This window comes from Mustela erminea, chromosome 6, assembly GCF_009829155.1.
Source record: "Mustela erminea isolate mMusErm1 chromosome 6, mMusErm1.Pri, whole genome shotgun sequence".
In the NCBI taxonomy this organism is placed as follows: domain Eukaryota; kingdom Metazoa; phylum Chordata; class Mammalia; order Carnivora; family Mustelidae; genus Mustela; species Mustela erminea.
Window position 1 is genome coordinate 51,393,308 of NC_045619.1, and position 144,179 is coordinate 51,537,486.

General features: G+C 39.8%; 1 protein-coding gene and 1 long non-coding RNA gene across 2 annotated transcripts; both read left to right on the forward strand.

The window, feature by feature from the left end:
- Positions 1–3,853: 3,853 nt before the first annotated feature.
- On the forward strand, positions 3,854–71,690 carry WIF1 (WNT inhibitory factor 1). Its single transcript, XM_032347150.1, has 10 exons — positions 3,854–4,355; positions 4,858–4,997; positions 46,694–46,802; positions 54,961–55,101; positions 55,999–56,094; positions 57,090–57,185; positions 61,053–61,148; positions 67,118–67,213; positions 67,726–67,821; positions 70,826–71,690. The coding sequence occupies exons 1-10, from the start codon at positions 4,208–4,210 to the stop codon at positions 70,945–70,947; spliced, it is 1,140 nt and encodes a 379-aa protein (XP_032203041.1). The 5' UTR covers positions 3,854–4,207; the 3' UTR covers positions 70,948–71,690.
- A 15,218-nt stretch (positions 71,691–86,908) lies between these two features.
- Positions 86,909–100,699, forward strand: LOC116593210. The gene is made up of 3 exons (XR_004286830.1): positions 86,909–86,919; positions 89,125–89,127; positions 100,604–100,699. It is a non-coding gene; the product is annotated as an uncharacterized LOC116593210 (long non-coding RNA).
- The last annotated feature ends 43,480 nt before the right edge of the window (positions 100,700–144,179 follow it).

Below are 144,179 nucleotides of genomic sequence, written 5' to 3' on the forward strand. Positions count from 1 at the left end.
TATCTGTGGTTCCCTTTCCATATCAGGGTGCTACAGGTGTGCCTGCTCCCCTCCTCCAAACACAGCTCAAGATGCAGCTGATACGCCCCAGTCTTAGTGCCAACACCTGGAGCTCTGGTTGAGGCAACAGGGCAGAGTGGGCAGCAGAAAGTCCGCTTGCCTGGCAAGTGGGTGGCTGGGTACTGACAAGATCCTTCTCTATAGCAGGCTTTGCCCCTGTTCCCACACAACAGCGCTTCTAGGATGAGTGCTGATTTCAGACCCCTCAGGCACCTTCCCCCTCCATCCCATGGCCTCTCCTCTAGTCCAAAAGTAGTAAACTCAGAATCCTATAGAAGCCCAGCAAGTCAAGTAAATGGGTGAAGCAGGCTCAACAGAAGAGTGTTAGAACTGTCAGAAGCGGAGGCCTGTTTGAATGGCAGCCACGACTCAACACCACCACTCACACACGTCCCCTTGTAAGGGAGGAATATTGCCAGATCTCTAAATTTTCCTTGAAGAAGTCATGAGAAGCCTGGAAAAGTCTGGAGAAGCTAGAAATCCAAATTTTATGAGAAATCTTCTGATTTTCAATGTCAGCTAGCCAAATCTTTTGGGATGTACTTAGGTCTTCACCTTTTCTTTTCAAAATAAACTTTTATTTTTTAGAATAGTTTTAGATTTACAGAAAAATGGCAAAGATAGTTTAGAGAGCTCTTGTCTACCCTCATACCCACATTCCCCTAATACTAGTACAGTAAATTGTTACAATTAAGGAGCCAATATTGATACATTAGTATTAATTTATTCAGATTTCTTTAATTTTATCTGATATCCTTTTTCTGTTCCAGGATCCCATCTGGGATTCCACATTACATTTAGTTTTCATGTGTCCTTAGTCTCCTTTTGACTGGAGCAATTTCACAGATTTTCCTTGTTTTTGATGACCTTGACAGTTTCAAGGATTATCGTTCAGGTATTTTTCAAAATATCCTTGGTTTTTCTGATATTTTTCAGCTTGGTTTTTCTGATATTTTTCTCACTATTAAACAGAAGTTATGGGTTTTCAGGAGAAGGCCACAGAGATAAAGTGCCATTCTCAAAACATACCAAGGGTACACATATTATCAGTATGACCTATCCTAGTTGATGTTGACCTTGACCACCTAGATGAGATAATGGGAGGTCTCTCAACTGTAAATTCTACCCACTGAGCCAGCCAATAAATGGTAGAATTTTCATACTGAATGAGGTTGATTTGTAATACCACCTGGCACATTATTTCCAAATTTTTATCATTTGCAAATAAATATTCTTACCTTTAATACAGAAACTGGAAACATGACCGCATTCTAAATGAAAAAGCCACTCTGCTCCTTAACAACAGAGAAACAAGCCTGAATTAGGTCTTCGGTAGCCCTTCCCTCCCAAAAAAGATACGCCCTCTTACTCTTGGAAATAGCTGACTGGCATATACCGTATGTTCTTTCCTTCCCTTTAAAATCCAAAGAGTTCAAGATTTTTAAAAATAGTATGGTTTTCTAACTATAATTGATCTAACTTTTTGTAAGTGTCCACTGCTAAGGAGAAGTGAATAGAGGGGACCTTACCCAGAGGAAGTTGAATGAGGAGAGAATTTAGCCCCTCTTTTTCTCTATCCCAAAGTGCATTTTAGGAGTTATTTCTTACTTAGTATTTGATTATAACAGCCTGTAGAGGGCGTCCTTGCACCAAGAGCCATAGGGGTTTGAGCATGGCTAAGAGAAAAAAGTTTCAATTAAGACCACACTTTAGGGAATCAAAGTAAATGTCTATTGTGTTTTGAAATTATCTTTAATTGGGAGACAATTGGCATTGAAATGTTGAAGGGCTCTAAAGGTTGCCTAATGTATGTGAATACACTATATAAAGAATAGTTACTGAAATGAATTCAAAATTAATAAAATGTTTGAAAAGAGGTAAATATATTTATTTTAAAGAAAGAATCTCTGTGAGGCTTGGGACCTAATTATGATTTACTTATCAGTACGAAGTGTAGTGACTAAAAGAATGGACTCTTAAATCAGGGTGCTTAGGTTTGAACCCTGATTCTGCCCCCGTGCCAGCTGGGTAACACAAGCAACCTGCTGGGCTTTTGGGAACCGTGCTTCCCAACAGTAAAATGGAAATAATAACAGTACCTATTTAAAAGAGTTGAGAATTAAGAAAGCACTTTAATTTTTATTTATTTTTTTTATTTATTTGACACAGAGAGATCACAAGTGGGGGGGGGGCGGGGAGCAGGCTCCCCCTGAGCAGAGAGACCTATGCGAGCTCAATCCCAGGACCCTAAGATCATGACCTGAGCCGAAGGCAGAGGCTTAACCCACTGAGCTACCCAGGCGCCCCAAGAAAGCACTTTAAAGTACTTATAAAGTTTGATGCTGGGGACGCCTGGGTGGCTCAGTTGGTTAAGCAGCGGCCTTCGGCTCAGGTCATGATCCCAGGGTCCTGGGATCGAGTCCCACATCGGGCTCCTTGCTCGGCAGGGAGCCTGCTTCTCCCTCTGCCTCTGCCTGCCTCTCTGTCTGCCTGTGCTCGCTCGCGCTCTCTCCCTCTGTCTCTGAAAAATAAGTAAAATCTTTAAAAAAAAAAAAAAAGTTTGATGCTGTAAGTTCAAATCAGTCATAATTAGACATCTTGTCTAATTACTTGTAAAGATCAACAGTTGTAAAGTTGAAAATACTTCATAATTGGAAATATTCTGTTCTTTTTAGTAACTGCTCATGACCTAACAGGTATTCAACTTAATGCATGCACAAATTCGGCTTTTCTTCTGTTTTTTTTCTGTTTGTTTTCCCCTCTTGAGGTGTCCACCACTCTACAAAAGACTAAGTGAAACACCACACCCTGGACACTTGATCCTTGGACATTTGTTGCAGCATCTGGGTGCTAAAGAACAAAGAGAAGTAAACAACCTTTTTCTGAGTCTGAAATCTTTCTAAGTATTGCTTTTGTTTTTGTTTTTTTTACCTTTTGCTTCCATTTTCTTTGCATAGCCAAGGGATTAAGCAGGGGGCAAGTTAAGTCCCTTTTGCTGAGGTCGGGTGGCCCTGTTAGACTACAGCCCACACTGCCAGCCAACTACTCTTCCCATAGACAAGGCCAGAACCTTGGTCCTGCCCCCAAGCGCCTGTGATTTCAGTACCACCGCGTGTGCCTCCAAGTTTCTGGAAACCTCAGCAAATATTAAAGGGTCCTACCCTCCCTCCCCCGACAGCGTCAGGTACGCCTGTCATCCAGCGTCCAGGGGAACCCTTCCTGGCGCCGCCGGGCGAGCAGGGAGAAGAGCCTCCTCGAGCTGTGAAAGCACCCTCTTCGCTGTCTGTGCGGAATGGAAGCCCTGCGCGCCGAGCCAAGCCCAGCGCCTGACATCAAGGGTACCCCAGGACCGCAGGTCGGGTTTTACACGGATGGGAATACGCCAAGTATCAGCGCTGAGCTGCTCAGAGAGAAACGAGAGGCGCGGAAAGGGAGACGTGAAGGAATACGCGCCTTGCCTCGGCACCGGCATGGGGATGTTAGTCGTTGTCGTCGTCGTCATCAGCATTATCATCACTGTCCTCAGCGCTCACTCACGCCAGGCGTGTCAGTTCTCCGGGCTCCCCCCAGGCCACGCCTCGCTAAGTAGGCGGCAGAGGCGAGGGACGTCCCAAGGGCCCCTCCCCACGCCGGGCTTGGCAACCGCCTACACCACGCGCCCCCTCCGCGCGCGCTCGCACCCGCGCCCCGCGGCGTGGACGCGGCCTCCGAGGGTCTCGCGCCGCCGGCGCGCGCGCGCCCCCCCTCCACCCAGCGCCCCCCAGCGGCGGCCAACTGAGCCGCGTCACTCCTCGCTCGCACCTCGCTCGCGCCCTCCCTTCCCGCTCTTCCCTCTCGGGCTGTATTTAACCCCGGGGCTGTTGGCGTCGGCGTGCGTGCTGGCATCTCCTGCTTTGCCAGTCCTGCGTCTCCGCGGTCCCCGCTCCCTCCCGCGCCCCCTTCGCCTCCCCGCCGGCGCCTGCTCTCCCCTCCCTCCTCCCCTGCAGGCTCTCGCGGGCTCTCTCGCACCGGAGCCAGGGGGCTGCACGCCCGGCCGTCTAAGCGGGCGCAGCTTGGGCTGAGGGAGGACTTCGCGGCCGCAGGCTGGGTAGGTGAGGCAGAAGGAGGTCGAGCGGCGAGAGCCACCGGGAGGGAGGTCCGGAGGAGCATGGCCCCGAGAAGCGCCTTCCCCGCAGCCGCGCTCCGGCTGTGGAGCATCCTCCCGTGCCTGCTGGTGCTGCGGGCGGAGGTCGGGCAGCCGCGGGAGGAGAGCCTGTACCTGTGGATCGATGCTCGCCAGGCGAGAGTACTCATAGGTAAGGCTCCCGCGCCCGCTGCCTTCCCTACCTGCGTCTCCGCTCTCTCCAGCGCTTCTGTTAAAGGGGAGATGCATGCATTTAAGTGTGTTTTTAAAACTTAATTTCCAAGAAAGGTTGCTCCCTTCCACCTTTTAATCAGCTCTTTTCCACCTGAAAGCGTATGAACTTCTGTCTCCAGAGACCTCAGCTGATGTAGTTGTTCTGATCATGCTGTTGCTAGTTTCTACAACCCTGTGTTTTGGGGCGGACCCCTCGTTTAGTAGCACCCGGTGACTGTATGTCCACTCCGTTTCCTGAAACCAGGTGTCTGTTGGCACAGTTCTTATCACATAGCGAGGAAAATTAGTGGGTACCTAGACAGGTGCTTTGTGTATAGACGTGGCCCATACCAACTCTTTAGTGTTCTTTTTGCGTGCGTTTTCTGGTTTGGATTCTTTTAAGTCTGCCCAGTTTTATGGTTTTGTTTTGTTTTGCTTTGTTTTGTTTTGTTTTAAACCAGGATTTGAAGAAGATATCTTGATTGTTTCCGAAGGGAAAATGGCCCCTTTTACACATGATTTCAGAAAAGCACAACAGAGAATGCCAGCTATTCCTGTCAATATCCATTCCATGAATTTTACTTGGCAAGCTGCGGGTCAGGTAAGTACTGATAACCAGGAAGGGTGCAGAAAATTACCTTTTAATATCTCCACTGCCTGATGGAAGGTAGAAATAATACTCTGTAGTGTGTAGACTGATACATTTTTACAACCATTAAGAGTGATTTCTCATGTGATCTACAAAGCAAATAAAGAATTAACTCCCGCTTATTTAAACATGTCACATAAAGATTCCCAAAGAAAAAAAGTAAGCCGTGTTCCTAAGCTTGCTATTTTGATATGACTCCATGTCTTCAGTCTGCTAGACACAAATACCAATGTCACTTCTTTCTATGATTACTGACATTAAAATTTAACATAACATCTATGCTAGAATAAAATATGTAAAACATATGGAAAAAACAAAAAACACATAGTATCTAAAAGACTCTTTGCTGTAGTATATGCCAATCACTTTTGACATTATTTGTACTTTACGACAAATTTTAAACTCTGTGAATATTTTTGACATTGTGATTTGAAAAAAAAAATCTGAATGTTATTCACTGGAACAATGTAAATGCTACATATTTCTGGTTGAAGTTCACAGCCTCAAAAGTGTCTGTAAGAACATTTGTAAAATATTGCAGGCTATTGATTTTTTAAATACCATTTAAAATACTTTCGTATGCAAAAAGAAAACTGCAATATATTTTTATGAAGAAATATTTCTTTTATTTCTTAATACATTACCATCCTTTGTATGTTACCTTTTGTACAGTCCCAGTAATGCATAAATGACCTCTAATTTTGGAAAGAAAAGAAGGATAAATATGATGTGAATTTAATTTCTTTTGTGCAGTTGGAGAATTACTCTAGGGGACAAATAGTAAGTAATAACTTCTTTTGCTCATGAGTTGGTAAAATGTGTCCACTATGGAAATCATTGTAATTATAATTAAAATCACATTTTGGGGGCTTTTTTTATTCTAAATTTACTTAAATGGCTATTTTCATGAAGAATGTGATCCAGAAAACACTTTATAAAAAGTAATTATTTTGAATTGAGAAGCCACTTTGGGTCCCTCTAAATATCTGTTATATTTTGGGTGTGACCATGACCATTTAAATGTGTTTTTCCCCTCAGGTCTGTTCTCTCTCTTTTTTTTTTTCCCCCAAAATAAACCAAATCTAGACCCATCAACATTTCTGTGTTGTAAAAAAAGAAATAGATGTTTTGGATCCACTGAGGTTCATAACAGAAAAGTCATTTATTCCAATACCCCCATTTGGTAGATAAGTTCACTGAGGCTTCTATTGCTCTAAAGATTATTCCTTTTCTTCCTATAATTGTCTCTTCATACTTTATGGACAATTGATTTTGGAATAGTGCGAAATCGGTAATAAAACATGAATGACCTTTTGCCATCTCCTTTCTTTTCACCTGAATCTATCTGTGTTTAATCACTTGGCAGATGAAATCAATATTAATTCTGTAGTTTTGAAAAGTATATTTTCTTTACTTACACTTTTATGAATTTATGAGAACCATTAGACGATAGCTTAACTTACACCCTTTCCTGACTGAAAAGTTTTGGTAACTGTAGGAGAAACAGAAAATGTCAACAGTTCTTATTTATTTATTTCTCATATGCATTTGTCATTTGGAGAATGGAATTTGAAGCAAAGCCTTAAATACTATGTCATCCCCCCGTCGCTTTATAGCATAGTACGTGTTTGCCAGCCCTGAAATATTGTTGAGTATGAAATTGATCTCAGGAATGTCCCTTGTAACGGATTAGAGAAGATATTGGAACTGGCTTGGAGATGAAGCTTCTAGCATCTTTTTCTCTCTTGTTTAGGTGTTGATTGCCTCTGTGGATTATCCCAATACACAGGGCAATGTTAACACCTCAGTTATCTTGCTTTTTACGTTCAGTCTGCTCTGGTTAGGTTACCACAGGTAACTAACATGAACTCTGGGGTCTGTTTTAATTAGTTGGGAGGATAAGTGAGGCGGGCAGGATCTACACAATATTGCCAAATAGCGGGACATTTAAAAGTATTATTTAAATTTTATTTATTTTACCCAATAAAGTTATGTGACTCCAGCAGCATAATGTTTGAAATGCATGGAAATTTTGAAGATGAGAAAAATAATCACTTCAATGCCAATTAAGTATTTTGAAAGGCATCTCTGGCTAAAGCCAAACCACATCAAAACAACTACATGGAAAATGAAAAGTTCATTCCATTATCTAGTTATTTCATCCAAATAATATCAAACATTTAGGATTTCAACACAAGCAAAAACACACAACTGATTAACAAAATCTTAAACTTAATATAAAAGTGTTTTGGCAGCACGTGGAGAAAGTTAAACTGACATTAAGTTTGAAGACCTAGAGGCGGTAGGTATTATCTCCTTCCAAGAAATTATTAGTCCATTAATTCAAAGTATTCTTGGGGCCATTTGAAAGAACTATTATGTTCTACTTCAAACAAATGCAAATAAAAATTACAGTGTAATTCATTTCTCCACATCAAGTTGGTCAGGGTTTTAAGAGTGTTTTGAGTGTTTTGAATCTATAAGTTATTGAGAATGGGGACTGCTTATTATATGTGGCTGATGCCCCTGTTAGGCTTTTTGCAAGGCTCTTTGATTCTGATAGCAAAAAGCTTGCTAGACATATTTTGACTGGAAAATTTCTCTTCCAGAGATTCATCCCAAGGAAATCATTATGGATATTAATAAAAATTTATGTGTAAGACTCTTCCTCATATTGTGCTATTTATAAAAGTAAAAATAGGTAGAATTTAGAAGTCCAGTGACAGTGGCAGGAGAATACAATGAAGCATTAAGAAGAGTATTCTAGACATCAAAAAAAAAAAAAGAATATTCTAGACATCTACTCAATACCATAGAAACATATTCATGACAGATTAGGTCAACAGCCTATCACAGTATCTTCTGCTTGATTCCATTACAAAATACAAAGGCAAACATAGGAATAAACAGCTGATGTATTAGAGGTTTTTAAATGATAGGGAACTAGGAAGGGTTATGAACACATTAATGTTCCTTACATATTGGTAAATATTGCACTTGATACCCTGTATCTTCAGCCTGTAACCTCTGATTCTCCAAGGTGTCAATATTAGTTACATCTGTGTATATTACATTTTTATTTTTTCCACAATGAGTAGTGTGTATTGATTTATAATTTCAAAAACTATTTTACATTAAATATGTGCAAAAAGCTATACTTTAGAGTTTAAACTTGCATGACGTTCCACATTAAAAATACTTTACTTGTATTTATTATCTGATATCATTTTTATACCATACATGACTCAACCAAATGGTAAAACAAACAGTTTTCATGACTGGATCATAACTATGGAGCCCAAATAATTCACTAATGCTTATCTGATTCTCACCAGTTTCTTTCAAGATCCCTAAAAATCTGCCTAGCAAGGCTTTCCTATCTGAAACTAGATGACCTGACCTCTTTCACTGAAATCCTTATTTTCCATGGAAAACCCTGTCTCTACTTTATCTCCCATTTAAAATACTCATTTTCTGACATGCCCTTTCTCAAGGCCTTTAGATCAGAGAAGAATTTCTATTAAAGAGGTTTAGGCTTAAAAGATTTTTAATAATTAAGGGAAAATACTCTTTATTGCTATATATAACTTTTAATAGTTGATATTTTTCAATGAGGCATTCCTTATTCTAATTTTTCTCTAAACTTGGGACAGATAAGGGCCATGAGTGACCATTTTGGTTTTCTAAATGATGCACTAATTAAACATTTTATTTGGAAAATAATCCTTTCTAAAACTAATGACTTTCAAATAAAACTTTAATGAGAAGTTTTGTTAGACAAATCTGAATTCTAATATTAGGACACCGCTGCTGATTTCCATATGAACCAATTTGGTTCAAGGCCAAAATTTTTTGTTCCTATAGATCATATGTATATATGTTTATTTATAAAGATCATTTAGACTTGATTTTAGTAACTGTAATATATTCTATCACCTGCATATAGATGCTAAGATACTATGAATCTAGTACCCAGTTAATTGCATCTTTCTATGTTGGCTTTTTTTTTTTTTTTTTTTTTAAGCCATGGTGATGGATTTCTGCTGAGCCATTTGTCCTAGTTTTCCAACCTCCTTGTGACCAAATGCCTGGATTTCTGAGATGGTTGGCAAGGGTTGGGGTGAAGTTGGGGGTGTATGGAATAGAAATTCTCTGGGTGAAGATAGCCAGCCATTATTAACTTCCAGCCTACCACATGGGTTACCAAGCAAGCTCTAACCACCTGTAACAACAGGTCCAGATCTTAAAGTAAGCTTGTTATCATGTATGATGGTCACAAGTCTTATAACCACTAGAAGTCAGTGATAGAGCCTCATTTTTCTCAATTGCAGGGTGTTTAAAAACAAAACTGTAAAGTGTTATTGTGGATACAGGAAGGGAAGAGGAGAATTTTGTCTGCTGTCCTGGGAAGTAGGGGGTCACATGTATATCTTAGAAGAATTGATTATTGAGTTAAGCTGTAGAAATGTGTTATGTATTACCATAGAAAACAAAATACTGCAAATGCTGAAGATAAAGCACAGTGAGTACAATATTTATCAATATATAAGGAGTAGAAATGTGTTCATAACCCTTCGTAGCTCCCTATCAATTAAAAAACTTTTCAAATTATTTCAAACTGCCAGAAGCAAGAACAATAATAACATAAGATCAAGTATAAGGAAAGCTCAAGAACTTTACCTGGATAGTGGTGTCTTTGTGAATGATTCCAGCCGGCAGCATCCAAATTTAGCTTTAAACAGAGGAAGGTACTGTTGGCAAAAGAAAAGTAAAAAAAAAAAATCATTTTCCTGAGAATTGACTCATATTTTTGCGATTTTTTTTTTAAAAAGTGGAATCCTTCTCCTGACATCTTTCCGTAATGTGAACTAGATAATCTAATTCTGTCATTTAAATGCCCCTGCAGCTCTAGATAGCTTGTTTTTGCAACATAGTGTTTGATACAGTGTCACACTGGTCCCATTAAACTAGCCATAGTTTGTGGTCTCAAATTTCCCATTGGACTGGTTGAGGAAGGGAGACTTGTATGAACATGTTTCTTTCCTTTTCTCCCCTTGACAAAAATGAAAGAAAGGCAACAGAGAAGTGAATTTTAACTCAAACACTTCCTCTCCCTCTTCAAAGGACTGCCAAATACCTTAACTATCTTCTTCTAATTCCATAAGTTATGGTAACACTGATTATTAGTATAAAGTCCCTTAATGTGTACTGTCCCCTTTTTTTTTCCCTAATGGAGTTATGATCGTTTTGATAGTTACAATCCAAGTGGTTGGATACTTTCCTGCTCCTGGGGTTTGCCATCATACCTTTGCGGTGGTGTTTTTTGTCACCCAGTGGAGGAAATGCCTCAGTTTTTGACCCCTGGCCCATGGTTTCAAAGTGGGAATGTGAATATGTTTACATACTGTGAGCATGATTTTTTTCAGAAGGTACTCATATCAAAAACACAGCTTTAAACTTTTAATGTTTAGATTCTGCTAGGCTGTGGTATTTTGCATTGTGGTGTTGTGGACATGCCACTAGGGATCAAAGAGTAATTCTGCAGAAAGCCCATTTCATTTAGCAAAGCAGGCATGTGCCAGCCATCTGTTGTATGTGCTGATAGAAAACAGCAGTAAGTTTCTCAAACTTTTGCCAGAAAAAAAAAAAAAAAGCCTTTATTGCTTAGAGGAGATGAGTTACAAGGTACCTTATAAGCCACATCTGGTTCTATAGCGATTTACATGGCACAAATGTAAACTCTGCTAGGTCTTCCTTACACGGTGGTATAAAGGCATGTAAACAAGACCTTCATCACTATCCTCTACGTTTATTCTAGACTTTAGAACCGTTGCAGAAACAAAAATCTTTTAAATTGTCGTGGTGAAGTGGAAAGGAATGATATTCAGTAAAGCATTTTGCTTTGGATTAAACTCATTTCCCTTCAATGTCCCTGATGTGTTGTGAGAGGAAAAGTTTGGGGATTAAGAATTTAGTGAAAATGTTCTTCATCCTGTAGCTGGATCTCTGGAGGAGACATTGGCAAGTCAGGACTTCTTTTGCTGCAATAGGTTAACCAACTTGTCCCATTTGCCAGCCTGGGAGTAACTTGGTTCCGTTGCTGTGAACCCTTCCTGGATGGGGAGTCGTTCTCCCCTGCAGTGTTTCTCTGCCTCAAGCACTTGGTCAATCAACAAACATAGACACTGACATGCAAAGAAGAATAAGCATGATCCCGGCCCTCAGGAAGCTGATAGTCTAGGAAGCAAATACCTATCATGCTCATCCAAATGAGGTTAGAAAGTATAGGATTGGTTGAGAACACAAAGAAGGCCACTCTTTTCCCTGCCTGGAGGAAAGAAGGGCAGGAGCTCTTCACTGAGCTTACGGAGCAGGCGATGTCTGAATTAATTCCTGAAGGATGAGGAAGCTTTCATCAGACCAGCAGGAAAGGCAAAACACCTTCCAAGTGGTGAGTTCAGGATGTTCAAGTGCATGGAGGTCTTAAAGGAGAAGGCATGTTCTAGGTGATCATGAGGGGTCTCGGGTCCCCCCTGAGAGGTAATGGAAATTCAGTGAAGGGGACATCAAGGTCAAATAATGGAGAATGATTATGGGGAAGGAGAAGAAGGTAGAAACAATTCAGGGAGATTTCTTTCTTCTCTGCTGTGAAAACAATAGACAACATTTTGCGGGTTTGTCCCAGGGATATACTAAGTAAATCTTTGGTTTATGTGTTGGGTGGACAGTGGCTTTTCTACAATCATCAGTTAGCTCTTTTTTCTTATTAAACTTTTGGAAAATTTTGTGATGATTAGTCTCAGCTCCAGGTTAAATTATTTTTGGCAAATAAAGCACAGAACTATAAAAAATGGCATTTTGCAAGTGCATAGAACTTTTTAGAAAATCAATTTAATTTTCTAATAGAACTAGAACTTTGAATTTAATGTAAAAAGAAGCTTAAAAAGGACAATAATATGTTGATTTGTGAAAGAATTGATTTAGCATCTGTATTCTGCTCCCATACCTTTCTAAGTATCAAGAAAAGTATAATAACGGTATAGAAATTATATCTGGCAGGCGATGCTTCCATTTAAATGATGAGAAGTGGACACTGGGCATAGATTTATTTAAAATAAGCTTGCTTCTTCAACTATTTGACTTTCTTTTAAAACTTATAGTTAAAACTCTAAAGTCTGTTGCCCTAGGCCCACAAGAATGACAATCAGCCTGGTATGGTGTTAATGCTTCATCCGTTTATTTCGTCAACTTCCTTAGCCTATATGCAGCAGGGTGACCAATAAGGGGCCAAGCAATGGGGAGAGCCAATGAGAGTCCTGTTACTATGCTGATTAAATTTGAAACAGCCAATAACTATGTCCTCCTTTAGGCGGGCTTCACCAGAACGTTCGTTGTTTACTTGCAGCATATTTTGCTGACAGTGAGCCAAGCGCCATCTTGTAATGGTGGGGACTTTCCCGGCCGGAGGCGGTCCCCGACAAAAGTCAGGGGCTCCCAGGTGGCTCAGTCTGTTAGGCATCCAACTCTTGATATCATCTCAGGTCATGATCTCAGGATCGCGGAATTGAGCCCTGTGTGTGGCTCCATGCTAAGTGGGAAGCCTGCTTGAGAGCCTCTCTCTGCCCTTGCTCTCCCCTCCAGCAAATGTGTGCATGTGCACACGCACACACACATACATGCACACACACACATAGACACACACACACACACGCATGCACACACTTTCTCTCAAATAAACAAATAAAATAAATCTTTTTAAAAGTCATAGGACAATTTCTGCTCTTTTTTCTCAGACAAACGTGGATTTTGTCTTCTTTTTGAATTTTATAAATGAGTGTGATTAAAGAATCTTGAAAATTGTCAGCATCCTTTGCAATGCATTTACCTTTTCAGTCTCATAGAGCAGCTACATCTGTGTGAGCCTGAAATGGGACAGATTCAGGATTAACTTCTTAGCTGATAATATGAGGAAGGGCATGAACACAGTTCTTGCTCTGAGGCTCTCAGACAGAACACAACTCACATCCTGGGGAAGCAAAATATGATTAAGGACCAATTCTTTGCCCTTGAGAAAACTAGAAGCTAACCAGAGAGGCAGACATAGACAAACAGATCATCCTAATAATTGCTGGGAAGTGGTACTATAGCAACACTAGGACATTCCCAGGATATAGTGAGAGCACAGAGGAGAAGTAACTCCAGAGCTGAGTCTGACTATTGAGTTAGCCAAGAAAAAATATGGAAGAGTGGATGGGTTTTTAGGGAAAGGAAACAGGTTAAGGCAAGTATAGAGACCAGAAAGTCATTATCTGGGAGCCAATACTTTGGTGTGACTGGTGTGTATGTGCAAGTAGGAAGTAAAGAGGTGGGCAGGGACTAAGTCCTAGAGGACTTTGTTCAGCATGGTAATGCATCTGGGATTTACTCTACAGACAATGTGGAGTCAGTTCATGAAAAAGTATTAAGCAGAGGACAGTAGCATCAGATTACGTATTTAGATCGTCGTGTCATGGGATAGAAAATAACTTTGAGGGTGCTTGACTGCAAGGAGAGAAATCAAAGATAATAGGATACAAGATCAGGGATGAAGGAAAAGGAAAATAGATTGGGGCAATATTTAGGAGATAAAAATCCAAAAATCTTGGTGCTAGGAATAAAGAGCATCACGTTTCCTCCACTATCTGCTTCATTAACTTGGTGGTAGCCCTGTTAGCCTTTACCCCCTACCCCCAAACTCATCCTTCCTGCCCCAGGGCCTTTGCACATGAAGTTGTCTTGGCCTAGAATTCAGTGCTGCTAGATATCTGTGTGGCTTGCTCACTCATTTCCCCCATGTGCAATCAAATTTCACCTCCTCTAACATACTTTCCCCTGCCTCTCCTCTGTAAAACAACCACCACCACCCTCATTACTCTTGAGTCTACTTCTCTACTGTATATTTTTATGGTCCTTAGAATAATGATTGAACCTAATTATATTTGATTATAATTGTTCAACCCTCCCATTCAATGTAAGCTCATGAGAACAAAGACTTCGTTTTATTCACCATGTAAGTACTCCAGGTCCTACAACAGTTCCTGACACGTGATAAGCAGTTGATAACTATTAGTTGAATAAATTAATATATAAGGTAGATCCCATTATTATTCCCATTCAATAGATAAAACAACTGAGGCAGAGAGGAGCAAGAGAAACATAGGTAGTAAGTGGCAGAGCTGGAATTCAAACCTGGACAGCTGGGATTCAGAGCCCTTGCTCTGATAAGTGCTAAACAGAGGTATGAACAGAATGGGAACACAGAAGGAGGCAACAGCTAACTTTGGCTGAGGAAGGAGGCGAAGACTTTGCCAGAGAAGATACAACAATTGAACTGGGACTTGAAGCTGTGTAATCAGCTGAGACAGAGGAGTCAGGTGTAGGGAGGAGGGCTATTCCAGACAGAGGCAAAGGAGCTGTGAAAGAGCATTCTAGGAGAGCTAATGGTGCCTTAGAAAGCCGCTGAATGTATGCAACCGAAAATATTGGGGGCTGGGGCTGGGGACACCATGTGTGTGTTTGTGAGGAGAAGAAGCTGGATGTTTGGGAAGAGCCAGAGGGAGAAATAGTAGAACCGATGGAAAGGTCAGTTAACCCAGTTCTTTTATCTATAAGAGAAGCAGTTTGGATTACCTCTAAGTGCCATCCAAATTCTAAAATATAATGATTCTATCTCTTAAGTAAAATATCTTCAATCATTTAACATTAATGGTAATACCTTCATTCAAATTGTGGTAACTGTCTCTGTTTTTTTTTTTTTTTTTTTAGAACAGATTTAGAAAGATTCTTCCTCCAAATTTGTCTTATTTATTGTCAAATTTAAAGAGGTTCATCTCAGAATACTCTTTTATTTATTCAACATTGATGATAATTGTCAATACTTGTGTAACACATACTCTTGGCCCATCACTTTGCCAATAGTCTCTCATCAGATGTTCAGAGAAGGCATGAGTGAAGCACTAGTATGATCCCCAGTTTATAAAATGAGGAAACTAGGGCACAAGGAAGTCAAATTTTTTGCCCAAGACCATGCAGTATATATGGCTTTATACTTCAGAGACCTCTCTGTGACAAACTTCTAGAATGTCTTCTCACTCAGAAAACAAAAATTCAAAGAACATTTATCAAAGCTTACTACGTGTTAGGTTCTGAGAATACAAATTCTAATTGATCTAACCGCTTTCTAGGAATCTGCCAGCTGATGGTGAAGACTGGCATAGAAGGCAATAATTGAGTTCTCAGGGCCTACATGTATGGTTGGATGGCATTTTTTGTTGTTGCATAAGGTAACTCGACCAAAGTGGCAAGTTCAACCTGCCCGAGCTCAAATCCAGCTCACTTCACTTGTCAAGTCTAATAGTGTGCCACAGAGCTACCTCTGTCAAGAGGGGACATTTCTACCTAATTTGCACAGAACCTTCATGTGGGCTAGGTGACCCTCATGAAATGCCCTAAGAGAAGTACTGTGGAAGCATAAAGCCAGAGGGTTTTGCCATTGATCAGGTAAATTTACAATTACTTACATTCCAAAGAAGATATCACAGAAGAGGTAACATCTAACCTGGGTCATGAAAAGTGTTCAGTAGGCAGAGAGTGACCTCGGCAGGTGGGGCTGGACGAGGCGTTCTATGTATACTGAATGACCCAGAGGAAAGTACACAAGATTACAAATCAGTGTGTATTTGAAGAAGGATTATCAGTCCCCAAAGCTTGGGAAGATTATGATTTCTGTATGCCATAGTTGACTTGTCTTACAGAAAATAGGGAGCATAATAACGTAGATGGTAATATCATGTCTGCATGAAAGCAGACTTTGGTGGAAAGATAATTTTGGTAGCAGAGGAATGGCAGATGCTGGGGTTCCTGGCTGAGGACTAGGACCCAATTAGGAAGTTATTTAAGACATTCCCAGGTGACAAGAGCGTGAAAGAAAGTGGGCAGTGAGGAGAGGAAGGTAAGGAGCAGAGTCCAGAGCTATCTGTCAGTATGACTGCAACGAGGGTGTTTTGGAAATGTGGGACTAGAGGATGACTCCTGGGATAGATGGACAGATGCTTGGATAGTTATGTCTTAACTGAGAAAGTAATTACAGGAGCAAGAGCAGAACTGTTTGAGGTACAAAAGCAGTGCAGCCCACTTGGAAATTCTTGAACACCAATTTTCTGCTGAACATCCAGATGGCAGAGTCTGGTATGAATTTGAAAACTTGAGTCTAGAGCGAAGATATGAGATGTAGAATACAAAGACTGATTTTGGAGATCTGGGGGACTTCTTCTGGACCTCCCTTCCTTCCTTCCTTATTTTGACCTGAACTCAGTAAATAGCTGAGGACTTAGCTAATGCCAAAGCTCATGCTGAGTGCTAATACATACATATATATATATATGTAAATAGTATATGAAGATTACCCTCAAGGAGATCAAGCTTGGCCTCAGCCTAGTGTCACAACAGAGATGAACAAAACAACAACAGTGCAATATTAAATGTGTTATAATTATAGAATGAAAGTGATGGGAGAGGTATGAATTAACCCACATAGGGTTCCTGGTGTTCTTCAGGGTATAGCCTGAAACCTATAAAACTAATATATGCACACTTGCTATATATGCTTACCTTCATGGTTTTCATGTACTTGAGATAGTTTGACCTCATGTATTCTGCCTCCTTCTTGCCACTATTATTACTATTGTTTTGGAAATGAACAGGACAAATGTCACTATACCACTAGGTGACAGAGAACATCATCCCTCCAGAATTAAGCATCTAGAACTACTCTTGAGGAAATGGTCCATGTGGGCTGAAGATAGTCCTGAATAAACCCATGCCATAGGGTTTGTTTGTATGTCTTGTTTACAAGGGCTGTTCAGTATTAGTCATGGGTGTATTCCCCAGGGGGGTGATTCACATCTGAAGTCAAGTCCACACAGATTATCTCCTACTTAAGGCAATACCCAGATGGATCCCCAAAAAACTTGTAAAATTACTCTGATATCTACCTTTTGAGGACTTAGTGAAGCTGTTTGATTCCTGTCACTTGTAACTTCAACCAATATTCCTGTTTCCAGTTGGAACTTGATGAAGACTTTGAAATTGTACTTATATTGCTGTCACTTACAGCAGTAGCCAGCAGGTGGCAATGTAAAAGTTACTTCTATGTGGAATTTTACCCCTCAACAGTTCTTAAGCCTGTGGGGGTTCTGTCTGTCTAACAGAGACCAATTTGTGGGATACTATGATCTGACACAACTCATTTCAATGGACCGTTTATATATTGAGTTAGTTAGGAAAGAAAACCTGTTTCAAATTCCATGTCACTGAAAGCATGAAGACTCAGCATAGATTTGAGAACTCATCCTAAATAACTTCAAATGTGAATGATTTCATTTTACATATATTTTCTATTTCCTCCTTTTAAACAATTGCTCGATTTCAGGCTGGAGTCAAGCTTTGAATATCTCTCCATATTCATACAGTGTTTTCTTTGCCTTCGCTGGCTATATCTTTAGGTGTCAGCAGAATAACAGTGTTAGAAGAGATCCCAGAGCTCCTCTACCCCATCAAGCCCAACTTTTTCTGAAGCATCCCTGAATCATGGTCTCTCAACTCCTAGTTGAACATGCTTGGTGACGTGAAACTTAATAGGGCAGATGTTCCTGAATACTTTTAATTGTTTTTGTCAATGAAAGTTTTCTTCATAATGGTTTACAACCTACCTTCCCACTGTAACTTGAATATCCTGAAACTCTAAGTCTATGAGCTTCCATTTGGGGAGTCCTGCCTTGCATTTATACCCTGAAGTTTGTTGACTTGTCCTCTCCATTGGGAATGTAGGGACTCTGGTTCATTTGCCCCTGCTTCTTCCCTAGTGAAGACCATCTATTTCAATGAGTTCTTAGAAGGAATCTGCACATTCCATCCTAGAGGGAGATGTCTTGACCCCTGCTGCTACAGTGTGGCTCAGGTGAGACCCACCTGCCAGTTCTAGATTCAGCCTTTCCATGTTCCCTGAGCTATAAAGACTCAAGGGGCCACAGAGGACTGTAATCTCCATAGGCCTCACATTCTCAGAGTAACTTGATGTCCTGTGCCAAAATAGGGAAACTACCCCCTTCCTCAATTTGACATTAAACATTGCCACCTGGCACTGAAAAGAGCATGAATTAAGGCCCTTGACCTCCACTAGACACCAACATTAATTTCCTGCAGCCCATGTGCCCACACACCCCAATTTCTCAGCTCCTCCCCATGAGCCACTTTGCATTTCTTCAACCTTGATTCCTAAATATGTAGCAAAAGTATGAAAGTATCACAGACGGCATTTCCTGGTACTCTACTCTTTATATTCTGATGAGAAGAGAGTTCATTGCTAGAATAAGAGATTACTTCTAGAATTGTGAAATCATCTTTTAGTGTATAAAACTGTGCGATAAACTAGAGAAGAAGAAAAGGGAAGAGGGGAAGAGACAAAGGAAAATAACTAACACTTAATATGGTATTCTATGTGCCAGCCATTGTGCTAATGATCACTTTTCCTCACTATCTAGTTTAACTCAACAACCTACGAGATAAGCGCTACAAATATTCCCACTTTACAGAAATGGCAACTGGGTAACAAAAAGGTAATGTAACTTGCCTACAGTCACACAACTAGTGGGTAGTGGGGCCAGGATTTAAACTCAGGTAATCTGACTCCAGAATCCATGAGGAAACTGCAACCTGAGCTCTTTAAATCAAATATTTTTTCCTGAATCAGATCTTTATTCTTTAGAGAGTCTATGGCACACACACCATGTGCTGTGGAACATGAGTTAGATAAGATGCTGGCCGATAAGAGCTGACACTCTTAAAGGAGGCTGAAATAGCATGGCTTTTGTAAATATTAAGTGCACTCACTTGACATTGTCATGTGTAGTAGGTTAAAATGGTTAAATATCATGTGATTTAACCTAATAACAAAAACTGTCATTGATGAGCTATTTACCATGAGCCAGCCCCTATTCTAAGTAATTTATATGGATTACCTAATTTCATTCTTGGACCAAGTCTGTGACTTGAAGATACTATTTTTATCTCCATCGAAACACATGAGAAGGGGCGCCTGGGTGGCTCAGTCAGTTAAGTGTCTGCCTTTGGCTCAGGTCATGGTCCCAACGGTCCTGGGATCGAGCCCTGTATCGGTATCAGCGGGAAGCCTGCTTCTCCCTCTCCCATTCCCCCTGCTTGTGTTCCCTCTCTCACTGTCTCTTTCTCTCTCTCTGGCAAATAAATAAATAAATAAAATCTTTAAAAAATAAAACATATGAGAAGGCTGAGGTGCTGAGAAATTAGGTAACTTTTCCAGGATGATACCTTAGTCATCTGTAGAGCCTGGGTGTGAACCGTGGCTGTTGGATGCCAAAGTAGGGATATGGAAATATATATTGTTTCACTTCTGTGTCACACAAGAGAAGGCTGATCTGTTGATCCAAATCAATTTTTTAAAAATATTTTATTTTTATTTATTTATTTGACACAGAGAGAGAGAGAGAGAGAGATCACAGGTAGGCAGAGAGGCAGGTAGAGAGAGAGAGGAGGAAGCAGGCTCCCTGCTGAGCAGAGAGCCGGATGTGGGGCTCGATCCCAGTCCCCTGAGATCATGGCCCGAGCCGAAGGCAGAGGCTTTAACCCACTGAGCTACCCAGGCACCCCCCAAATCAATTTTTAATGAAGCAGCTTCATTTAGAGTGTTCTACCTTGCCAGGCAGATACCAGATTAACCAAGTCAAGATCTCGCTTAGAAGCTAAATGGAACGAATACAAAGTCCATTTGACTCCAGACTGGCTGATTGTCTCTGGTTCCCAATGTTTGGTCATTAAATGTATCTGATTTCTTGGGTATCAGCAGGCTTGAATTTGGAGAGTTATCATTGCCTGTCCTATGTTGTCTAGGGTTTAAGGGAACATTTACTCAGTGAGGGAGACTATGCAAATTGGTACAGCTCTCTTGAATTAAGGTAAGAGATTTCTATCATTCTGCTAATAACAGTGACACCTTTCTGTATTGCACTTAAAGTTTGAAACATGCTTTCATTTGTCTCATTGAGTTTATCAGTCCTTATAACTGAGAAGTCATGCATTGCTGACTGGGTAGATAATTAAATATGAGGAATAACTGTGATAATTTGCAATGAATGGCCTTTAGCCCAAAGTAAAATAACTCAAACCTGATCTTTAATAGCTGTGCATTCTTCTATAATGCATGAAAAGATTTGCATTTGTGATTTTATAGAAATACTTTTACCTTTTGATAAAAATAAATAAAGGCCCATTTGATAAATACTATTTTAATTATATGGAACCATTCTCAGTGGAGAATATAAGTGGATTACCATTCCATGCCATGGTAAATGTAGAAATAATAACCCTTTGTCTGTTTTCATACTTGGTATTTCAGATATTTGTTGCCATCAATTCCTTGAGAAACTCTGCATAGCCAAGACTTTACTAGACTGGTATTTACATGATTGTAGAAAGTTTCCCCCTTAATATAAAACCCTTCAAGGTAAGGGAGGTGATTGAAACTGCTCTTTTGAGAGGGGCATGGGGCCAGCACTAGGGTGAGTGAGACAAGCAACACACTCCGGGTGCCTGTGTGAACCTAGGAGTGAGCGCCTCCATAAATTTACACTCTGTGTACCTTGATCACCACTCCCTAGTCCAGGCCCTGACTGCACCAGAGAACAGGATATAAGATGGTTAATGTTACGTGTCCACTTGACTGGGCCACCAGATGTCCAGACATTTAGTCAGACATTATTCTGGATACATCTGTGAGGGTGTTGTTTGGATGAGATTAACATTTGAATTGGTAAAGTGAAGGTATGTGGTACATCCCAGTGTGGATGGGCCTCCTCTGATCAGGTGAAGGCCTGAAGGGAACAAAAAGGCTGACCTTCCCATGAGCAAGAGTGAACTCCTTCTGCCTGACTGCCTGCAAGCTAAACACTGGCTCTCCTGGGGTCTTGAGCCTGCCTGCTTTCAGACTGGAACTTATCCCACTACCTCTTCTCGGTCTTTAGCTTGCCAGCTGCAGATCTCAGGCTTCCCAACATAATCACATGAACCAATTCCTTATTATGTATCTATCTACCTCCTTTATCTCTCTCTCTATCTGTCCATTTATTATTAGTCTGTCTCTCTACATCTATCTTATTGATTCTTTCTGGAGAGCTTTAATACACTGTTTTCTCTGTCTTAGCTGCCTAACAGTAGAAGTGACTATCAAAGAGAAGTGAACAGCAACATGGGCCAAATCTTGATCAACTTAAATGCTTGGGGCCTTGGTTTCTTCAAGTGCTAAAAGGAAATCATTAATTTTCTTCTTACACTGGCAGCAAAGCGCAGTGGCATAATATGTACAAAGTACTTGACACATAGTCGACACTAAAAAAGTGGGGTCTTTTCTTCCTTTTGTATTAATGAGCTGTTAGTGCTAAGAGGGAGCCATGAAGCCAAAGAAAGGTAATCAGCCAGATCCCAGGCTAGGGGGTGTGCTGGCCAGGTGCCCAAATTCCACCGTTAAGTGATGGCGTCCCAGCCTCTGAACTCAGAGCATCACACTGAGCTGGCCTCAGGAGACCCGGCTCCTTGCTCAGCTGCCACACCATCATGTGGGACCTCAGAAAAGTGGTTCATTTTCTTTCTCATCTGTAAAATAAAGGGTTCTTTTCAGTTCTAAAATGTCTGTGATTTATTAGTCATTATCATTCCAGCCTTGTTCTTGGTTCTGTGTTTGAATTCAAATCACAGAAGGAAAATAACTTGGACAGTACCATTCATTGTAACAAAAAATAAAACAAACTTTGAGCAGAATTAACTTTTCAGAATACTTTTGGCCTGAATAATGCCAGTCAAATCTACCAAAATCTATTTTAGGCAACTTTTATCAGGTTTCCTATTAGCTTGATTTCAATTTGACTAATAAACTGATTTTAGAAGTTTAGCTCTGAGGCTGGTAGACCAGACAGCTGTATTAATATAACTGATACATATTACTCATATTTACCTTTTAAGATCTTTTTACTAATGATTATTACTTTTTACTAATGATTATTACTAATGATTAATACTAGGTAGTATTTACCTTTTAAGACCTTCTTCAAATAGTAGTTCCTTTCTAGATATTCATAATGTTTATTCTTTGCTTGGCTCTTTACAAAGAACTGACGAACCGAGTCGGAGATTTTGTCTTGCTCTTACAAATTGAGGGTAACTGCGAACTGTCTTTGTAGTAATTATAACTTGCAAAACCCATTACTCAGTTACATAAACTGGACTTCATTAGAGTTTGCAGTACTTAATTTCCTGGGTATAACAATTTCTTTTTATGAATCCTCATAGAGTTTTATTTTCAGTTCATTACTTTTTTCCATCATAAACTAGTACACCCTCTAAAAGTCTTTGGAAAATACAGAAACAGAGAAGGAAGATTGGGAGAGGGGAACTCAGGTACAGTTAACTCACATAAGAAAACGCTAACATTTTGGTGTTTTTCCATCTAGTGTTTTTCCATTCAAGCAATGATTTTTGTGCCCTTTTTTGTTTGTTGTTTGCTTAAGGATAGTGGAGCAGTTTCCCATGTTATTCCATATTCTGTAGACATGATTTTTTTTTTTTTTACCGGCTACACAATATTCTGTGGATTATTTAAACATTCTCCTACTTAGATTGTCTCTAGATAATTTTTCACTGTTGTAAAAAACATGGTGAAGAGCAACCTGAGGCATAAAACTTTTTCCATATTAGGATTACTTCCTTAGGACTGAGTTCCACAAGTGGAATTTCTGAGTCAAAGCACCTGATCATTGTACCACACGTGGCATATCCATGAGTGCTGAATGGCTTGTAATGGTTAGTACATACTTTCAACAGAATTATGCAAGGATATCCTTTTTAGTATTCTTCTGTGGCTTATTTCTAAACCTCTAAATGAAGTTTTCCAAATGGTACTGGTGGCTGTTGATTTGTGCCTGCATTTTTCAAGTTGTGACGAGTTTATCTCAGTAGGAATTTCATACTGTAGGGGGCAGTGAGGGATCAGCAAGTGGCTCTCCTTTTCCAGAGAGAGAGAGAGATGTTAAGGTTAGTCAAGGTAAAAAACGACAAAGGGTGATTTTTAATTGTGAACACAGAACTCTTCAGGTATATATTAATTTCAAATTATAAGTACAAATACAAAACTAGTGGGTGATTCCCAAAGATTAAAATAAGTCACTCCTTTTTAACATAGCAAGGAAACCCATTTCCTATCAGTTTTAAACGAATATGAATAAATATATGAGTTTTTCTGAGTGTTTCATGTACATATATAGATATATATTTATTCAGAAGTGTTTTGAAATAAAAGTGATTGGAACATTTATTTCTGCACATATACTCTTGAAACAAAATTCTTACATATGAAGGAATTTATTCTCCCAACACTCTGCGATATAATTTTCTCAATTTTCAAAGGGACAGAATAGGGAAGGATCAGCAAGTAGATCACCTTTAAAACCTAAAGAGCTATCGTCATCAGCGGCTAGAACATAGCACTTTCTAAGAGAATGAATGGCATGTTTACCACATTTATCAAAATAAGGGAACTCTGAGCAAATAAATATGCTTAAGGTGTTCCATAAAAGAGAAAACAAATTAAGTTGCTGGTCTGAGCTCCCAGAGCTATATATCCAAGTGGAAAAAGGATCAAGAGTTGATATAGAGGATTCTTTAAAGAAAAGTACTCAGACATCCAAAGAGCTGGTTTCATCTGAACCAGAAGTCTGACATGAGTAAATATTCTGCATTTTAGACTTTGAAGTGTCTGTTAACTTGTTCTAAATTTACTCTCTATGGAATAAAGTGGTTCAGGGAAGGAAAAAAGTCCTGGTAGGTAGACACAAATTATTGTTTATAAACTGCTGGCTTCTGTGCTGCAGAGATCTTCTGTAGCCACTTCAAAGACTGGAGCCCTCGTGTACTTCTTTGAGAAAAATCTCCTGCCGCGAGCCCATGGCACACAAAAGGGAAATGGACAGGTCTGATGGAGGGAAAGCATTCCTACTCTAAGCCGCCTCAGGTATTGGTCATCAAAATAGTACCTCTGCATTTTGAAAACATCAGAAATTGATAAAGGCAAAAGTGTGCCTTCAAGGATCTCTGAGCAGCAAATTTCCGGGTTTGCACGTTTCTGGGAAGATGAGTCATCAGATGCTAGGTCATGAGATCACAGAACTAATATCCCGAGACTTCAACATTAAGAGCTAACTTTTTAAAAGATTTATTTATTTATTTTAGAAAGAGAAGGAGAGATGGGTGAGAGGCTGAGAGAGAGAATCTGAAACAGACACGCCTCCCCCCATTTAGTGCAGAGCCCGACATGGAGTTCAATTCTCCACGACTTGGAGATCACGACCCTGAAATCACCACCTAAGCCCAAACCAAAGGTCAGATCCTTAACCCACTGCACCATCCAGGTGCCCCAAGAGCTAACTCTTTATTGAGCCCAGTTCTCTATAAGTTATGTATGCAGAATGAACTCTGTTCATCGCCTGTGCTCAGGAGGCACTCTGGAAGGATTTGTGCTAAACCCTGGAAAAGACTTGCCAAGTGTTGCCTCCACTCAGAATCACAGACTCTTAGAGGGGAAGGGAATCTTAAAGGTTTCTTCAACCTCCATAGTTTTCAGATTAGAAAACCGAGGACCAGAGGTGGTAACGGACTTTCCGAGGACCAGAGTTAGCAACAGAGCTGGCAAAGGAATGTGTATCTTCTGACAGCCAGAGCAGAGCTTTCCACTTTGTTTCAGTCTTCAACTTAATCCCGTGAGAAGGTAACATCACCACATCACAATGCAACAGTCCCACAAAATGTGTAAGGAAAGAATTGCTCATAACTTTTCTCCTGGAATAAAGAATAAGGAAGTCTGTTGATCTGTTTTTAGGTTGGACAGTCCAGTAAACACACACACACACAAGCACATGCACATTGATGTGAAATTTTGAGGCAGAGCTGGATGAGCTGGTCACTGCTCTGAATAGCAGGATGAGGCAATAGGGATAGGACACTGAGCGGTTCTGCCCATGACACATTCCACCAAGCACCAGGGCCCGGGATGTGTAGGTATTTAACAATAGTAGTGCCCCAGAACTCAGACTAATATCACTGTTGGGTTCTTTTTCTCTTTAATTGTAACAGTGTAACAGAGACAGTGGTAGGGAAGTATCATGAAAGGACGGGCCTTGGAAATATAATTTAACCTCCCTGGCCTCCAGTTTCCCCAAATGATCTCCTAGACTTTCTCCAACTCTAAAGTGTCAATTTCCCCATTAGAGGGACTTTGTGAAAAGACTGACCTGTTCACAAACCTCTCTGAGGTCCCTTATTACAGAAATTCCAACAGTATCAAAAGAAATATATACACAATTTTTTTATGAGATTTGCAACACGTTTATTGTCAGATAATGTATATCTTTTAAAAGAGCATTGTTTTTACATGACTCTGTAAAATTTGACCTGACCCTATGCTAACCTGTTTCTAAAAACCTGGGCTTGTAGGTTGGCTTTTGTGTTCCATGCACTGCCTATGGAGGAAGAACAACATGATATTGGCCCAAAGGGTGTTGACCCTTTTGTTCTGTTGTCCTTCTCTTAATTCATTGGCTCTTTCTTGGAGATGAGTTCTTTCCCCTTTTCCAATACTATCATTACAACCTCTCTTCCTCTTCTTTCTTCTTCCATTTAAGAAACATGATTTTTCTCCATGGTACTAGAACTTCTGTTATCTCAATTTCCTCGAGGATCACCCAAAGAAATATGGCAAACTGAAGAAAATTGGAGGAAATTGGGGAAAAGCACTAAAGATGGAAAGAAAAAAACGTCAAGATGATACTTGAAAAAAGTCTGATGGAAAGAGTAGTATGAAAATATTTATTTTCTGGGAGGAAGATAATTTAGAAATAAGTGTAAGGAAGGATTTGATTTTCTGGAACAAAGAAATTTTGGAACAATCAAGAGGAGTAGTACAGAGTAGCGTGAACAAATGATAAAGTTCAGCAGGGGAAAAAGTAGAAAAGAAGTAGACAATGTCCCAGCCCAGAGCAGGAGGATTGAGGAGTGAAAGCTGCCAGGGAAACTGCTAGTGAATACAAGAGTCTCTTAAGGTCAACAGATTAGCAGAGCAGGAAGAGATCTCAGGCCTTCACAGGAAATATATGGGTCAGATCTCTAACTACCTTCTGTAAGAACTCTACCATCTTTAGCTATCCAGGGCTTCATCATTTTGATGGCCCACACTTTTTCTCCATCCATAATCTCCCTTGCTACAATGAAATCTAGTAGTTTCTTTCTGTTATACTTTTTAGGACTTGAGAACAAGAACCAAAAATTCATTTTCATCAAAGTAGGAGTGGTTTTCCAGAATGATATGCAAATAACAACAACAAACAGGAAGAACTATAGACAACAATGAACTTGGAAAAGTAATCAATCTGAATACTTTTTAAATTTTTTTCTTTTTATTGTGTTATGTTAGTCACCATTCAGTATATCATTAGTTTTTTTCTTTTTCTTTTTTTTCCCATTTTTTAATTTTTTTATTTTTTTATTTTTTATAAACTGTATAATATATTTTTATCCCCCGGGGTACAGGTATGTGAATCGCCAGGTTTACATACTTCACAGCACTCACCATAGCACATACCCTCCCCAATGTCCATAACCCCACCCCCCTTCTCTCAACCCCCCCACCCCCCAGCAACCCTCAATTTGTTTTATGAGATTAAGAGTCACTTATGGTTTGTCTCCCTCCCAATCCCATCTTGTTTCATTTATTCTTCTCCTACCCCCTTAACTCCCCATGTTGCATCTCCACTTCCTCATATCAGGGAGATCATACATCATTAGTTTTTGATGTAGTGTTCCATGATTCATTGTTTTCATATCACACCCAGTGCTCCATGCAATCTGTACCCTCCTTAATATCCCTCACCAGGCTCACCCAACACCCCCCCACACCCCCTCCCTTCTAAAACCCTCAGTTTGTTTCCTGGAGTCCACAGTTTCTCACGGTTTTTCTCCCACTCTGATTTCTCCACCTTCATTTTTCCCTTCTCCTAATGTCCTCCATACTATTCCTTATGTTCCATAAATAAGTGACACCATATGATAATTGATTTTCTCTGTTTGACTTATGCATAATCTCCTCCAGTACCATCCTTGTTGAAGCAAAAGTTGGGTATTCATCCTTTCTGATGGCTGAGTAATATTCCATTGTGTATATGGACCATATCTTCTTTATCCATTCATCTGTTGAAGGGCATCTTGTCTTTTTCCACAGTTTGGCTATTGTGGACATTGTTACTGTGAACATTGAGGTGCATATGGCCCTTCTTTTAACAAAGATACATCTGTATCTTCGGGGTGAATACCCAGTAGTGAAATTGCTGGCTCATAAGTTAGCTCTATTTTTAATTTCTTTTTAAAGATTTTATTTATTTATTTGACAGAGATCACAGGTAAGCAGAGAAGAAGGCAGAGAGAGTGAGAGGGAAGCAGGCTCCCTGCCGAGCAGAGAGCTCGATGTGGGACTCGATCCCAGGACCCTGAGATCATGACCTGAACCAAAGGCAGCGGCTTAACCACTGAGCCACCCAGGCGCCCCTCTATTTTTAATTTTTTGAGGAACCTCCAAACTGTTTTACAAAGTGGCTGCATCAATTTGCATTCCCACCAACAGTGTAAGTGGGTTCCCCTTTCTCCACAACTTCTCCAACATTTGCTGTTTCTTACCTTGTCGATTTTTGCCATTCTAACTGATGTAAGGTGGTATCTCAATGTGCTTTTGATTTGAATTTCCCTAATGGCTAATGAGGATGAACACTTTTTCATGTGTCTGTTAGCCATTTGTATGTCTTTGGAGAAGTGTCTGCTCATGTCTTCTGCCCATTTTTTGACTTATGCTTTTTGGGTGTTGAGTTTGAGAAGTTCTTTATAGATCTTGGAATACTTAATTTTCACAACACTTTTTCATAAGACTTTTTAAATGGTTTCAATAAACTTTTTAAAAATTTTATTTAAATTCAATTAATTAACATATAATGCATTATTATTTCAGAGGTAGAGGTCAGTGATTCTTCAGTTGTATATAACACCCAGTGCTAATTACCTCCATGCCCTCCTTAATGCCCATCAGCCAGTGACCCCATCCCCCAACCAGCCTCCCCTCCAGCAACCCTCCGTTGGTCTCCTATAGTTAAGAGTCTCTTATGGTTCAATAAACTTCTGATGTTTTTCTAAATCCTTCTGATTCATTCATATCATTTAAAATAGATACCAGTATTTTTTTAATTCCCGATTCTTTTTTTTTTTTAAATTGAAGGATAATTAACATACAATGTTATTTTCATTTTGAGTGTATGACAAAGTGATAAGACAATTCTCTACATTACTCAGCGCTCACCACAGTAAGTAGAGTCACCATCTGTCACCACACAACATTATTATAATCTCACTGGCCATATTCCCTCTACTGTGCTTTTCGTTTTCATGACTTACTTATTTTATAACTGGAGGTTTGTGCTTCTTAATCCCCTTCACCTGTTTCACCTGTGGAACCACCCCCATCCTGTCCAGCAGCCACCAGTTTGTTCTGTAAATAGATACTAGCAGTACGGCTAATGCCTAACATGAAGGAAGAATTTTACACACAGTAAGTTTCATAATCAAGTTGACCTTTTCCATATGGCAGAAAATTGCTAACTCATCTTCAGTTTGTGGTAAACTATGATTTCCAGATCTGGTTTCCCTAGTCTCAATTGTTCCATTATGCCTCAGTGGTTGACCTTTTGTCCCTGCAAATTTAATTCTGGTTTTAGTGTTGTCATATTTTAATTAAGAATATTTAGATTCTTCTGTCTTCCAGAGTACTAAGGCCCACTTAATTTAAGTAACTCTACAACTTTTGTGAGCACCTTCACATTTTGTTTATAAAAGTCATGAAGGTGAATATTGGATAGATTGGTTTCCAAGACCAATTTGAATGAAACACCACCCAATATGTACACCCAATATGTACCAGGCTGATGTAGGTTATGTTTTGGGTGTAACATAAACTCTTAAACTCTTAAATCGATTGTTTAGCTATCTCATAGAAGAGTAAAGGCTGGATTTCCCGATTGTGGGAAGCAATCAATAGTGATTTTGACATAGAGGTAGACTCTCTGTTGCTTCCTGTCCTCTCTTTTAAGGAAGAACATAAATTTAATTGTTGATTTCTTATGACTATGTTGGTATCTAGGTTACTCTTCTAGTTGCAAGAACCATGAAAACAATACTGATGCTGAAAGGTCAATCATTTCCAGAGCCATCCTTTCCTATTTCTTGGGGGGGGGGGGGACCAGAAAAAATGAATACAGGAAACTTATTTCTCAATATATTTTAGTTTCCACAAATTCACACAAAATATGATTTAGGTCATATTTGGCCTTGCTGATTTGTGTACATCTGGTTTTCCTATTGATCTATTTCTTTTCCTCTTTGTGTAGCCTGTTGTCTTTTGTCACAACTGGACAGAAAGTGGACAAAAACCAGCTTAGTGGTATTTTCTTAAAAAAAACGTCAAACCAAAGATGTTAAAAGCTTGATCCTTCTCCCCTTTGGTGTACTGGTCTTCTTTGGTCATCCATGTGTGTATACGTGTGTGTGTGTGTGTGTGTGCGCGCGCATGCACACATGCAAGACTTTGAAAATACTTGTATAAATAAAGTTGGGCAATTGAAAATGGATTGGCAGAGGCACCTGGGTGGCTCAGTGGGTTAAGTCTCTGCGTTTAGCTTGGGTCATGATCTCAGGGTCCTGGGATCGAGTCCTGCATAGGACTCTCTGCTCAGCAGGGAGCCTGCTTCCCCCTTTCTCTCTGCCTACTTGCAATCTCTCTCTGTGTCAAGTAAATAAAATCTTAAAAAAAAAAAGAAAAAAGAAAATGGATTGGCAAATAGTTACAGTCTCTGCATTTAGGAATTACAAATAATCAAATAGAGGAGAAATGGAGCCAAATATCATTTTTAATGAATGTGTTGTGAGTCAGTAATTCAAATTTTAATTGGAAAGCTGGTAACATATTTACAGGTAGAGAAGTATATATAGTGACAGTAGAGTCACAAAGATTACTTTAATGGTGCTATGTTGGACTGAGGAATCTGAAAGTGTATAAATCTGCTAGAAATTAGCTTTGGCAACACGCAGTGTAACATTAGTTTCAGGTAAGCAACATAGTGATTCAACAAGTGTGTATGTTACACTGTGTTCCCCAGAAGTGTAGCTACTATCTGTCACCATAGAACACCAATAAAATGCTATCGATTATGTTTCTTTATGCTGTACCCTTTATTCCTGTGACTTACCCATTCCATTACTGGAAGCCTGTATTTCCCAATTACCTTGGGCCGTTTTGCACACACCCCACACCCGCAACTCTGCTTCGGCAATTTTCAAATATGTTCCAAAAGAAAAACGAGTTCATGGTAACAGGTAACAAAACCGAATAAAGTAACACTCAGGGGGCTAATAGTAGTTGGGAAGGAGAGGGCTAAGATGCAAAAATAACCCTTTTGATGCCTCTTCCCCCACCTGTAATTATTGGTTTGGGCTTTATATACTCCTCTCTCTTTAAAGATCTGATGTTTGGTCTAAAAGGATAGGATTCATCTTTCCTTGGATGTCTTTCAGTCTGTCACTAAATGTTCCTTCAACTCAGACCTCTTCTTTGCCCCTTCAATCTATCAGAAAACTCTGTTGGGGTTTTTTTTTGTTTGTTTTTTTTGTTTTTTTATTTTGTTTTTAACTACTGTGACCATGGGTTGGGTTAGGTACTTTTCTTCCCAAATCCCTTCTTGCATGTTTAGTGCCCTTCCTCCCAAAGTGAAGCCAGTTAAGCTAAACACGTACATTTTAAATTTAGTAATGTGTAATATAGCTTAATGAGAGAGAGAAGTAAATATCAGTCTTAAATAATGTAGATAACAGCCTAATGGTTTCCTAGCCAGGTCCTAGTTATTTGAGAACATTACGTGAGAACATGACTTTGCTAAGTGAACACATTTTCTACTTATGTTTTTAACCATCATTTGCTGGAGGTCTTTTTCCCCCTGAAATATTTTTTAAAGCACACAAACTGTGCAATTAAGTAAAAAGTTACTGGCTTTGATTAAATTGCTTTGCACAAATGAGTGTCTATTGGATTTGGGAGAAATACTTATTTATCCTTTTAAGCTTTCCAAAAATCCTGCCTGTTACGTACCCACAACCGAGCTTGGGGGCCTGAAGAGTTCAAGGCTGACAGTAGCTGTGAAAAGTTTCATAGCCTTTTAAGAAAGTTCAACAGCTATGTTTGGGGAAGAAATATATGTATTATGCAAGACTGCTAGCTAATGCAGAGTTTGTAACATATGGAATTCATAAAGGTCCAATTACAGGACCATCACTGTTTGCCATGGTTTTAACTTATGTAAGTTATTGATTATACTTTCATGAGATCATAATCAAAAGGTTATTCTTTGGTAATGGTGTGTTAGAAGAACTTTATCCTGAACTTCAAAGCCATCTTCTGAGCCCTAAGAACAAAGGCTGAGAAGTTTGAACCGGGGCCAGAATCAGTCTGTATGAGTTAACGATGTTCCAGACCATCCAGGAGCCAAATCAACCCATCTATGTGCATGAACTTTCTTTCATCACATCAGATCAACAGTCATCACTGAAAGATGACAGTTGATTCAGCTTTAATGTGTCTTTTTTTTTTTCTTTAGTGAATCAGCTTGACTAACTATGGTGTCTGTCTCATACCCGTTTATTTTAACTGCAAAGTACTGTCATTCACTGTGCTCTTGGGAGAGAATCATGATCATCAACTAGGTTTACATCCAGGAAGGGGAATTGAAAGTACTGAAGAATTTATACAGGAAATAATTCTTAAATATGAGAAAGCTAATATGTAACATAATAATTAAAAAGAAATAAAGGATAGTTCATTTTTGTGCTAATATTCTGGCATGTTTTAAATGGGCAAGATAGAAAGACCATGAGGTTACAAATGGAAATATGCTGCCAGCTCTTTGCCTCCTAAGATCCTTATGTAAGGACCCAAAGGCTTATTATACCAAATAAACAAGACGCTGCCCTGTGTCATGACATAGGGCCAACTTTCCTATTTCTCACATCAGCCCCTGCAAACCTGTGGTGTAGGTTACTTTCTCCCTGGGCCTTTGGATGACTCCTCAGACAGATCCTGGACTTTCTCTCATTAGCCAAAGATAATAAAATGTCCTCGGATTACTTTTGTGCTAAGATTATTCTCATTTCAGTAATTAAAATATCCGCTCTTCTGTAGTAGTTAAAATTTCAATCCTCACTCACAGTTAAAATTCCTCCCCTCCCTTAGCAGCATCCTGGAAGGTTCGGTGGTTGACTCTTTTCAGAGACCCCTCCAGCTCCTCTAAGTCTGGAAGGCTGGGCTGCAGGTGGGGGCCAGGGAAACCAGAGACAAGAGGTAAGAGGGCATTGGTGTCATCTACAGTGTTTCCTCTGGCACCAGAGGATGTTTAGAGCTGATCTTGTCATTATGAGCACTTTCCTGCATTCCTCCACTGGACGCACCTGACCCTTTTACCTGTGACGGGGTGATGTTGAACGCTGGTCACCACAGTGCCCTGCCCGCTCTGGGCCTGCCACCACTGGTCTCCTAGCTCTTTACCAAATGTGCCAGGTACCTTCCCACCTGAGAGACTTGGGACCACTGTTCTTTCTGCTGGTGTGCTCTTCCTTCACACATTTGTTCAATTATCTACAAGTTTTCTAACACTCATATTTACTTACTTGTATTGACATAAAAACTTTTCTGATAAAGACAACAATGGAGAGTAGGTGTTTTTTGAAAAAAGTACGGGTTTAAGTCAGTAGGCTTTATTACCTGTATTGTCTAGTACAGTGTTAGGCCAGGTGGGGATAGCGGAAGAAGTCGTAGTCTCTGGTTTTGAGAAACTCTGATAATAATACTATTTGTCTAAACTTATGAAAGGAAATAAAATTTAAAATATAAAAACTAAATAACATGATAATAAAATTTTAAAAATGATTAAAAAATAAGTTCAGTGTTTAATCTCACACCACCAATTTCTTGTATTAACATGTGAATAGAAAGAAATCATGTGATCAGAAAAATTGTGATTAAATTAACTGTGCTAAAAAAAAAAAAAAAGGCAAGGGGACTCAGTCAGTTAAGTGTCTAACTCCTGGTTTCAGGTCAGGTCAAGAGCTCAAGGTCCTGAGATTGAGCCCCACTTTGGGCTCCACACTGCGGCGTAAAGACTGCTTGAGATTCTCTCTCTTTTCCCCTCTCTCTGCTCCTTTCCCAGCCCATGTCCCCAACCCCGGCACACATACACACCTATTCTCTAAACAACAACAACAAAAATTATACTGTGCTTATGTTTCCAAAAGCATGTTTGATTCTCTTAGATCTTGCCTTTTATGCTACAGATCAATTTCAGCCAACAGCTCTGATCATGGCAAGGTTTTGAAGTCAATTAACTCTAATTAATTCATAACAAAAACTTTTCCAAAATTAAAACATAAACAAGGATAAAGAAAGGATACCATTAGGTTAGCTGACCTTTCCTTATTCATTCCTTCTTTGACCCATCCAATAAATAGTTACTGAGCACTTTTTTTTTTTTTAAGATTTTATTTGACAGAGACATAGCTAGAGAGGGAACACAAGCAGGGGAAGTTGGAGAGGGAGAAGCAGGCTTCCTGCTGAGCAGGGAGCCCAATGTGGAGCTTAATCCCAAGACCCTGAGATCACGACCTGAGCTGATGGCAGAGGCTTAACTCACTGAGCCACCCAGGTGCCCCTTGAGCACTTTCAATGTGCTGGCACTACTTTAGGTACTGGAGCCCAGCAAAGAATGCAGAGTGATGGCCCTTGTGGAGCTTACGTTCCCTGTGGTGCAGAAGAGAGACACAGAAGTTTTTAAATATTTAAATGAACGTATGTCAAGGGGTGATAAGTGCTAGTGGAAAAATAAAGCAGAAAATAAAAATATACATGGTGAGGGGTGCTGTTTCAGAGAAGACAGCCAGGAGATGCCACTGTACTAGAGAGGAATAAAATTAATAAGGGGATAAGCTATGTGGTTATCTTGGGGAAAAGCACCCCAGCAGAAGGCATAGTTCATGCCAGGTCCCTCCAATGGGAGTGTACCTAGCACGTTAGGGAAGCAGCAAGGAAGTGGGTGTAGTAGGACCAGAGTGAGTAGGGAGCTGCCGTTAATGAGACTCCAGCCCAAGGGGGAAGCATTACCCTATCACTTGTGATGTGTTATTCTCCATGAATCAAACCTCATTCATTCAACACAGATGCCCATATGAGGCTTTTTTTTTCTTTTTTATAAAGATTTTCTTATGGAAAATTTCAAACATGTACAAATATTGACAGAACAGAAAAATAAACATGCATTTATCCATCACCTAGATCTAAGAATCATTAATTCATGGCCAGCCATGTCTTATCTACACTCCCTACCCATGGCTCCCTCCCATACTATTTTGAAATACTCTCAGGTAACATGTCATTTCATCTACAGATATTTTAGTATTTATCTATGAAAGATTTTAAAAACCTTTTTAAAAAAAGAACCTCAAGGGCGCCTGGGTGGCTCAGTGGGTTAAGCCCCTGCCTTCAGCTCAGGTCATGATCTCAGGGTCCTGGGATCGGGCTCTCTGCTCAGCGGGGAGCCTGCTTCCCTCTCTCTCTCTCTCTGCCTGCCTCTCTGCCTGCTTGTGATCTCTGCCTGTCAAATAAATAAATAAAATCTTAAAAAAAAAAGAACCTCAAAACCATTAAAAATAGTTTTCTAACATAATCAAATGTCTAGTTACTGTTTAAATTTCCAACTATGGCTCATAAAGGTCAACCATTTTTAAAGTTTGTTTATTTGAGTGAGAATTCAAGGTAGGTGCACACATGATGGCGAGTTGATAAACCTTAGTTCTCTTTTAACCTCTAGGTTTCCCTCCCATCTCTCTCTTTTTTTTCCCTTCCTTCAGATTTTTGTTGAGGAGACTGGGTGTTTGGCCCATAGTTTCCCATATCCTGGATTTCACTGATTATATGTTTGCGGTATAGTCTTACTCGTCCTTCTATCCTCTAAATTCCCTCTAAAATAATAGTTCAAAAAGACGTTTCTAATTTGTTTTAAAGCTAAACAAATAAGACAATTTCAGTAAGATGTGATTTACCCCCTTTTTTTTAGGGTATGACTAATTTGACTCAGAACTTGTATTTATTTTTTATAAACAGCTTTTGTGCCATAAAAACTGTCAGTCACTGGGGATTCAAATAAGAATAGGCAAAGTTCCTTCCATAGAGGAGAGTTTAATGGGGAAGACAAATAAATAGACTGTTACTGGAAGTACAATAATACAGATATGGGGGAAAGTACAGGAAAGAAGGATCTGGGTTGGGAAAGTTTTATGAAAGAGATGACACTTCACCTGTGCCTAGACAGGTAAGTCAAAGTCTCCTTAGTGGACAAGAGCAGGGAGTAGAGTTCAATCCAGGCACAGAGTCAGGAGCAGGGTTCATGAGAAAGCATGGTAGTTCAATGGACTCAAAGCTTGGTAGACCTGGAGCGAAGATGTGAGGGGAGACATGAAAGGAGCCCCGTGGGCAGAACCAGCTGTAAAGCTGCATCTAAACTCTTCCCCGTGATTAGAAACAGTTAAGACTTTTAAGTGGGAGCAGTGGTATAGTCCAGGTGGCATTTAGGAAGAAAACTAAATGATATTTAGCCTTGAAGTTATAAATCTGGACAGCAGGAGTTACTAGGGAGACAGGTTAGGGGACAATTACAGGATTATGTGTGAGAAATATCTGAATTTTGGTAATAACAGTGGGAAGGAAAAGAAAGGGAATAGATTTGAGAAATCAGTGAGAGTTTGTGGAGGTGGCTGGTGAGAGAGAAGTTGGGGGTCTAGAAGGACTGCCGAGTTTATATCTTGAGTAATCAGGATCATAGTGCTATGTAAAGAAATCTAAGTGAATAGGCTTATCAGGAAGGTAATGAGTTTGGTCCAAACATATTAAGTCCAAGGAGAGATGTCTGATAGACAGCTGCCAATATGAATCTAAAGCTCAGAAGAAACGTGAAAACTGGAGATAAAAATTTGGAGGTCTTTGAAATGTTGGTATAAATTGAAGTCACAGAAATGGATAAAATCCCTCAAGAAGACAGAGAAGCAAGAAGAGGAGAGCAGCAGTTGTTTCCTGGAAACATCAGTATTTAAGGCAGTGGCTCTTACCATTATGTTTTGAGTCCTGGGTTCTTTTAAGAACGTGATGAAATCTAGGGTCTGCTCTCCCCAGAAAAATAGTCACATATATATGGACACAAAAGTTATGGATTCTTTAAGGGTGCATGGGCCCACATTCAGAACTCTTTTTAAGGTGCCATCATAGAAAGAGAAGCATGAGAAGTTCATTAGGGAAAGACTGATGGGAGAAGGAGAAGAGGAACTCACAAAGACTGTTGCTATAGACAGAGCAAAAAAAATTTTTTTATTATAATAAAAAATTTTGGAGAATATGGATGGATGGAAAGTGCTCATTGGATTTTACAATTTGGAGGCTATTTGTGACTTTTTATGAAGATTTTATAGTGATAAGTACAGGGGTGCCTGCATGGCCCAGTCAGTCAAAAGTCTGCCTTCGGTTCACGTCATGATCCCAGGGTTCTGGGACCAAGCCCCATGTCGGGCTCGCTACTCAACAGGAGTCTTCTTCTCCCTCTCCCTCTGCCCTTTCCTCCATCATGCGTTCGCTCTCTCTCTCTTTTTCAAATAAATAAATAAAATCTTTTTTAAAATGATGAGGGCAAAAGCTTTACTAGTGAGCAGAAGACTGATGAGCAAGAACACTGAACCCATGAGTATAGACCTTCTGGAAGCACTGTAATGACAGGTAAGAAGAAAGGTAGCCAGGTAGAGACAGGGTTTGGTTTTTAACCTTTTAATCATATTAATATACATGAGGGAGATGACATTACTATTAGAGCCAATCTCAGAGGATATGGGAAGGAAGCAGATTGAATGTGAATGTGGGCTATTTGTAGGTGGATGGAGGGAAAGTTCAAAGAAATTCATACCTAGCAATCTCTGTTTTGTTTGTGAATAGGGTATTGTCATCAGTCGAGTGAAGATATCAGGGCTAGAGCAGAGGACTTTGGGGAAACTATGGAATTGTTGTGTGTAGGAGAAGGGAGAGAGTAGGGATGTTTAAAGGAATTGCTCAAGGAGGGGTGCCTGGGTGGCTCAGTGGGTTGAGCCGCTGCCTTCGGCTCAGGTCATGATCTCAGGGTCCTGGGATTGAGTCCCGCAGCGGTCTCTCTGCTCAGCAGGGAGCCTGCTTCCCTTCCTCTCTCTCTGCCTGCCTCTCTGCCTATTTGTGATCTCTCTCGGTCAAAAAAATAAATAAAATATTTAAAAAAAAAAAAAGAATTGCTCAAGGAGGTGTCTGGGTGGATCAGTCAGGTAAGCACCCAACTCTTGATTTCAGCTCTTGTCGTGATCTCAGGGTTGTGAGACTGTGCTTGAGATTCTCTCTCTCTCTCTTTGTTCCTCCCCCAACACTTCTCCCTCTCAAACAAACAAACAAATAAATAAGTAAAATCAAATAAAAAAAAGAATTGCTCAGGGGTACTAGAGGGCAATTCAAGTTGGGCAGTAGATTTAGCCAGTCCTCAGATTTTGGATTTTCATCTTCAGTGTCCTCCAGGGAAATTGCTTCAGTTCTGCCTCAGTTTCTTGTTGTCTTAAAGAGGATGAATAATGCGTGTATGAATAACAGTTTTAAAATAGCAAATACCTAGAGGAATTTACAAGAGTAAAAGGGCTGATGACACTGTATGTTCTAGGTAATCACTTTTTCTGAAGTAAAAACAAATTTATACTGATGACTGCTACTTGAATCTTCTGCTAGTAACACTAGTTCCCTAAATTTTTAGACTTCGAAAATCTGTAACTATGAAATCACAGACTTTTCTGTTTGACACTTAGATAGGAAAAAAACAACTGGTCATTGGATGATATCTTGTAACATAGTATTTTGATACATGAAATTGTGATTATATGAATAAAGAAGGCAAATTAAGACATATTTCATATTTACCAAATAGCTTAATGTATTTTTTTTCAAAACACAAAGTCAAGAAGGACAGTGATTTTTTTCCCTGTTGGTTTCTTTTTTTTTATCAAGAAGTAAGTTAATACTGTCCATGTGGATTCAATAAAAATATATTAAAGAATGTTAGAAAACTATCTGAAGCTAAGCCTAGGAAAAACATGACCTAATGTTAAATATTTTGAAAGCCATCATTGAGAATCTACTGATAATTCTAAGTTAGTTAAAAATTTTCAAACTTTTTTTTAAATCAATGGAAAGGAGACTATGCATTATAAAGAACTCTGAAAGAAATGGGACATTAGTCTTGCCTCTTTGGAGCTACTTATATGTGCTACACAGATTTATTTGGACATTTTATAAAGGTCATTCTGTCCTAAAAAATGTGATGTGCTGAAATACACCACCATGTGAACTGCATGAAAGGGAGATGAAGGGAATGAGATACTGATGAGGAATAAATGCACAGGAAATAAATACAGGAGGTGTGAGGGTAATTGCTCAGTTGTGAAATGATTATCCAAGACAGAGCTCTTAGCCCATTCTCTTCTCCCCCGCCCGGTGTACAGGAATACCCAATGACTGCTGCTGAAGCTTTAAGAAAAGTTAGCCCGGTGATGGGTATTGAGGAGGGCACATATTGCATGGAGCACCAGGTGTTATATGCAAACAATAAATCTCGGAACACTACATCAAAAACAAATGATGTAGTATTGTATGGTGAATAACACAATTTAAAAAGAAAAAAGAGCAATATTCAAATATAAATCTTGAGATAAGAAGAAAGAAAAACAGAGAAAGTATTCCTTTTCCTTTTTCGAGAGCTGAAATCTGCTCTCATCGCCTCTAGAACACCTGCATTCATACCACTGCCTTCTTAGCCCTTCTGCGTTCTCCAATTAATACCATCCTACTCTCTAAGAGAAAGGTGTGGCTGTGCTCCCGAGGTTTCTTTTCCCACGCCTCCCGTTTGGACTTTTCCTGGTGCACAGAGTGCTAGCTATGCCCGTTAGAACAAAGTTTTCTTTCCTCAAAACGTTTCCTTACAACTCCTCCGTATTGCCCAATACTGTCTTTCTTCGTGCCCAGTTTTGGGGTTGCCATTGACCCATAACTTTGCAAATGCTTGAATTAGGGCAGGATTACTGTACGGAGGCCCTTGCCCCAGAAGCCTCAAGGAATAAGCAGGAATGAAGTTTTCAAAAGCCTCTCTCCTGCCTATCTTGCCCTTCCCATGGAAAATTTTGGCAGTCTGGTGAAAGCAGTATGCTGAAGGGGGGCTCTATTTTTAAAGCCTACTTTATCTCCATTCTGATACCCTTTTCCTCCCATCTTTAAAAGAAATAAAAAAGAAAAACCTCTTTTCCATTCCCCAATGCTTGGCTTTTCTACTTCCTTGTTACTCGCCCTCAAAAAAATAAAAAACCCTGGCTTTTGGTTTTATCTAACACAAAACAGCAATATAGTGCTCTATTACATTGCTTTTCTATCTTTAGGAATCTTAAAAGAGAATGACTAGCCAGTGATTTGTCAGATAGCCAGGTCTGTTTCTGGTTTGCATGAGCAATGGTGATTCCAAACCGTAGGAGGAAAAAGATGGAAAATGTCTTAGATATTTCAGATGCATGTGAAGCCAAACTGTGTGATCTCCTGCCAGTTTTAGTTTACAAAACTTTCATGGTCCCGGATGTGTTTACTTGGACTTGAAGTTTTAATATTACCACTATATTCCAATAACTTTACTCCCTCAACCCAGCCCGCTAACTGTGGTCAATGGCAGTGTGGATAAAACCAATTACTGGAACAGAAGGATGAGGCCGATCGAGATTCTCTCTTTAAGAAGTGTTCTCTCTTTAAGTAGTGTTCATTTCATCATCCATTAAGCCAAGGCCAGTTTCACAATTAAATAACTACTCTTCATGAAAAGGAGCTTTTTAATTTTGTTTCTGAAACAAGTTCTCCTTAGAGCCAGTTTCAAAAGAAGTCATGAAAGAAGTCTTTGTTGATATTTCACCTTTCCCAGTGACACTGTAATTTCATATTGTAATTTGCAGAAGACAAGATTTATATAAATTTACATATAGTTATACAAAATTTTATAAACTTGAAATTATAGAAATTATATATATAATTATAAATTATATATATGTTACTTAGAGAAGGAATCACGTCCCTTCTGGAACTATGAACCAGAAGAGCATTAGACAACATCATGTTTCAGAACTGGACCTTATCTACATTATCTGCTTATATTTATTCTTGGAGCCTCATTGCCAAGGTTTTGTCCCTAAATAAGCATAAAACAGTAACAAACAAACTACACAAAGATCAACTGGATATCAAATGTCAGTGTTTGTTTCCTTGCTCTTTTTCCAAAAATATTCTCTATTCTCTATACATGCTATGGTGACTGGCCACCCAGCAAAGTAAAAGAGAACCTTTTGACCCATAAAAGTAATTAAGCAATTGCCAAAACAGATAAGCTAATGCCCAGTCAGTAAAACCAGAGGCTAGTGCCATTTCACCATAACAATGTGAATGGAATATTCTGGAATGCACTGGTCTTACGCCTCTGGATGCTTCTCAATCGGTCATTCATTCATTCAGTGAATATTTATTAAATACCTGGCTGTACCCAATGCTGAGTGAATCTCCAGTAGCGTAGTTGTGGGGGTATGGGGATAAATATAATCCCATCTTTAACCATAGAAGTTCCAATCTGTACATGACAATACATGATCTACACATGGGAAAAGTTTAATAATAATATGGGACAGTATTTGTCTAAGGGCCACACTGGTTTGAGTCCTGTTGCCAGCCAGTGTAGGTGAAAACACTGGAATATAGGTACGGTTATGGGGTGTTCAGAGCAGGCCAGGTGAGCTCCGGAAGAGGATCCCTGTTGGGTAGCAGTCTGAAATAAAGGGAATTTGGAACCAGACTGTGGAGGACACTTATCAGGCTAAGGGCCTTTTCCTAGAGAAAGGGGCTGAAAGAAAAGCATTGTGAAATGGCAAAACTGATGTTTCCACTAGATATATTGGCTCACCTCATGGCAGAGATTTTAAAGAGGAAGGCTAGAAAGATATTTCAGAAAATGTTACAATAATACCAGTATGAGGAAATAAGGGCTGGCTTAGGGTGGAAGCAGTGGGAATGAAAGGCAGAGAAGAATCAAAAGATTATACAAGGAGAGGGGAGAAAATTCTTGGTGTCTGTCCAGCTATCAGGAGACGAAGTAGAGGCAGGAAACAACAATGACTCAGAGGTTCAGTACTTTTGTTATTGGAAAAATGAAAATACTGTTGACAGATACAAAGACATCAAGTGCAGCATCTGGTTTGGAAAGGTAATGAAGGAAGCTCTGTGCACATGAGCTTAGCCATGAAGCAGTGGGAATGGTTCTTGTTGAATGAGCATTATTGACCCAAAAGGAAACAGTTTCATCTGTGTAAGTGCCTGAGTTTTATGATAGAATACAGAGGGAAGAGCTGAGGCCTGAGTCTTAGCAATTTTTAACAATCAGGAACTGAGAGGAGGAGGGTTAACAAGGAAGTGCAGGAAAATCAAAACATGGGGGAACAATCAGCACAGTGTCCCAGCATCCAAGGATAATGAGTTGTGAGTTTGAAGGATGAAATTTTGCAGGGAGGTGACAAGATGAATGCCCTTCATCTTGTGATGTGAGATGTGAGAAGAATGTGAAATCTGGCAATTTTTGGTCTAGACATTCAGGCGTCAGATTATTTTAAGCATTGGGTGTGCTGATTCATTTTGTTTGGGACTTTAGCATTGAACTCTATTCCTTTCTTGCTTCCGTGAATTTCCTTCTGCTCTTCACATACAGTGTAGGAGCTATTTCAGATACCACTAATAATGCTTGTACTGAATGCCCGGCTAATCTGAACACAACATGCATGCTATAATACCAGGTTCTTGTGAGAATGATGATGAAGAGTGACTGGAGTTTAGTAAACACTCAACAAAAATTCTTTGTAAATTTTCCAGCTTTATGGCATCTGTATGCTTTGTATCTGTGAATCGCCTGAAATTTTCTTCAGAACACATCAAATACCTTTATTGTTCCAGTTCTCTTCATGAACACTTAGGTCAGCATCATGATACATGAATTTAAAGAGGTTTGAGAGCTGTGGTTTTATGAAGAACCTTTATTTCTTAACTCAGAGGCTCTTGTAATTATCATGCTAATATATTAGATTAAGTATGCACCACAAACCCAGAACTTCAAAGATAGAAAAGAAATACTGGATTCTTTCTGTTCCTCCCCATGGTTATGCAGTTCTCTGCTTCCTTTCTCTGCGTCTACCCAAGAAAGAGTGCCAGAGTGAAGGCCTTCTGGGTTGTCCCCTTTTGCTGTTTAAATGATGTCTTCATTTTTTCTGGAAAGAACAACCTTAACATTCAGCCAAGTTGCTTGGAAGCAAGTTAAATGGCCTCCAGCACTCATTCCTCTCTTGATAATATTTGGGTGTCTTTTATTCTTCTCCATGAAAAGAAAATTTACTGCATGGCGAGCCAGGCCAGCAAGGTTTTTCAACAACTTAATTTAGAAGTGAATTATTCTCCTGAATAGACCCATTCTTTGTTTGAATACAAGGCAGTCTTTTCATGTGCTTCTCAAATAAGCACCCTACTTACCTCTACCTGAGTTTCCACTAGTGTCATTTAATAAAACTAAATGTACTTTTCCTAATAGAGGTTTCAGACTCTCCAATATGCCACCTCCCTCTTACAGTTCATGCTCTGAGTTCCTTTTATCTAAGTAATAAATCTACAACCTGTGAAGTTTGTTCCCAAACTTTAAAGCAAGCTTGTTGTTCTCTTTGGCATAGAATTTAGGTTTTATTTGCCCCTACATAAGTATTTCCAGTGGAGAGGTTTGAGACTAAGACTGTTTATGATATTACAAATAAACTAAAAACAGAAAGTCCTGTCTAGAACTTAAACTATGACATTATAAATCTATCATTTATTTCATCAGCCATTTTTCTTTGACTTTGAGGGACTTATTTAAGCCACAGAAGTTAATACTTAGGTTAAATGAAGAACATAGGTCATCTCTACTACATGGTGATCTAACTGATGTGTAGAAATATTTATATGGCATGGGTGGTTTTGGTAGATCTGTTGATAATGACAAAATGAAACAATGAAAGAGGTCAGTGTCAAGATCAGAGATAAAGTGTTGGCCAATTTCTTTTTTTTTTTTATTAACATATACTGTATTATTTGTTTCAGGGGTACAGGTCTCTGGTTGATCAGTGTTACACAATTCACAGTGCTCACCACAGTACATATCCTCCCCAATGTCCATCAGGGTTGGTCAGTTTCTAAGTAGTTTTCAAATTGGAATTTTTAAGAAGGCAATGAAAACAGTAGATGGACAAACCCCCTTAAAATATATATACCAAGTATAAAGGAAAGAATGAAATAATTTCAGAAATTACAACATCATTATCATCTTCAAAAAGAAGAACAAAAAGGTTTTCTCTGGAAACTGCCTATTGCTGATAAAATCAAGCAAGAAACTGTTTTGATCAGTTCCTGTCCTAGAATACAGTCTTAGAATTGCGGTAGAAAAGCTGATATTTACTGATTCTCAGAGAAATCAAATGCACACCCTAAAACCTCTACTGTGAAATTTGTTATTGATAAGAATACTGGCTGTCTGGACAAATCCATTAAGCCTAGCTGCATCATGCTATGCAGTCATTGCCAATGCTAATTACAAACTCTAACTTCAAATATAATGGATTCTGACCTTGCCAGCCTACTTCATATGGCCATAGTCAAAAGCAACAACAGGAGACCCAGAGGCTCTGTGGCGTTGTTTCTGGACCCTGAGTGAAATTCTTTCAGTTCCACATTCTTGGAACATCATCAAAAGTTCTTGAGAGACACATTCAGAAGCTACTTTATTAGTACATGTTATTTTCTTAAAGCACACTTTCAAGGAGGGGCACATGAATGGCTCAGTTGGTTGAGTGACTGACTGTTGATTTTGGTTCAGGTCATGATCGCAGGGTCTTGGATCAAGCCCCATGTCAGGTTTGCGCTCAGCACAGAGTTTTCTCGAATTCTCTCTCTCCTTCTGCCCCTCCCTGCCACTCACAATGTCTCTCTAAATAAATAAAATCTTCAAAAAAAAAAAAAAAGCACACTTTCAAGAAGACAAAGAGATTTAAATCAAATTGTTATGTGAGCAGAGTCTCACCAAATAGAGGTCCAAGAAGAATATTTCATCTATGTCCAGATCAGAGAATTATACAAATAGAGCCAGTGATTTTCATCAGCCACACAGAACTGAAGCAAAGTATATAATTAATGTCTGTTTTTAAATAAATGTATTTATTTCACTATAAAAGAAAGGAAAAATCAGTTAGCATCAACCCAACACAATCACTGCTTTAATATGGGTGGCAACACACAAAAATTTTTAACTTATATTTAATGGTATTTTTTTATTAATGCCCTTTTTAAGTATATCATCCATATAAATTTCACTTATAATGTGACAAAGTTTGAAGATATAATTATGGAACAGCAAATGACAACTTATGGTATTTGAAGCAATCTAGCCACTGAAATGTATTTTTGGCATGCTTATGCTCTATTCACTCAGCTCTTTTCCATCATTATATGTACTGTTAATACAAGTGTTCAAAATAAGTCTTGGGACAGGGTATGCATTACACAGGTGTTTGTTGTGTTATTGTTTGCTAGTTATTACTGTACTTAGTAATACAAATTACCCAAAGTTATTAATTGTAAGGGCATACAACACTAAAGCCTTTCATAATGCCAACTAAAATATGTTTTAGAATAAAATGTTAAGTGATAAGCGTGATCTAGTGAGGCACAGAGGTAAGTGCAGCTGGTGGAGGTCATTTAAAACACCCAGATTCACAGAACACTAAGGAGCCCACTTTTAATAGTTGTTGACTTTATTGCAGGGTCAGAAATAATGTTAAAGGAATCCATTCCAAATTGAAATACTGTTCCTGATGACACTCCTTTCTTTCATCAAACTTCTTGTAATTCTCTGCCTTCCCTCAAACAGGGTAGGAAATGACAGTCTTAAAACTCTTTATCCTCAGGGCCTTTCTAATGATGAATTTAGTAAAATTAATTGATGACATTTTGTTGCTCATCTACATGATGATCATCTAGAACACTGCCACAGCCCAAAGAGCCAGTGTCCCCACAGCGGCTGAGATCACCCCTTTGCATTATCATCCTCCTATGGAGTCCTTAATCCCTAACACATTGACACTATGATGTAAGGCCAAAAAATGGTGTGAATGTCTACCAGGTATCTCTTAATATCCTCCATACTGGGAAATAAATTTGATACTGACTATAGGAAAGGTCATATTCCTTTTTAAAATGTCACTTTAGCCCATGTTTATGTAATTCATAATTCAAATTCTGCATATCTCTACAGATAACTGCAGAGCCACTCAGCTCACCTCTCATTTTGGCATCTGCACTATTTATTGATTGCTCTTTATTCCCAAGCAAGAACATGTTTCCATCACAAATCCTTTGAATAACCAGTTGAGAATCACTTAAGTATCAGAGCTCTCCAGGGAGATTATACTTCACCATTTTCAGTAATTTGTGGCTATTCAAGTAACAGGTACCATTTTCTCTACTAGACTTAGTGGGAAAATGAAAAATGTTTACAATGTAAAATTTTACAGGATGTTATATTGCAATGGTGGTTTTTACACTTTTAGGCTTTTCTCTCCATAATTAAATTGAGACCTTAAATGTAAACGTGCCAAAGGGAAGGATACTGAAAAATAAATATTCACAACAAAGTCATTAGTTTTGGACTTTCAAATCTTCTTTTGCCAATAGCTTACTGCTTTCATTATCCCTTATATATTACAGCTTTCCAAATTCTGATCAAAAGACTCACCTCAAATTTGAATTAAAGAATGAATTAAAGAATTAAAGAATGACCCAAGAAGCTGAGATGGATTTTCTAAGGACTAGCTGCCGATTGTTTTGACACCACTTGTTTCCTTAAGAGCTTTTTTCCTAAATCCTTTTAAGAGACAGCAACTAATTAATATTGTTTAAGCTAAAAAGCCACCTTATGGATATACTGGATAGATGTCATTAATGTTTTTAAAGCATCCTTCTCTCCAGAGTCTAATTCTAGAGTCCTAAAATCCAGAAGAGTGAGTTATGCCTACACAGACTTTCAGAGGTCATGTATTCCAGATTTCCTGTAGTGAAAAATGTCACTCTCCTATCAGAGGAGTGACCAGTTAAGAAATGCCTTCTCACACTCCATGGTCCCCATGGTACTGATTGTCAATGCCTTTTGTTGTAGGCAGAATACTTCTATGAATTCCTGTCCTTACGCTCCCTGGATAAAGGCATCATGGCAGACCCAACCATCAATGTCCCTCTGCTGGGAACAGTGCCCCACAAGGCATCAGGTGGGTGGTCTTTGCCTTGCGAGGGGGTGGAGTCTACACTTGTAATGGTGATGGAAATAATTTCAAGACCTGGAAGTCACCCGTCAGAGGAATCATGGAATGTTTTCCTGAAAAGATCCGATGATTTTAGGGCAGCTCGATTATTATGTCCCTACCTCCTTTGGACAGAAAGTAAGAATGGGAGTAACAAAATGGCTGTTTCCTAATTTGCTGAAGACTTGACATAGTCCTGGTTCATAAGCAATTCCAGATTAAAAAAAGAAAGTCATTACATGAGATATATCCAGCCAATAATTATTATGAATTAATGTAGTGCACATAAATGTGGCAAAGATGCAAAGCAAGTGATTGGGGGGGAATGGGATTCATTGAGAAAAACTTTACCCAAATGAGTATTGTATTAAATAAGAATTTGAAGGAGCAAAGAGACAATGGAAAAGTGGGAGAAATGTGTTAACATATCAGAGCTAATCTACCTTCTCTGCTGAGAAAACACAGTATAGGGTATTTGTTTAGAGATGTTCAGCATGTAGTGCTCGCTTCAGCAGCACATATACCAAAAAATTGGAGATGTTCAGCATGTAAAACAGCAGCTCAGGCCTTCTCCAATTTGAGTTCTGGGAGGGAGTCAAGGCCAGAATTACCACCCCATTGTACAAATTAGAAAACTAAGCCTTCTGAGGCTTCACTGACTTCCCAAAGTCATATATGAGTAATAAGCAGTGAAGCTGAGACCAGGTTTCATGACTTTCAGAGAAGTACAGAGATCACTTATGTTAACATGGTCAAATACATGTGTGTTTCTTTCTCATCTAGAAATATAAATTTTTCCATAGTTGTGATAATAGAATATATATTTGATTTTGCACTATAGTTGGGTTTTTTTTTTTTGTTTTGGGCTTTTAACACTTCAACAAAAGCATTTTCCAGTGTCATTTTAGATTTTTCCAAAAGTTGTTTTTGATGTCCTTATTATCCATTTTATGAACATACTCATAATTAGTTTACTCGTTCCCTCATTGTGTGTTACTTGGACTGTTTTCAGGGTTTTCATACTAGGAATATCACAATAAACATCGTTTTTAAAGTAATAGATGGTCAGTGAGTAGAAGGCTCATTATTCATCATGACTGCCAGCACAGAGCCCAACACAGAACAGGACTTCATAAAATACTTACTGGATTAATGTTTGTATCAAAGTCTTAGAGCTCATCTCATTATTTTATTAAAGTAGATTCTTAGAAATAAAATTATTGTGTCAAAGGACATGAACTATGAGCATTTCCAAAGGCTTTTAGAAAAAATGCCAAAATGCCAAATTACTTTCCACAAAGGTTGTGCCCATTTGTACCCTGGCTAGCAGTGTGGGAGAGGGCCTAGCTCACCGTAACATCATCAACGTGGGTTATTAATCATGGGAACTCTTTTGCTGACTTAGAAAGTGGAAAGAGGTTTCTTAGTGTTCTTTTTTTTTTTTTAAAGAATTTATTTATTTATTTGACAGAGAGAGATCACAAGTAGGCAGAGAGGCAGGCAGAGAGAGAGAGGAGGAAGCAGGCTCCCTGCTGAGCAGAGAGCCCGATGCGGGGCTCGATCCCAGGATCCTGGGATCATGACCTGAGCCGAAGGCAGTGGCTTAACCCACTGAGCCACCCAGGCACCCCTCTTAGTGTTCTTTTAATTTGATTTTTTTTGTTCCAACCGAGGTAGAAGACATTTTCCTGTATCTATATAATGTAAAATATCAGTTAGCCATGCTTATTTTTATATTGAAAATATAAAATAATTTATTGACTTGTAATAAATTATATATTTTATATTATTACATATTATTATTTTTATATTACTGTTTATACTTTCTGGTATATTTTTCAGTTTATTATTTTTTTGAAGGCAGGGATATGCAGAGTCTAAGTCCTTATGTGATCAAAACTATCTTTCCGTTTGTCATTTTTTCCTGACTACTTTTTAAAAAAAATTTATTTATTTGACAGAGAGAGATCACAAGTAGGCAGAGAGAGAGGAGGAAGCAGGCTCCCCGCTGAGCAGAGAGCCCGACTGGGGAGGGGGCCCTCCATCCCACACTGGGATCATGACCTGAGCCAAAGGCCCAGGCTTAACCCACTGAGTTACCCAGGCACTCCATTCCTGACTACTTTTATGCTTAGAAATTAATTCTTCTTCAGAGAGCAATTATGTGATAATTATGTAATAACTAGAACATGCTTCTAGCATTTTATCAAATTTATTTTGACAACAGTAGGAGGTTGGGCTCTCATCTGAATTATTTTCCTGAGTATTCAGCTTTTCCTGTATAAGAGGTTGAATTGATTCAAGATATACCTTTTATTTCACATTAAGTTCTTCCATACATAGACTTTTATAGTTTACTATTTGTTCTAATACTGTAATATTTTTAGTTTTATAAAATTTTTAAATAACTGATACCATAACCCTGTCCTTTCTAAAAAAAAATTAGTCTTATTCTTCCAGAGGAATGTTAGAATAACTTTGATGTCTAATGAAAATGTCAATAAGCACTCCTATAAATCTATGCAATAATTAAGAAATCAGATAGTCTTGTAAAGTCCATTTTCAGGTTTTGGTTATCTACTACTGCCTGTGGATCTTTATTTTTACATCCCAGAACAGAAAGAGCTGGGGACTAAATAAGCAGAGTTTTTTCAGTTTCTTGGCATAGGTCCCCATGTGGGTGCAGACAGCAAGAGTGTGAATTTGGGTTTCCCTTGGGTCATCCCTGGGCTGCAGGGATGACGCAAGAGTCAGCCCTTCCAGAGTATTTGCTTCCAATCCTGATGGGTTTGGGGTTCTAGAAAGGTCCTATGAAGGAATGAGGCCTTGGATTCTGGAGATAAACTCACCTGAGATTTATAGCCCCAAGGCTATGGATGCCCCTTGCAGATCCATGAGCATCACTGATCTACACAGAGGGCATTGCTACTGCAATCACATACTGCTACATTACGGAGACAAGAACATTCTTGGAGTGTGGCCATTACTCAGTCTCATGCCATGTCACACAGTGTTTTTTTGTAGTCGAAGATAATTTTCTCGATCATATTTTTTGCTCTTTCTTTTTAGATGCATCAGGAGTAAAACAAATACATAATAGATCTCTCAATTTCCATTTTATATTCTTGAGTTTTTCCTTTGCTGTTTTCTGGTTATTTAAGGAAAGCAAGTTCATTGTAGCCCATTAAATAATTAAATCAATTATACAGTTACACCTGCTGAACTTCCAATAAATCTTGCATCTTTGAGTTTCCAATTTAATGCTTGTAACCTAAATCTTCCCAGCCTTATTCACCTTAGTTAAAAAAAAAAAAAGCTTACTGAAATTCTATTTCTTCAGATACTGAAACAATCCAATTTTGAATATATGATGTGCCAATATTTTAACACACCATACCGAGATAAAATTTCAATTTCTAATCATCTAGAATCTTAATAAATCACAAAATTTAGGGGGAAATGACTGATGTTTTGGACAAGGTAGGAATAAAAAGAGTAAGCTTTCTGGGCTGAGGTGACTTGCTCATGTGCGTGTGCAGCGCGCGCGTGCGCATACACACACACACACACACACACACACACACACACACTGCATATATGGCCCCCCCACCCCCCTACCCCAGAACATAGGGTTTTGAAGGCAGATGTGGGATTTGTTTGCAGAAATGTAGGTGCAAGAAGTTTATGGGAATTTTAGCTCATTGCAGGGCAGTTATTCATTAGTCTTATTAGCTCAGTCCCCACAGTAGGAGCAGTAAGGGTACCTTGAATTATTAAAAAGTAACCAAATCAGTGTGTCTTTGGCCCTAAACATACAGGTAGTATTCATTATTCTACTGGTCTGTTTTATACCCTCACGCTGCTAAGTCGTTCTTTCATCCCCCCAGACTCCTCGATGCCTAAACATTGCACGAACAAGAACATTCTTGATCTTTAACAGTTACAAAGGGCCTGCCTTCTGGCATCTGAAGAAAATAAAAACAGGAAATACAAACTGCAGGCTGCTTCAGTAAAACTGGAGAACAAAAAACAGTTTCCATTAAGCCAAGGCTTTACCTCTTTGAACACAGCTTCTGTCATACCATGAACCCAAGACAGCCGGCTTCTTTCTCAACCAAAGATTTCAGGAATTCCACGTCTAGACATTTTTCAGTAGGTGCTAATGCTGCAGGGAACCCACACCTCAGCAGGGAGGGTGCTCAGTATTGGCTGAGAGAACGAATGGCAGTGAGCACAGCTTGCGGGAACCGATGAGTATATGACGGTCGTCCAGCGATTTGTAGTCACGTGGTGCCGCGCATGCGCTCTCGCTCTCGTCCTGTCCTTCCTCAGGGCAGTGGCTCTCGTGCCTGGAGACCCTCCTCTCTGTGTGGAAGAGGAATACATTGGCTGTTTACGAGTCAGTTTGTTGCAGTCAGCTTCACATCCGTGTGCGCTTGAATGCCACGTGAGTTACGTTCAATCTGCTTCCGTTTTTCTGAGTTGTTTTAATTTACCTCAGCTTCAGTTATACAATTGAGACTGTCCTGGAATTCACGACATCTGGACTAATTTCATCTGGCTCTCGGTGAAAGCGGCCCTCTCCTCAGTTGCTTATTGTTGCAAAAACACAACGTAACTATCACGTGTCTGTTATTCCCTGAAAGTGGGGCGACTGTGCTTTTTCTTCGAGATCTTTTTCTTTGTGTGTGTGTTTTTCGGCATGCACACTGTTCATGTCTTACTCTCTGTATCCCCCACCCCTCCGGTCTATGGGGAATTTGTCTACTTAATGGGGATGTGTGCTGGTGTGTGGGTGTGTCTCCCACAAGGTTTGTCTTTGTGTCTGTCAATGCCTAGTCTGTGACGGACGATAGGTTAGGTGCTGAAATGACAAAAAAGAACAAGGTATGGTCTTTGCTGTTGAAAATCTCATCCTTAGCGAAGGATACAGAATCATAATTAAATCATTATAAGAAATCATGTATAGAGTATTGGTGAAATACATAAGTGAAATGATTTAGGCAGGGGGTGTTAGGGTAGACTACAGAGAAAGTGACAGAAATGTTTCATTTTGATCTTGAAAGATGAGTAGGAGGACACTGGACAGAAACGAAGAGAAAGAATATTCCAAGCAGCAGGGTGGGTGTGCAGTCAGGACAGTGCGGCCATATACCACGTGCTGAGGAACAGAAAGAAATCTAGTTTGGGTAGAGCACAAGTTGCACAAAAGTCAATTACAACTAAAAGTCAGGTGTGGGTTTTTTTTTTGTTGTGTTTTTATTTGAGGGGGGAGTGGCACAGGGAGAGGGAAAGACAATCTCAAGCAAACTCCCTGCTAAGCAAAGAACCCAGTGTTGGGCCTGATCTCACAACCCCAAGACCATGACCCAAGCTGAAATCAAGAGTCAGCACTCAACTGATTGAGCCACCCAGGCACCTCAGGTGTTTTGTTGTTTTTTTTTTTTTTAAGCATATTTTTTGGAAACATTTTAAAAACTGTAATTATAATTTGTATTACTTGAATAGTCTTATAAATAAAATTTATAAGCAGAAAGGAGGACAGGTAGAATTTACATACACACACAAAAAAAATAATAAAATTTCTATTTCAAGTTTTAAAGCGGAAAAATAAGCAAATGTAATTAGTGTTATTTACATATCTTTTATTAATTTCTACTTTTATTTTAAAAGTTAATTCATTGAAACTCATAAACTATGTGCCTCCTAACTTTTAAACTTTATTTCCTAGTTCCTTTCAAATCATTCTGTATTGAGATTCAGACCATAATTATGCTGACATACCTCTTGTTTCTAAAGAAATAGGTATTTGTTGGTAAAACTTTTCCACCTGGGCTGAGGGAAATTGTGATGTTTTCATTTTTAATTGAAGTTGAATTTGCTAAGTTGTGATTATAAATATGTAAGGAAAATGAGCACAGTTTTAAACCTAGATTGTTAGATCTTTAAAAGATGAAGAAGGAAAATATTTCATATGAATATTAATATGAATTGAACATAATTTTAGATTAGTACAGTAACTCTTAGAGATAGCTTACCTATGGTTTACTAAGAAAATAATGATGCTACATCTTTAGTTATCTGCCAAGATTGTCTAAAGTTTTTCATTCAAAAATATAAAAGACTTTTCTTTTGCATTTGACAGAATTAGGCATAAATATGCTATATGAGTGAATGCTTTGATAAATTATTTTTGTTTTTGTTTTAGAGAGGGAGAGAGAGAGAGAGGGAAAGGTAAAAGAGTGGGGCAGAGGGAGAGGGACGGAGAGAATCTTAAGCAGGCTTTATACCGAGTGCAGAGCCAGACATGGGGCTTGATCCCACAATCCTGAGACCATGACTTAAGCAGAAACCAAGAGCTGGATGCTCAACCGACTATGACACCCATGCGCCCCACGAAGTGCCTTTTTTAAAGAATTAAGTGGGCTGTGAAGTCCAGGCTAAGTAAGGTCCAGAAAAATAGATGCACCTGGAAAACAATAGTACGAAAATTTTATAACTGAACCAAGTGAAAATGCATTGGAAGAGAAATTTGTCAACTCTTACTTCTTTTTGAAATGGAAATCCCTACAATGGATTTTTGTGTTTTGTAAATTGGCATTTTTGTGTCTAAGATTTCATTAAAGCAAGGCTTTCAGCAGGGACAATTTTACTTTGAAACTTCAGGCACAATTTTGGTTTTCTCTCTCTTTTTATTTCTGTTAAAATGTATTTCCTTTTTACTGTTTAATTGATTAGTTGCAATGCTTGGATCTCAAGATTCAGGAGAACTGGAAAGACCTATTATTTTGAGAATGGCACAGTAATAAACACTGACAATGTCAAAGCTTTGAGAGGGGTTTTTGGTTGTTAAGCGCATTGAAAAGATTGTATGACCAGCTTGCGTGCAACACCTTATGGAAGAGCAAACCAATTTCTAAATCATTCCTTCTTATGAGCTTAGGGGAAAGGTTTATGGAAACTCTAAAGGGAAAGGATTTTTCTTGGCTTGGTATGACTTCCCCAAGCTTGGTAAGAATAACCTGCTATATACAAACAAAATGAAGCAAAATTTCAAATATCTACTTATTAGCAAAATTTCTTCCTATTTATAAGAAAGAACTAGAGCCTATTGGATCAGTTAGATCAGTATTCCCCAGTGGATATGTTATGATAATCTGGTGGATTTTAGAAATTTACGTAATCGAGGACTCAGTTGGCTAGGCATCTTGACTCTTGATCTCAGCTCAGGTCTTGAGCTCAGGTCCACATGAACATGGAGCCTACTTTAAAAAACAGAAGAAGAATAAATTTACATAATCTCTCTCTTAGCCAATGACTTGATCCATTTTCCACCCACTGACTTGTGGGCATTCCAGAGTTGGTGGCCTCCTTGCTCTCCCAGTACACCATCATCATTAGTTGTCACTCTTTGCTAAGTCAACATCGACATACCCCGAGTGATCATTACACTCACACACACATAAAAATAGCTTGTTTTTAGGAACCTAAACGGTTAGATATAAGCTTATTTTATTATACCAAACTCCCTTCTAGATCCCTAAGATATGAACACTCCTTAATAGTAACAAATAGCTGAGAAAATATTAGCTTCACAAACTCATTCCAACAAATAGAGTTGTAGAATATTTCCAAAGAAAATATTGTGTCACTTTCAGGCACACAAAGTAAAAATAAACTAGTGTCTATGGGTCTTTATTTAATAGATTCTGGAATACTGTTTTTTAGCTGTTTTTGGATTATATGGAGGCTGGTGAAGGTACCCACAAGGTTTCTTTCCCTAATTAATCAATCTGTGTTGCCTATTTGCACCTTTAATTTTTAAAGAAAATCTTTTTTTTTTTTCAAGATAGTACAAGCCCAGACTAGGAAAAATATATCCCAGATTCCATATTAGCAGAGCACAAACTAATGAGTCATTCATTCTTTCTCCACCCAGCATGATATGTAAGTTCTGTGGAAAACACCCATATGGTCAAAATACAGTCTCTACTCTGGTGGAGATATAAGACTATCAAAAAATGCAATGTGACCATTTTTGCTTTGCTTTGTCTCTCTTACCAAGATTTCTATGCAACTGGAATCAACTAGATAAACTCTTTCTCTATACTTGCTTTTTCCTTAGTTGTTCAAGTTGGTTTCCCATGTCTTGGAAAACAAGATGGAGTGGCAGCATTTGAAGTGAATGTGATTGTAATGAATTCTGAAGGCAACACCATCCTGCAGACGCCTCAAAATGCTATCTTCTTTAAAACATGTCAACAAGGTAATCAGTAATCCCCATCAAGAGAAGGCTCAGAAGGCTTTTGGGTGTGATATGGGTAAAAAGATAGATAATAGACAGATAATTTTTTGGTATAATTATAACCACACCAATGTGTAGAGGGGCTGGTTACTGCAGAGTCCAGTATGGTATTAAGAGCTTTTCTCTGCTATGACATCACTCACAATTTTAACTACCAATACCCCTTCAAAAGCCATCTCTTCTACCTCTCTCCTTCCCCTCCTCCAACACAATCTTTGGGAGTCCCCAACTTCATAGCAAGGTTGCCAGGCATTACCAGCAACTACCACCTGTTAAGGCAATACCACTCACACCCCCACCACAAGCTTGGTGCTGCCGACCTCCCAGAGAACAGGGTACCACCGTCACAACAACAATGTCTGCCAGGCAAAGGCATCTCACCCTGATGCCCATTTAAGCATGAAGGCCTAGATTTCTTCCCCACATCTTGATGCAAGGTTTTCCAGCACAGAATTTAAGCTCTAGAGGCCTTCAGTGCTCTAAAGATGAACCAAAAGGCCATTCCACCCTCTGAAAGTAAACGTTGTGGGCCATATCATTTATTTCAGTGTGAATTTAAGAAAGTCCAGTAGATTGATAGGTGGGGGTGAAGGCAGAATAAAGCTTGCTTTGCCTTCTTCCTTGAGCCCCCCTACTGCTGGAAGTAGATTTGAGAGATGCAAAATCTGGCTTTGTTGAGGATTTAGTGAAGCACAAGAGGTACAGAGAGAGAATATAGGTAGAACTTACCAGTATTCAGTAAATTAGGATAATCAGGGCACTGCAGGTAAAGGTCACCGCTAACCTCTTCATGCTTGCTGTAATTCACCCAACACAATTTCAGAGGTGTCCATATAACCATGTTTCTCTTTGGTGAAGCTGAATGCCCAGGAGGGTGCCGAAATGGAGGTTTTTGCAATGAAAGACGCATCTGCCAGTGTCCTGATGGATTCTATGGCCCTCACTGTGAGAAAGGTAAAGAACGGAGAGAGCCAGCTACCCTCCCTTGCTTCCTAATGAAACTGATGTCACACAAGAGCCCCACATCAGCTTTCTTAACACAGTCTTTGAAATTATTTTGCTGGTCCTACCATAAAGTTGGTAAAATCTTAAAGAGCCGCAGAAGAGCAGTTGGAGAGTACTTCTAAGAGTGGTTTTCTGTTAAATCCAATATATGGTGACGGGACAGAGAATGTTAGCACAATGCCTGCATTCTTCATGGCCACGACCCATCCCCATCCCTAATTCACTATTATACACACTATGCCTTGGCATAATCTTATGAAAGTTTTGAAGTTTTTCTCCTCCACTTAAATTGGATTTTAAAAGCTAATTGTTATGATTGATTTGACAGTAGCTACTCCAATTCAAAGTAACTTGATTCACAACTAAGTCTACACCTGAGTTATGTAGTTACTATGAGGCCAAAAAAAAAAAAGGTAAAAATTATTTATATTGTAAGTATATCTATCTCAGTGAAATTACTATTATATGAAAGAGTTAAGAGGAAAATGTGGACTAAACACAGAATGCTTAAATACCAACAGTTTATTTGATGAGAGTAAAACTAAGACATAAGAATTTTTCCCATTTGCCTATATTTTGGAATTAGAAGATGTAGGAAATAGGGCACAGAAAAATATTTAAAATGTTAAGAAACCCACGTCTTAATCAAAGTAATGATTCTAGGCAAATTTTCATCATCCACTGAAATGGAACAATTCCAAAATTCTCATCTATGAAATTAGTTTAAAAACACCTCATTAAAAAAAACAACCTCATTTACAATTCATAAATAATAAAAGCATAAAAGCACACCTGTATCTCTAAAGACCTTAGAGTCAACCACAAAGATCAAAAAATGTAGAGCTATTCTATTATCGATGTTTCCGAAATGGTCCTTCCCCAAAACCCTACTTGGCCTTAATCAGAGCACTCTCTCTCTCTCTTTCTCTCTCTCTTTCTCTCAGCCCTTTGCACACCACGGTGTATGAATGGCGGGCTTTGTGTCACTCCTGGGTTCTGCATCTGCCCACCTGGTTTCTATGGAGTCAATTGTGATAAAGGTAACAATTTCTTTCTAAGAACAAGGTTCTTTTTACCTTATAAATGTTTAGTTAAAAGAAGTATATTTGATATACCATCACTCTCCATAATAGCTCTATTAATAGGGTGTAAAACTTCGTTGGTTGCTATAATAACTTTAACCCCAAATTTTGGTGTAGTTCAACACACTAGAAGTTTGCTTGTACTCACAGAATGCTCCAGTGCAGGAATCCCTACAGTGAGTGGGGCTGCCCTCCATGCTATGATTCGAGGATCCTGGCACCTTCCACCTAGAGATCTGGAACTTTCAGGAACCAGTCAGTGAGCAGAGAAGAAGATTGGAGTAGACACTGATTTAAAAAAAAAAAAAAAAAAATCCCAAGAAGTGATTTCCAAAACTTCCACACCTATTCTGTTCCATGGAGAGGAATGTGCCTCATGGTCCTACCTAGGTGACTGTCCCAGGTGCAGACTGGGCAGCTGTCTCCCACTGACAACTTGACAGGAGGGGAGCATGGAGTTTTGTGCACCACGTGGGGTTTGGGTATGTCTTCATTCTGCTTTATGGGTGAGCTTCTAAGACTGAAATGAAACAACCTGCTCCACCTTACCCGACCGACTGCCAATTCAATGATCTGCTCGCAGAGGACAGCCAGGAGAGATGGTCTTCCGCCTTCCTGTGACGCAACACTGTCACCAGGCTTACTCTCAGAAAGTGGGTTCAAACTTGGCTCTAAAATATTGAACGGTCCATAGGCTTTACAAGATACCAATTTGTTTTGCCTGATTCACATCTTTCATGGGGGTAAAAACTTAAATAATATCATGCAAAGTGTATTTATTTATTGACATTATCCTTGTGTCAAAAACTCTCATTGTGTGAGTAGAGCCTTGTTTTTTTAAAATAAATACATGCTATGAAATGAAAAGCTATGTTAGTTTTGAGAAGTGTCTCTTCAGTGATCATGCAGTCAACACCAATTAAGATTGAAATGAACCACTTTTTTAAAAAGAAGGAAGAGCTACTGGAAGAATCCCTCAGCATGAGTCAGAGAATAATTCACAGGGGTCTGCTCTTCCATGATACATAAAGTACTTCACAACTTTTTCTGATTTTACACTCAACAGCCTTTTGAGATATGTAAAGTTGTATCTGCTTCATTCTCAGAGAAGCGAAATGAAGTTTACAGAACTCCAGTAGCTTGGCCCAAACTCACACCCTCTGGGGTACTGTGTTGTTATTCAGGCTACCTGTTGGGGCTCCCATTCCTCCTCAAGTGACTCTGCATCTGGGCTGATGACTTTATCTCCCCGTGGGTCACACTTTTCCCGTCTCTAAACTTTTTTTTTTTTTTAAGATTTTTATTTATTTGAGAGAGAGAGACAGAGCACGAATGGAGGGAGAGGGAGAAGCAGACTCCCTGCTGAGCAGGGAGCTCAATGCAGGGCTCCATCCTGGGACCCTGGGATCATGACCTGAGCCACCTAGGTGCCCCTCTGATCTCTAGATTAGGAATTAAGCCACTGCCCCTGGCTCCCCAGCCCCAAGCTGGGGAGATAATCTTTGTGACCATCTCTACCATTTATTTTTAAGTGATATAAAACTAGAGTATTGGATTTAACTTAAGTTTGGATTCATAAAGGTTAAGCACTAAGGACAAGATAAGAAGAGCCAGTGAGTAAAAAAGTTTCTTTTTATTTGTCAAAATTTATTTGTCAAAATTTAGCACTCAACATCTCCGCTCTTCCAAAATTGGGCAATTCGTAACGTAGAATTAAGCTCAGATTATCACAAAACTTGTTAGGAAACAGCAAATCCCTCAGAGGTTTGGCTGAAGAACTCAGGTATGAAGAGGTTCAAAGAGATTGTTTGTGAGGGCTGCTTACTGAGATGTGACCGTCATTGGTGTCGTCTGAACAATGGAGTGCCAACTGCAATGTTTTTCTAATGCTATGGAGTCACAAACACTGTGTGGTCACTGTTGAAGGAAAATATGTGGATTTCAGTATGTTTTACACTTTGTAATATTTTACATTTCAGATGAAAACTTTTCCCTACTTCTTAGACTCCAGTAACTTTTTATTATTATTCTTTTGGAAAGTCTGTTGAAATTCCACTTGGTCTCATTGGAGATCTGGGAATATTAAAAAATAATGGCTTTTATTACCTCAACCAAAAGATGCATTTATCATCCAGGAGGGAGTATAGAGCTTCTGAAAAATGGCTTAATTACTGGCACAGAACTAGAGCTGAGCATAAGATATTTGAAGCAACATTAAAGATTAACTTTTGGTGGCTCTTGGGACTTCTGTTGCCAGCTTTAGGAAATGAAAAGTTAAGCCCTAGCTCGGCATGCCCTCAGCCCCAGTGAAAGTTACCTGGTGCCTCTGTGTATTTTCCTAGTCCAGAATCATTGCACAACAGAAATGTAGAGAAGCTTGTAAAGAATTGTACCAATACTAAGAGCATGGCCACATTCTTTAAATAGCTTTGTCATCATTCTGAGACTTACAGTTCAGCTCCCAGGTTCATCCCATTCTATTCTTTAGAAGGGGTAGTGCCCAGAAGGCTCTGGCCAAGCAGACCCTGATCCTGATGTTTTCTTGTCTCTTCTTCATTCCCCAGGAGACACAGAGACAGGTGGGGAGACAGAATCACACTTGCCAGAACAACTGTCCTGCCGTAACAATACTAGGAGCAGTTAGCAAGGAGGAAGCCCAAAGAGCTGGTTCTCCTAAATCCTTAATTCTATACCCAAATGCTGCTGTTCCCTTCTGCATTGGGAGGCTGTGTTTGCCAAAGCAAGTACAGCATTGCCTTAAGAGGGCAGATCCTTGTGGTTTAAACAAAAAGCTCTATCATTTAAGAAGCACGATACTTGCAGAACATGCAGGTTGGACTGCTTTTCCACAAAGAAAGCATACATATAAATTTTGGATCTCCTCTCTGATTTTCCTACTGGAAGCTTACTTCAGCATTTGTTCATCTGTAGCCAACTTTGGCCCATTTTATATAGAACAAGAACAAATAGGCCCTATAACTGGAATTGCTGAGAATCCAAGCTCTCATTTTCATCTCTTTTCTAGGAGCCAACCCGTCTATTTTTAGATACTTACTCTACCCTTGTCCCCATTTTTGTCCTCCCTTTATTTTAGGTGTAAGCAGTGAAATTCCAGAAGTTGACACAAAGACAGGGTTTAGGATGAATTACAAACAGTATGATTATTGCCTGGAAAATCTAGTTAATTGGACCACCACAATAATCTGTCCAAGTAGCTGCTGCACACTCCCGTTCCTGTGGGATCTGAGGAGGATTGACAGTCTGTCCTTTCCCAAACACCGGGACTCCTTCCTCCAAATGTCATAAAAGTCTATTTTTTTAAATCCCTATTACATAAGATGAATCTCTGTTCTCGTTCTGGGGAAAAAAAAAAAAAAAGTTGCTTTCTCCTTTGCCAGCTCCTAGTATTTATGGCCTTTCTCCCTTTTATCTATTCTAAAATAAGTCTTCTCCTTTTTACTCTTCTTTTAACGTCAAAAATATTTTAGGGTGTTTATAGTGTTCCTTTCTTAAGGGCATAGTTACAAGAAAATAAAAACATAACTTTTTTTATACATCTTGCCTTTTTTTTTCCTCTAAAATAGAAGCCTCCAGGGAGAGAATAGTATATAATATATGTGCTATTCTATTATGTTGTTGAAATCTGTCAATGATCAAGCAGTTGGTTACAATTTTTGCATTTGCCAAGTGGCTTACTTGATTAAGTAAATGGGCAGGAGGCAGATGTCTCAGAAATATCACCTCACTTTAAGTGAAGTTGGATTTTTTTTTTTTAAGGTTTAACCTACTCTCTAATGCAATTACCCATGTTATCCATTCTAATAGCAAACTGCTCAACCACCTGCTTTAACGGAGGGACCTGTTTCTACCCTGGAAAGTGTATTTGCCCTCCAGGACTAGAGGGAGAACAGTGTGAAATAAGTGAGTATTGACTTTCTGCATTCTCTTTGTTTCTGGGGGGTGGAGGGGAGCCTCAGTACTCCACCTAACCCCATCATTTTTTCAGTGAGGAAACTGAAGCCCAGAGACAATGAATAGCTTACCCAAGGTCTCAGGTCAGTGGTTTCTTTTCACTAGATATACCATCTTCATTTTTCCTAAAGGTGGGGCAGTGGGCGCCAGATGACTCTGAGCTCACACTCTGACTCAGTCATATCTGGGTTTGTATTATTTGGCATGTTGTGTTGTTTCTTATTAGTGAGTTTGTCCCCTTCTCATTGTGCAGAGCCCCTCGCTTCAGCCTAGAAATGTAGACCAGAGTTTTGGGACAGGTGGATTTTTTACCTACCTGCAGGCATAGAATTTCTTCCCTAAATTAGAGCCAGTAACCCATCTAAGAGGAAAGGATAGATTCAAGGAAAGGGGAGAAAGGGTGCACAACAATTAAAAAAAAATAGAACAAACTAGCAGCACACAGTACAAAAATGAACCACACAGATGTTAAGTAAAGGGAAAAGTGCATACTGCACGATTCTATTTTTATGAAGTTGAAGAACAGGCAAAATTAATGGATGATAGTAGAAAACAGGTTGGTTGTTGAGGGCACAGAGGAACTTTATGGGGTACGAAAAATGCTCTATATCTTGATTGATGAAGTGTCACATGAATGTTTATTTAGGTAAAAAAATAATTGAGCTGTGAACTTCAAATCAATGCAGTTAGGTCTTCATTGTGCCTTCATGATATTTTGGTCATGCTTCCATACAAAGAAAGAAAAACTTAAGGGTGGAATGTGGTAGATAGTCATTGTTTTCAGAATCAGGATATCAAACTGCTTATCCTGGCTCTGCCTCCTACCAGCCATGTAACCCTCAGCAGATCGCTGAATCTTCCTATTAAACTCAGCAATGAGTCAACCGCATCCTAGATTGCTTTATGATCCAGAAAACGGATAACACCAGTGCTTCATTCAGGAAGGAGAAAAAGAACATGAGCATATCTGCTAAGGGTGCCCTGTTGCTGCCTTTTTGAAAGTTCTGGAATATAGCATTTTCATTTCCAGCCATATTTTATCTGTAAAATACTGCTGTGTTTAGTACCACCATACTTTCTGAAGTGGGTTGCAGTGGGCTCAAAATTAAGTAATATTGACAACAATTTTATCTTTCAACCTCTAATTTATTTATACTTTAATAAGTAATAGATGAAGTAACCATTTTTGATAGAGTTCAAGTGAAATACCTCTGAAGTTTCCATAGCACATGTAATTAATTGTCAGGATATTGTTTCTGTTCTTATTAATTACCCTGATAAAGATATCTCTGAACTAATTCCCCTCAATTTTCTCCCCACACTTACTCTCAGACTTCACTTACTTAGCTAAATCATATTTATGAATCTTTGTTCTTGGATTCATTTCTCTACATGTAAGTATGTCCTTGGGTTTACAACTTTCCATTGGCAGAGACAATGATTTCTATTCCTTTTTTCCCTTACTACACCAAAAATGAGCCTTTGAAGGCTCCTGATTATCCCTATCACAAGTTATTCTCAAATCCCTCTAGGAAATGTCTTGTTTCTATTACAAGAACCACAGTACTAAGAAAATACGGAAATGGATCTTGAGTTGAAAAGTGCCTCTAGTATAGTAGAGACAAAAAATTGAATTATGAATTCTTATTTTAAAATTGAGATGTAATTCACATACCAAAATTTCACCATTTTAAAATATACAATTCAGTATATATTCATGAAGAACAGTACCATTTCTGTCTCATTCCAGAACATGGCATTAGACATGTGAAAGGATGTCAGAAGACACCCTGTACCCATGAGCAGGCACTCCCTATTCCCCTTTCCCCAAAGTACTAGAAACTACTAGTCTACATTCTATCTCTTCAGATTTGCCTATTCTGAACATTTCATATAAATAGAATCATATAACATTTTCCCTTTGTGTCTGACTTCTTTCACTTAGCATGATGTTTTTGAGATTTATCCATGTTGTGGCATGTATGATTACTTCCTTTTAATTGCTGAATAATATTCCATTGTGTAGATATACAAACAATCTTTTGTTTATCCATTCATCAGTTTACAGACATTTGGTTGTTTCCACATTGGGGTGATTGTGAATAAAGCTGCTGTGAACATTCATGTACAAGTTTTTGTGTGGATATATGTTTTCAGTTCTCTCGGGTATATTCCTAGGGGTGGAATTGCTAGGCCACATGTGAACTCCATGTTCAATTTTATGAGGAACTGCCAAACTGTTTTCCAAAGCCACTGTACTATTTTACATTCCTACCAGCAATGTATGAAGGTTCCAGTTTCTCCACATCCTTGCCAATACTTGTTATTGTCTATTTTTTTCATGAGGTATATATTCTGATGTTACTTATATTTTCATTTCCCCTGGCATCTATTAGGACTGATACCTTCTCAAACTTCAGTTTGACTTAATTTAAGAACTCTTGCCAGTTAACAAATAACATCAAGGTTAGAAATACCTGGAAGTAGGGAGTATACATTTATCCCATTACTTAAGGTTCATAGCTAGCTATCCCAAGGATCTTCAGTGAACTTTCAGTTAAAAAGTTTACATGGGTTATTTATGCTGTATTATAAATGAAGTTTTAAAATAACAAAATGAGTTCTTATTTTTACAAAAGTCCTCTCTAACGTAGTGAAAAGAAGGGGAACATGCATCCCAATGTTCATAGCAGCAGTGTCCACAAGAGCCAAACTATGGGAGGAGTTGAGATGCCCTTCAACAGATGACTGGATAAACATGTGGTTCATCTATACCATGGAATATTACTGGAGGGGATTATGCTAAGTGAAATAAGTCAAGCAGAGAAAGACAATTAACATATGGTTTCAGTCATATGGGGGACATAAGAATAGTATGGAGGACCACAGGGGAAGGGAGGGAAAAATGAAGGGGAAGAAATCAGAGAAGGAGACAAACCGTGAGAGACCCTGGAATTCAGGAAACAAACTGAGGGTTACAGAAGGGAGGAGGGTGGGGTGATGGGGTAGCCTGCTGAAGAGTATTAAGGAAGGCACCTATTGTGATGTGCAGTGGGTGTTATACACAACTAATAAATTGTTGAACACTACATGAAAAACTAATGATGTACTATATGTTGGCTCACTGAATATAATTTAAAAAAATAAAAAATAAAATGAAATCTATGGGACTAAAAAAAATAGTCCTCCGTATAAAATACTTTTTATAAAAAAATTTAGAATACCGAATAAAACAATTAAAAATCACCTATAATCCTAAGACCCAGAGATGATAGTTGTTGGCACTGTTATAAATCATTTTTTTTGTTATAAATCATTTTTGTTGGTTTTCTATGTGAAGCAGAGTCACACATTTAAGTTATCCTACAATCCAATGGGCAGAGGAAGTTTAATGTCCTTATTTTGTCAATCCCTAACTCATTGTTCTCCCCGGACCCCCCCACTCACTGGTTATAGTAAAATGCTAACATATAAACTTAGTAAAATTTGTTTGTCTTCAGGCAATGTTTAGTCTGTTCTGGGTAAAAATGTGTAATCTTTCAAGTTGGCTTACTTTTCCACTGTCCAATGGATAAAATTTATTGTGAAATATTTTCAGGAAAAGAGAGTCAACATTAAAGACACTTAGAGGATTCTGATTTTTAAAGTCACACCTTCATGAGGCTTTGGCTCCATAAGATTTGATTTGGAATGGCCTTGGGACAGTCGCCTGTAGTCACATTTCTGCTGTGTGATAACCAAGAGAGAATGTCCTTATTCCTGGCAGTGGTGAACCCAAACACTCTCACTTCCCTCTGATAAAGAAAACAAAAAGGCCCATGGAAGCAATGAAAAGGTTCTCTCTACCAGTCATTCTCTGTGATATCCCTGGCTACCAAGTTGACCTCTCATTGAATGTGGGGAAATTGGTGTCACCAAGTATTTCACAATAAGTACTATCTTTTCTGGCATAGGGTTATTGTCCCGCATCTTGTTGACTTGAAAAACCCAAGTGCATGGCAGAATACTGTGAGAGGATCCAATTTGGTATATATGGTGAGGTCAGATATTTCATTGATACAAATGGAAATTGAGTTAGGCATTCCTTTGCTTTAGGTAAGACTTGGGATCTTGACCAAATAGTAAATGTTATTCTAGCATTGTCTTAGCAAAAAGGACACTTTTGAATATTTAATAATCAGTGAAAAGGTAGTATTCTATTATTAAGGTCATTTGATGCCTGTTTCTAGAACATCCCTGCATCAGAAAAACTTAAAGGTATAATGGCATTCCAGGTTTTTGAGAGACTCTAACATCTCAATATTATGTCTCTATTGTCTGCACAATGGCTAAATGTTGCTTTGCTGAATTTATACATTGGAGAAGGTCCTTTTGAATAAGTGAAAAGAGAAGTAAAGTGTTTCAGCAAAATAATTTGCATATGGAATTTATGTTTATCAAACATAGCGCTTGCTCGTAAAACATAGGGTAGCTCACTTCATTTGAAGGCTCTTTTGACCATAAAAAGAAGAGCTTAGAGAATAAAAGTATGTTTTATGATAAAGATTTCATTTCTTCCCCTTATGTATTGAGACCTTTGTAATGAGTATCCTGCTGGAATGTAAAAAAAAAAGAAAAAGAACAACAATAAAAAAAAAAAAATCCAAATCCCTTCACTCCCAAAACCTAATGGGTATTTGCTCTCTCTGGAATGCCATCATGCTAGTCACGGGATGTAGTCAGCTCTGGGTGACCCACCCTTTTTCTTCTACTTCTTCAAATCACCCAGCCTTGAATGGCAAATTCTAGATTGCAGAGGGAGAATAAATAGCTTCTGGAATAAAAGACTATCATTTTTTCATTTTTACATCTAAGGCTCTACTGCAGCTCTAAAATCCTGTAGCCCAAAGAGCTGTGAAAACATTAGCAATTCTCATTTGGCACCGACATAAAAGAAAGAATGATGTATTTTGAGGCCCTAAGACATTCTAGAAAAAAAAGCATTGGTGTGGTATGGGGCCTCTTTGGTGCCCTACTTCATATCTCCTCTCAGCCCGCTTTTCACTCCAGTCACTGCTGTGCAAACCTGTTTTGGGTGGCATAACCTCATGGTACCCCATCTTAGTTGCTCCACACTTCTTCTGCTTTCTACCCAGAGACTCTTATGAGTCTTACAAAATCAGTCAGCACTCACATAGGGGCATACTGGAGGTGTGAGGAAGTCATTCCATAGGGTGACCCTCAACCAGTGGAAGACAGGTGCCAATGAACAAATGTTCCCCTCTCTCTTCTTAAGAGTGACTTGAAGGTGCAGTGTCCACGGCCTCTCAGAAGAATCGCACAGGATAGAGCCTGGTTGCCTATAGTGATGACCAACCCACACACACACTTTTGTGTTGGCTTTCCTTCCTTCCATTCTTTCCTCTCCCTGTCCCCCCATTCTGGTTTCCTAGGATCACTTTAACAAAGAAACTCTCTGCATGCAAGCCCTGCTCTCTGGAGAATCCTCGGCTAGGAAAGATACCGCTGGGCACAGGTGTAGGTCTGCTTTTAGAAAGAGTGGCATTCAAAGTCAGAACTCAGAGAGAAGATCACTTGGCGGTTTATTCACATCTTAACCTGTACTGTATCTTAAATTACAAGTGTTTGCGAAACAGAATTTTATTCTGCTTACCAAAAAAGTTATATACACATAGCATGTGGGCAACACATTTATCGTAACAGATATCCATTAGAAATCACAAGTGAAAATACTAACCCGTTTGTTCTAAGAATGAAACTCCAATGGTATCAAAGCCAGAGCAGGTCTGAAATAAATGGGAATCGGTGCCATCTAAAAGTATTTATCCTCTCAAAGCCCTGCAATTCCCTTGAAAAACGTGAATATCTCTGAATGAAGCACTGAGTTCCTGGCTTATCTGCATCCTTCTCTGTTTCAGGCAAATGCCCGCAGCCCTGTCGAAATGGAGGTAAATGCATTGGTAAAAGCAAATGTAAGTGCTCCAAAGGTTACCAAGGAGACCTCTGTTCCAAGCGTAAGTACCCAGAATCAGTAAGTACCACAGAATCAGCTCGAGCTCGGGGATCTCCTCCTACACAACTTCTGGGCCTCTTGCATGTTGCCTAAGCATCACCATGAACCTGTCTCAAGGACATCTATGTTCCCTTTCTCTAGAACAAAGACACTGTATGAAATCCATGCATGTGAAAACACGGACACATTCACACATGAGCAACTCAGCTTTTTAACTATTGGGGGTTTTCTTAAGGAAAATGAGCTTCCATTCCAACAGTTTCCGAGTCCTACTGAGCATCTTTTGTGACTCAGAAGCATCAAGCTTAGTTTACCATCTCTCTCAGGCCTTTTTTCAAAAAGTCCCAAACTGACTTAGAGCTTGAGATTGGCTTAGAAAAATCAACAACAACAACAAAACAACAAAAGGGGATGAAGCCCAAACTAATACATTCTAAAGAACTGCAGGAAAGGCAACTAATTCTGTTGAACAGTGAAAGCTCAGGAAACACTTTCTATCTCCTCCGGTTCTAGCGGTCTGTGAGCCTGGCTGCGGTACCCACGGAACCTGTCATGAGCCCAGCAAGTGCCAATGTCAGGAAGGCTGGCACGGAAGACACTGCAATAAAAGTGAGTGGGAAGTGTCTGGAGAGTGCACCTCGAGCCTATCTTGGCTCCCGCAGCTGATAGATGACCCGTAACTCAGCCCTGCTTCCCATGTTTGCCTCCTGTCCCCAGGGCTCGTCCCTGGCCCCCTCAACTCTCTAACCCTTTGAGCCTAAGTTTTAGAGTCTAAGGGCAATGCAGCTGTGCAAATTATCACCACATTTGTAAAATAGCTCCACTTTTCTAAGTTAAATCAGTAATTCAGGTTGATTTGGTAATACAGTGTGGTAACTATGAAAGAGATAACAAGTATGAGAGTCTAAACCAAATATATAGATCTATTTGGCTCTGATTTTATCTTTAAGATCTACCCATGAGCGTATAAAACATGAAGACTTTTGCTCTTAAAGATTACTAAATGTTATTGGTTGTGATATGTTTCAAATAAGTTCTTTTGAGGCAGAAAAACAAAAGAAAGAAAAAAGAAGGAAAGAAAGGAAAGGTCTAGGGAGTATGGAGTTGTGTATTTTAAAATTTACTGACTACCAAAAATGAGCTAGCTGTAGAGATGATAAACCACTGGTCTGTTTTCGGCACAAAATGAAACTGATTCAATTCAACCATTTCATTTTGATTGAGATCTTCTCTGTTCCAAGCAAGAATCCAGGCACTGGAGACCTGTCAGTGAGACGACAGAAAATGCCCCACCTGGTGGGGCTAGCGTTCCGTCTCCTAAGCTTGGGCCCACAGTCCACCTTGCCTTTGAAGGAAGGCAGGCTTCAGTCATCCAATAACCTTCAAACGCTGAAGTTCACCTTGTGCCTATCACAGTCAGTTTCCAAAATAATGGACACAAATTGCACAGATCACCTTCACAGCAGATATTTTTCTAGAGCCACGGTTTCCAAAGGGTGGTCTATGCAGCCCAGGGAGTATGGAAGTTATCAGCTAGGTGGATGGAAAAGACAGGTTTGACAATAGTTTTATATTTTTTGTTATTTTATTATATTTATATATAAGTTTATATATAAATATATATCTCAATCTCAAAGCTCTAATTTTTGTGTGTATTTTATAATGTTCACATTATATTATTATGGTGTATATCTAATTCATTTATATGTAGGTATACATGCTTTTTTGTTTGTTGGTTTTAAGGCAAGTTGGTGTCTGGTCTGTGCTACACTAAGCCATTGACTTGAGTCTTGTCACATGCTACGTTGACTGGATGGTAGATTGAATTGGCTTCAGGTGGGTGTAGCTTAACCAGAAGTTCGGCTCTTCTGGAAAATAGTTCTTTCCACAGGTAGTAATGGCTAAATGTATCCCTACAGGGACACACTTGGGAGAAGCTTTTTTTGGACTAAAAGAACTGCAGAAAACTAACCATTTCAAGAGATACTTGGGGAAAGAGTAAACCAAATTTTTTATGCCACCCTTAACTCAGGATGCAAGTAACTTTTGAGACATCCTCCAGCCTAGGGATGGGCTGAGGTCACACTATACATCCCAGACATCAGTTGCAAAGCTCCTCTAGGACCCACATTTGGGACCTGGTGACCAAGAGTGATGGCAAGAGAGTAGTTCCTGCTGATAAACCAGTCACATCACCAAAAAGAAGGCAAGTCAGGGGCCCTTGAGTAGCATCGATGAGCAATTCGGACTGGACTGCCAGCCCCCATGCACCCCCACTGCTCGACCTGCTGCTGAGAGTTTTGTCATCGATGTACCCTCAGCTCACGGCATTGCCTCAAGATGATGCCCCAGCGCCTGATTAAAATGCAAATGTGGTGTCCAGGAGAGGCCACCCAGCCATTTTGTACATGAGCTTAGAGAATCAGGCGGAAAGAAAGAGATTTATTTTGACCACGGGGAGGTGACAAGGAAGGTCGGAGGCATGGAGTGCTGGAGAGAACAGACTCCCAGAGAGGTGACACTTTGGGAGGTCTCAGGCACCCAGACGTGTTAGTGGGGAGGAGGACATTGGAGACAGACTTCCCGGCTGAGGCTCACCCTCGCCAGCAGGGAGGTTCGGACTTCATGGGTGGCGGGGAGAACAGCAGGGTAAGGATTTACTCCAGCGCATTGTTGGCTCATGTTCTGGCTGTTCCTTGAGCTACCAGCCTACATACTGATAATTCAGAGAAACACATTCGGGAACAAAGTATTCTGTTCTCAGTAGTTACTTAATGGCATGCTTGCATTTAAAAACCACAGGGAACAAATGGAATGCCAAACTCGACTTTAATGCACAGGAAGATGGAGGCAGATTTTTAAAAATGTGATTGCCCCCTTGGATCCCTTTTAGGAAATCAGGAGAAAGGAGTCAGTGCCTCAAGCACCTCTAGAAATTGGCAAGTAGGAGAAAGGGAGGTCTGAAGCTATGGAACTTAGTATTACTGTCCACTTACAACTAAGCTGGAAATGGATAGATGCCCACCATGACTGAAACTGACAAATCCCCTTGGATAAGGAGTCTGTTCAAATCATAACCCTTCTCTAAAAGGCAGGGTGGAGGTCCTTAGTTCTCACAAAATTCCCATTTTGTGTAAGTGCAGTCGCCACACTTGATTGTGCGATCACTATGAAGAGAAGAACAGTGGGGAGTGTTCCAGAACAATATAATCGAGGCTGGATTTGCAATTGCAGTGAAAATGATCAGATCCTCTGCAGGAACATCCCTGCTATGGGGACCTCAGTGCCAGATCCTTACCAGACCTTGGGTGGAGAAAATCCTTCATTCGACCCCATCCATCCAAACTTTGCATCAAGAGTTTCTGCATAGCCAAAATCTATAGGGAGTCAGAGCTTTGATGGAAGCCAGATTTGATGGCATTCCTAAAATAGGTTCCTTTTTTAGCAGAGACCTTGAACCTGTAACATCTCTTCATTCAGGTGGCTTTTTGTGGTGGCTGTGGTCTACTCTGGGTTGAAAAAGGAAAATGGATTTCATTTGAATGGTTAGTAATGAATCTGAAGAGCCTGTTTTTGTAGTTTCTTTTCTTTTAAGCTGTGAATAATTTTACAGGGTACGGAGCCCGCCTCATGCATGCCCTGAGGCCAGCAGGCACCCGGCTGGGGCAGCACACGCCTTCACTTAAAAAGGCTGAGGAGCGGCAGGATCCACCTGAATCCAATTACATCTGGTGAACTCCGACATCTGAAACGTTTTAAGTTACACTAAGTTCATAGCCTTTGTTAACCTTTCATGTGTTGAATGTTCAAATAATGTTCATTACAGTTAAGAATACTGGCCTGAATTTTATTAGCTTCATTATAAATCACTGAGCTGATATTTACTCTTCCTTTTAAGTTTTCTAAGTATGTCTGTAGCGGGATGGTATAGATTTCTTGTTTCAGTGCTTTGGGACAGATTAGATGTTATGTCAGTTGATCAGGTTAAAATTGTGTCTTTTCAGTTGTGTAGCTGGCGAATAATTTCCAAAATTACAATGTACTCATGGTGTCGAGGGCCTGGGGAACACTGGACATGGAACAGAAATGCATAAATCAAGGGTTTGGATGGAGCAGTTAACCGTGTTGAAGTTACAACATTTCTAATTTTACTGTCATGGGTTTAGACATTTGTCACATTTTTAAAGTTCCTCTTGTTCTTAAACTCTCAATACACCATATTTTGACCAAATTTTGACCTTACCATGATTCCAGAGAATTCAGTATTGAAAGAAAGAGAAAGAAAGAGAGAGAGAGAAAGAACATGGTGGCAGTGGCATTTAACAATATAATATATTGTAAACAAAATAAAATAGGGACTATAACGTATGGACTTTTGGCATTGGCTTGAAGCAATATAATATATTGTAAAAACACAGCTCTTACATAACGAACATTTTATACTGTTTGTATAAAATAAAGGTGCTGCTTTAGTTTTCTGAGGGTTGTATGGAGTGGTCTGTGCATGTGCAATCTTATGGAAATAAAGTCGGTGTCAATGAGTTGCAGTGAGTGGAAATAAAGTTGGTTACGAAGAAAACTCTGCAGAATCATAAAAAACAGAAGAGATTCTATTCTCTGACCCAGTCGGGCTCCCCAGGCCCACCTGTCCCTCCCAGGCCTCTCCCCCAGCTACACTCTGAGCCCTGCCGGAGACCTTCCCATGTTTGTCAGCTCTCATTTAGTTGGCATTGGTTTTTAGACGTTGTCTCTTCACTAGAATGTGTTAAATATCCCTTCAGAGGGAGACTTTCTAAGACTTTCTTATAGTGTCAGAATGTTGCAAATGACAAGAGCTACCATTTATGAAAAACTATTGGTTCCCAAGAACATGATAGCGTGTTATCTTACAATCAGTTGAGGCAGGTATCATTTTGCCCTTTTATATATAAGAAAACTGAGGTAGGAAGATACATAGTAATTTATCCAAGATCACACTCGAGTGGGACAGGTTTGAATTCATGTCACCTGATTCTGGAGAATTCGCACAAGGTGGTTCCCCCTCCTTTTTTCTCAGCAAATGCAGTAGAACACAAAACTCCACAAATCCCAAGCAGGTACTGTCCAATATATTTTAGTCTCCTCATCCTGCCAAGGAAATGTGGACTTTATGTTATAGATAATCCAAAGCCTATATGTTCTTCTTTTGCTGGGCAGTGGCCTAACGACTTGTGTGGTCCAGGAATGTGACGTGTCATGGGAAGTGATCAAGGGAAAAGCTGGATGCAGAGTGAACATGTCTTTTCATGGTGCAGGGCCACGGCAGTCTTCCTCTTCTAACTAGCCAGAGCCTAGAGTCCCAGCTTCTGTTCACACAGACTTGGAGGAGCAGGCCAAGAGCCAAGGAGCTCACCATGGGAATCCCAGTATGAAAAACAACTGATTTAAGACTTTGAAGTAAAAATCCAGATGCTTGATAATGAGGGTTTAAGACGGTGACAGAAAGTTAAGTTTAGGGATAGGATGCTACTACTAATAGCTAATACTTATACAGTACTTAGTTTATTCCAAGCACTTTTTACCTCGTGGATGAGTAATAAAATGGCGGGAAGTTAGATTGAAGGCAGTGTGACAAACCACGATAGTCTACATGGGTCATCTCCAAACCATTCTGACTCCTAACCAATCATATTTCATTAGAAATTTCTGAGCACATACTCCTACATGTGACTATTATTTATTTACATATTTAACTGGTATGCTTTTAAAAAACCAGATATGTTGAAGAGATAAAAATATAAGTAGAAGCTCTAACATTTTCTCCATTTATCCAGAAGATAGTTTTATGCACACCCGGGGGTACACACCCATAGGAGAACTCGGGCTAAGAGGAGCGAGAGGAAGCTGAAATGGCTTTAGAATCAGAGTCTGCAGTTAAGAAGGATTTCAATCATAAGCAAGGGACTGGGTCACTGGGTGAATGCAGGGTTCTAGACAGGAATCCAAATGGTGATGTAAGTGACTAAGGAGGAAGAAGTATGGGCAGTGGTGAGGGTTTCCAGAGATGCTGAGTTTGGTACTGAATATATTGAGCTTAATGTGTCTTTGGGACATCTTGGTGGAAATGTCTGATAGGCACTAGAAGTACTGTTATTAGGATGTTAGTCTGATAATTTGTTGATTATTAGTTTTACTATAAGTGAATAGTATTAATTCTATATTGAATTACTTTTAATATAAATATACATAATGGCTTTATCTGGTAAAGTGCAATACAATTCACTTGTGTTTTATTGTGTCTTTATTTTGTTTTAAAGATTTTATTGACTTATTTGAAAGGGAGAGAGAGAGAATGCATGAGCAAGGGTTGGGAGGGCAGAGGGAGAGGGAGAAGGAGTCTCCCTCCAGAGTAGAGAGCCTGATGCAGTGGCTCCAAGCAGGGCCTGATCCCAGGCCCCTGACATCATGACCTAAGCTGAATGTAGACACTTAATGACTGAGCCACCCAGGTGCCCCTTTATTGTGTCTTTAGATCCTGTATAGTTAATACCATTTGCTGCTTTTCTGTGTCTATGTTTATTTGTACAACAGGGTATAGCCTTTAGTTTATTCATTTATTTATTTATTTGGCAAATTGATCTTCTTCCCCTGTGTGCATTATGAATCTTCATCCAAAATACGCCCTTTGGTTACTTTGTCAGGTTGTGTAGAATCACAACAAATACCAATGATATGGGATATGAAATAATTGCTGTTACTCTTCTGAAGTAACCACAAAAGAGAAGAAGGGAGAGGAAGAAGAAGAGAAAGAAGAGAAAGAGGAGGAGGGGTGCCTGGGTGGCTCAGTTGAGCCTCCAACTCTTGATTTCAGCTCAGGTCATGATCTCAGGGTCATGAGACTGAGCCCTGCATTGGACTCTGGGCTGAGCCTGGAGCCTGCTTGGGATTTTCTCTCCCTCTCCCTCCGCTCCTCCCCCCACCTCCCCTGAAAGAAGAGGAGAGTATTTATATAAAATACCTCTAAACAATACTTTAAAAGTTAAAAGAGTGAGGAGTTAAGGTGGTCTGAGAAGATGTATACAGTCTGGCAAGATAAAATTGGGCCCTGCTCCAGCCGCCTCCAGGAGGAAATTGGGGCTGGTTATGAGTCCCAAAACTGTAAACACAAAAACTAACTAGTTGCTCAGGATAAGTTAAACTGCATAAGACACTTATATTAGGGCTGGATTAAGATAGGAAGGTCTGTAGGAAAACTGCTTTAAAGCCGATAGTTTTTAAAATATCTCTTCCATATATGGGGTGCCTGGGTGGCTCAGTTGGTTAAGCAGCTGCCTTCAGCTCCGGTCATGATCCCAGGGTCCTGGGATCGAGCCCTGCTCAGTGGGGAACCTGCTTTTCCCTCTTCCACTCCCCTGCTTGTATTCCCTCTCTCATTGTCTCTCTCTCTGTCAAATATAAAAATAAAATTTAAAAAAAAAAAAGAAGATATCTTTTAAAAGAAAAACCTCTACCACATTTATTTACAAGGAGCTGCTTAAAGAGGTTTTAAAAAAAAAAAAAAGGGTTCCTGACAGGGTTCAACTTCTCATCCAGTATCCCAGGCAGTTTGTCTCCGGTCCTAAAATTCCATGCCCCACCCAGCAAACAAAACTCTCCAGTTCAATCCAGCCAAGATGCTCAGAGGAAGTTTACAGAGTGTACTGTTTACTTGATCATGCTCCTGGAAATTCTTAGCTCCTCCCCAAGTGGCTTCTCAAAGTATTCCCTGCAACCATATATAGTACCCCTCCTAAAAGAAACTTTGGTAACAAGATTTTTTTTCCCATCTCATTCCCTGTCCAGTGACCCTTAGGATGCAATTCTAGCTTGCTGGGCTTGGCATCACCCCCAGATGAGCTAGCCCTTCCACCAACTCTAACCAAAAGTGGGGAACAATGTCTCCTGTGGGTTCTCACAAGGAGGTCAGAGGGTCACGCATGACACATGACTCAGTCATATAGACTGAGTAGCCACAGGTAGAACTATTTCTTTCCATGCTCTTCAAGAAGGCACAAATCATCACAGTAAAGTGCAGTTTCATAACAGCATTTCTACCAAAGTAAGGGAAGAAGAGAGAACACAGTGAGGTGAGCAATTTTTAAATTAGTTAAATGAGAAACATGGCCATTTCAGAAGAATTTCCTGAGGCAATAAAAAGGAAAGAAAAGGAGAGAAAACAAAGGACTATCCAAAGACAGGGGTTTCATCATCATAATTTTTAGGCAGTTTATGCAAGTGGGGCAAATATAACAGTTTCATAAGCCTATTGAATAAATGTCCTCCAGATGGCTCAACATAAAAAAAATAGAAACAATCTACAGGAAACGGACATCATAAAACAAAGTATTCAGGTGTTCAGTAAGACTTTTTTAAAAATTCTAATATAAACTCCAGTGGAAATTGATTTTGCACCTATTTACTGGTTTATTGTTAATAAGAATCTAGAAATTACACAGGAAAAATAGTTTTTATTAAGCTTTGGTATTACAAAGCTTTTCCTAGGTAACACAATTCCCTTTCTGATCATGTTTGGCTGGCACAGCTGTTGGAATTACCTGGCATTTCTCCAAAGTCCAGACCAAGAGAAGGCCACTCTGAGATGACAAATAATCCATATGATGCACAGGAGGACCACTGAAAGTTGACTCACAACAGAGTGAGTATCAGCTTCCCACTCCATTGACCATGACACTGAGCATGGTCTTGAGGCTGAGTCAGGGGCTATAGGCGGGAGAGAGAAGAGCAAGAGGAAAGTGGAGAGCCTTTGTCATCAATAATCCACACAGAGACTAGCTGTCTCATTAGAGGGGCCCAATGCAAGATGAAAATATGGGGCCCCTTGTTCAAAAAGCATTAAGAATATCACCATGATGACCACAGGGCATTAAGCCTGGGGTCTTTCTCCAAGCAAGGGCCCTGTGCAACAGCACAGTTCACACATCCATGAAGCTGGCCCTGACCAGGTGCAAGTTCTTAGGTCCGTGGACAAGGAAGTCTAGGTAAAATGCAAAACATCTTCCTCTCCTAAGGCACTGGCCAGATAAGCTCTTCCGTGCCTGTCCCTCTCTCAACTTCAAAACCTAAGCCTTGAGAGTGGAAGACTCATTCACCATCAGACCAGTTTAGTCAGTAACCATTTACTGCCTCACTACTGCATTCATACCACAAACACAAAAATAGGGAAGAAAATATGGGGCAAATTAAGGGAGAAAAAATGTATTGCTTTATACTTCAGTCTAGTCAAGTTCTTTGAACCTCATTTCCCAGTTAGGAAAGATTTGCAGCTTGCAGTTAGAGCTCACAAGGGAAAGATATTTTTCAGAATTTTGTGAACAATCTCCTTTAACCAAAACGATAATCTTGGGTTTTTCCAAGTTATAACTGCTGTTCTTTATTAGAAGACCGAAGGCAGTAATCTGGCTGGAATTGGGATCGAAAGCTTTGTTTTAGAAATGAAGTTCATCTCCTCCCAGGGAGGCTTGATTTGGTGAAGAGCCTTCTGACACTCTCCAGAAACCCCAAAGACAAATATCCCGAAAAGCCCTCACTTCAAGGAAACACCCAAAACTAATTTGTGATGATTTTCTACTTTGTAAAGATGGGTATTTGCTCCTCTTTAAGCCTAAAACACTCTGGGAAGGAGCAGAAGCGAAGTTCTGGGCCCCTAGTCCATTGGGTGTCATGTTGATTAATGAATCCTCGGCTTGTGTCACAAGAGCTAAACTCCCAAGTAACCTACTGGAGTTTTAAAGCTACTCTGCTCTTCAGTCATGTGGACATTCTGCCCTGGCTTGTTTTAGATTACGTACTACCTGGTTTCTAAACTGAACCCAGACTGGAAAGGCAGCAGAGGAATAAACCGAGATGAGCCTTAAGGCTCCAGTCATCCTGGCCTCACATTTAAGTCAGCCTTGAAACGATAATGTGGACATAGGTAATTCCATGACAACTTGTCTCCATGTAAGTGGCTACAAATGAGCTAAAGGAAATTACTAGCAGTTGTGCCTTCAGAAGAAGAAAAAAGCAGGACCTTTGAAACAAAGCATCAGGTTGAAATTGAAGCAAGTTCTAGCTTCCCTGGCCTCTCACCCAGCGTCCGCGTCTATGTGGGCATCTTGTGGAAGTGCTTTACTGAGAGTTGTTACAGAATGGAGTTCTCACAGGAGAACCAAGAAGGTGGCTTTCTGGTGATGAACCTTGGCCAAACACAGAAGCAGCATTCCAAAGTTTTTAGAGAAGCTTTCTGGGGAAATTTTGGTTCACGGCATCTCTGTCAGCGGGTTATGAGTTCAAAGGAGAAACTGAGGCCAGAGTTTCCTGAAGATCACAAACCAATTTACTAATGCTAACAATAACCCAGTGTGGGGGTTCCAAAATTGTTCCCAGTTGTTCAAGAAGTTAACGTGACATATGTGAAAACAAGATTCTGAGGCCAGGTAAGTCTCTGAGATGGGGGAGTTCATGAAATCAGGGAGTTGTCTTTCTAGTATCACTGCTCAGAGCCTTTACCACATTAGCCTGCCTCGTGCATTTCCAAGAGCGGATGAATATGTAGCCTTCCCCAAACTTACTTGATCAGAGAGAGCTTTCTTCCCTAAAGCATTTCCTAGGGAATAAAATTTTACACAGCACACTTTGTGGTGCACAGTCCCAGAATAGATAGTATTGAGTCTGAAGTTGAGCACTTACACTATGTTCTTTTTTTTTTTCCTTCGTAATTTTTAATGTTATTCTATTTGGAGCTAATTCAAGGAAAACTAAAACTTAAAACTTACAATGCAAAGAACTTCCAGGTTAACTTGTAAATCAGCTGGTTTTATGTAATTTGTGTATTTTTCCCCTGTGTATTCCAGAATAAATTGATCTGTTAGATTCCAGCTTCACTCATTTAAAGGAGTATTAGAAAAATATTTCGGTTATGGTTAAGTCCTTTAAAACTTCAGATAAAAGTTTACAACTCTGGGGCACCTGGGTGGTTCAGTGGGTTAAAGCCTCTGCCTTTGGCTTAGGTCATGATCCCAGGGTCTTGGGATCAAGCCCCACATCGGGCTCTCTGCTCGGCAAGGAACCTGCCTCCCCCTTTCTCTGTGCCTGCCTCTCTGCCTACTTGTGATCTCTGTCTGTCAAATAAATAAATAAAATCTTGAAAAAATTAAAAAATAAAAATAAATTTAAGAAAAAGTATACAACTTCATGGGATTAGTTTCACCAACAAAGGATAAAGGGATCATTATAATAAATTAATTTTCTAGTTATTTGAGCAACATCCCACACAAGGGGAGCCCGTGTGAACTACCTAGCTAAAGCACTTCTTCAAGTCACATGCTTTGGGGCTGTGTTTATAGTGATTCATAAATTCTTGATCTCCATGTCTTCTTAAATATTACTCAACTTTAAATCAGAGGTAGAGATGTCAGGCAGAGAACAAAAGGTCACTGTCTAAAGACTAACAGGGAGCAAGGCGCGCCAGGAAGAACCGCAGGCTGGAACGGAGAGACCCAAGCTTCAACTCCGCCACTGGCTGACTGGTATTTCTTACCCAAGAGCACTAAAATGGTGTGAAAGCTAGATGTTGCCCTCTTCATCCCCCTCTGGGCCTTTCCTTTACTCCTACCACTTGGCTCCCAAGCCCAAACTGCTTTGAATGCATCAGACATTCTGATAAAGAGATGGAGAAACCATCATGTCCTCCGTTTTGCTACCAATTCAGTGCTGTTCTTGGGTGCCCAGGCTCTTAAATTTGGGTCTCTTCTAACAATAATTAGTCATCCCTGGGGATAGGAGAGGATCCTGGGTCAGTGCCAGGGCTTTTGTAGGGTAATGAAGAAAAATGCTTAATTTCAGCATGTATAGAGCTCAAGTAGTCAAAATAATAGCGGGGGCAGCAGAAATCGGCTAACACTTATATACTATCTGCTGTGTGCCGGGCTGTGTCCCAAGTTCCTTATATACATTAATTTAAATAAGCTGTAGTCAGTTTATACCAGCTCATGAGAAGGTGTTGGTTGTTAAATTTTTGGACATTTATGAGCCAGTTGTTAAACACAGTCATGATGAAATAATTAAATAAATTATTTTTAAAAACAAGGTTAACAAATGTTCAAAATTAATCTCTTCCTGATTATTTTTCTACATTTTACTATTATATACATTTTTGAGGTTATTTCAAGCCATCGTAACTGTGTTAGAGGAAATATTATGTCCTGGTACGTTACTGTGCATCTCTTTCCAACCCCATATTCAGTGATGCTACTTTGATGGCTTCAAGTTGTCCCTGGAAGGAGCATTTACAACAGAGATTAGCAAATGTTACACATCAAGAGAGGTGGTTGTCGGGGCACCTGGGTGGCTCAGTCATTAAGTGTCTGCCTTGGGCTCAGGTCATGATCCCAGAGTGCTGGGATCAAGACCCGCATGGCGCTCCCTACTCACTGAGAAGCCTGCTTCCCCCTCTCCCACTCCCCCTCCTTGTGTTCGCTCTCTCATTTTCTCTATCTCTCTGTGTCAAATAAATAAATAAAAAAGAGAGAAATGTTGTTAAACCTTTACTGTTTAATCCTTACAAAAAGGTTACAAGGTTTGTACAATTATTATTTCCATTATTTGGATAAGGGATCCCATGCACAAAAAAGGCTAAGGGACATGCCCAGAGCCACACAACTGACTAGCGGCCAAGCCAGTACTTGAACACAGGCAATCTGGTTCCAAAATCTACTCTGCGATTATGGGCAGTAACATTGGTTTGGGTACAAGAGAAAATAAAATACATCCAAAAATGGCTGATATGTAATTCCTTCCCAGATGGAAAGAAAAACATGGTCACATAGAATAAGGGCGGTCAAGCAGAGCTCCTAGAACGTCAGTGGTTGAAAATGAACGACTGAATGAGTCTGTGAATGCACTTTATTCATAAAAAGGTTTACTCAAAAGGAATTGGAAACCTCTCTACCTTCTGGATCCAGGCGTATGTTTATGACCCCCCCCCCCCAATATGCCGTGTTTGGGCTTCGACTCTTGCTCCATTTAGCCACCATTTTAAGCAATCGTATTAGTTTCCTGTGGCTGCTGTAACAAATTATCATAAATTTCACGGCTTAATAGAAATTTATTCTCACAGCTCCAGAGGCCAGAAGTCCAAACTCAGTGTCACCAAGTGGAAATGAAGTGTTGTCAGGCCAGGTCTGTTGTCAGACACTTTATGGAAGCTCTCAGGAAGAGTTTCTTTTTTTGCCTCTTCCAGCTTTTGGTAGCTGTCAGCATTCCTCGGCTTGTGGCCACTTATCTCTCTTCTGTGCATTCACATAGTCTTCTCCTCTGGGTATCTGCATGCAATCTCCCTCTCTACTTTTAATGGTACTTGTGACAGCATTTAGGACCCACCTGCTTATTCCAGGATGAGCTCCTCCTCTCAAGAAGAGCTCCTCCTAACCTCTTTTGCCATATAAGGCCATATTCACAGGTTCCAGAGATTATGACATGGATAATATCTTCAGAGCCACCATTCAGCCCACTACCACCATTATCATTAATGACCACAACCCTATTCTATGCTGACAGTTGGAGTTACAAGGGGCTACAAGCAGGATTGCTGTCTGCAAAAAGTCTACAGTTTACAGAGAAAGAACTCATACAAAGAAGTCAATCGCATGGAATGTAAAATCAGGCACTAATGCAGAAACACTTTGGCAGTTTCTTAAATAGCTAGGTATTCTTGCCATAGGATGCAGCAATTCTGTTCCTCTGTATATATCCAAGAGAAATTAAAGCCTATGTCCACACAAAGACTTACACATGAATGTTCAGAGCAGCACTATTCTTAATAGCCAAAAGGTGGAAACAGCCAAAGTCCACCAACTAGCGAATGACAAATACAGGATGGTATAACCAAAGAATGGAAAACTATCCAACCATAAAAAGGAATGAAATACTGGTACACACTATAACACAGAGGAAGTTCATGCTAAGTGAAAGAAGCCAGATTCAAAAGATCACATTTTATATGACTCCATTTACACAAAATATCCAGGAAAGGAAAATCTATAGAGGTAGAAAGCAGACTAGTAGTTGTCTGAGCCTGGCGGTGGGGTGGGGGAAGCAAAGATTCCCTGCTGATAAACATGAGGGGTCTCACTGGATAATGCAACTGTTTCAAAACCAGATTTTGGTGATGGTTGCACAACTCAGCAAACTCACTAAAAATCATTGAATTATATGCTTAAAATCGGTGACTTTCAAACTATGCATATTATACTTCAGTAAAATTATTTTTTAAGTAAATAATAGCACAAGACTACATATGCTAAAGGTAAAGTGAATGATGGAAAGGTTGAGAATTCTACTGATAGAGCAAATCATCAGACAAAGCATGATCTCGGGCTCGCAGATCATGGAGAAGACCTGCCCAGGATTGCCATGGGAAAGGTTGGGTTTGAGTCCAGCCTCTGAAGTCCACAGTGCCATCCTCTTCTCTACCTCTTTCATGGACCTCCTGCTCACCCTCCCTTGGCCTGGTGCCTAAAGGCACCAGGGTCTTGTGGCCCAATGGACTTCCTGAGCCTTAGTTTGGCCCAAGATGGGTAGCCTCAAAACATGTCACCCCCCCCCCCCCCACTCCTTCCACACACGTAGCTCTGAGCTAAGCTTGCTGGGACCTCCTACCTCAGAAGAAAGGTGTTCTGGGAGACAATCACACTGGAACCTCCCAAAACAGAATGATGATCCATGTCCCTTTGGGTCCATCCCATAATATTTCCTACGGGCTTTCTCTCAAAAAGGTGGGCAGGAAGCTCCAGGCTTCTGATGAACCATTCACATTGTTGCAAACATTCCTTAAAAATGGTGATTTTCCATATATTTGGAAATCAACCAGGCACTTAACTGAGAAAGAAATTTTTCTTTCACAAAACTGGTGATTGGTGATTATTGGTGATTTTATATCTATATCTATATCTATATTATATCTATATCTATATCTATATCTATATCTATATCTATATCTGAAAGACCTTAGGACAGATTTCAGAAATTAGATATCTACTGTCAAACTGCAATATGACAGGATTTTACAGATTAGTCTTGGTTCTCAAGTCCCATGTTATAAATGTGTGATGGCTATCACTTGGGGAAATACAGTTTGTAACATATACTCTGATGATAATATCTCCAGGACCCCAAAGATGACAGTTAACTACTTCATCAGGTGGATGAGGGGATAGCATCCAGTGTCCAAGGACCCACATAAACAAGATAGAACCCAAGAAATGATGATCATGGGCATTATCATTAAATAAAAAGAAAAAAAAGAGGAAAAGGACATATGCAATAATCATTTGAAAGGTAAATGAAATTTTACCCAAAATGGGATATCATCATTCAATCAATCCAACACAATGGAAGTGTTGGAAAAAATGCGAAGCCATAAAATCCACAGGAATGACCATCCACTGTTGGTGGGAATATACACTGACATTACCAAGTTGGAAAGGGATTTCACATTATCTTGAAAAGTTGAACCTCTAAGACGCAGCAATTCCATTCCCTAGGGAGACTTTGTATAATGCTTCAGGAATCATGAGCAAGAATGTTTGTAGCAACGAAAAGAAATTAAAGGCATCCAAATCAGCAGAGAAGTCAAACTATCACTCTTTGCAGATGATATGATACTTTATGTGGAAAACCCAAAAGACTCCACTCCCGATCTGCTAGAATTTGTACAGGAATTCAGTAAAGTGTCAGGATAGAAAACCAATGCACAGAAATCAGTTGCATTTCTATACACCAACAACAAGACAGAAGAAAGAGAAATTAAGGATTCAATCCCATTTACAATTGCACCCAAAACCAGAAGATACCTAGGAATAAACCTAACCAAAGAGACAAAGAATCTGTACTCAGAAAACTATAAAGTACTCATGAAAGAAATTGAGGAAAACACAAAGAAATGGAAAAATGTTCCATGCTCCTGGATTGGAAGAATAAATATTGTGAAAATGTCTATGCTACCTAAAGCAATCTACCCGTTTTGTGCAATCCCTATCAAAATCTCATCCATTTTTTTCAAAGAAATGGAACAAATAATCCCAGAATTTATATGGAACCAGAAAAGACCTCAAATAGCCAGAGGAATGTTGAAAAAGAAAGCCAAAATGGGTGGCAACACAAATCCAGACTTCAAGCTCTATTATAAAACTGTCATCATCAAGACAGTATGGTACTGGCACAAAAAAAAGACAAGATCAGTGGAACAGAATAGAGAGCCCAGAAATAGACCCTCAACTCTATGGTCAACTAATCTTTGACAAAGCAGGAAAGAATGTCCAGTGGAAAAAAGACAGTCTCTTCAATAAATGGTGTTGGGAAAATTGGACATCCACATGCAGAAAAATGGCACTGGACCATTTCCTTACACCACACACAAAAATAGACTCCAAATGGATGAAGGACCTCAATGTGAGAAAGGAATCCATCAAAATCCTTGAGGAGAACACAGGCAACAACCTCTTCAACCTCAGCCACAACAACTTCTTCCTAGGAACATCACCAAAGGCAAGGGAAGCAAGGACAAAAATGAACTATTGGTATTTCATCAAGATAAAAAGCTTTTGCACAGCAAAGGAAACAGTCAACAAAACCAAAAGACAGCTGACAGAATGGGAGAAGATATTCACAAATGACATATCAGATAAAGGGCTAGTATCCAAAATCTATAAAGAACTTTCAAGCTCAATACCCAAAGAACAAATAATCCAATCAAGAAATGGGCAGAGGACATGAACAGACATATCTGCAAAGAAGACATCCAGATGGCCAACAGACACATGAAAAAGTGCTCCACATCACTCAGCATCAGGGAAATACAAATCAAAACCACAATAAGATACCACCACACACCAGTAAGAATGGCTAAAATTAACAAGTCAGGAAATGACAGATGCTGGCGAGGATTCAGAGAAAGCGGAACTCTCCTACACTGTTGGTGGGAATGCAAACTGGTGCAACCACTCTGGAAAACAGCATGGAGGTTCCTCAAAAAGTTGAAAATAGAGCTACCCTATGACCCAGCAATCGCACTACTGGGTATTTACCCTAAAGATACAAATGTAGTGATTGGAAGGGGCACGTGCACCTGAATGTTTATAACAGCAATGTCCACAATAGCCAAACTATGGAAAGAACCTAGATGTCCACTGACAGATGACTGGATAAAGATGTGGTATATATACACAATGGAATACTACACAGTCATCAAAAGAAATGAAATCTTGCCATTTGCAATGACATGGATGGAACTAAAGGGTATTATGCTGAGTGAAATAAGTCAATCAGAGAAAGACAATTATCATATGATCTCCCTGATATGAGGAAGCTGAGAGGCAATGTGGGGGGCTTGGAGGGTAGGAAAGGAATAATTGAAACAAGATGGGATTGGGAGGGAGACAAACCATAAAAGACTCTTAATCTCACAAAACAAATTGAGGGTTGCTGGGGGAATGGAGGGGTAGGGAGAGGATCGTTGGGTGATGGACTTTGGGGAAGGTATGTGCTATGGTGAGTGCTGTGAAGTGTGTAAGCCCAGCGATTCACAGACCTGTATCCCTGGGACTAATAATACATTGTATGTTAATTTAAAAAAATAAAAAATTATAAAAAAAATTTTTTTAAACTTAAGAAAAAAAAAAAAAGAATGTAGCAATGTTGCTTATAATACCAAAGAGTTAGAAACAATCCCACTGCCGACTGACAGGACACTGGATAAATAAATGGTATATACACAAAAGGGAATACTATTCAGCAATAAAAACAAATGAACTATAGCTGCAGAAATCAAACATCGGTAAATTTAAAACACAATGTGAAAGTGCAGAAGATAACATACAGTATGACTCCATTTTCAAAAGAGACAAAATTAAATAATATGCCATTTGGGGACACATAAAAAACACTGGTTTCTTTGTGAAGGTGGCGAGCAAGGGGATCAGGTAGGTGCTCATTAGGGTTTCAAAAGAATCCAGGATGCACTATTTCTTAAGCTGGGTGGTAGGTTCAAGACTGTTTATTTTATTTTTCTAAGTATATTATCTTGCTATGCACAGATTATTCCTAATAAAAATAAATCCTAATATTCACAACAGAAAAATCAATAAGAAATGTGATCAGGTGATCCCCAAAAGAAGTGATGTCCATGACTAGTAAACCAATTTTTAAATCTTCAAATTTAGTAGCAAATAGTTGTAAATTTTTTTATTGTAAATTTTTTTAAATGAATAGTATTTATCATCAACCCATTTGGTGAGGATAATTTTAAATATTTGGTGCGTATGTTAATGCAACGAGATGGGCAGCTATACTGTGCTGCTCAAAGTGTAAACCAGAACAACTTTAGGGCACCTAGGTTGCTCAGTCCATTAAATGTCCAATTCTTGGTCTCAGCTCAGGTCATAATCTCAGGGTCATGAGATAGAGCCACATGTCAGGCTTGTGCTAGCTGTGGAGCCTGCTTAAGATTCGCTTTTTCCGTGTCTGTCCCTTCTCTTGCTCTCACTCTCTCTCTCCCTCAAAAAAAAAAAAAAGAAAGAAAGAAAGAAAGAAGGAAAGAAAAAAAAAAAGAACCTCTCTAAGAAGTTACTAAACGATACCTATCACGAAGACTTACCATTTGTTTCTTTGACTCAGTATCAGAAGAGATTCAAGAGATTCAGGCAAAGATTTAGATTCAATACAGCACTGTTCACAGTAGCCAAAAAGGCAAGATACTTATCCATCCATTTGACAAACATTTATTGAACACAGACTGTGTGCCAAGTATTGTTTGGAGCACCTGAAGTGAAGGAAATTGACAAAAATCTTTACCCTCCTGGAATTAACATTCTAGTGAGAAGAACCAATACTAAACAGAAAACTTAGTAAACAACTGTAGTAAAATAGTACATGAGAGAATAGATGCTTGACGAAAAAGAAGAAGTAGAGCAAAATAAGAGGGATCAAGAGTGGCTGGAAGCAAGATGAAGAGGAACAATTTGCTTCACTAAGAAGATGACATTTTTTTAAAAAAAATTTATTTATTTATTTGACAGAGAGAGATCACAAGTAGGCAGAGAGGCAGGCAGAGAGAGAGAGAGAGGAGGAAGCAGGCTCCCTGCTGAGCAGAGAGCCTGATTCAGAACTCGATCCCAGGACCCTGAGATCATGACCTGAGCCAAAGGCAGTGGCTTAACCCACTGAGCCAAGCCACCCAGGCACCCAAGAAGATGACATTTGAGCCAAATTTCAAAAAAGGTGAGATATCTAGACAGTGGTCCTTGGGCATTGGAAGCAAAGGGACCAACAGGTGCAAAGGTACTGGGACATAAGCCTGTCTGGCAATTAAAGAAATAGTAGGGAGTCTAATGTGTCTGGGGTAGCCTGAGAAGGCAGAGGAGTAGGAGAGGAAGCTGGAGACCAAAGAGAAAAGTGTGCAGGGACAGTTATGAAGGGCTTCAAAGGACTTGAAAAACCAGGACACTTTGGTGGGTTTGGAGCAGAGAGCCATGCTATAACATATTTTTCAAGGATCCAAGTGTTTAAATAAGGAAATAACTAAATAAGTTACAGTAAATTGTTTATAGTAGGATCTCAGAAGATATTTAAAGGATAAACAAATACAACGAAATATTATACAACCATTAAAACTGTAATTTCAAAGAATATTCAGTGACCTCGGGGTGCCTGGGTGGCTCAGTCGGTTAAGCGTCTGCCTTTGGCTCAAGTCATGATCCCAGGGTCCTGGGATTGAGTCCTGCATCAGGCTCCCTTCTCAATGGGAGACTCTGCTTCTCTCCTCCCTCTGCTTCTTACCCAGCTCATGCTCTCTCACTCACTCACTCTTTCTCTCAAATAAATAAATAAAATCTTAAAAAAATATATTCAGTGACCTGGGGAAATGCTTATCACAAATATTAAATGAAAAAAAAAATCTGATTAAAAAGTTGTATGTATGTTATGGCTCCAATTTTGGAGATAGATAACAGAAACAAAAGTAGATAAAAATTGTAAGGAAATACCATCAAATATGAAATGGTTTTAAGTAATTGGTGAGATTATAGATGTTTTTATGGCATTTGTATTTTCATGTATTTCTGAATTTTCTGTGCAAAAACGTATTACTCTTACAATCAGAACAAAAAAAAATACCATTTTTGAAAAATCTACCACAACTATATGGTATTCCTTATGACTTCTATGATGAACGTCTGGAAATATGTCCATTGATCAAAATCATTAGATTAGTTCCGGGCTCACGGGGAAATGGAAGGTGTCTGATACTCATCGGTCGACTTTAGCAGCAGCAGGCAGCCTGTAGTTCATCAGGGTGGCTGTCACCAGTAGTTCAATAAATCCACTGGAATCACTACAGAAGAATTTCTAATGGGATCATGGAAACAATTTGGCTGGTAAAAAAACACATGATTAAAAAGTCATTACACTATCTACCAGGCAGGAAGAATTGCCTAATTTAACCACTAAAGTCACTACAAAAGACCAAAATAATTACAGTGTAAATGGATACCCAAAATAAGGGATCATTTGATTTTAATGATACCTTGAAAGAAAATTATGGGTGCGGGGTGAGTTCCCCAGAATCATGTAAAACAGCTCATTAGCACCCTTATTGGACTCAATTGACTGCTCTTTTGAATCTGAGGCAGCACCCGTTTTCCCACCCCCTCCCCCTAGCTCCTTCTTGTTAATTTCATTTTGGAGTCTGGGTCTGCTGTTTTCAAATGCCTGTGTCTCACTTAAGGTATGCTGGAGGACAGGTTTCCCCCGAGATGCATCTCCTTTTAAGTTCCTACAAGGCTCAATTTGTAGCAGGATTTCATCCTTCTGTAGCCAAGAACATGTTGAGCCATCAGAAGAAATGTGGTAATTTGGTCTATGAGGCATATGGAGTGATGAACAAGAAAAGAATCCTTAAGAGAACTCGAAGTGGGATTCCCACAAAACATTTGCAGGGCTCCCAGAAACAGGCTTTCCCTTCTGAAAAGGAAGAGTCCATGGCCACCCTTTCCTGCAGATCTGGAGCACATCCTTATACAAGGGCATTTTCAAATCCAAACAGTCTTACTGAGCAAAGGCAGCTGCAGAGCTAAGCTGTTGCTCATTAATCAATCAGGTGCTAAGTTCAAAGGTGAGTCAGTTCCCTGCATTAACAAGTGAATCCAGGGCACCTGGGTGGCTCAGTCTGTTAAGTGTCAGCCTTTTGGCTCAGGTCATGATCCTGCGATCAAGCCCCAGGACAGGCTCCCTGCTCAGTGGGGAGTCTGCTTCTCCCTCTGCTCCTGCTCTGTCTGTCTCTCAAATAAATAATCTTAAAAAGAAAAAAAGAAGAAGAAGAAGAAGAAGTATTGCAGAAGAAAAGTGGGTCATTTGTTACCCTTCTACGGAACAGAGAGTGCTATGAAAATACAACGAAGAGACCTGAGCTAGGTGGTTATGCTTCCTTGGACAAGAAATGCCTCAAGTTAATTCCAAACAAGTTAGGTGGACAAGATGACAATGGGATCGTTCTTATGGCATCTGCCACAACACACTCTGAAAATCAACCCAGTGTTGTGGGTTTTATTGTCATTGCTATTGTTTTGTTTTTATGAAACCAGCCTTTCCCTCTAGTTACAATCCACGGCTCAGCATGAAGTTCTTGTATTTCACTGGTTTGAGATAACAGGTCTTACACTCCCAAGGTTGTGTTTAAAAAAAAAAAAAAGAGAAAGAAAACTCAACTGAGTAAATTTGAAGATCGAATTGGCTTTACCCAATGATTCATGAATTGGCAGCATCCCATCTAGCAAGCAGAAAAGAGGTCCCAGGAGCTCTACAAAATGGAAGACTTTTCTAGGCAGAAGGAGGCAAGGCGAGGAAGTTGTTCTAGCAAAGAATGAGTAGCTTCAAACAGGGCCACTTGTGGAAGAAATGTTGATAAGAGCATTGCAACTGATGTTTTGTGTTAGAATCCCTGATGAAGCAACTCAAATAAGAAAAGAGGCCCCAAACCTGGCCCCCAAACTCCTGAGGACTGCCTTCAGGTGGGTAGGATCTTTCTGAGGTAGGAAAAAATGAAGGACTCTGGAAAAAGCGGGAGTGCTGTGGGAGTGTGATGGGAAGGCAGTGCCACTGGAAGGTCCACCAGGCCAACCCCTCCGGGGTTGGATGACATTGAATGGAATCCCGCCCCTTCCTCATCCCAACCCTCTCCACAGCAACAGTGTAGCCCAGTTCTTGGGTATGACCAGGGTCCTTCTGAAAGAAGGAGGAGTGGCAGCCTGGGTTTTCCAGTGATTCTCCTAACTGAGAACTACAAATTAAAGGTAGAGTCCTGTCCTTACTGAAGCCGGTACCAGCATCTTCGATCCTCCTCAACCAAGATGGACTGGCTACGGTTACTGGAATCAGTAATAAGACTTAGGGTAAATACTTTCCTGAAAGCTATGATAAAAAGAATCCACTATTTCTCCTTACTGGTCTGAAAGGATATCTCTTTCTCAGAAGTCAAAAGATGGAAGTGAACCATCTAAATAGTAGCATATGATAAGTGTTTAAAACAACTATGCTGAATGCATTTTTCTGGGCCAAAAGGTGGGGGAAAGCTCTTCTGCCTTCGCCCCTCCCCCTCCTTTCTCTTTACTTTCTTTCCTGAAGAATTCACTCACAAGCCATTAGGTGGGGCAGACCACATGGGATTTCCACACTGGCGGTGGGAGAAGGTAAGAAGCTGCAGGGCCAGGAGCAGAGTGTCAGGGTCCAGGTGGGAGGAGAAGGGAGCCACCGCCCCCCCCACACACATACATGCTCTCGCGCGCGGCCACATGGGGGTGTCAGGTAAGGAGGGTATTCACATGTGGGGGCAGGCCAGCTCCGAGTGTCTGAGCCCACAGGAAGTGGGGGGCAGCATCGATGGTTAGAGACAAAGCAGATGAGGAGGGTGCCCAATGCAAGGTGTTTGGTGAGGATATCAGAACCCAAGCTGGGTGAGGGGAAGCCACACAGACAAGTGACCCAGCAGAGGGCGCAGAGCCCCAGCCAAGTGTGAGGCCACACAGAGGAGAGAGCAGAGAAGAGATATCAGTTATGTTCAGGGAGCAAGATCAAACAAGCAACCATATTAAGGATAATGGGAGCCAAGTCTCTCATCGTCAGAGAAGGAATCTACAAATGCAAACCCCATGATGCTGGTGTTGAATGAGAATCAGAGGCATGGAGGTGAACTCCTGATTTTCCACATGAAAGCTAACTGTGGAGATAAAGATTGCACATGTGAGTGCGGTGGGCATGTGTGTATGTATGTGTGTTACTCCTTGGAAAAATGGTTCATTCCCCAGCTGGAGCAGGAAAGAACAAGACAAGCCTGGAGCATCTTACGCTGGGAAACACAGCACTCGAAGAATGATGGAGACATGGGAAAGGACACAGACTCCCAACTTGAAGGGCCTCTGCTGACCAAATTGAGGAACAATTAAATTAGAGCATCTAATGCAGCATTGCCAGCTAAATACTTAGGAAGGAAACCATGAGTCCTTACAGTCTTCATAAATGAATAAATTGAAAGTTTGATGATGAAAGGGGTATTCACATAGTTTCAGATAACCGCCCCCAGAAAACCTATGAGTAACTACGTGGTGGGGAAACCAAGCGCACATCACCTGAATCACGTCATCAAAGTGAACATTACCAGTCATCGGGCACATTAAAATCCCATGCATCTGAGAGGATGCCATGAGAGGACACAGCCTCACTTCTACGATTTCTCTGCCAAAAAGAAATAACCAAAATCTAACCATAACAAAATAGTCAACAGGGACAGTCAACTAAACAACCAACCTATAATCTTCTAATGTGTGAAAGTCATGAAAGTCATGAAAATCAACGTAAAGACTGAAAATTTGCTGCTGGATAAGTAAACCAAAGAGGCATGATAACGAAATGGTGTGCATCCTTCTGAACCGGATCTCTTTGCCATGAAGATTATTTATTGAGGCAGTTGGTGAAACTGTAGGGGAGACTGAAATGGAGACAGTAGTGACATATGTCTGTTCATTTCCTGGCGACATGATTGTACGGTGGCCACAGAGGGCAAAGTTCTTGTTGGTTGTGTGTAATATGCACTCAAACATTTAGAGAGCATGTGTATCTGGTTGGAAGCTTACTCTCAACCAGTTCAGAAAACACGTTTTTATACCATTGTTGCAAACTTTCTGTAAGTTTGTGATTGCTTTAAAGAAATTTTAAGCATTTTTTAAATATCAGGATAAATATGTCCTGTGATGACAACGAGATACCTGACAGCAAGGCTCTCCAGCAAATATCAGGGTTCCTGGCTCTTCTGCCCACAGTGGGTAAGACAGAACCTTCTGGGGCAGTTCTGCGGGTTCTTCCAAGAGCAACTGGATCTAGACCTGTGAAGTCTGGCTTTCACTCCACCATGGAGTTCTTGTCCCAGATGATTCACATTTATGATAAGCATGGCTTCTCCAGGCTTAAAAATCCATCCTATGCTGAAAAGAACTTAAAATACAAAAGGCCAGGCACCTTTTCGTTGAGTTCCCTTGCCCAGTAGCACAGAACTGTTGCTGCCATCTGAGCATATGACCTGCCATCTGTAAGCTGTGTGCATACAGTGGCTCACTGGTCAGAAGTCAGAACTTCTGAAGGACGGTCAATGGTTGGTGCTGGGACACCAGGAGAAAGCCATTTTTTTTTTTTTTTTTTCATTGAACAAATATATATCAAGTAGTTCATTTGAGCCAGACATTGTGCTCAAAGAAGGGGGCAGAGCTGAGAATAAAAACCCAATCTTCCTCTTCAAGGAGAGTACAACTTAGGGGACTTTCTAAAGACCACATTTTCTAAATTGAACAATAACATATACACACAAAGCACGCAAATAATAATTGTACTGCTCCATGAATTTTCATGAACCAAACACATCTGTGTAATGAGCACCCAAATCAAGAAAGAGAACACTTTCAGCACCTAAAAGCCTTGTTGCTCTTTCCAAACACTACCACTCCTCCCTGACCTCCTGACTTTTAGCAAGCCAGTTTTGTTGTCAGATCCTCACTTTTAAAGGAGATTTCAAGGAGGACACCTAAGTCCTGGTTCTTCCAGAATGGATTTCTCCTCCTGGGGACCAGAATGATCCAGTGCTAACATTATCTCCTTGCACAGCAACTTGATTCTGCTTCTCCATAGTTCTGGGAGTTGCTGATTAATGGTGACAACTTGAGTCTTGCCTGGTATGGACCTGGATGATAGTTCCCATATGAAAGAGGTTGAGCAGAACTGCTGAATTTGGTTGCCAGCAGGGGGTCCCTTTTCTTAGACCAGATGCAACATGGCAGGATATATCAAGCATCCATCTCATGCAATCCTGAATGTATGAGTAGTTTAGATTGGCAAAATAAGTGGAGAAACACAGTAAGCTTTATCCATGGCAATTCGTTTCATGGGCTTGCACTATGTTCAGGCATCCCCCAAAGAACCCAGCTCTTGCTTCTTTAATAGGAGGCCTTAAAGAATACCTCCCTAATTTCCCTTGGTGGTGCTGCCCCCTTGGAGCTGCTCACTTCTATGTCAGAAGATCCCACCTCTTCTCAGGGGCTATTAAATTCAAGTGCTCTTTTATTGGTGTAACAGAAAACCCCATAGAGCTCAAGAGGAAGGAGATGTATATTCTCAGCTAAGCCAGTTAAAGTATCTCTAGTTTAAGATTTCTAAAGAAATCTTAAGCAATTACAGGGCTGTTGAACCCCTCTCATTCTGAGGGCCTCCCAGAGACAGTGACCATTCTTCATGGAGGCCCAGTTTTCCTTCCTCACCAATCCCTTCCTCACATCCTTTTCTTTTTCCTCTCACTCTGACCTGTTCTTTCTTTTCACTTTTCTCTTCCTTTCCTTCCTGTCTTTTCCTCATCCCATTATTGTTTTAAGGCTTCTATCTGGTCTCATCATTTGCAATCATATGAAGAACGGAGAGAAAGGAAGACAACTCTTCCCCCAGAAGAGTGGTAAGAAGGAGGAGAATGCTCCTATAGGTGGCAGTGTTCGTCACATGCACTTAGCAAGTAAAAACTAGAGAAACTACTGCCGTTGTAGGGAAAGAAAAATTTCTCCTCTACATTTGGGTCTCCAGCTGGCCCTAAGAATTAAACTGACATGAGAGAGATTAACAGGAGGAAAAGCATACAAGTTCTGGTTATTTTTTTTTCATACTTGTTCATTGGAGTTCTCACACACAAAAAAATAAGAAGCAAAGAAGCAGCTGGAATCAAACACTTCCACATGAAGTTGGTTAAGGAGTACTAAATTGTGAGCACATGACTAGGCAAAGGGGCTTAGGCTTGGGTAGTTAATTATGGAGAGGAAGCTAGGAAGGAAAGATTAGTTTAATAGGTTTGTGTGCACAAATTTCTCCTGGCCTCGACTCCTCACCCCGATGATAAGAATGTTTCCTTTCTTCTTGTGTAGGTGAGACAGCTTCCATATGGGCACCTCATCTCCTGCTTTCAAGAGAGAAAAGAAAGAATGTCCTCCATGCATCTGTTCTTTCTCAAGTGTCTTTAACTCAAAATAATCAATATGCCGGAACAACGTATTTTGGGGTTGTGTCTTCTATACTCTCACTATATAGGAAATGTTTTACATGAAGTTTCCCTTCTAAAGGGAATTTTGAGGAAGTTGCCAGAAGGGGTGGTGAAGAATCCTGTCCACAGGGAGAAGTAAGATAAACTTAAATCTATAGAATATTCAATTTGAGGGTGTTTCCAGAACTTAGAGTGCCCTGAAAAGTCACCCAACCCAAAGCCTTCATTTTACAGATTAGAAGGCAGCCCCAGGGGTTGGGGGGATGGGTGAGCCTGGTGATGGGTATGAAGGAGGGCCAGGATTGCATGGAGCACTGGGTGTTACGCACGCAAACAATGAGTCATGGAACACTACATCAAAAACTAAAGGTGTACTATATGGTGACTAATATAACATAATAAAAAAAAAGGGGGAGGGGAATAGAAGGCAGTCCCAGAGATGTTGATCTGCCTAAGGTTGCACAGGTAGCCAGTGGCAGGAAAGTAGGAACCCACATGTGAAATGTTCCAGTATAGTGATCTTTCCATTGAGATTGTTCTTGTAAATTGGAAAAACACACAAACCAACTTCCTCCTAGGTGTCCTGCTTAAGTGGCAAGCTCCAAGTTAAAAAGTTAAAAATTATAGTATCATTTAACGAAAATGAAGCTTATTCCAGCCTTCAAAAAGCACCATATAAAGGAATTCTCTTGCTTACTACCTTAAACTATGGGCAGCACATTTAGTGATCTTTCCCTAACTTGTTTAGGAAGTGTTGAAGCTTTTCCGAGGAGTCTTCTATCTTTTGGTCTTCATGTGGCTTGTTTGAAATTCATTACCCTCTTTCATCCCCCGTGATCCTTTTCTCACCCTCCTCTTTCTTTGCTCTCCCACCTCACCCAGCCCAGGTCAAATCTGAAGGATCTGCTAGGGGAATATCACAGTCACTAAGGACTTACCATCATCATCAAGATTGATCCCATATGGTGTCTACAAAGCTGAGGGGCGAGGCCACGGTGCTTGGGAACTCCACAGGGATGATGTGGGAACACAACCCCTTTTGTCTTCATTCCCAACCCCTGAGATGAGCTCAGCCTGCTAGAACCAAGAATTTCTACTCCCCTGGCTTCATTAGAGCTTCCAGCCATGCTTTTTCCATTTCTTCAACTGCGTTTCAAGAGCAATGGGATTCAGAAGTTTGAAAAGCTTTTAAAAATACATTTCATGTGATCTTATGCCTACAGAATTCATGCTCCAATTTACCTTTGAGCTCTTGCCTATTCTTACTAATTCAATTGTTCCTTTTGTGTCTATAAATTATATTTGGATTTTTTTTTTTCCTTTCCTCCAGTTTGTTTAGTTTCCAGGATAGAAGAATTCTCATCTCAGGCTCTAATTACAGCCCCAGCACTAATCTATCATTTGTTTCCAAGATGTTTGAAGAGGTGTCTCACTGAGTTCTTCCCCTTCGGGCTGGCTTCTCAGAATGTCAATGGAGATTTCCAGAAGCTTCTTGCATTAACCATGTGTTGATTTGAAATCTACATGTTTTTCCCCTAGTTATGTGCTACAGTGGAGGCAGGGAGCGACAGAAGACTAACACACGCCAACATTATCCTTATAGCATTGGTGCCTGAAGCTTCTTGTCTTCAACTACAAAATGACAACTACTAATAAGATTTTGAGTTTATTTCTTTTAAAGAAAGAAGTGACTTACTGTCTGGTTTCTTCTTATGGTCTTTGTCTGGCCAGCTGTGTTTAAAGAAGCCAGGAAAGATTTGCCGAAGAAGGAAGATCTGTCCGGTTCGACTAATTGCTTGCCCAGTTACCCAAGCACGCTCATGCCAATGGCCACAATATTGAAGAGTCAGCCAGAAATGGATGTGAAAGAGAAAGGAAACATAAAAGCAACTCTACTTTAGTGAACTTCATGACATTCAAGGAGGGGAGAGACAAACAACTCAAAACACAACCTTAAAATGTGCTCAGCAAGAAACACACTGCCTATTGGGGGCCTCTGGGACTTCCTTCTGATGCACGAAGTTCAATTATATACTGAAGTACTGAGTTACTGAAGGCCAGACCATGGTGAAGGAGAGCAGGCTCTCTCACCTTACAAAATGCAGCTTTGAAAAAGATTTATCACGTATCTGATGGACTTGCCACATGTCGAAGACTAACCTTTATTTTATGAATTCTTTCCCTTTCTTCACCTCCTCCCTCAGCAGAAAAAAATCGTAATAGTGGTGATAGAAAAATGTCTGTAATAATTTTAACATATGTGAGATTACCCAAGAGGTGTGTCATATGTAAGTGGTTTCAGAATTTCATTAATCCACAATCTAGGAATGTGATATTTTACAGACTGTACTTGTATACATACAGTACAAAGACAGACAGTAACTTCTTAACCCACACTGAAGGACAGTCTCTCTTTTTCCAACATGCTCCTCGCATTTCTTCAGCTGAGCTGGTCAAATGCAGAACAGTAACTTGTTGGATGCTCAGCTACCAGCTTCCTATGCAGATCCCCTTCAGAAAACAAGTAAATTTTGTTTGCATGAAGTTCACAAAAAATAGGCTTAGGAGCCAGACATCATATTAAATTAACTGACTGGGCAGGAATAGTGCTTGTTAATTTCCCTTTATTAGATTTGCTCTACAAACTTCAATTTCAAAGACGTGAAACATGTGTGTGTGTGTGTGTGTGTGTGTGTGTGTGTGTGTGTAAATATACATATCACTGAGTTGAACCATCTCAGCAAGGTAGGCCATGCAAATCCCTCAACGAATTTCCTGGAATGACCATTTACAGCTGTCTCCTATATGTAAATATAAAGTAAGAATGCCCCTCTTTTCTAGGAAGAAGCATCTGCTGCCCATAAGCCCTTGTGCTTTTGAGCTAAGTGCCACTGTTAACCTGCTGTCACCTTTAACCTTCTTCTCTCCTGGAATGTGATTTCTCAGTGTCTTGTTGAATCAGGGCCCAATGTTAAATGAGTAACTTCTCGCTCCAACCTAACTCATTGAGGCTCTGCCAACAGAACAAGCATAAATCTGAATGCCAACTAGAAACATTTCACCATAATTCAGACAAAGTGCAACCCTTGTCCAGAATTTAGAGCTATGTAGAACTATAGAATGGAATTTAGCTCATCACCTTTGTCACCATAGACCCTTACTCAAATAATCCCCAAAAGTTTTCTAAATTTTTAAAAATGAATCAGTAGTTACTGAGTTCCTCCAATGCCAGGAAAAAAAAAAAAAAAAAGCATTAAACATCTCTTTGCAAAAGTACTTAAGAATATAATGGCAAAATGAGCTATATAAATAATTACAGATAATTGCATGATCCTGCCCCACTTTCATGAGCTTCCCTAATGTAGTCACAATTATTCTTTGCCCTGTCTCAATTGGCTCTAGATCTCCACGCTGTGTGCAGACAAACCCCCCACCATAGGACAGTTGCTCTTGGCTCTGCTTAGAGCCCTCATACCCCAGATGTTCAAAGGGCCAACTCAGACATTTCTGTCAAACCTTGGCTCAATACTACTTTTTGACTGGGGTCAACCTTGCCCATTCATTCTATTTAAAATTGCACCCTGCCCTCCAGACCTACACTCTCCATCCTACTTGCCCTTCTTTCTCTTTTTCAGTAACATTTATGATCTTCTAATATACTATATAATTGTTTTTTCTATGTCTATTAGTTCTCTCCCCCCTCTGCACACTATGTATGGGGAGAATATAAACTTCATAAAGACAGGAGCCTTTGTTTTGATCATGGACATATCCTGAATATATATATCAGTACCTGGTGTTTTAGAGATGTCCCATAAATATGTCATGAATGTATAAGTAAATGGCTCAAGGAAGAAGAAGACCATATCAAAAACAATCATAGAGGCATCCAACAAGAAGTAGAGGCTCCTCCTTTACTGGGGACATTTTGAAGGAAAGAAAGGGAATAACAGAAAGAGGTCAGACTATAGGGCCCCAGCTCTTTCTTGGGGCTGAAACTGTGTGGCTGTAGGAACTCCCTTGAGGCACTGGCAAAGAGATTCTAGTACAGCTCTCCATGTATAGGTCAGGAGAGTGCCCAAAGAAAGAGAAAAAGAAGGTGTGAAAACCTTTGGGGAAAAAAAATACAAGTACCCAAACGTACTGGAGTCTGATCAGTCTTTGAAAAGATAATTCCTGTCTCCTCCCAATCTTTTAAAACATTGTACTGGAAATTCTAGCTATTGCAATAAGATCAGAAAAGAATATAAAAGAAATACTGATTGAGAAGAAAGAAATAAAACTGCCTTTGTTCACAGATGATATGGTCATCTATGTAGAAATTCCAAAAGAATCAACAAAAGACACTGAATTAGACCAAAATTGGCTATTTTGAACTTTTTTTAATGAATTACTTTTATGAATTGATAATTTTAAATATTTTCCCCCACCACTAATGGGAATGAGGCCCATCATAAAAGAATAAAGAAAACTACTTTAATTTTTGGCACATCTGAGTTGTAAGGCATAAACCCAACCCTGCTGCATTTGCTTATGTCTCTCATGAGGCGTCATGAAGAAAGGCCCATATCTATTTTGTTCAAAGCTGTATTCTAGCATAGTGCCTTCAGTGTGGTAGATGATAAATACCATTGGTTGACTGGATCAGTGGTTTTCTTAAGAATGAAGCGATAAATTCATTCCGTATGTGTTCTGGGGTCAAACTGTCCGAGTTCAAAGCCCTTGCTTTGCCAGTAATAATGTAGACAGTGAAATGATCATATCTTCATCCTGTTGTGGCAGAATCATTTACTGAGATTCTAATTTGTATTTTATTGTCTTCATATTTTTCCTACCCATTCGAAGCACATGGACAGATCTTTACAACTCTGAGCCACAAGGGAAGTTTATGTTGAAAGAAAAGTTAAAAGGTAAGCCAGCCGGCCTGACTAGTGATAAGAATGATCTCCCACCTTGGTGATTTCAAGGAAATAGCAAGTCCAGAAAGAATGGACTATGTGGCCGAGGAACCACCCATTTCTCAAGGGACCATGAGGATCTGGATGGTGAAGGTTATCAGTAGCAGTGACAGGCTGAATATTAGGAGCACATTTTCTATTTTCTAAGAACCACATGAGAATTTTTTACAACCCTGGGTAAGATATGTGGGCCCTCTTCACTGAGCATAAATTTCTTGCTGTCACAGCATGGGTGTGGGGATTACCTCTGAGTTAGATTTGATTTGACACAAAGAAAACCTAGACAAGTGGGGCCTTCTGGGTGGATCAGTCAGTAGGCATCTGCCTTTGGCTCAGGTCATGATCCCAGGATCCTGGGACTGAGTCCTGTGTCAGGCTCGCTGCTTGGTGGGGACTCTGCTTCTCCCTCTCCCACTCCCTCTGCTTGTATTCCCTCCCTTGCTGTCTCTCTCTGTCAAATAAACAAATAAAATCTTCAAAGAAAAAGAAAAGAAAAGAAAACATAGACAAGTGACTTCTTTTCATATTCACATTTATGGAGAAGTGTTCACATCATTACACTATTACTTTTAATACTTAAACAATTCTAGAAACACAGTGACCCCAAAATTCCTCCAAGAAACTTTTCCATGAAAAACTCTAAATGTCTGTTGGAAGTTGGATAAAAGAGGCACTGAATTCAACTTAACCTCTTTCTAAAGTCATCACAACATACTCCTGGGAGAAATCTGCCCAGAACTCAGTGTTGGGAGTGCTCCTCCAGGCCCCTCTGGTCAGTGTTTAGGAGCTTGATGGGCTGTGGCTTGGGTTCCTGGGGTGGAGACTCTGGTTGGTAACATGAATGCTTCTCAAATAGTTCTGTTCTCCAAAGAGCTTGGGAAGACATTTTCCAATCTTTACAGTTTCTTTCATATTTATTTGTTTTTCAGACTTTAAGCCTAAATCCTATAATGATACCCCCATAAAGCCAAGGTTTAAAGTTTAACTGAAAATTGCATTAAGTTTTTTAAAAAGTTATTCTCTACGTAGAAATGAATTTTCCCTCTTCCCAGGGCTCAAATGGGCATGAAGAATTTCTTTAATTTAATAAGTGCTTTATACTTAGCTTAAGAGGAAACTTCAAAAATATGTTTCTTTTCCCTTCCATTAATAATTACTAGAGTCTGATCGGTCTTTGAAAAGATACTTCCTGTCTCCTCCCACCAATCTTTTCAACATTGTACTGGGAGTTCTAGCTACTGCAATTAGATCAGAAACGGACATGAAAGAAATACTGACCGAGAAGGAAGAAATAAAGCTGCCTTTGTTCACAGATGATATGACCATCTATGTAGAAATTATAAAAGGATCAACAAAAAATCCTACTGGAACTAATAAGTATTATAGCAGGTTTGCAGGAAAAAGGTAAACATACAAAAGTCAATTGTTTTCCTAAATACCAGAAATGAACAAGTGTAATTGAAATTAAAAATTTCATTTACATTAGCACACCCCCAAAATGAAATACTTAAGTATAAATCTAACAAAATATGTACTTATCTATATAAGGAAAACTACAAAACCCTAATGAACAAAGTCAGAGAACTAAATAAAGGAAGAGATACTTCATGCTCATGGATAGAAAGACTCAATATTGTCAAATGTCAATTCTTCCTAACTTGAGCTATAGATTCAATTCAACTTCGATAAAAATCACAGCAAATGATTTTTATGGATATTGACAAACTGATTCTAAAGTTTATATGGAGAGACAAAAGATCCAGAATAGCCAACACAATATTGAAGGAGAACGAAGTTGAAGGACTGACACTACCTGACATCAAGACTTACTGTAAAGCTACAGTAATCAAGACAGTGTAGTATTGGTGGGAAAATAAACACATAGGTCAATGGAACACAATAGAAAGCCTAGAACTAGACGCATATAAATATGGACAAATGGTCTTAGACAAATGAGCAAAGGCAATACAATGGAGCAGTCTTTTTTTAAAAAAAAAACGATCTTTTCAACAGTGGCATTGAAACAACTAGATATCTACATTCCAAAAAAACCCAAACAAACAAAAGAATCTAGACATGGACCCTATACCCTTCACAAAATATGATCTCAAAATGGATCATAGACCTAAATATAAGCCATAAAACTCCTAGAAGATAACATAGGAGAAAACCTAAATGATCTCGAGTATGTTGCTGACTTTTTAGATACAACACCCAAAGCATAATCCATGAAAGGAATAATTGGTAAACTGGATAAAATTAAAAACTTGTGCCCTGTGAAACATAACGTTAAGATGAGAAAATGAACCATAGAACAAGAGAAAATATTTGCAAAAGACACACCTGATAAAGGACTATTATCCAAAATACACAAAGAACTCTTAAAACTGAACAGTAAGAAAATAAACAAGCCAGTTTAAAAATGGGACAAAACATACACTTCACTAAAAAAGAAAAACAGATAGCAAGCAAATAAGCATGTTCCACATCACATACCATCAAGGAAATGAAAATTAAAACCACAATGAGATACCACTACATATCTATTAGAAAGGACAAAATCGTATGCCTGGGTGGCTCAGTCGTTAAGCGTCTGCCTTCAGCTCAGATCATGATCCCAGGGTCCTGGGATCCAGGCCCACATCGGGCTCCCTGCTCTGTGGGAAGCCTGCTTCTCCCTCTTCCACTCCCCCGGCTTGTGTTCCTTCTCTCTGTGTGTCTCTCTCCGTGAAATAAATAAGTCCTTAAAAAAAAAAAAAAAAAAAAAAAAAGATAAGAAAGGACAAAATCTGGAATACTGACAACACTAAATACTGGCAAGCAAGTGGAGAAACAGAAAATTTCATTCATTGCTAGTAGGAATGCAAAGGGGTACAGCCACTTTGGAAGGCAGGCTGTTGGTTTCTTACAAAACTGAACATACTCTTATTACATAAGCCAGTAATTGCACTCTTTGGTATTTAACCAAAGGAGTCCAAAATTTACGCCCCATAAAACCTACACACAGATGTTTATGGTAGTTTTATTCTAACTGCCAAAATTTAAAAGCAATTAAGATATTGTTCAGTAGAAGAAAGGATCAATAAACTGTGGTACACCAGACAATGTAATATTATTCAGCACTACACAGAAATAAACTATCAAGCCATGAAAAGATATGGAAAAGACTTAAAGTGTATATTACTAAGTGAAAGAAGCCAATCTAAAAAGGTTACATACTGTATGACTCCAACTACATGACATTCTGGAAAGGCAAAACTATAGAGACAGTGAAAAGATCAGTGGTTGCTAGGGATTGACAGGGCGAGATTAGAGGGTAGAGATGTATAGACAGAGCACAGAGGATTTCTAGGCAATTAAAATACTTTCTATGATACTAAAATCATGGATATATGTCATTATACATTTGACCGAACCTATAGAATGTACAACACCAACAATGAACCTTCATGTAAACTCTGGACTTTGGGGGACTGTGATGTATTGAGTTAGGTTCACTGATTGTAACAGATGTACCATTCAAATGGGGGATGTTGTTAATGGGGAAGGCTCTGTATGTGTACAGGCAGGCATTTATAGAGAATTTCTGCCTTTTCCTCAATTTTGCTGTGAACCTAAAACTGCTCTAGAAAATAAAGTTTTGATAAAAAAAATTAAAGTGGCCATCAAAAAATACTTCCTTTCAAAAAATCCCTCCTTACAGATACCTTTTCTTTACTTTTCCTCACTGCATGTGTGTTTGCATATGAAATGCCACCAAACATGAGAACAACTCCTTCACCTATGTAAGTGTCATGAAAGTAATGATTTCCTTTTCAATGCATGTGAACTTTTCTTTTGGAACTTGTCTGGGAACAGGGCTTGAGAGGGTCATCAGAAGACCATCCAAAAGATTAGGGCTCTCAAAAGAAAAAGTGGGGAATGGAAAGGGTGACATGGCATCTACTTCCCACCCACCCTCTTGGATTGAGTTGGAGGCCCAGTAGTTATGAATGGAGGCCCAGAGTAATGAATGTAGTTTCAATAAAAACATTAAACAACACAAAAAGTACTCAGGTCGTGGTCTCAGGGTCATGGGATTGAGTCCTGCATTGGGCTCCATGCTCAGTCTAGTCTGCTTGAGTTTTTTTTTTTTCTCTCTCCCTCTGCCCCCACCCCTGCTCACTCTAAATAAATAAATAAATAAATAAATTCCTTTAAAAAATTGCAGCCATGCAGTTAACTCCTCTAGTGCTTAATTGACATGCAAGGCACCCCAAAAAATTCAAGTACCACTTTAGAATGTTAACTGTTATTCACACTGCAAATGCACTGCAATGCTACTTGCTTGGGATGAGAACTGAACATGATGAAAGCCTTCTGTTAAAAAATGTCCTTTGGAAAGTTGCCATTACTAATGAAAGAGCTTGAAATACAGCAGGAGAAATATGATTAATCAGAGTCTTGCTGTGTCTGTGCCTTTGCTTCCTGGGTGTGTTGAGATTTGGTGTTTCAATTAAGAACAGGGTTTTGTTTTTATCTCTTCTAATAGCTTTTATAGGGAACAAGTAAGGGTAGATCTAGGGCAAGCTGGTATTTTAAGGGAAAAGGAAAAATCAAAGTCAAAGCTATGGGTAAAATAAAAATGACTGGCAGCCATGTTTTTGGCAAAAATTCCTCGAGAACTTCCAGAATGTCAGGCACTGGGCTTGATACTGATAATATAGAGGAATAGTTACAGCGTTCATCTTCAAGAAGATCAGAACTGAGTGGAAGAAATAGATAGGTCTTTTATTTGTCCTTGCTCAGCTCCCTTTCTCTTCTTATTGGCAACTATTCCAAATTCCCACCAACCCTACCCTCTCAATTCTTTTTTTCCAACCCTACCTTCCTCCCTCTCCACAAATAGCCTTACCTCATACTTAACCAAAGAAAAGGAGTGATCAGAGATATAATTCCCTCAACATCTCACTGCACAATCTATAAGCATCCCCTCCCTTACTCATCTTTATTTCTTTTCATCCACTCTCAGAGAAGAAATCTCTCTCCTTGTGGTTAAGGCCAGCCGGCTTCTGGCTCTTGATCCTTCATTGACCTGCCACTCTGTCTCCTCTATATTCAATTGACCCTTCTCCATTAGCTCCTTCTCTTTACCCTGTAAGTAGCTTCAAGTTTCTTCCGTCCTAAAATTATCCACCAAAATCAATTTTCTTCTAACTTTTGACTTATTTTTTTCTTCCCTCCATATTAGTTAATATAGGATAGGTTTTGTTGCAGTAACAAATAGCCCCTCACATTCAGTGACCTAATATAAAAATACAAAAAGCTAACTTCTTACTAATGCTACACAGGCTTCTTTTGCAGCTGTCCATCCTCACTGGGGGTCGCAGATGGATAGAGGCTCTTCCATCTGGAACATCAACAGTCTCTTTAGCAGATGATTGGAGAATAATGCACCACCTCCTAACTGCTTTCCTTTTATTCATATTTCACTAAGCCAGGGGAAGTCACAACCCAAACTTAAAGAACAGGAATCTAAATTTCAAAAATTTAAATGACTTGCCCACAGTCACATGTTACAGGTCAGAACCATTTCTCAAACCAGATGGCCCAAATGCAGTGTGCTTTCTACAGTTCACGGTGAAAAAAAAAAATTCAATTAACTGTCTGTCTTATTATCTAAATCACAAATTTGAGTATTGAAAATGATTTAACAGGGACACCTAGGTGGCTCAGCCAGTTAAGTGGCTGCTGCCTTCTGCTCAGATCATGATCCCAGAGTCCGGGGCTCAAGCCCCACATTAAGGCTCCCTGCTCAGTGGGGAGCCTGCTTCTCTGTCGTCCTCTGCCTGCTGCTCCCCTACTTGTGTTCTCTATCTTTCTGTCAAATAAATAAAAATAAAATCTTTTTTAAAAATAATTAATTAAATTAAATAATTTAATAGTTTTGCTTTAGCCTGAGTAAACCAGGTATGAAAACAGGTGCCAATTGACAATACTAGATTTAAAATGTTCTTCTTTATCATGGCTTCACACATGTGCTTCAGTCTTGATCTAAAGAGATAATACGAAATGAGGATAAAGTTGTTCTAATCTTAGGCTCTACTTTTGATCTAACCCGCCTCTTACTACATCTTAGCAGCGCTAAGGACAATAGGAGTGATACTGGAAGTCTACTTAATAAAGTGTTCGTTGTTATAAATGTCTGGAGAAGAGAAGAAGGAAGTGAAAAAATGGAGGGAGGGAAGAAGGAGGGAGGGGGTAGAGAGGGAAAGAAAGTTTTTATCTAAGTCCTTGAGACTAAGAGGACAAATTGTCATCACTTATAAACAACCAAAACCACGTGAATTAAGAAATTCATAAGTATAACAATTAACCTGTACTATCTTATCTTTTAAAGGTTAATTTATTTTAGAGAGAGCAGGGGAAGGGGCAGAGGGAGAGAGAAACTCCAGGAGACTCCCCACTGAGCAGGGACACAACCCTGAGATCAGGGGCCTGAGACCAGGGCCTGAGCCAAAACCAAGAGACAGCTGCTTAACAGACTGTGCTACCCAGGCACCCCATAACTTACACTATTTTAAAAGAGTTGTAAGATGAAAGAAAAAGTAGCCTATTCATTCAATAGTAAGTAGAGACAGGAATATGTATGTAGTGTTTGGCAACATAGAAATCAATGACGATCTTGTTAAGAGTGTCTTTGGCAAAATGGTGGGAAAGGAAACCAGACTGAAGTAATCTGAAAGAATGTTCAAAAGAAAAGTACAAAGTCTCAACCAAGTCGTGTGTTCAGGAGCAAGAATAGTTTGATGATGTTGGCGATATTGCATTGCAGAGATCATTATTTGCTTTGTGTTGTGTGTGAGTTGTTTGTAGATTTTTTTTTCTTTCTGTGTGTGTGTGTGTGTGTGTGTGTGTGTGTGTGTGCCTTAAAGCCACCATCTGGTGTAACAGTGACAGGAAGTTAAGTTCAAGTTTGTCCACTGAACAACTCAGTATAGCCCCTTATGCAATCTGTTTCCTGTCCTATCATCCCTGGAAAATTTCCTAGAGAAAGCCAGCATGGTGGAAATCTGTTTTAGAGCTCAAAAATGAGAACCAATGTGGAATTTGCAGAGCAATTATTCTCTGTATCTGTGAACCACTAATAAAAGCCACCTTATCGCTGAGCGTTCAATGTTCTCATCTGGACAAGGCCATCAATATTGGCCCTTTCAGTTCTACCCCTTATTAAATTTACTTGGCTAAAAGTTTCTGGTTGGTTAATGTTACAGAGGCTGTATCTTTCATTTCTACTTTTTCTGGGTTTTGTCTGACTTTTCCCCAAATGAAATTAAATACCTGGAAATGCAAAGAGGCTCTTTCTCTTCTTAAGTTACTTTTTCCTTTTGCCTAACTAAGGCCAGTCAGAGCGCAATCACTTTCATGTGAACTGGTACTTCTGACGTGAATATACTAAGAGAAGAAGAGAAGAGAAGAGAAGTCCAAAACATGCCCTTTCTAGAGAAATCCAAAAATAAACAATCAGCCATGATGAAATTAAACAAGATGGATATCACAGACCTTTTTTCTAAGGAATACTGGGGTTTCTCTGAACTCTCATTTAGAGTTCCTGATCTATAGAACAAAGCAGAATGAACCAAGACAATTCAGGATTTTATATGATGATAATTTGCTTAATCCTATTGGGAAATAAGAGTAAAGAATTGCCAATTCCCATACGTATTGTTGATACAGTAGGAACCCATTACTAGACAGACTGAGACAAGGATGATTGATTTTAAGAAAAAGTCTCAAACAATTATTCTTATATTCTGGCATTATAAATTGAAACAATCTTTCTGGTTAGCAATACATATCAAAAGGCTTTAATATGTTTATATTTTAATCAAGTAATTCCATTCTGTAATTTTATCCCAAGGAAATAATCATGGCAGAAACCAAAATTTAGCTTCAAAGATGTTCACTGCAAGAACTGTTAATTGCTGCAAAAACCGGAAACAGTTTTAATAGTAAGCCATGAATCTGCTGATTAAGTAAGTTTTGATGCTATGGAATGCTATTTTAAGCCTTTGGATCTCTCTTATAAATACTGCCCCCCCCCATTGCCTCATCTCTTTGTCTTTTTGTCTGCTTTTGGGAAGATTTCCTCAACTTCATCTTCTAACTCTCCTGTTAAATTTTTTATTTCTCCTATCAAACATTTTACTTCCATAAGTATATTCTTACTCTCTGCTTATTCTTTTTAAATAGTGTCCTTGTCTTGTATCAGGGGTGCAGTATCTTCTTATCTCCCTGAGATATTTTGTTTTTGTTTTTAAGTTTCCTTCTGCTCCCTTCATTGTCTCTCTTTCGTCTGTTCTCCTTTTTTCCATTTATTTGTTTTGGTCTCTGATTTCACACGAAAGACATCCTCACATAACTGATGACCCTTGACTGAAAATTTGTATTTAAATGCTGATTAGAAGCCCTCTGCATGACTCAAATCATGATCACATGGATAATGAGATCAAGCTTTGCATCCACTCCCTCTCAACAGAGAGTCTGCTTGAGATTCTCTCCCTCTGCCCCTCCCCCTACCCCCCACCGTGTGCATGCACATGCACTCTCTCTCTCTCTCTCTCTCCAAAATAAATAAATCTTTAAGAAAAAAAGAAGAAGCCCTCTCTGTGTGCAGACAGAGGTTGTCCACTTATAGATTTTTTGAAGTGTCATTGGGTAGCACCTGGTTATATGTATGAATTCTTTTCCATGGACAGGTCAGATCTCCCTCCAATATTCTGTTTAGAGTTTTAAGCCTTCCTGTTATCATCCTCAGAACCTAGTTGGGGGCTCAGAATTTTACCATTAACCTTGATGACTTTTCATTTTCCCTACTTTTAGAATGATTCCTCACCACCCCCTGGTGAGGTACCTTGTGTGCCTAAGTCCAAAGACCACTCCAGAAAGGAGACTTCCCACCTCTTGCCAAGATGGGAGAGGAATAGTTATTTGGATGCACGGGGTAGAGAAGATCTAGGTTCTAAATATTCTTTTTGAAGACTTTGAACCATGCACCTACCTTCAATGGAACACAACAGCTCTGACTCTACAGGGGAATTTGGCAGGAAGAAATCCCATTGCTTTTAACTGGCTTCCCTATTGCGGGCTTAGTTTTCAGCTTTTTTCTGGTTTTCTAATGGAGTTACTGTGTTAGTTAGCTATTGTTATGTAACAAACCACCCCCCAAATTCAGTGGCTTAAAGCAATAATATCTATAGTTACTCACGAGTCTTTAAACCAGCCACGTGATTCTTCTGCTTGCAGCTGGGCTTCTTCAGGCCTGTGCAGTCCAATGCAAGCCTGAAAAGGCAGTTTTGTCAATCTTGGCTGAGTTTACTCATAACACTTGCAGTCTTGATGGCACTGACTCAGTTCTAGCCATATTCTCTCATCCTTCATCAGATCAGCCTGGAATTGTTCATGGCAGAAGCAATGGTTCCTAGATTTAGGACAGAAACACATAGACCCTTCGATGGCTTCGAGGCTAGGCTGGGACTGGCAAAATTTTACTGTTTCTTTCTGTTGGTCAAAGTAAATGAAAAGGGGCACCTGGATGCCTCAGTGGGTTAAGCCTTGTAGATAGCCTTGCACTCAGGTCATGATCTCAGGGTCCTGGGATACAGCCCCTCATCGGGCTTTCTGCTCAGTGGGGAGCCTGCTTCCCCCTCTCTCTCTGCCTGCCTCTCTTCCTACTTGTGATTCCTCTCTGTCAAATAAATAAAATCTTAAAAAAAAAAAAAAGGCAAATGAAAAGACCACTTCCCATTCAAGAAACAGGGAATAGATTCTACCTATTGATGGAATGGGCTGTAAAGTCACATTGCAATGTGCATATAGAAAAGAAACTAAGAAAGAATGTGGTTATTTTTGCAAATAATCTATCACAGTTACCTCTGATGGGTCAGTTTTTCTGAACCTAAGATGTTGACCTCTCTTGCCTGTATTTGTTTCTGATCTCATCTCATCTCCATTGTTGCGCCTTGTGCCTCTTTATTTCTTTATTCATTTATCCACTTATACAAGCAATGTTTAAGGACTCACTAGGATGTCAGGCACTATCCTACATACTGAGAACACAAACATGAATAAGATAGTCAAAATCCCTGCCCTCCCCTTGTGGGGTTTATATTCTAGCAAAAAGAGACAGACAGTAAACAAAATACATATGTATATTTTATGGTTTGCCTAAGTATAAATCCTATGGAGAAAAAAAGAGCAGAGAAGTGGAATAGGGGTGCTGGGCATGTGCATTCTTAAATTGGATCATAACAGTCATTTTGTGAGACTTGAGGAGGAAACAGAAGGAAATGTATGTGTTCAGTCTGCTAAGTTTCATCTGCAATTGCTCCCAATGAAATATCATGGATCCATTAAAAATTATGTTACCGGGTTGCCTGGGTGGCTCAGTGGGTTAAAGCCTCTGCCTTCGGCTCAGGTCACGATCCCAGGGTCCTGGGATCGAGCCCCACATCGGGCTCTCTGCTCAGCAGGGAGCCTGCTTCCTCCTCTCTCTCTGCCTGCCTCTCTGCCTACTTGTGATCTCTGTCTGTCAAATAAAAAAAAAAAAAAATTATGTTACAGGAGACTACTTGACTTCCAGTCGAGATATATTAGAAATCTATGCTTTTGGGCACCTTCTCTACTGTAATAACATAGCAATAATAGATGAAACATAAAAAGAAAAAAACAGGTTGCCTAGTCACATTCAAATTGAAGATCAACAGATCTTTATAAACCACAGACAGAACAGAAACACAAACCAGAAAGCAGGGTGAAGTTGTAGATAGTCTGGGACCTAAGCCAGGTTCAATTGCTCAAATCCAGAGACTGGAGTATGTTTTCCTGCCCTTAAAAAAAGACTGAAAATGCTTCAGTTAACTACGTCCTGAGGCTCTGCCTTACTTATGCCCCCTTATTTATGATAGTAGGAGAAGGCAGATACAGCCCCAAATCCAGAACCAAGTTACCCACATGCTTGGTGATAGGATTCTCTTTTTAGTATCACCACAGGGCTGGAGCCCAAACCCCAACATAAGGCTTGCTTCTTTCTGCACTAAGGATCCCTGAAGTACTGGATGGAGGCAACCACAGAATGACTACTGAGGGTGGAGTGAACCCAAAGAGAGTGAGAGCAAAACCAAGGAATAAAAAGAAATAGGACACTCCAATTCAACATAAGCCTATATACCAAAATTCCAAAACATATGCAGAAACTAGGAGAAACAGCTAATAAAATCTGCAGTTAAGAGATGATTAAAATCAATGCAAGCAACATAAAACTGAACTATATAAAAATAACTTTAATAGGTACAGACAGTCTCCCTGTACAATGGTTCAACTTATATGATTTTTCAACTTTAAGATGGTGCAAAACATACATACTCAGTAGAAATCATACTTCAGACTTTGAAATGATATGTCATATGATACTCTTCTGATGCTGGGCGGCAGCCATGAGCCACAGCTCCCCAGCAGACATGTGATCACAAGGGTAAATAACTGATATACTCATAACCATCCTGCATCCATACAACCATTTTGCTTTTCACATTCAGTACAGTATTCAATAAAGTACATGAGATATTCAACACTTTTTACAAGATAGGCTTTGTGTTTGACCATCTTACCTAACTGTAGGCTAATGTAAGTGTTCTGAGCACATTTAAGGTGGGCTAGGCTAAGTTATGATGTTCAATGAGTTAGGTGTATTAAATGCATTTTTTACTTTTGATATTTTCAATTTGCCATGCATTTATCCAGGCATAACCCCACCATAGGTCAAGGAAAACTTCTATGTTTATGGTCCTCAAAAAGATCAAAGTAGTCATAATAACTATAAAAAGAACAAAAGCACTTGGTTACATCAGTGAACAAAACGCCGGCAGGGGGAACCCCTTCCCTCACTGAGCTTCATTCTAGGAGGGGGAAAACACACATGGCATATCAGGATCCCTCCATGAAATCGATCACACACTCAAAGAGGGTGAATGTACATAGTTCAGTAACTCCTTATAGTTTATGATAAAGCACCCAAGGATAGCAACAGGAGGAAGTCATTACCAGAGGCTTGCAAAGAATAAAGCACAGCATTGCAGAGAGGCGAGAATCCAGAAGTCCCCATAAACTTAGAAAAAGACTGATTGTTAGAGCCATGGCAATAAGTATCCATAAAAACCATTTTAAACCAGTTCAAATGATTATCAAAAACTCAATTCAGGGTCACCTGGATGGCTCAGTCAGTTAAGTGTCTGTCTTCGGCTCACGTCATGATCCCCGAGTCCCACGTCCGGCTCCCTGCTCAGCGGAAAGTCTGCTTCACCCTCTCCCTTCACCCCTCCCCATGCTTATGCTCTGTCTCTCTCTCTCAAATAAATAAATAAACAAAATCGTTAAAAACAAACAAACAAACAAACAAAAACTCAGTTTTGTGAACATGCTTTTGCAAGGCAATGACTCTCAGGACACCCAGTATGAAAGCCAACCAAACAGCAACAGACACTCTAGTGAACACACCTCTGAGAATGAACCAATCAACAACAGTCTTGCTGATTAACAATACAGTTGAAGACAACCCACTAGGGCCTCTGAAAGTCCAATCCCTCAACTCCTTGCTTCTTCGAAACCCTAGTAAGATCAGTAGTTTGCTTGGCTTGAGGACATTGTGCTGACCAGTCTAGTCTTCTTTGACAGAGGAATTGGGAAATAGGCACCCTGAACTCTCTCTTCCCCATACCCCATCTTTTTTTTTTTTTTAAATGTCTCAGTTTTAATTTCTTTTTTTTAACTTATTTTTATTTATTTATTTATTTTTAATTTTTTATTTTTTATAAACATATGTTTTTATCCCCAGGGGTACAGGTCTGTGAATCACCAGGTTTACACACTTCACAGCACTCACCAAAGCACATCTTTTGATAGTGCCTTGTTGGCTAAACTCAGCTAAAAGCCAGAGAGCAAGAAAGATTTGTTGAAACTGCCCATAGATTGCAGCTTCTCAGGGCACAGAGCAAGGTGGATAAGGGTGAAGAATGGACATCAAGGAGAAAAGGAAATCACAAGCCTAATAACAAACATAACAGATAAGTAAATTATATAATCAGAAGGAAACAGAACAAGAAAGTGAGGCTGTAAATATTGGGCAAAGGAGGGAGAAAAGATTGAACTTTCAAACAGGGTCTTCAGAGTAGACATCACCAAGAGTCCCATCTGAACAAAGACTTGAGAGAGGTGAGGGAATTAGCCATTCATATTTGGGGAAAAAATGGTCCAGGAAGCAGGAACAGCTTGGGCAAAGGCCCTATAGCAAGAGTATGCCTGACAAGCTCAAGAACAGTGTGGCTGGAGTAGCATGAGAGAGAAGGAACAGAGTAAGAAATAACCTAAGAGATGGAATGGGGAACAAAATCATACAGGTCATCAGAGGCCACTGAAAAGATTTGGGCTTTGTATTAGTTGGGTAGCACTGCCATATCGAAGTACCACACACTGGTTGGTTTCATCAATGGAAGTGTATGTTCTCACAGTTCCGGAGGCTAGAAGTCCAAGATCACCGTGTCAGCAGAGTTGGTTTCTTCTAAAACCCTCTCCTTGGCCTGCAGAGGGTTGCCTTCTCTGCGTGTTTACACAGTCATTGTTCAGCTTTGGCTCTGTGTTATCTGTGTCCTAATCTCCTCTTCTTATAAGAAACCAAATTAGATTAGGACCCAGCCATATCACCTGATTTTACTTTACTACTTTAAAAGCCTTAACTTCGAAGAGAGAAACACTCTGGGATACTTCAAGGATACTTCTGGGATACTTGTAGATCTGACTTCGATCTAGTCGGATACTTCAAATATGAATTTGGAAGGACATAATTCAACCCGTAACAGGTTTTACTCTGAATATGGGGATCTGCTGGGTAGTTTTGAACAGATGAGTGGCATAATTTGATTTATATTGTAAATTTCCCCTCTGATCACTGTTTGGAGCTTAGGCTGAAGTAAATGAAGATAAGACTGAGAGCACAGAGGCTGATTAAAACGATAGTTCAATAATTCAAGTAGAATGTAATGGTGACTTGGTTCAGAGTAATAACAGTAGAGGTGATAAGAAGAGTCAGATTCAGGATACATTTCTAAGGTAGTAAATGGGATTTCCTGGTGATTGGGATATGGAATTTGAGAGAAAGTGTGGCATCAAGCATGATGCCAAGACTTTTGGCCCAAGAAGCTGGAAGAATGGAACTGCTACCACTGACATTGGGAAGATACAAAAAGAATGGCCTTGTGGAGGAAGACATAAGAATTTGTTTTAGAGACATATAAAGTCTGAGATGACTGCTAGACATTCAAGAGGAGATAGCAATATGCTGTTGAATATATAGGTCTGGAGTCCAGGAAGGAGGTCTGGATTGGAGAAATAAATGTAAGTCATCAGAACATACATGATATTTAAAGCTGTGAGACTAGATGAGGTCAACAATGGAGAGACTGCAGAAGAGAGGAGACCAACAGTTTGGCCCTAGATCACGCCAACATTAAGGGTTAAAAGGAAAGGAGGAACATGCAAAGGAAACTGAGAAGCAGCAGTCAGTGAAGTACACAGAAGATGAAGAGAGTACCAGGTCCTTGAAAACCAAAGAAGACGGTTTGTCAAGGGGAAGAAGAAGCTACTGTGTGAAATGCTACTGAGAGTCAATGTTCAGATTATTATTAATATGAGCAAGACCCTTTGATATAGTCCTGTAGCTCTTGCATGTCTGTTCTATTTATTCACTTTTTTCTCTTTCTGTTCCAGTTTGAGTAATTTCTATCAGCCTATCTTAAAGTTCACAAATTTTTTCCTTAACTATTTTGAGTTTATGGACAAGCCCGCCAAAGGAGTTCCTCATCTCTGTTACTATTTTCCATGTATGTATTTCCACCAATTCTTTTCCTATTATTTCCTTCTCTAACCTGGATTTAGCCATCTTTTGATGCATGCTGTCCACCTTTTTCATTATAGCCCTTAACATATTACTCACAGCTATTTCAAATTTCCTATCTCATAGTCCCAACCTCTGTTCTCTGTGTCATTTGTGAATCTGGTTCTGTTAAACACTTTGACTCCTGACTCTGGTGTGTGTGTGTGTGTGTGTGTGTGTGTGTGTGTGTGTGTGTTCTTGTTTCTTTGCCTTGTTATTTTTTGTTGAAAGCCAGACATCTTCTGTAGGTCAGTAGACTCTAAGGCTACTAGTTGTATTGCCCACATAGAGGTGCACATTTCCTTCTCCGAAGTGTTTAATGTGAGGGAGTTGATCAATCTAGTCAGGGCTTGAGCTGAATTTGTGATTTCTTGTTGTTACAGTTACCTTCAGTGCACCATGAGCTTTAAATTCCTCTCATATTACCTGGTGTTTCAGTGGGTGCTGAATTGTAAAAGGTTTGTTCCTAAATGTGTCTGTTCCACACAGCTTAACATCTTCCCTTTTCACTGCACCTTGGTACTTTACTTGTTAATTGCACAAGCACTGTCTGATTTAATAGTACAGTTGGTTTTTTTCAGCCTGGTTTGGGAGCCAGAGGAAGAATATCCCCGTTGTCCTGCTCAATCTTCAGTCTTATGCAGGCACCATGTCCGCTGGATTTCAGTGATCCTGTCCGACCCTTAGTTGTGGAGAGGACAGTGTAGTGACTTACGGCTTTGTTCCACGTGAGATACAGGGGAGAAGGACGTTGTGCCTTTCTTACAGGGGTACCTGTTCCCCTCCCCTGTTCTGCACCATGCTGGAGGTTTTCTTGGGATTCTCATCCTACTCTCAATTCTTTTTATGAGCTCCATGAAGAAGAGCCCTGAAGCTAATTCCTCTTGTGCCTGTGGCCCCTGAGGCTATATATTCTGTAACCAGACCACAATTCAGCCTTTAGCAATTTGTTAAAAATATTAACCAAATTTTACATACCAGTGGCTCTGCCTCTATAAACAAGTTTGACTTGTTTGACTTTCACTGCTTTTGGGAAGCACTGTCTTTCTTTAGATTTATGGTTGGTTGATTGCTCTGTGACTTTATTGCTCTGATGGGTTCAAGAAAAGCCGTTAATTTTTATATTGGTATTTCTGTGGTTGTTAGAATAAGAATGATGTTCTTTCCAGCTTCCTACATCCTACACAGAATCCAGAAGTCCTGTGTCATTAGTCTTTAACTGTGTGACTTCAGGTAAGTTTTTTATTCTCTCTGGACCTCAGTCATAGAAACAGTGTGTTAGAAAATCTCTAACGTCCCCTCCAACACTCATATCCATGGCTTTTTTAAAAAAGATTTTATTTATGTATTTGACAGACAGAGATCACAAGCAGGCAGAGAGGCAGGCAGTGGGTGGGGGAAAGCAGGCTCCCTTCTGAGCAGAGAGCCCGATGTGGGGCTCAATCCCAGGACCCTGAGATCACGACCTGAGCTGAAGGCAGAGACTTAACCCACTGAGTCACCCCAGCACCCCAATTCATGGCTTTAATAAACAAGACAACTTCTAGAGAAATGACAGTTAAATACTTACCTCATTGTTCCCTATCAGAGCTGCATCAGCTAACTGTATAGAAAGTAATAAGATATAAGAAAATTCAAACTCAGATTCTACATAATAATTTCTATCAGCAGTAGACCTAAAATTATAATATGGCCTGACTTCCTAGATCACCCTCTATTCATTAGCTCCAAGACAGCAAACCAGTTTCAATTCAATGCGTAGCACAGGGATTCTGGAACTCATTTTCCCCTTAGTTAATTGTCATCTCTAATAATTATTTTCTTTAATGCTGAACTCTGTGGTTCCTTTAACACATTCTTGGATGGTTCCACTAATCTCTCCTGTTCCCTTCTTCCCATGATCTTTGGCAACTCTGAAAAAGCCTAGAAGTTATTCCTACCAGAAAGTATTTGTGTCTCCCTGATTTTACTGCTTAGATTGTGGAGTACTTTGTCTTGAGGGTAACTGTTGGAAAGGCATGAAGGGTAAAAGTCCCATGTACCAAATCCACTAATTGCACAGCCTGAGTCCAACATCACTAGGGGAAGTCTAAAAGGTGGTCTTTTTCTCCTCAGATATTGCAGCTTGAACAAAAAAGAGTTTTTAAATCCACAAACTGGTCCAGCCAGAAAACAGCTTCACAGAGTTCCCAAACCGTTGACGATTGCGTGGCAATATACACATGGCATTGATGAATCCTTGGCCTGGCCTTGCCTCCAAGTCTCATACAATTGATTACTGGATTTTACAGACCAGAGTTGGCTACTACATAGAAGCCATCATCTTGGGCTCTGGAGAGCTTTGCCTCATGCCTGTCCAGCTGCTCCTTTTCTATTTATTCTTATGTCTTACTCAAGCCCCTTCTCTTTTGTAATTGATGACTTTCCAGCCTTAATGTTTAGCCAGAGGAATTAACAGATAACCCAAGGCAATGATTTCACTGCTAAGGACTCAAAACACTACCATTACAGAATTTTATGGTTTCTCCTTTCTAGATTCCATTCCAATGGAGTGTGAAATCCAATGGTTGTTAGATGGCAGGAAACTGAACTGGGCTCAGGACTCTGGACAGAGTGACAGTTTGTTGGCACCACTTTGCTACCTAGAGAATAAGGGAGCCACACACTTTCCCTTTAGAGAGGCCTCAGTGAAGACAAGTTTTATAAAATGCCTTGACATTCAATTGGTTTGGCTTTTTCCCTCAAACAGCCCATTATGTGCCGAAACAATGTTTCCTTTCTTTTGATTTATAGAACTTGTTTAAGATTTATAAATTTCCTGGACCAAAATTCTGTGACCTATTTAAGCTTTTTATATCTTTCCTTTACTGTCTCACCCCTTGGCTTTCAGTCTTCTCTTCTCCCAAATTTACATCTGACAAGCTAAAGATGGTGGCTCTCCCATGGTAGAAGTCTCTCCACCAAAGAAAGTAGACCAGTGAAACACTGAGATACCAATGAACTTTATTTCAACTTAGGATAGACATAGTAAATATTTAGTCAGTCTGATCTGTAATGTAGACTCCAGGATATACTCTTTCATGTGACACCCCCCCCACCATGACCCCTAGAACATTCTCTCAAGATACAGCCAGAGTGAATGAGAGGAAGAGGATCAGATCTCACACACATTTCCCAACAGAGGTATAGGAAGGGGTGTTTCCTGAACACTTAATCTTGAAAGATGCAGAGCAGTGCCCTGGCTAGGGTGAGACTAGAAATACAAAGAAGAGAGAAAAGGAACAGGAAGGAGCAAAAGAAAAAGAAAAAAAAAGTATTTTTGAATACCTCCTATGTGCCTGATAGTGCAATGCACTGACCTTCACCATCAAGAGACAGAGCAAAACTTAGAAGTCAGGCATATTGCTTCAAACCTTGGCTCTGCCTTCCATCAGCTGTGACAACTTGGGCAAGCTACCCAATGAGTTCGTGTCTCAGTTTCCTCACCTTAGAGAGTTGATGTAAGGATTCAATGAAGTAGTATCAGTTAAGACCATAGAACAGTGTCTGATAGAGTAAACAACCAACATATGCTGGCTATTATTGCCAATCATCACATTTAGTCAAATAATTTATCACAGAATCAAGACAGAACATGGGCTGCTCATTCACACACTTATTCAATAAATATTTATTGGACATACTTTTTATTACACAGTCTCTCTTCTAAGTGTTGGGTTTACAGCAGTGATCCAAAGAGATGAAGCCGCTGGTTATAAGCAGCTTTTGATCTCGTGCCCTTGGAAGCTGACTCCTTGGAAGAGAAATGCTTATATATTCTTTTGTGAGAGAGTTTTGTGTGAAAGAGAAGGGAAACTGAAGATAGGTTTGAGAATCAACGTAAGATTAAAGCATTCGGTCATTTATGAAATACGGTAGTTAACACACAGTTAGTAGGTTACTTTTTCAATTACAGCCCCTGATTTACAAACTCTTGGTTTACTGAGGTATCTTACCTTGTCAAGACTACAGAGTGATTTCTGTCCTGTTGCTCTATCTGATTCTGCCTTCACTTTTGTCCTTTGAGACCTGATTCTTTTCCTTCTTATTGATGGTGTGAGTTACCCCATATCCTTTCAGTCTTCCCCCTATCCTTCTAGGTTAACAAGAATTAGTTCTATTACTTATGGTCAAAAATCTCAGCTGATAAATCTTCAACAACTAAAAAAGTGTTGAGGTCTCCCCATGCCTTACAGGAGTGAGGGGGAGACCAGAGATGAAACTAGAGGCAGAAATATGAAGTCTTTATAGGTATTAAAATGAATCCTAAGATTTATCTGAAGAAAAACAGAAAACCACTAAATAGTTTTAAACATGAGTGAATTAGGATTCTCCAGCAAAACAGAACCAATAGGAGGTAGATAAATGATAGATAGATGGATGATAGGTAGATAGGTAGATAGATAGATAGTTAGATAGATAGGAACTTATTATGAGGAATTGGCTCATGAAATGAAGGAGGCTGAGAAACCCCAAAATCTGGCAATCTGTCCTCTGCAAGCTAGAGACCCAAGAAGTTCATGTATAACTCCAATCTGAGTCTGAAGGCATCAGAACCAGGAGCACCAATGGTCTGAGTCCTAGTCCAGGGGCCGGAAAAGACTGATATCCCAGCTCAACACTCAAGCAAAGAGAGCAAATTAATTCTTACTCAGACTTCTATTCATGTTCTTGTTGGATTGGATGAGGCCTACCCACATTTGGGAGGGCACTCCACTTTACTCAGTCTACCAACACAAATGTTAATCTCATCCAAAACATTCATACAGATACACTCAGAATATAATATTTTACCAAATATCTGGGCACCCTGTCAAGTTGATATGTTAAATGAATCATCACAATAAGGGAGACATCAAAGATGGACTCAGAATTTCTCTTTGGAAGTACTTAGTGATGACAACCTGATTCAAAGAGAACAATCAGAGAGCAAGCACTCTGCTTATTAAGATGTGTGTGTGTGTGTGTGTGAGAGAGAGAGAGAGAGAGAGAGAGAGACAGAGAGAGCGCGTTCTAGTTCTGGGGATGATATTCAGAAAAAGCTAGAGGTTTCTAGAAAATACCCATGGAGGCAGTTATGAACATGCGACTCTTGACTGCCTGCTGTGGGAGGGTAATTGACACCTAGCCCCAAGTGTTGTGTTCTGAATCTATTAATCTATTACCATGTTCAAACTAAGGCCATGCTTCCCATGATCACTCTCCATCAATAACAGAGTAAAGCAAGGACACTAATGCAGACCCATTCTGGCAAGACATGGGACAGGATAGAAGCTTTGACTTACAGACCCCTCATCACCTGACAGAAACTTTCTTAGAACTGCAGACTGAGACTCTTTCTAGACACCCTTCCTCCCTTCCCTTTCCTTCAGAGGGATCAGACCAGTATGTCTGAAGGTTCTCCTCATCTCCTTCAGCTCCTTCTCCTTTCCCAGTAAATTCCTTTCACGTCTCACCTGTGTCTCGGCATATGCCTCTCAGAGGATGCAAACTAATACAACTCAGAGACATATCAGAGTACCATTTTGGAGAGATTACTGTGGAGGCAATGAGAGAATGGATTGGAGGAGTGTCGGAGGATCTGGGAAGACCAGAGAAGAGGTAATATCAAAAAACCAGGCAAAAGTTAGTGCTGCCTGTACCAGGTTCACATTAAGCAAACAGATACCAGATTTTATGAGGGGTTTCAAGTTTCAGTTCATACCTGCCTATTTCTGGAGATAGGACTCCTTACATCCTACCAGAGTATCTCAAAGAAGGAGAAAGTGTATTTAGAGGGCTTCTGTACCTGCAGCTAAACCAGATTAGTGAAAACAGCCACCGGTCCATGGAATCTAGGATGGTTTCCCTCCACCAGTTTTAGAATATTCAACAATTCAGGTCATGTTCAAGTTTCCAGCATTATGAGATTTTTTTCAATGATAGGGATAATAGTACTGATATTTGGGCCACTATAACCAGAAAGGGGTCAGCATTTCTACTGCTAACACTGTATTTCCAGAGCCATAAAATTTACAACTTGCTGAAACATGGCATGCAAAATCAGCCACAAAAATTTTCTAAATTTCCCGCAAAGACTCCATCACTCCATTCTTAAAAAGCAAGAATCAAACATGTAAGAAAAAGTTAGTTTAGAATTCACTTAATTTAAAATGGTGACTTTTATTATACAATCAAACTTGGTGGATGAAAATCTTCATGTGAAGAAGCAGGAGTTTTCTAGAGGTATTCAATCAGAGAGTCACTTAAAAATGTGCATTTGGGGCGCCTGGGTGGCTCAGTTGGTTAAGGCATCTGCCTTGGGCTCAGGTCATGATCCCAGAGTCCTGGGATCAAGTCCCCCACCAGGCTCCTTGTTCAGCAGGGACTCTGCCTCTGCCTGCTGTTTGCTCTCCTTGCTTGTGCTCACTCTCTTGTGCTCTCTCTCTGACAAATAAATAAAATCTTAAAAAAATAAATAAATAAAAGATTCTCTCCTCCTCCTCCCTCCACCCCTCCCCTCGTATTCTCAATCTCTCTCTCTCTGAGAAAAAAAAAAAAAGTTCACTTTCCTGATGGATGGGAAGCCATCCAACTAAAGGTTTCAGTAGCACCTTGATGACACAACAAGGGAAACCTCTCACAATGAGCATTGGAGCAAGGACCCTGGAGGAAGCTGGGGGGCTGGGGGGGTTGCTTCCACAGGGAGGTAGAATAGGTGTTGCCATTTCCTCAAGTTCCTTGAGACCACCCACAGGCATGAAGTATGGTGAACAAAGCCCGAGGAATGGAGACTACCTTCAAAAGTGCTTCCTGGGAGATTTAAGGGACAATAAGAAAATAATTTGCTGGTTTCTAAATCAGCTGACCACGCTTTTGATCATTCAGATGGGACAGTACTGCCTGGAAGGGATCAATCTTTTTGTTTGTTTGTTTGTTTGTTCTAAAGACTGACACAGATACCAATCAAAGGAGGTGTTCTTTCAATAAAGGAAATTCCAGAGAGGATGCCTAGGCTTAATTAAAATATAACGTTGTTTCAAGGGCTCTTCTTTCCCTTGCAAAAGGAAATGCACTCTCTGAAGAGGCATGTGCCAGGACTGGTGAGATAGGATTCTTCAACAAGTAAGGATCTGTCTACATTCAGGACAGCATCTTAGGGAAGCCTTCAAGGGAATCGTGCCTGGAGTCCCGTCTGACTTAACTCCTCATCACAGTCCTTCATCACAACATAATGAGTGTTATTACTTCCTCATGTGGCCTGTGGGCTTTGTTAATTAAAGAATGGAAAGGTAAGTCGTTCCAACCATTTGCTTTTAATTAATCAAAAGATGTGTTTTCCATCTTCAAGTTGCTGGGCAGCAAGTAAAGTATTTAGTCTGCCTTCCAATACCCAGAAGAGTTCAGTGAAAGAACTCAGCTGCTGGTTTGAGATTATGTAGACAACATAGTAGGTGACTGGCTGTCCTTTTCTTTGTAAAATTTTAATCAACTGTACTGGCCAGACGACTGCCTATAATATGGTAGTATCTGAAGAAAAATTAAAGGTTGTCCCATATCATCTCATCAGTATAAATAGAACCTCCCTAAAGGAAAGATCCATATCTTCAACTTTGTGGGTATTTGTCAAGTACTAGGTAATCAGGAGTCATTTAACGCAAGAAAATAACTGGAACATTCATTGGGTGCCTGTTATGCCAAAAACTCAGGCTCTTTTTGTTAAACTATGCTGCCTTCCTGTTCACTTGATTCACTGAAACTTCTAGCAGTAGGGTCCTTCTTCCACATTAAAACATCCTCTACGCTTTTAATGGAAATATATTACCTGGAAGGAAAGCACGTCGACATTAACGAGCATCACATGTTAGCAAAGGCAGCACTTCAGACGATGAGCAGAGCACTAGTGTGTTTCCTTTTGGAAGAAACTTAGGAAAAGGCTGGAACGTGGTGGCAAGTAGGTTTTAGCCAGTGTGCCAGCCCTCCACAATTAATGTTGGCTGCTGCCCAGAGCTCTGTTTTGAGAAGGAGTCTGGAGGCAGAGAGTCTAAGCTTTGTAGGAAAAAGAACTGCAGTTGCTCAGTGAGGTCTCTTTTGCTGGAGGCTTGATAGTGAAGAGTGAAGAGCTGCAGAGTTCTGCTAAGAAAGCCTAGAAACAAGTAGAGGTGTCAAGTGAAAATTGTCCCATCTCTTATTCAAAACCCCCATTTTTTTTTTAAAGATTTTATTTATTGATTTGACAGAGAGACTGCACAGGGCAGGGGAGAGGAAGGCAGAGGGAGAGGGAGAAGCAGGCTCCCTGCTGAGCAGAGGGCCCAACGTGGGGGCTCAATCCCAGGACTCTGGCATCATGACCTGAGCCAAAGGCAGATGCTTATGAGTCACCCAGGTGCCCCCCACAAACCCAAATCTTATAAGTTTACCTCTGTAAGAGAATGTCTCAAAAGGGAGGGAGGGAACAGAAGACCAGAAAACCTCTACCATTCACTCTTTCCAGATTCACTTCTCCATTAGAGATATCTTCATACCACAGTGGCCCATGAGAAGTCAGGTCATGCTCCTATCCACTTAATACTTTGGCTCCTGTATAGACATGTGGGCCTTCCCTCAATAGCCCATAGCATTACTGAAATAGTTGGTTTATTCAAAGAAGTCATCCCTGAGAGTTCCTGGATGCTAATAAATATATAGAACAGAGACTTCTTAAACCTTCTGATGTCCTGGCAGCTCTTTTTAGTGTCTTTGGTGCACAAGACCACCAAAGACACTAAACCACCATTTTGCACCAAAGACATCTCGAGAATTCTTTCTTGGATGTCAGCTTCAAAGTCTCACATCATCTCATTTGACACCCAAATGTGAGTCTTTACATCTGGACTCTGGTGCAAACTTGGACACCATTGGAAACACTGGTCATTTTACCAAGGTCTTGACTGGAATGTCATATTTGAGAAACATGCATAGACTCAGATATGACCAAACAGCTTTAAGGAACTAAGGTTAACTTTAGGAAACCTGGAGTCATATACCCCTTGGCAATGTTGCCCTGATACCTTGCTTACAGAGTTCCCAGCAGCCTCACCAGCACCAAGATTCCTTCACTGCCATAACTTCCAGCTAATGGATGATCCTTTCTAATCAAGGAGGTTCATAGGTTGACAGTGTTGGATTTAGCTGCCTTCTGCTTTTGTAACTCCCCTATACATTCCCCAACTGACCAGTATTGACCCATAGGTAGGGACATCTCTATGCCCTTGTTCAGCAGGAAGACGTTACTGAAGATAAGACCTTCCACCTTCAAGATTTAAGGGTCAAAATTGTTCAGTGGGGAAATTAGTGAACAGAAGGCTGGCTGAAGGCAAAGCAGAAGCTGACACCCTGCACCCTGCCCGCCCCCACACACACACCCACTCCTGGGTGGGACACGTGTGACATTCCTCCAGGAACCTCCCAACTATATTAATGTTAATGCCTTGCTGGAGGGGAAAAACCTCCTTGACAATGGCAAAGCCTCAGGTATCTTGTAGGTACTCTTGAGCATATGAAAGTTTTCTTAAAACCTCCCTTTTCCCTTACCTCACCCAACCCCACAGAATATAATCAGCTACCCTTCCCCACCCAGGTGCAGCTGTTTCTGCGCACAGGTCCGGTGCCCCGTGCTTTAATAGACAACCATTTTGCACCAAGGTGGGGGGAAAAAACTTCTTTATGGCCTGGAAACCTTTGGTACTTTGGTGAAGTCTGCGGAACCCCCCTCCCCCCACCACCAACGAATAACATTTTTGCTTTGGGTTTGGTTTTGTTTTATTTTTAATTAATTAACTTTTGAGTACAGTTGACACACAATGTTACGTTAGTTTCAGGTGTACAACATAGTGATTCAACCTCTGTGTATGTTACGCTATGCTCACCACAAGTGCAGCTACCATCTGTCACCACACAATGCTATTACAATACAACTGATTGTATCCCCTGTGCTGCACCTTTCATTCCCATGACTTACTCATTCCATACCTGGCAGCCTGTATCTCCTATAGACTTTCATCCATTTCACCCACCCACCCCCACCCTCACTCCCTTTCCTTCCGGCAACCATCAATTTGTTTGTATTTATAGGTCTGATTCCGCTTTTTATTTCTTTGTTTATTCATTTGTTTTGCTTTTTAGGTTCCACATATGAGTGAAATCATATGGTATTTGTCTTTCTCAATCTGACTTATTTCACTCACCATAATACCCTCTAGGTCCATCCAGGTTCAGACTAATGTTTTTAAATGGGTAAAATAAAGGATTAGAAAGGAAACTTGTAATATTTAAACAGTCAGCAAAATATTAAAATAAAATATAATCTAGTAAAATATGGGCTTCTCTATTAATATATTAAAAAACAAGACAATACATTTAAAGTACAGGCAAGTTAAAGTTAAATTTTATTTTTTAATGACATTGCAGTGTGAAGCCTGTAGATCTTAATTTGACGTGGAACGTTAAACTTGAGGCGGTCCTAATCTTATCTCCTTCTACATATTCATAAGAAATAAGAGAAAGCAACACAGATGTCCAGATCAGCAGGATGAGTACACCATCCTCTGTGTTTGGTGGTTGAATGATCACTAGCTGCCTCATTGTTGGCCAGATATATCAACTGACTGTCACAGATCCTGTGCAGTCTACCAATAAATGTAATAAAAATCACTATTTCAAAGTGGTGACGAGCATAAAAAATATTTAGAGATGTCTGAAACTATAAGGGATATCAAAATACCTGTGATTTTTATTGGTGAAAAAGCCATTGACAGAGTCTAAACTTCTGAGGTTTGTTGTAGATCTGACTTTTCATCCTTTCTGCCTTGACATTTTTTCTTTGTGACCTTGCAATTACTCTCGCAAAATGCAGAATGTTCTTTCTCACCCTAGGCTTTGGACTCGGCCATGTGACTTACTTGGGCCAAAGCGATACAGGCAGAAGGGTGTGACTGTATGCCAGTTCTGAGTCTAAGCCTTAAGAAGCCTCATGTGTTTTCATTGCTTAATGCATTCTCCAAAACCATGGGAAGGTCCAGGCTAACCCACTGTCTAAGAAGAATAAAAGACACTTGGCGTAGAACTGCCTAGCCAACCTACAAAACTGCAGCAAAAAGAAGAATCAACCCACTGAGCCCACTCTAAATTAGACAACACATTAATACATCAGGAAGATCTAACTAAGATCAGAAGAGCTAATCCAGATGACATATCAATGCATGAAAAGTAAGTGTTTGTTAATGTATGTCATTGAGATGTTTTATGATTGTTGTGAAGCAATAACTGATAAAGTATATTCATAATTTAAAGAAATGTGAAATTTTAGTTAGATCTTGTGTGATTTAGTTAGAAGTTAATAAACATTAATATGTAGTGTTTTCTTTCCTTTTTTTTTTTTAAGATTTTATTTATTTATTTATTTGAGAGAGAAAGAGAGCATGAGAGGAGGGGGAGGGGCAGTGAGTGAGGGAGAAACAAATTCCTCAGTGAGCAAGGAACACCTCATATGGGCTTGACCCCAGGACCCCAGGATCATGACCTGAGCCAAAGGCAGACACTTAACCAATTGAGCCACCCAGGCATTTCAATGTGTAGTGTTTTCTAATTCAAGTTCACAAATCCTTCTAAAGCAGACAGGGCACCCACAGCACAATTTTCAGGTTCTGCTAAGATAACTGAGATTCCAGAACTGTGCCAAAATAGTAATGCTGAAGCCTAAGGAAGATATAAAAATAAGTATAACAACGATCCTAAAAAAGATGAAAAATAGTATGACAGCAACAACAAAGAAACTAATTAAAACTACATTGTTAATGTTTTGTAGTAGATTTAAATTTATTTATAAAAGTTTTAAAATTATTGTTTTTGTTTTTACATTTATGTTAGACATGTAAGTTAAATTGAGCATTAAACAGAGTCTAATTTTATGGCTACTACTGTCTACATTAAAAAGAAAAGCAAACACAAAAACTCTGAGCATTAAAAATCTATCACTACTTTTCTCTGTGTTTAAGCCCAATTATTCTCAGTCCTCCTTTTTCTGAATACTGATGGGGTAGAGTTGAGGGAGACTCTCTCCCTTCAATTCAAACATTCACCTCTATCTCTGGTCTAGGAGCAATGAACAGGTGTAATCATTACTGTTAGTTAAATTCTTACCCTCAAAACACAAGGATATCACCTCATTCTCATGTCTCATGGTACAGTTTTAAAGTCTGGGCTATCTATTTTAAAAATCACTATGTGGGGCGCCTGGGTGGCTCAGTTGGTTAAGCGATTGCCTTCAGCTCAGGTCATGATCCCGGAGTCCCGGGATCAAATCCCACATTGGCTCCCAGCTCCATGGGGAGTCTGCTTCTCCCTCTGACCTTCTCCCCTCTCATGCTCTCTTTCTCTCACTCTCTCTCTCAAATAAATAAATAAATAATCTTTAAAAAAAATAAAAAATAAAAATCACTATGTGTGATGATTAATTGTATGTGTCACCTTGGCTGGCCAGAGGGTGCCCAAATTAAATATTATCTTGGGGTGTATCTGTGAGGGTGTTTCCAAAAAGTTTAGCTTTTGAATCAGTAGACTCAGTAAGACCGATTGCCCTTCACAAGGGTGAGCATTATCCAACCCATGAGGGCCTGAGTAGAACAAACTGTGTGTGGAAGAAGGAGTAATTTACTTCATTTGCCCCTTTTTTCCTGCCTCGCTGATTGAGTTGGGTTATCTCATTACATCTTCTCTATCAGACTAGACACTACACTATAGACTACCCTGTTTTAAGCCTTCATACTGAATTACACCACTGGCTTTCCTGGGTATCCAGCTCACAGACAACAGCTCATGGGAATTCTTGGCCTCCATAGTTGTGTGAGCCAATTTCTCACAATATATACATATATACATATCCTACTCTTTCTCTAGAGAACCTTGATTAATATACTATGTATAGAGCACCAACAAAAAGGCACAGTCAGCTCTATACTAAGATCAGTTTATATTATATCATTTCTATCAGTTTAATTTGAAGCAAAGATCAGGCATCTACAAGAGCATATATGCTGGAACCAAAAGACATGCATGTCCTAAGTGTAATCAGTAATTTTCAGGAATAAGACAGCTTAAATCCAAGTTTAGGGATAAATTATCTAACTTTTCTGGATCCCTCTACAAGCACATGCAAATAATATTACCAACAGAAATTTTAACATCTTTGCCCAAACTTCCATTGCTCTTAGTCAAATAAGAACTGGGTAAAGATTGAAACATCTGGTTAGAAGTATCCATGAACTAACAAGAAAATAAGTCATAGTTAGGTCAAAACAAAGTGAAAGTAGGAATACAAAAAGTTAAGAAGAGCACAATAAACATCTTTTACCTTGAAAACATTTACCAGATCAACTGATCTGAGCATTAGCTGTCAAAAACTCACAGGACTTAGAAGACAGGAAACATGCCCTAGAGCTTTCCCAATGTAGGTCATATAATGGAAGACGTTATTTACAAAGTGAAGATACCCAAGGGCCTGCTCTCTCAGTGTAAGGATAAAATATAAACAAGCAGCCCCATTTCAAAGCACTGAAGAGAAAATACCTTCCAACATTGGTGCTAAATAGAGGGATGGGGAGAAGAAAAGAAATTCGCCTTGAGGACTCCTCCCCATAAACCAGCCCTTGTATATAATTGAGCCTAAATTTATATCAACTGAATGGTCTAAAGAACCTCAAAGTAAGAATTTAGTTGACAGGGGACCAGGGTCTTAGTGCCCTCAAGTATATGGTAGAAACAAATGCAAATTTACATGAAAGAGCCTCAGAGAATTCCAGTCTAGAAAAAATGAGAAACTCTCAAGCAAAACAAAACAAAACCCAAACAGAACAAAGCACACAAAAGGAATTATTAGCAAGAGCCAAAAGAAACCACAAAGAGCAGAATCAGATTCCCAGTGACTGCAGATACTGGAATCATAAAAATCACAATATGAAAAAAATATGTTTGATCATTTCATTTAATAGAGGAGAGTCTGGATAATGGGGTTAAGAAGTAAGTAGATTTTTAAAAGAATAAAATAGAACTTCTGGAGGTGAAAAATGCATTAATTGAAATTAGAAAGACAATAGATGGTTTCAACAACATATAAGACATAGCTACAGAAGGAATTAATACATTGGAAAATGCAACTAAGGAAATCATCTAAAATTTAACCTCAGAGAAAAGAGCTAGAAAAGATGAAAAAAACAGATTAAAGTACATAGATGATATAATGAAAAACCAATTTTTTTTAATATTGAAAGAAAGCTCATAGCACTTATTGTTATTCAGGTATGTGGAAAGATAAAAAATATCCTGAGCCATTCAAGGTCTAGAAGAATGGTCACACTATGACTCACATAGAGGGAAGGTTATCAATAAAATACTCAAAAAGAAACAACATTCAAGAGATGTTGTATTAAGATATATGCAGTAAAGTTATTTTAAAGTCTTAGTTGAGAAAAAAAATATTCTACTGAGAAGTTCAACGGCTACACACTTTATTTGAATTCCATAAATTTTTAAAGGAATTTAAAGTGTGCGATGAAACAACCATCAATACACCCACAAATTTTAATATTCTAGAGACCAACATTAGGCACTAATCAGGCCACTTATTGACTTCAGAATAGGTAAATATTATGAATTTTAACTATGAGATAAATTTATAGTAAGATGAATAAATACCTTACTAGAGTTTTATTATTTAAAACAGTTACATTTGAAGAAAAGAAAAAGAAAAATATATATGCTTAATGACCCCTAATTAAATTTTTAGATAATATCAAAATGATGACATCTGGGTAGAGAAAGTCAGGAAGAAAGTTTTAAGAGCATAAGCATACACAGACTTTTCATATTGCAAGACTTATGCATATTGCAAGACTTAAGTAAAAGGCATTAAAAAGAAACAGAAAAAGTGGAGCAAATGAAAATGACAAGCAAAGCAATAAAGACAGACCCAATATATCAATAATTGCAGTAAGTGTAAATGGACTAAAATTGCCAGCTCAAAGTTTGAAATTGTCAGAATGGAGTATGTGTGTGTATGTGCACACACATGCATTGTGTGTGTGTGTGTGTGTGTGTGTGTACAAGGGAAGCAAGTGCAAAAATGAACTATTGGGACTTCATCAAGATAAAATCTTCTGCACAGCAAAGGAAACAATCAACAAAACTAAAAAGCAATCTTCAGAATGGGAGAAGATATTTGCAAATATCATATCTGAAAAAGGGTTAGTATCCAAAACCTATAAAGAATTTATCAAACTCAATACCCAAGAAACCATAATCCAATTAAGAAATGGGCAGAAGACATGAACCGCCATTTTTCCAAAGAAGACATCCAGATGGCCAAGAGATACATGGAAAGATACTTTTTTTTTTTTTATGGTTTCATATTTTTTTTTATTATTTTATTTTATTTTTTTTTAATTTTTTATTTTTTATAAACATGTTTTTATCCCCAGGGGTACAGGTCTGTGAATCACCAGGTTTACACACTTCACAGCACTCACCAAAGCACATGCCCTCCCCAGTGTCCATAATCCCACCCCCTTCTCCCAAACCCCCTCCCCCCAGCAACCCTCAGTTTGTTTTGTGAGATTAAGAGTCACTTATGGTTTGTCTCCCTCCCAATCCCATCTTGTTTCATTTATTCTTCTTCTACCCACTTAAGCCCCCATGTTGCATCACCACTTCCTCATATCAGGGAGATCATATGAGAGTTGTCTTTCTCTGCTTGACTTATTTCGCTAAGCATGATACGCTCTAGTTCCATCCATGTTGTCGCAAATGGCAAGATTTCATTTCTTTTGATGGCTGCATAGTATTCCATTGTGTATATATACCACATCTTCAATAAATGGTGCTGGGAAAATTGGACAGCCACATGCAGAAAAATGAAATTGGACCATTTCCTTACACCACACACAAAAATAGACTCAAAATGGATGAAGGACCTCAATGTGCGAAAGGAATCCATCAAAATCCTTGAGGAGAACACAGGCAACAACCTCTTCGACCTCAGCCGCAGCAACATCTTCCTAGGAACAATTCCAAAGGCAAGGGAAGCAAGGGCAAAAATGAACTATTGGGATTTCATCAAGATCAAAAGCTTTTGCACAGCAAAGGAAACAGTTAACAAAATCAAAAGACAACTGACAGAATGGGAGAAGATATTTGCAAACGACATATCAGATAAAGGACTAGTGTCCAGAATCTATAAAGAACTTAGCAAACTCAACACCCAAAGAACAAATAATCCAATCAAGAAATGGGCAGAGGACATGAACAGACATTTCTGCAAAGAAGACATCCAGATGGACAACAGACACATGAAAAAGTGCTCCATATCACTCGGCATCAGGGAAATACAAATCAAAACCACAATGAGATATCACCTCACACCAGTCAGAATGGCTAAAATCAACAAGTCAGGAAATGACAGATGCTGGCGAGGATGCGGAGAAAGGGGAACCCTCCTCCACTGCTGGTGGGAATGCAAGCTGGTGCAGCCACTCTGGAAAACACCATGGAGGTTCCTCAAAATGTTGAAAATAGAACTGCCCTATGACCCAGCAATTGCACTACTAGGTATTTACCCTAAAGATACAAACGTAGTGATCCAAAGAGGCACGTGCACCCGAATGTTTATAGCAGCAATGTCCACAATAGCCAAACTATGGAAAGAACCTAGATGTCCATCAACAGATGAATGGATCAGGAAAGATACTTTTAAAAAAAAAATTTTTTTTAAGATTTTATTTATTTGTTTGAGAGAGAGACAGTGAGAGAGAGCATGAGCGAGGAGAAGGTCAGAGGGAGAAGCAGACTCCCCATGGAGCTGGGAGCCTTATACGGGACTCAATCCGGGAACTCCAGGATCATGACCTGAGCCGAAGGCGGTCGTCCAACAAACTGAGCCACCCAGGCGTCCCACATGGAAAGATACTTAACACAATTCATCGTTAGGGAAATACAAATCAAAATTGCAGTGAGATATCACCTCATACTTGTCAGAATGGCTAAAATTAACAATACAGGAAACAACAGATGTTGGCAGGGATGTGGAGAAAGGGGAACCTTCTTACACTTTTGGTGGGGATGCAAACTGGTGCAGCCACTCTGGAAAACAATATGGAGGTTCCTCAAAAGGTTAAAATTAGAACTACCCTATAGTCCAGCAATGGCATTTCTAGTATTTACCCAAAGGATACAAAAATACTGATTTGAAGAGACACATGCACATACCCTGATAATTATAGCAGCACTATCAACAATAGCCAAATTATGGAAAGAGCCCAAATGTCCATTGACTGATGAATGGATGAAAAAGATGTGGTATATATACATAAAATGAAAATACTCAGCCATAAAAAGAATGAAATCTTACCATCTGCAATGACATGGATGGAGCTAGAGTATATGATGCTAAACGAAGTAAGTCAGTCCGAGAAAGACAAATAGCACATGATTTCATCCATATGTGGAATTTAAGAAAGAAAAACAGATGAATACGACGGGGAAAAGAGAGCAAGGCACACCATGAAACAGACTCTTAACTATAGAGAACAAACTTAGGGTTGCTGGAGGGGAGGTAGGAAGGGGACAAGCTAAACGGGTGATGAGTATTAAGGAGGACACTTGTGATGAGCACCGTGTATTTAAGTGATGAATCACTAAATTCTATTCCTGAAACTAATGTCTTACTGTATGTTAACTACCTGGAATTTAATACAAACTTGAAACAAACAAACAAGTAATAGAATTGTCTACAGTTAACTCCAACCGCAAAGAGGATTTAATGATGATAATGTTTGTAATCATGCACAAAAGTCCAAACAGGAGGCACATCAGCATGTCTGCTTTGCCCCCAAGTTGCTCCCCTCATGACCGCAAGATAGTGCTACACTTTCAGTCCCTTGCAGACATAACCACATCCCGCTGCAGAAGCAGCTTCCACTTCCCCTCTGGGACCACTTTAAAAGAATAAAACATTATTCCCAGAATCTTCCCAGCAGCCTCTCATCACCTTTCATTGACTAGAATTTTATCTCTTGTACATGTCTAAACAATCTCTATCAAGAATAACAGGGTGAAAATGATTTATGAGGATTACCCCAGTTGCTGAGAGATAGGGACAAGTGAAGGACCTCCATCGTAGGCGAAAGGCAAACAATCAGAGACTGAAACTCTATTGAAGCAAGAAAGGAGACAGAAATAGTTCAACTAATGACGTCTGTTACAAATGGGGTAAGAATCTTTCCCATAAGACTGATGCAAGAATAATATCTGAAAGTCCCTAGAAAGTGACCCAAAGAAGGAATTTCATGAATATTATTCTTCCTTCCCTTTTCCCTTTTCCTTCATTTCCTCCAGTTACGGTCTTGGCTTCTTTTCTCTCCCCCATGTAGTGGTTTAGGGTATTAGAACTAGAGTATGTTAACCAGCAGCCTGGGAAAAGTCCCATGGTGCTAACTTCACCCCTGTGCTGACAAACTGTAGGTTACCCTCAAAAGCCACAAGGCTGATCTCCAGCTGCCTTCTGGGCATTCCAGCTGAGAGAACATTGAAATAGTGCGGAAGATCCAATTAGCAGTAGCGAGGTCCTCAGGAGCATCTACTCACTACTGTCCAATTATCATCTTGTACAGTCAATTTATGTGCAGGTCTTGGTAACTGCAGATTTTCTGTTTAGTCATCATGATAATTTACACTTAAACATTTTGTAGGTTTGTTGTACAATTAAAGTGACTACACATGCAGTTAGAGTTTCAAATTAGAGCCCTGTAATTCATATGCACACACATAATTTTATGGAGAGAACAGCATAGTTAACACTGTGAATATAATGACTGAAAATAAATGTATCAACTACAGCAAAGTAAAGAATCATTATTTCCTTTTGCCTGATGGACTTCTGTAGACTGACTTTATAGGTTTGGGAGTTTGTTTTTACCAACATAATAATAATAAATAATAGTTAACCACTTATTGAAAGCTTGCCAGAAGCTAAGCACTCTTCTGTGTGCTTTTTACATTTATTAAATTTAATTTAAATGGATTTATTTCATTGAAGTGAAGACACTGAAACACCAGGATTAAGTAATTTACTCAAGATCTCAAGTATTAAAGCCAGTATTCAAACCCAACCAGTCTTCCTCCAAAACCAGCTCTCTTAATCATGTTCTAATGAAAACACTATTGCTTAAGAAAGCTTGAGTTACATTTGCTTATACTTGCAACACTGAGTGAACTAAGTGATGGCAATCAACTAATTTCATACCCAACCTCCCTTTCTCTTCTCTGCTCAGCACACCTGGAGAATTATTTGGTATCTATTACCTCTGTCATAACCTGCTTTCTCCACTCTTCTTTCTCTTTCATTGATTTCAGTTCATTCACCATTTTTTAATTCACACACACACCCCAAGTACTGTCCCACTTTGACCCAATAGCTCCTACTCAAACTTGTTTCCCATCTCTTGTACCACTTGGTCTGACTGTTCTTTCTTAGCATGCAGCCTGGAGAGGATGAAGCCTCAGAGGTGACTGCTGGGTCAGATGTATGAAAGGAGGTTCATCTTTCAAGAGATAGCTGCTAAGAAGCCAAGGCACATTCATCCTACCATTCCTAACTGGAAATGAACCAGATTAACCTTTAGTTATCTTAACTTCAGGGAACTGGAAGCATGGTATGAGATGAAGACATACTGGATTCTGTTCCCCCCTCCACCATCACCCCAATGTCTCAACATTACCTTTGCCATTTTTCCAATCTGGAATGTTTTCCTGCCTCCTCTTCGTTCATGCCCTTCATCTACTTACAATTTATGTATTTAATTTCTCTGGGAAAATTGAAAAAAATGAACCTAAAAGTGCATTGCATTAAGGAATAGGGTATAAATAGCATTTTAAGAGTCCCTTCGGAGGCTCATATCACCCAGAGTCACTGACCTATACAAGTGTAGGTGATCACAACTAACAAAATCATTAAAATGAGCCACCTTATTAGAACGCCTGGATGGCTCAGTCAGGTAAGCATCTGCCCTCTGCTCAGGTCATGATCCCAGGGTCCTGGGATTGAGTCCTGCATCAGGCTCCTTGCTCAGTGGGAAGTCTGCTTCTCTCTCTACCTCTGCCTCTCCCCCAGCTCATGTTCTCTCTCTCTCATTCTCTCTCTTAAATAAATAAAATCTTTTTTTTTTTTTTAATGTGCCACCTTATCACCCAACCCTACTCCCTCAACACTGTGTTACTATCTTGCTTCACTTGCCTAACTAAAGCAAGTGAAATTCTAAAGAGTTCTGGGTGTAGCCATAAATTTTTTTTAATTAATCATCTTAGGGGCACCTGGGTGGATCAATCAGGTTAAATGTCCAACTCTTGATCTCAGGGTCCTGGGTTTGAGCCCCATGTTGGGGCTCCACCCAGTGTGGAGCCTTCTTAAAAAAAAACAACTATAAAAATTAATCATCTTCATACAATGTGGAAGTATGGCCTTTTCTATGCTTAAAGAACACTATTGCACTGTGCATATAGATGAGCCAGTCTGTAGTTCCTGGGTAGAACTAAGTTACTCTGCAGAAGGAAGTACAGTTGAGGGGCAGGGCAAGGAGGCTCTAGATTCCAGTGTAAGGGAAACCAGAGCAGAAGCACTAGATGATGCCAGAAGGAGAACAGAGAAAAAACCCTATTTGACCTCAGCATTGCAGAGACCATTAAAGAGAAAGGTCTAAAGGGACTTGTTGAAGTAAAATAATATTAAAGTGAAATACTTTGAAGTGAAATAACATTGAACTGCGCAATGTGAATTATGCTCATCTCTTACAAAATATTCAGGAAAATTAATATTGCTAGCTTGTGTTCTGATAGTATAAAAAATCCTTTAAGCTGATTGCAAAGAAGTGTCAATACCAGCTTCCAAGGCAAAAAAAAGTGTGAAAAGAGAGACTCAACTCGAGGACAGATGACTTATTGGTTATATGTACAATCATAAAAGCAATAACTTCCTGTCTTTGAAGATTAATCTTCCATTCCTTACTTGACATTCATTCCCTCCTTTCCTTTTTCTATACCCATGACACCTTTATTCTCTCTTTATTTTGGCAACAATAACACTTAAAGATAATGTATTTACTGTGCCATTCTCCTTCCCACATACATACATATATGTGAATGTGTATACATATTCTCTTCCCCACATACATACATATGCATGAACACCCACACTTATATGTGATCCTGAGCCTCTTGAGGGTAAGAAAACTGGCTTATTAATTTTGATGTACTCAGTCCTCTGCTTGCCTAAACAGAGTAAACATTCAATGTATGTTAACTCAAAAATATGAAAAAACAGAACTTAAATGAAACTTTTAATTCTGTACAAAGGACTTCCACAACCAGTTGGATTTGACCTTGAGCGTGCTTTTGTCGTTCATGTTAAATGTAATTACCTGCATTTGTAGGGTCTTCCCATTTAGCAATCTGGGGGCAAGAAAAGCATCTTCTGTATTCACAATGCTTTTCTAGCCCACAAACACAGTGGTCAGTCTGAAAAATCTTGTATACCAGTTCTTGTGAAAGTGTCTATAAGGTAACTTGAAGTTTTTAGGAAAGACAGTATAGACACTCCAGATATGATTATTATTGTGCTTGACCCACCTCCCCACCCAGATTAAGAGATATTATATGTTTTACTAAAGCACTGATGAAACAGATTTCAGAATCCCAGCAGAATTATGTGGGAGTGGTGGGGACCCTCAGCTGTCATCCTACATGTATACTCCTCTTTCTTCCCTGGCTAGTGCACCCACCATCACCACCACATTTAGCAGGGCTCTTGGTCCCAGTTAGAGACTACAATTTCAGCATTTCTTGCAGCTAGATGTGATCATTTGACTATATTATCACTAGCATAGCATGAGCAGAAGGGATGTTTACAACTTCTAGGTCATCGTCTTGAAAGAAAACACTCCCCACTTCCTCTTTCTCCCTTCCTTCTAGCTAGAATGGAATGATGTGGAGCAAAAAAGCAAGATTCTACCATGAGGTCCAGGGAAACATCTCAGAATAGAGACGTTAGCCTCTTTTGTATCATAGACCTCCGAGGAAGTCTGGTAAATCTATGTAGCCCTTCTACGAATTGTGTTATAAATGCATAAAATGGGGCGCCTGGGTGGCTCAGTGGGTTAAGCCGCTGCCTTCGGCTCAGGTCATGATCTCAGGGTCCTGGGATTGAGTCCCACATCGGGCTCTCTGCTCGGCAGGGAGCCTGCTTCCCTCTCTCTCTCTCTCTCTGCCTGCCTCTCCATCTACTTGTGATTTCTCTCTGTCAAATAAATAAATAAATAAATCTTTAAAAAAAAAATAAAAAATAAATGCATAAAATAAAATACACAAAATTAAAAAGGAAAATATACTAAAATATACATTTTGAAAAATTATGTTTACAAGTTTTAATATAATGTCATGTGTTTATTAATCCATCAAATAGCAAGCTCTAGAGGCAGGTCTATTGTTAACAGTGGTACAGTATGATATTAGTATAAGATATTTACAACAAATGAATATGATATAAAATTATCTGTAATTTCTGGTGGCAAAGGCATAGGTACTGCTAATGTCACTGTTCCTTGTTACTTGCTTTCAAAAGTGAAAGAAAAAATTTAATCCATGGCCTCCCAGCAGTCCATGGACCTAAGGTCAAGACCCTTGTTCTGGGAAATAGTGGAGAGGTAAGATAAAGGATGACCTCATGGAGTAGAGCCACCCACCTCTTGACTGTTACAGGAAAGGAAAATCAACTTCTATCTCATTAAAGCTACTGTATTTTAGAGTCTCTCTGCTATAGTAGCTTGGCCTATACTCTAACATAGAGAAATATCATAGTCCATCAGAAAACTGCCCTTTGCTGAGGCCAGGTATGCTGAGCTCTAATACATGCAGTTTTCTGCTGCTGAGAAAGATGAGTAAAGAAACCAGGGTGGTGGGGAGAAGAGGTTTCCTGAGTGCAGGGCCCTCATCCCTTAGTTAGCTATGAATGCTCAGTCACTCAGAAACTCTCACCATGACTTCTCTTCAGTTCATATTACCAGATTCCCAAGACCTCTGAAAAATGCAACCTCAGTCATTTCAACCCAGAGAAGTCTGGATGCCTCCTGTGTTTGATGTGGCTGGAACTACATCAAACAATAGTGAAAAAGAATGCTTCTGAAGGATTTAGTCTAACTGGCCCTTAGTATCTCTGAGGAAGGATAGGAAAAAAGGAAAGCTTCCCCCAGCCATTACTGCGATTGCCCACAACTTTTCCATTTGCTGTACAAATTTTAACCTTAGCCTGTAACATGAAACCAAATTAAGGCAAGAAACACTTCATCTGAACAATTCTTCGTTACTCCTCCAGAAAGGGCTTATACAAAACAATTGAAGAAACAAGTAAACAAAGCTTTAGTGTTATTAAAAGGTCACCAAAAACCAGGTGTGATAGAATCCTGAAAAATTCTTGATCATACTGCTTGGCAGACCTTCTTCTCAAGTCCCAGAGGAACAACTGGTTTTGTATAAAAGGTTAAAAACTACTTAGGTCAGAGACAATAGCAATACACAGTGTTTTTGCAAACACCACATACCATTCTGGGTCAAACAAACACAGCTAAGAGAGGAAGGATGTACAAAGTAACCTACCAAGGGCACCTGGGTGACTCAGACAGAGTGTCTGCCTTTTGCTGGGGTCATGATCCCAGGGTCCTGGAATCGAGCCCCCGTCAGGCTCCATGCTCAGCAGGAAATCTGCTTCTCTCTCTCTCTCTTTCTCCCTCCCCCCGATCATTCTCTCTCTCTCAAATAAATAAATAACCTTAAAAAAAAGAAAACACAAAGTAAACTCCCATGAATTAACTGTTTTTAGAAGACTATGAAAAGTTCTGTCTTCTTCATTTTAAGATACATGAGACTTATAAAAACTATACAGATGGTAATCATAACAACAGCTAATGTTGATCATGTTTGTGTAAAGTCAGCATTATTTCTTCCTTCAGTGTTTGAGAGAATTCACCAGTGAGGTCATTTGGGCCTGGGATTTTCTTTGTAGGAGGTTTTTTGTTTTGAATATAATTTCCTTAACATATATAGGGCTGAGAAATGTTCTCTCTTTTTTTTATCAGATTTGTTAATGCATCTTTTTCCCGGAGTTTATTCCCTTCATCTAAGTCCCTGAATTTATTGACATATGCATTGACATTTAATGTCTGTAGGATCTCTAATAATGCCCCCTTTTCTCTCCTAACACTGATAATTTATGTGTTCTCTCTTTTTTTTTGATCTGTATTGTTAAAGGTTTATAAATTTTATCAATTGTTTCACTGAACCACCTTTTGGCTTTACTGACACTCTTTTTTTTTTAATTTTTTATTTTTTATAAACATATATTTTTATCCCCAGGGGTACAGGTCTGTGAATCACCAGGTTTACACACTTCACAGCACTCACCAAAACACATACCCTCCCCAATGTCCATAATCCCACCCCCGTCTCCCAACCCCCCTCCCCCCAGCAACCCTCAGTTTGTTTTGTGAGATTAAGAGTCACTTATGGTTTGTCTCCCTCCCAAATCCATCTTGTTTCATTGATTCTTCTTCTACCCACTTAAGCCCCCATGTTGCATCACCACTTCCTCATATCAGGGAGATCATATGATAGTTGTCTTTCTCTGCTTGACTTATTTCGCTAAGCATGATACGCTCTAGTTCCATCCATGTTGTCACAAATGGCAAGATTTCATTTCTTTTGATGGCTGCATAGTATTCCATTGTGTATATATACCACATCTTCTTGATCCATTCATCTGTTGATGGACATCTAGGTTCTTTCCATAGTTTGGCTATTGTGGGCATTGCTGCTATAAACATTCGGGTGCACGTGCCTCTTTGGATCACTACGTTTGTATCTTTAGGGTAAATACCCAGTAGTGCAATTGCTGGGTCATAGGGCAGTTCTATTTTCAACATTTTGAGGAACCTCCATGCTGTTTTCCAGAGTGGCTGCACCAGCTTGCATTCCCACCAGCAGTGGAGGAGGGTTCCCCTTTCTCCGCATCCTCACCAGCATCTGTCATTTCCTGACTTGTTGATTTTAGCCATTCTGACTGGTGTGAGGTGATATCTCATTGTGGTTTTGATTTGTATTTCCCTGATGCCGAGTGATATGGAGCACTTTTTCATGTGTCTGTTGGCCATCTGGATGTCTTCTTTGCAGAAATGTCTGTTCATGTCCTCTGCCCATTTCTTGATTGGATTATTTGTTCTTTGGGTGTTGAGTTTGCTAAGTTCTTTATAGATTTTGGACACTAGTCCTTTATCTGATATGTTGTTTGCAAATATCTTCTCCCATTCAGTCAGTTGTCTTTTGGTTTTGTTCACTGTTTCCTTTGCTGTGCAAAAGCTTTTGATCTTGATGAAATTCCAATAGTTCATTTTTGCCCTTGCTTCCTTTACTGACACTCTTCATTTTTCTATTTCATAGATCATGTGATAGTCACGTGATCAGATGTGTTTTTATAGGATTCACTCCAGCTGCTCTTTGAGAAATACCTGGAGGAAGCAAGGGCAGAAGCCCAGAGGCCAGTTAGGAAGCTAGCGCAGTGATCCAGACAGGTAGCTTGCATCAGGGTGGTAGCAGGGGAGATAGTGAGGATGAGTCATACTGGGACATCTCTTGAAAGGAGAATCAACAGGATTCAATGGCATTTTGGATGTACCATATGAGAGGGGAAGGGTTGCAGATGACTCCAAAGATTTGGGACCAAGCAAATGGAATAATTCAGTGGCCAGTAACTTAGATAGAGAAGTCCTTGTTGCTGTTATAATTAACGAATATGCTATTCACTAGTAGAGAAGGAAATAATAATATGAAGGAAAAAATAGTCAATAGACTAATTATAATTCATACAAAGTATTAGTGACTAAGTTTTTTCTTCTGTTTCTTTTTTTTATGTACTTTATTTATTTGAGAGAGAGAGAGAACAAGGTGGGGGTGGACAGAAAGAGAGACACCCAAACTCCATACTGAGCAGGGAGCATAACGTGGGGACCCTGAGATCATGAACTGAGCTGAAGGCAGACGCTTAACTGACTAAGCCACCCAGACACACCTTTTCCTCTATTTCTTGACAAGTACTTATTGTGTGTATGATGTGCTAGGCTTTACATAGGTATACGGACTCTAAAGATGTAGTGACTTGACCCAAGACATCTAAAGACACAAAATAAAACCCGAACAGGGATTTGTTGGCATCAGAATAAGACTGCTTTTGGGGAGATTTGCTGTGAGTTAAGGAATCCTGCTCAAATTTTCTAAAACTAATTAAGTAACCACTCTCTTACTAGCTGTGTGGTCTTGAGCACATTCTGGATGATAGTTTTGTAATTAATCTATCAAGGATAATGGATACTCAGTAATTATTAATTTCTTCCCTCCCTAATACTTGTAAATTGCAAATTGCCCCAAGTATAAAATTGAGGGATAATCTTGCCTTGTCTGTCTACGAAGGAAATAATGATTAAAACATTCATTTTGACTTCCTAGATACTCTATATGGATTTGATACTTTCTGAGAAGTTTCTTCTGAGATGAGGACTCAGTTCCCGTCACTCAACGTGGTCCCCAACCTGGGTCCTGCTTAAGGGTCATACATCAAGTCCACCGAAAAGCAAAGTCTCCAACAGCTGTGGGACTCAAGACTGTGTGCAGCTCTGGCTTTCCACATTCACATACAGAAAGAGTATTTGCTGCCAGGTCCCCTGTGCTGAGATACAGTGATGAGCTAAAGGCGGGGTGGGAGGTGCTCACTGTGTGGGGCAGCAGGTAGATACTTTTCCTAAGTGCCAAGTTCCCATGAAAGCCTGAAGGGGGGTTCCAGGGTTTAGCCAGAGTTTCCTCATTCTTCCTTTGCTCCCCAGTCAGGAAAGGCAGCCAGGTCCTTATAAGCCTTAGAAGACCAGTGTCTCCTGCAGCCCACACACAGCCAGTGGACAGCACCCTTTCCTTCCTGGCACCCTGAGACTGGCCTGTAAGCCCCCAGGTGGAAGCTCAGTGGAGAACATGATGGTCTTTTTAAATAACACACTTCTCCTGGGCTTGAGAACAGTGGTTGCCTCTAGGGAGGGGAATTGCCAGCAGATGGGCAAGTGTGGGATTCTTTCCTCTACTTTAACTGTATGGAGCATCTACCTGGTGCCAGGAGCTGTTTTAGGTCCTGAACATGCCGTAGTGAATAACGCAAAACCTCTACTCTCATGGAGTTTGTTTTCTACTAGAGGACATAGACATCAGATGACACATGTCTTTAAATGCCGGAAGGGTTAGGCCCTTGTAAACGCTAAGTGACAAATGTTTGTCACACAATATCCCTATTGCCAGATGACTTATCTGCCCCTTTCACTAGAATGGGAGTAACTTGAGGGCAGGATTCAAGTTTGTCCCTGGGCCTTTGTCAGGGCCTTTGCACTTACAGGCCATCAGCCAGAACATCTGCTCCCAGGCTTCACATAGCCCTCTCCCACACTTCATCCAAACTTCTGCTAAAATGAAGCTTCCACACACCGGCCTTCTCTGAGCCATATAGCTAAAGGCACCTTCCAGCCCAGCTCCCTAGCCCCTTCCTCAACCTTATTTGTCTCTATGGCACTTATCACTACACTGCTTTGTAGTATGGATGTATTTGTTTACTGTCTATCCCCGCAGTCTGCTCAGTCTGGACAGTCTGCTCCGAGAGGGAGGGGACCCTTGCTACCTGGTTCCGTGTGTGCCCCAGCACCTAGAGTAATGCCTGACACTAAGCGGAGGGCAGTTTGCTGGCTGGCTGAATGCATGCGTGCTCGGCCTGACCACGTGCTGACGGAGAACCGATAAACGTCCCAGGGAGCACATGCGTACTTGTGCATGTGTGTGCCCGACAAATGAAATGATCACCTGGGGGAACACGGTTGCAGCATATCCCCAGAGTGATCACAGGGAAAAAAAAAAAAAAAAAAGAGGCAGCAGGAAGGGTCTGGACAGCAAGGGGAGGAGGTGGAAGAACAGAGCGTGGGGAGGCTTCTGCCCCATGAAAGGGGGAGAATGTGAAGAGAGGGCACAGCCTTTCTTGCTGGCTCTGCTCCCCGTGCCAGTGCTTAGGAAGTAAGGAGGGGTGACAGAGGACACCCAGAGTGAGCAAGGACTATTAAGGGGAGACACGGGGGTCTGAAACAAGTTGAACACCTGCAGGCAAGGGAGCAATGGGGCTCACCAAACATCAGTTGCTCTGGATCTTGATTTCCCCTCGTTTAAACCTGGTGTTGACTCGTAATCACAACGAGGTTGTTCACGCTCTTTTCCTTTCCTGCTCTTGTTCTGAATGTGGGCTGCAGGGTCTCCTACAAGCCTGTCCAAGTAGAAAGTCTCAGAGCACAAGACTCGGGCTGAGAACGCCGGACAGCAGAGGTCTACAAACACTTTGTAGAAAGGACTACCTTCCATTTCCTTGGTCATTTAAAAAATAACACAGGCTCTTTTGTACACATTTTCAAAAACCAGAAAACAGAATTTTTTAAAACATCACTCAATTCACTACCCAGGGACCCCAGTGTTATCATTTTGGTGTATTTTCTTCATGTCTCTGTTTTTAGGCAATTGGGATTATCTTGAATATATAATTTTCAATGCTGCCTTTCTCACTTAATAGTCTCTCACAAGCTTTTCTCACACCATCATAAATTCTTTGAAGTCTTCCTCATACCTGCTGCAGAGGAGTCTGTCCTACATGCACTCATAATCTAAAGTCTTCCTCATACCTGCTGCAGAGGAGTCTGTCCTGTATGCATTCATAATCTTGTTGGATGATGACTTCCCTTGAGGTTTTGAGTGGTCTTGGGTTTCACACTGACCAGGTTGAGGGCCTGGGGGGAAGGGCAGACATGGGGGCTGGGCAGAACCACCCTCCTGCCTGAGAGTCCTGCCAACCATGGAAAGGGCCGAGTTGGGAAGGTCACAGGGACATGGAGAAGGCATCTTGGATCCTGCCATGTGGAGCTTCAAGATGCTCTAGTTGGTCTTGATCTATATTTGGAGACTCCAGTCAGATCTAGCAGTGAACCAGGTCCCAAGAGTAGTGGAAAAAGTGCCATAGGCTGACGAAGCAAGACCATGCTAGGGGGAAGCCACAACATAATTGTATCCTGATGAATTCCAATAAGAGTTATAAGATTTTAACTTTTCTAGTAGTTTGATGTCCTACACCAACTTCAACTCTGGAGGCATTATCTGCATTTAAGAGAACAAATCTGGAATTTGTGTGCCTTGGGAACCATGGGTGCCACAACAGGAAAGTCACCTGCAGTTGTCCTCACGGTACAGTGGTGAGCCCAGGTGGCCCAACGGTCTGTCTAGTCTTCATGGTCTGCTGGTTGATACTAGTAATTTCTCATGCACCATTTACACTGGTTTGTTGTGTGGGTTTGTTGTTGTTGTTTGCTTTGTAGTAAAAGGTTGTATTGGTTAAGCCTGCAGTTGCTTTGTATAGCCAGTGAACTAAAATGATTTTTATATCTTTAAAAGATTGCAAAAAGAGATACATAGATATCAAATCATCATGTTGTACTCCTTAAATATTTTATAATTTTATTTTTCAATTATACCTCAATAAAGCTGGAAAAAAAACATTTTGGGGAGGGAAAAAAAAAAGGAGACATGAGATAGAACCATAGGTGTCCCACAAAGCCTAAAATATTTACTGCCAGAATCTTTACAGAAAAACTTTCCTGACCCTTCAGTTTGGGAATAAATAAACTGCAGTGTCTTTGCACAAGACAAGTTTTTTCCTTGCTATGTAATAGTCCAATGTAGGTGTCTGTGGTTGACAGGAGGCTTCTCTGCACATGGTGACTCAGGAAACCAGGCTTCTTCTGGCTCCACCAGCCCCTGAAACTTTAGTGTACTCTGCATTCAGCGGAATCCTCGAGAAAGGCACACCTGCTTCTTAAAACTCCAGTCCAGAAGTGATACATACTGGCTCACTTGGGGTTTTTTTGGGGGGGGGATATCAATTTTTTATTGACTTATTTATTTTATTGTAGTTGACATACCATATTACATTCATTTCAGGTGTACAACAGTGATTTGACAACTCTACATTATGCTATGCTTACCACAAGTGTAGCTACCATCTGTCACCACACTATGCTATGACTATACCATTGACTATATCTCCTATCCTGTATCTTTCATCCCATGACATTCATTCAATGATTGGAATACTGGCTCATTTTTATTTGCAAGAAGCAGTCACATGGTCACACATGGGGGGAAGAGGGTG

What these genes read in the sequence shown, in the direction of transcription:
- WIF1 (XM_032347150.1), top strand. Translation starts at nt 4,208, where the DNA reads ATGGCCCCGAGAAGCGCCTTCCCCGCAGCCGCGCTCCGGCTGTGGAGC. An exon ending in CCAGGCGAGAGTACTCATAG is followed by an intron (nt 4,356 to 4,857) that starts GTAAGGCTCCCG and finishes GTTTTAAACCAG; the next exon opens with GATTTGAAGAAGATATCTTG. An exon ending in CGGAAGACACTGCAATAAAA is followed by an intron (nt 67,822 to 70,825) that starts GTGAGTGGGAAG and finishes ATAATTTTACAG; the next exon opens with GGTACGGAGCCCGCCTCATG.